Raw genomic sequence first — 144,179 nt, 5'->3', positions numbered from 1 at the left:
CAGGAGACTGTTTGATCCGTTGTGGTGTCTGGATTTCCTCCACAATATTTTGATGCTTTAGATTAATATTGGTGTTCTACACAGTGATGCCTACAACCCATGGCTTAGTTTGACTAGGAACACCACCAACAACGAGGAAAAACTTACAATGAGCTGGATGGTTATTGATGTAGCTTCCTTATGCATAATCTCCACCCACTTCTGCACCCCATCAGCATGAAACAATACCCTATTGTATTATTTCAAAAAAGGCCTCAAAGACAGATATCTATCTCTTGAAGCACAGGGATCTGCCATTCTGCTACAACCACAGGCAATTGGTCAAGTTCTCATTTTATCCCATTCCAGTTTTCCTCAGTGCATTTGGCAACAGATTAGTAAGTGAATCTGAACAGGGGTGTTTAAACCTCTCCCTAGTGTCTTAATCTTCAAGATAATTAAATTTTGTGCACATATTCAGTATTAACATTGGAACAAATATTTCCCCCTTCTAATGCATTTTCTAAACAGGTGTTCCAATATCCTGAAGAAAACTGAACTATAAGCCTCAAGTACGTCTATATTGCGATATACTCAGAGCAGATTAGAAACAAAATATTTTCCATCTAGCAGCTTCTGCTTGTCACAGAGGCAAAGGTAGTTGCATGAAATCCTTTGTACAGTACCCACCATCATTTCCCACCCTAATGACAAGGTACCCCAAAGCATGACGTCCTTTATTGCTTGCAGTGAAGTGCTGGGGCCTCTGTCCTGCACCATAGCTTGTAAACCAGGCAGGGTGGTAGATGAGTCCCATCAGGACCTGCAGCTAAAAGGAAGGTCGCAGCCCAGTGCCACAGGCACCTGAGGGTCTTCTGCACTGCAACACTCAGTGTGATAGGCATGCCGTGGCAGCATCAAAGCTCAGGACGTAGGTTGCTAGCTTTGGTCACCCCCTTTCAGGTGTCAGTAGACTGCTTTGCAGAAGTTTAGTCAGTGTCTCAAATGGCTTTAGACTGGGTTTGGCTCTTAATTAATGTCTGTCATCTAGGAGGTGAATTTGCTGGGTCAGAGTTTGGCAACAGTGTTGTTCCCATCTGCCCCAGTGAAGACAACACTGACATCTCCCAAGCCCTCCAGACACTAGCAACTTTGTTCCCCTTTCTTGCACAAACACAATCCAAGCTAGATGTTACTTGAGAATCCTGTCATGGGTAGAAACTCTGCGAACACCTTACTCTTTGGACTTAAGGAGTAAAACAAGACCAGAGATGACTGCAGAGTATAAAACATCGAGTTTTGCCTTGGAAAACATGGCAGGGTGTTTTGCATTTCCAACAAAATACTTAGAAAATAACCTAATTCTCATATGCAGTAAGTATTGGGGATTTGTTAGAGGTAAGAGCATACAACAAAGAGAAGGAAAATCATTTACATCTTACATCACAGTCAGAAGAATTTGTGCACAGATAAAACCAATATTCTTATACCTTGTTGTGCAGATGACTCAGAGAGATACCTTACAAAATAGAACCTTTTTTCTCTCTTTCAACGGGTCATTATAGAGTCAGGTCATACTTGACTTTTCTAGGTAGATTACCTTGGTTAGGGACTAACTGAGCTGCAGTCTCTTTGAGGGAGTAGCTCAGGTCTGGAGCTAGAGCAGACACCTTCACTCTGGGCTTCCCTGTGTTTGTGTCCAGAAATAGTTATGTCCCTGTCCTCTGCTTCCTTTACAAACACTCAACGCATCTTCAAATTACTTGCATCTGTTCTGCCCAATTTCCGGCCATGTTCTTTTTGCGTTAATTTCCCCTTTTCTCTTCCCATTGAATCATAAAATAATAGAATGTCCTGAGTCAGAAGAGACACATAAGGATCACTGAAGTCTAACTCCTGGCCCTGAACAGGACAACCCCAAGAATCACACCATGTGCCTGAGACCATTGTTCAAACGCTTCTGAACTCTGTCTGGCTTGGTGCTGTGACCACTTCCCTGGTAAGCCTGTTCCAGTGCCCAGCCACCCTCTAAGTGAAGAACTTTTTTCTAATATCCAACCTAAACCTGCCCTGACACAACTTCAGGCCATTTGCATGGGTCCTACTGCTGGTCACCTGAGAGAAGAGATCAGTGCCTGCCCCTCTTCTTCCTCTCACAAGGAAGTTGTAGACTGTAATGAGGTCTCCCCTCAGTCTCCTCTTCTCCAGGCTGAACAGACCAAGTGACTTCAGCTGCTCCTCATACAGCTTCCCCTCAAGGCCCTTCACCATATTTGTAGCCTACAAGTGAGATGTGTGGTAGGTAAAGCAGCGCTCTCAGCAAGGTCTGTTCTGCAGCAGCCCACCAGCTGCCCAGCAAAAGGACAGCAAACTGGTCACAACTAGGTGCTGTCAGGGGAGGTGCTGGGAGCCTGGCAATCAGGCTGATCCATCAGGTCTTTATTTTAGGCAGATGGTGTTCTGGCCAAGCAGAGGAAGATTATATTCAAGCACAAGCCTGTATTACTTTTTCTGTCCGTAAGGCAAGCTGCATACAGTTCAATGTAAAAATTTGCAGGAAAAAATTTCAGTCACAGAATAGGTTCCAAGTTAAAATTTCTCTTGGTATTTTGTAACTTTTCCTCTTACAGACATTTGACTTTTGGCCTCCTCTAGCACTAAGCACTACTAGCTTCATTCTGGATCATGAAGCTGTGAGGGGAAAACACTTAAATACACATGTAATTAGGAAAACAGCCAGCAACATCTCTAGCAGAAAATCTCCAGGTTTACCCAAGAGCTGTATTCTATCCGGGATTTGTGATTTACCTGTACCCATAATTTCACAGGGAAAACTTCCAGAGAGCATGTCAGAAGAAGCTACACTTTGGCTTAAAATAAAGTATCCAAACTTTCTTCATATACTTTTTGGCAACAGCTAGCCCTCTCCTGAAACCCTTTCTATGACATGTCCCAACATACAACCTGGCTTTTCTTTCTTTCTAAGTGCTAATACTCCAGATTAACTCCCAGCACATAAGCCAAGAAGACATTGTCATATTCATGGGAGACAAAAATACCTCACTGGCCTTCCACTTTAGCAACGCTTCCAGAGAAAGGGATGAGACCAAGTTACAGAATGCCAGCTCCTAGTGAGGGGACCACAGCCTGACTACACCCCTGAAAAGCCAAACCAGTGTGTGGTCCCCCTCTGAGGAGAAGTCAGAGCACAAGAACATGAAAGTTCCTGACACTGGTCCTGTCTATCATGCTCCACATACTGAAGAAATGCACCACCAGTGACCCTTTTGGTCATTTGGAGAGATTTAGATTAGATATAAGGAAAAATATTTTCACTGAAAGGGTGGCAAGGCATTGCAGTAGGCTACAGAGAGAAGTGGTGGAATCACCATCCCTGGAAGCGCTCAAAAGATGTGTGGATGTAGCACTTAGTGCTATGGTTCACCGGTGAACACAGCAGTGCTGGGTTAATGGTTGGACTCAACGATCTTAGAGGTCTTTTTCAACTTTAATAATTCTGTGATTTTCAAACCACAGACTTGATCACAACCCTAAATATTGTCCATTTGTCCTATGTTATAGGAGTAGTTAGTCTGCTCCAGTCAGGTCAAGGAAGCAGCAGAGGCATTGGCAGGTAGAGAGAGTGCCCTCTTGCTGAGCTTCAGATTATGCTTCGGGCAAGATCCAAACCAACGTTTTTATGTTTTTCTCTTTTCCTGGTGGAGAACAAGGTAAAAGCAGTATTTTCAGGGTCCAGTTTCAAAGCAGCAATCTAGTATTCCAAATGAGACTTATGCTGATGAACTAAATCCTTCCATACATTTGACCCTCTAATGCCACTCTAATTCCTGACAAAATGTAAAATAGTGTCACCTACCACACTCCTACTCTCATTCGAAGTAGCTTGCTGGACTGTCTTGTCCCATCTGGCCCTGTAAACACAGCACCAGCACTGGCCACCTTCATCTGCATGAAATCAACCACTAGAAGGAAGGACTTGTATTGCGATATAAGGGCAGCAGCTCTACTCTGGCCAAGCAGAAGTATTTGATGATTCCCCAACACTTCCAGGAAAAGGACAAAGGACTGAGCTTGTACAAGTTCAACACTTTCTTGTGTATCATAGTGTGGGAATCCTCTTTACATGGCAGTAGGTGAGTCAACTCTCTTTTGCAAGCTTATCAGTTTAAATCGCTATTTTTCTGCATCTCAGTAAGGTTTGCTCAATATGAAAACAGGCTACACAGAGCATTAGCTTGTCTGTCCTGGAGCTGCTCCAGCAAAATACAGAATTTCCAGCATGTGAGAAAAATTCCAATTGGGAACACTGCTCTTTGAAAAATGGCAATATCAAGTGTTGGTCTGTTGGGCTTTTTGTAATGAATGGGTTTAAGCTCCATATCAAGTTGTCAGCTGTGCATTTTTGCAAAGATCAGACCCTTCAAGTAAACATTTCAGTATACGTTGAATTTCAGGCCTCATTCTGTAACCTTCATGAGGGAATATTCATTGGTCCATCCTTACTAACTCAAAACTCAGAAGCAAGTTTCCCCGTGGGCAGGTTTGTATTGAATTTTCTACATAATATTAGAGAGTAAAAGCTGTGAGCTCAAGCCCAAGTTCAGGTCACCTCCCCAGTGCATTATCAGTTAAACTGGCACCTTTGGCCAATGGCACATGCAAATTCATCTGACTGAATTCTGTTTTATTGTGAGCTAAGGTTAGATAATGAAAATATCTTGCATTTGTCAAAGGCTGAAAGTGCACTCACAGATAGTTACTTTCAATGACTTGCAGTAATTTATTATGGCACTGTTCAGTGCTATTGCATCTGAGCTCCAAATTTTCTTTGTGATTTTCAAATGTTTCAATTGCTTGCAATAAAATAATTCACATATCACAAAAAGAGAAAAAGTAATTAGACATTTAGCCAATGAAGAGGCCCATATGGGCCCATTAACTCCTCAGTGCTTTGGAAGCCATGCTGTTTTACAGAGTAACAAAAGTTAAAGTTTCAGTAGTTTGTATTTGAAGTTTCAATGCACTGTTGTTGATTGCACTAATCAAGGGAAACTCTTTTGGTTAATAATTGGATTTTCTGGTAGTAGTAGATTCACTGCGAGTCCTTCCCATTGCCTGACCAGGAAGTTGTACCAGAACGGCTCCAAACGATGTGCAGCACGCTATGTGGCTGCAGACGAGCAGCCCTGCTGTAACCCCAATCACAGTAGGGTTGTCTCCAGCCTCATACATTGCCCTGCTCCCAACAAGCGAACATGAACCCCAATTCCCATGCCTCACTGCAGCCTTTGCAACACAGTCTTTAGTTAAGATGTGGACATGTTTCCTTCTTCAGTTTGCTTTTGCAGTGATTTGTGGTCACACCCACCTGCTCCTGACATGGCAGTGACCACACTGCAATTTAAGTTTCCTCCTCTCAGGCCAAACGCTGGGCCAGCTGAAGTTGGGATACTGGCAGTCTGAACAGCATAGGGACCATCTGAGGAGGGAAACCTGTAACTGACAGCATTGGCAGCTACTGTGTGGCTAGCCCTGCCCAACTCTAGGCCTCACAGCCAGATAGACGCAACGCACCTTGGCCCCAGGGGTCTCACTGACATCAGGTCCCAGACTCACCTGTGCATCCTTCATCTCTCATGCATTCTTTCTTTCCCCCTCCAAAGTCAAACACACATGAGGACAAAAGTGCCCTGGGCAGCAAACTTCTGGGAGCTTGCTCCCCTACTCAGATGGTAGAAAGCATGCAGATTTTGTCACCTTGCCCCATTTCCCTCAAGACTGCCAGACCACTTCTCTCTTATTGTCTTTTTTTTTTCCCCAAGGCATTACAAAATAAATAAAGACAGGTGTTAGAGTCTATTTCCTCTTGCCTCTTAATCTTTTTGCATTTATCCTTACCCAGACCAGTGCTTTTCTCACATAGCCATCCCATATCTGAACGTCAAACTCTCTGCCTAGAAAAACAAGTCCAGGGCAAAAGCAGAAAACGTTTCCCTTTGCTATTTTAAATCCATGGAACAAACACCAAGAGCTTCACCTATCCCAAAGGGATAAAATTAATTTAATATTTCCTAGGATAAAAGGCCTTTGTTCAAAGGGTTCACCCTCCTGCTAGCCCTGAGCAAGTAAAACCTGATCTGGCCCAAGTACTTTCTAAAGTAGTGCAAGATAAAGGTCTTTAGTCATCTAGGAGCAGAAAGAGCTCAGAAAAGGCTATTGTTTCCCTTTCAAGAGGAAGACCCAGGCTGAAGATCCTCCTTTCAAAAAGACAGGAGTCTCCTATAGATTGAGGTTCACTTCCCAAAAATATACAGCTGGTCTTCAGGCTGGTGTGCAGCAGCTGTGCCTCATGCTGGGCAGTTCTAGCAAGTTTTGCTATTGTACTGGTCAGAGGAGCATCTCCTAGACCCTGTCACTCATTGCATGGCTGCTCAGCAAGGACGCCTGACCTTACTGGTGTCCACTGGCTGTGGCCTTGGTTTGCAGAGACTCCAGCCCTGTGCAACTAGTGCAGGCTTATCCACGGCCAATGCCACTGTCTCAGCAAATCAAAAGTCCCATGAACCTCACAGGGATGTTCTTGCCCTGGAATTCCCCTACCCCTTCTCAGGCTAATTCCACTTCATTATCTGTAAGTAGTCTCTCTGGTTCTTCCTGTGCTGGAGGGAAAAGAGATTTCCTCACATTTCAATCTGCTTGATCCAAGACCACACCAAGGGGCATATCACTAGACTGTGTGATGAAGGCATTTCCAAGAAGGGGAATGAAGGAGGTATCTTCAGGCAGAGATGGTAGCTCTGCTTTGCTGTGACTACCAGCACCAGAATTTCATATGTGATACAGAAAAACTCACACTGTCATGTAAGAGACCAATTCTGCCTCTTCAATGGCCTTCTGTCTTCTTTCATAGAATCATGAAATGGTTTGCAGTTAAAAGGGACCTTAAAATCATCTAATTCCACCCAGCTTGCCATGGGCAGGGACATCTTCCACCTGACCATGATGCTCAAGGCCATCTTTGCACTGAAAGCCTTCAGTATAAAACACTTGTGGACCATCATTTCACTGAACCATTTGCCTGATAAGCTTCAGCCTTTCCACTATTTCAACCCTGAGAACTTGATTCATTTGCCTAAGCACAGGTGAACAGTGCTATTTCCAGCTGCCAACAGCATCTGGGGATTTGGCAAAAGGACAACTGTGCCTTACTGAAGAGGCAACCAGAGGCCATACCAAGTACTCAGGGATGCCTCAGATGGCACTAGATATTTGGGTTTAGGCAACTGTATCAGTTCCACAGCATGAACACAGCACAGTTCTTTCCTCAGGCAAAAATTACAGCCTTGTACTCAACTCACTACAACCTCAGTTTGGAAAAACTAAACCAGAGATGCCCACATGCTTTGGAAGGAGCATGTAGGGAAGTCCTAGCCATGGTCATGCCAGTGAGGCAGAAAGACCTACATCCCCAAGACCTTCCATTTGAGGGAACACAGCCTGAAATCTTGGTACACATATACCACAAAAAAATACAGGGGCAAGGTGCTGGACTTGGAGCTGTAGGCTGATGCAGCAGCCTCCACTTTGGTTTCTCTCACTAATGGGACATTGATGCCATTTTAGAGCGCTGTCTTATATTTATTTCTCTCTTTTATCTCTGCAATGAGTTAAAAAATGCCATATGCCTGTTTTTATATTCCTTAGGTTTCACCCCCACACACCCCATACACACACAGAGTTCCCAGTTGACTAAGGAATGCTAACCACTTATCTGTGGCTCAGCACAGACACCGGTATACCAATGCATACATCCAGTGTGGGTGTACTGAGAGATATAGATGCCATATGGAAATCGCATCTGACACATACAGCTTGGGACAAATAGGAAAGAAATATGTGCTACTCATGCACATCATGAAAAGAACTTTTTCTGAAAATTGTTGTTTGTTTGGCTTTGTACCCCTCTGATACACCAAAGCACAGATGCCAGCTTGTTATCAGAAGGGAGTCGTAGGAAAAGATGGGACTTGACTGTGGCACAGAAGGAGAACTGGTCACCCTCAGCTTCCTCCCCTAACCCAGATTTGCTAACAGGCTGGACCCAGTCTAAGGAGGCAGCTGCGCTACGCCCACTCACCGACTGGCAGCTCTGCATCGGTGTTCCCATGACTGCCAGGAAAGAGCTGGCTGCCATCCTGCCTCCTAGAGCTCCCTCCCTTCGGGGGACAAGATACACTTCACCTTCTAAAAACTGGATTGCCAGATACTTTATACAGCCAAATGATAACTGATAGGCAAAGAAGATAAATCAAGCATGGCAAGGAGTTTAAGGTGGGTTGAGAAAAAGATAAGTAAGAAATAGGATTTAATTATACAGATGTTATGGTGATTAGAGTCATCCAAGTAGGTAGATGAATTTGCAAATCCAGGAAGTTTTGCTCCAGTGACAATAATTTCTTCCCTCTCCATTTTGCGTCCTAGCCAGCACAGCCCTCAGAGCGCCTAGAGGTAAGCGACCTTGGCAGCCCCCCTGCTCCTAATGACAAGAGAAGTTGTACCAGCACTGATGCAACTTGTTTGGATGCTCAGGACAGGCTCAGCCCCCAGCAGCACTCAGGCAGTCTAAAGAGAGGCTGCTTTTCCAGGGTGGGGGAAGAGGAGAGACATGATTTGTGGAGGAGGCTGGCACAGATCCACTGATCCAGAGGTTTGCAAGTGGGAGGTTCTAACACCCACTCTCTATGCAAAGAGACTCAAACTGCCATCAGTGGAAGTCTGGCTGAACAAAGACACAAGGGCTGGGCTGGTGGAGGGAACATGTTGTTCTGTAGTGTGAAATGAATGTGGAGTTGAAAAGTTGGTTTTGGGTGGAGCTGGGGTGGTCATGCTTCCCAACGGCTGTGGGAGATGCAGGCAAAGCCCTTCCCTCAAGCCCCACAAAACCAAAACTGCAAAACCAGGAACTGAACTGGGCAAATGCATTTGTTTAACCCTTAAAATGCAGCTTCTAGCTGGCTGCAATTGCTCCTAAATCATCTCAGTTGAAGTGAATAATGAAAAAATGCCCCAGTTTTTTAGGTCTCCAACATCAGAGCTGTTTCCAGTACTTACAAACTGCTTTGAGTGGTGGTGGTGGTGGTGTCGGTTGTTGACATTCCCATACAAACATTTCCTGCAGCAACCATTGTTCTCAGTCAGTCCAATCTGACCTGAAACCCTAACACCTACAAAGACCTAGAGAGGAGACTAATTCACGTCCATCCAATGGCGGTGGAGGAGGAGGAAAAGGTCAGAAAACAGAGGCAGGCCAGGTTACTAAAACAGAAGGGAACTAAAAAAGTCTCACAAAATAAGAACCAAGGAACATGCCTGCACTCCTTCTCCTTCAAGTAACTGCACAGCAAGATACTGACTGTAAAAACAAATACAATATTACAATTCACAGGCAGGAAAAACCCAAATCCCAAGAAAAAAATTAATTAAGTAATGCCAAACCTAATAATAACATAGTCCTCACCATTAGCCTCCCCAAAAGAGAGGAAAGGAAAACAAAGGCACTGAAACATTAAACATAGGAATTAATGGAAAATATCAAACAAATGTAAGAATAACAAGGAGTGCAAGACTGCACACTGGCCTCCATTTCCCTTTCCCCCCTTATGCATACAGAGACAGAGAGAGAAATCAAGCACCATTGCCAACCGTGGTAATTCTGGATTTGGTAGTAGTTTGAAAATTATTTGTAAGCCAGTTGAATTAAGATAGTTTAATTTTGTTCTTCTTAAAGCTCTTGACTTGGTAGAGTCATTCTATTGAATGAGGCATGAAATCAATGTGAATGTATTTGAATCCTGCTCTGAACCCTTGCAGAGATGGGACCTGCATGCCTGGAGCTCAGGAGCTCTCTGGGAAAAGCCTGAAGTGGAGCATGTTTCTTCCTGCTCTTGAATGGCATTTTCCAGCCAGGCAGGGGGACAAGCACCAGCCAGCTTCTGCAAAGCTGGGCTGTCAGGTCTGCTGTGTTTCATCCCACCTAGCATGGTGCCCAGGCTCAGGGAAACATTTTGCCATGTCTTTGGCACCAACCCTGACTGAGAGATGGGATTCATTTGACCCAGCTGTAAACCTCTACAGAGCAGACATTCCAGCTGAAATAGTCACCCAAGGGCTGACCTTGGCATGCACAAGCCTTTCTAAGGTGAGGTTCACCTCACCTTAAACAAGGTGTCTGAAATAGATCAAGTGAGTCCACCTCAACAACTGCCAATTGCTCTCCATTGCCTATTAAGGGCCCATAGATGTCTTGTTCAGGTGAAGGTATATGGTTGTATGAGATTAGTTCCATCCCAGGTTTATTTCCTGTGCGCATATTCAGGGAATGTATTTATTTATATTTCATTTATTTTCATGGATAAAAGAAAGAGAGAGGGTGAAAGAACCTTCTCTTCAAGCAATTAGAGCCACAGTTCATATTTGCTTTCCCTGCTAGCTCCCAAGGCTCTTTCCAACCTCAGCCACGTCACAACCCCACAATTCTTTTAGTCATGCAGTGATCACTCCTAAAATGCCACTCTCCTCTTCAATACCTTCCCACTGTCTATCCAGCCCACCCAGCCCAGGTTTTCTCAACCAGCCCATTCCCTCAGCTCTCCCAAAGCTTGCCTCTGTTCCCCCATTGCAAGAGGATTGAGACTGCAAGAGAAGTCCAGTCGCTGATCCCAATGCCTGTGTTTGGACATGGACATAGCAGGGGAGGCAGCAATCAGGCTGGGGGAAAATCCCTATTCACTCAGTTGTTCCTCTCAGCATGACTATGCAGAAAGGAGCACAGCCTTTATGGATGTAAGTCACAAAGCCAGTTATTTATAAAGGGATAACAGTTTTGCAATCACCGGCAGATTTCCACACAGATCCAAAGATACATCCTTAATGCAAGACCACCATCCTGCCAAATTTTGAATCCATGTCACAGTGTGGGGGAGGCAAAAATTCTCAGAGAAAAGGCCAACAGAGCTTTTTAATACTGATCAAATAATATTTATTTTCCCAGTGTTCCTGTCTGGCTGGGTTTTTTCCTTTCTCACATCCCTCCACATCAGCGTAAAACACTTGAGGCAGGTGAGGAAATTCTGACATGGTTATGAAGACTGTCTCCAGCAACTTTTGTAATAGTGAGGCTATTCGCACTGACTGTTCCCAACTAATAAAACAGAGCATAACATCATTTACTCACAAACTTCATTCAGCTCTGAAGCTCATATGACTGCTTCTAAAACTTTCCATGCCTGCTTTCCAGTAGACAAATTCTGCTCTCACAATGAGATGGGCTTCACATCCAATCATGCCAAATCTTACATAAACAAGGTCAAAAATTTACCCTCACTGGGTCTTCATCTGATTTATTCCTGGCCCTGATTCAGTAGATGTGAGTAAGCTGAAACAGTGCATCCATACAACCCACATTTTGGGGAAGTTCAACTCAGTACCCACACACAGTGGTTTGTAACATGCCTTTCTTTTTCACAGAAGCCACAGTAATGTTCCTAAAACTTGTTCAGAGTGCAAGGATGACATGAAGAAAAAGGCTTTAAAAATCTAGGGGGATATCCTCATATACTTTTAAGGACCACTTCTTGTATGTGACCATGTGAAAGGGTTCCCTGCATCCTGGTCCTCCACCCTGGTCAAGATTCTGTTCACTTCCTACAGCTATAAAACCCTACATTCAGTGTCATATTGGCCATTTTTCTCACACAGCCTCACTGAGCCAGGCAATGTCACCACTGCCTGAATACTTCCAAGTGTCTAACTTATACTGAAAGTTGGGAATTTCAGTTTCCCCACAAAATTTCCTGCAGCATTTCACTCTCTCCAATGCTAATCTAACCTCAACATTCCTTGTTGCTCTTTAAACCCAAACCTATCTTCCCCACTATGGATATGGAAAACAGATAGCTTCCTTCCACTTTACAACAACCTTACAGATATATCTGTAGGCTGTTTTCATCCCCTCCATTCCCCAATGCTCTTTTCTCTCCATTAAATCAGGCCTGTTATTCAGATTTTCTTCACATCACAGGACTTCTAGATCATTGACTAATTGACCACTGGCATGGCTCTCTTCTGAATTATCTTCTGCAGACTGACTTTTGCCATGAAGCCCAGTCTTCAAAACCACATATATGTCATAGCTGAGGATCCACTAGCAGTGGGCAGGACGGACAACTGATGGAGCATGTCAAGCAAGACTTCTCCATGCACATAGAATCAATTATAGAATCATAGAATGGCTTAGATCAGAAGGGATCTTAAAGATCATATAGCTCCCACCCACCTGCTGTTGGCAAGGACACCTTCCATTAGACCAGGTAGCTCAGAGCTCCATCAACCTGGTCTTGATCACTTCCAGGGATGTGACATCCACAACTCCTGTGGGCAATTTGTTTCAGTGCCTCACCACCCTCACAGTAAAGAATTTCTTCCTAATATCTAAGGTAAACCTACTCTCTTTCAGCTTGAAGCCATTCCCCTTTGTCCTGTCACCACATGCTCTTGCAAAAAGTCTCTCTCCATCCTTCTTTTAGGCTCTTTTCAAGTACTAGAAGGCCTCAGTTAGAGCCTAATTCATAGCATGCAGCTTGTCATGAAGTCTGTGTACTGTTACCATGATCCTTACAGCTCTGTCAAGGCTGTATGGTAGAATTTGAGTTCTAATGTTGACTGAGGCACTTAAGTCAGCCTCTGCAGGTGGAAAAAGAAACAAGACATGCCATTCAGGAGGGGATGAATAAGAACAGGCAGACTGCACCCTGGAACACTGTTGGAAAGAGCTGACAAAGAGGCCCAAAGGTGTGACTTGTGATTAAATTGTTGGAGGACAGTAGTTTTTGGTTCATGGCATGTAGAATGAGTGCCCAGCAGACAGGATACCCGCCAGCCCTCTCCTGGGAGCTGGTAATCCCCTCCCGATGGCACCAGTCAGGCTCCTACATCCTTACCACAAAATGTAGAAGGGCAGCTTGCCAAGTGGTTTTTTCAGGGTGTCCATATACTTGGCATGCCTACACTTACCAGTTTTCAGCAGGCTTCGAGCCTTTCCTCACATCATCCCCTCAAACCACAGATCCTGGAATATCTCTTCTTCTGCTTATATAATGCTCCCAAATTGGCTTTCACAGTCTCTCTGAACCACACACAAAACCTTTGCCTTAAAGCAAAACACTCTTCTCAAGCGATGAGGAACCAGAACAGGCACTGGGGCTACAGGGCCAGATTCCCACTACTCAGCAAAGGGCAGCCCCGTGCTGCAGCATTCCCTGTGTGCAGGGGTTAGTGAGGTGTGTGAGCAGAAGCAGCTTTTCCCAAAACACCTACTGCTCCCCCAAACTCCCCCACCTCAACCTCAGCATGTATATAAATTGTTGCAACTATGTCAGAAGACCAGGAATGCATCATGGAAACCCTTCCCCTGTAACCATAGCTGGGTCTAATGTTTGCAAGTGTAAAGTGCTTATGTTTGTGCAGCAGCATTTCCGTACACTGTGTTCCACCTGGGCCGCGGGAAGAGGAGTTCACTGTGACCCTGTCACAGCATCATATTTAGGCACAGTCACACTCTCCTGCCATGAAGAAGGTGAGGGAGGGAGCGGGGAGCTGAAAACTCTCGTTTAGTGCCAGCTGAAGAAGTAAGTGTAAGTGACAAAATTCAGATTTCCACCCACTTTCTTCTAAATTTGACATTTTGCAGCTATCATTTTCCACAATTTATCTCGGGAAAGCGTACTTTCAGGAATAGTAGCATGACTCCAGTCCATAAAACTCATAGGAATCAGGTCACTTTATTGATGAATGTGCCAAACAGCATTGAAGGCAGTTAAGAGAGGACATCAGTAAGAAAACCTCAGAGGTTAGTGTAATGGGATTGCAGGATGAATTACACAGTGATGGTCAGGTTGTCAACAAAAATACTCAGGTGCACCTCAAAATCCTTTGTTCAACAGGGAATCTGGTATTATTCCAATAAATATGCAATAAACTCTACTTATGTAAGGGATAGGTAAACCTCTATTTAATCTCCCCTTGTTTTTGAAGAGCTAAAATCTGCTGGCAGAGTGGCAGGGAGTTAATTACATTAACGAAAATGCTGCATGGATGGAGTGACCTGCAGTCTGGTGTCGTGTGGGGTTTGAGGCCAAGACATGAACCACACTCCAAGGGTCCTGAGACAACTATGAGGAGGTCTTTCTCAGTCCCTGGTGGAGATACTCCTCACTGTGAAACAGCTCAGTGCTCCATGGAAAGAAACAAAGCCCAGAGACTGACCGTACATCAGATCATTTAAGAAGGATCCAGACAGCATTCATTGTTCAGTTGATCACTCTGTGCAAAGTGGAACAGCCCGATCATAAGAAATAAAAAAAAAATCCCAAGATGCTCAGTGACGTGGTGACTGGAGGAACATTCAGGTCTGATAGGAAAGCAAAGGGAGCAATATCCAAAGCTACCAGATTAAACTGACATATTACTCCTTCATCATTTTGTGTATTTCTCAAGGGAAAGGTATCCATCACATCTGTTCCACTAATTTAAGTTAAATTTACTGATTGTTGGAGTCAGCTCAAATCTGCATTTCTGAGTTATTAAATTATTGTTCACAAAAAACCCAAAACAGGTAGGGGAAGGGAGGGGGGATGTGTAGTCCCAACCTGGAGCTCCTGGAAACAGATGGACCTGAAGATGACTTCAAGGAGCAGAATCAGACTCTTCTGCTCCTGGGGAACTCAGCAAAGTGGAATCAATGTAGCAGTGTCCTATAGTTGCTGCTGCTGCTGCTGCTGCCTCACGTGACAGCAAAGACAAGAGCTTGTGATCCTCCTGCTCTGCTGCAGGTCCAGCTGCAAAGGTGGGTGATACTGGATACCTCTGCCAGGGCTCCATCAGTGCTACCACAACTAATCAAAGAATCATAGAATCAACTGGGTTGGAAAAGACTTCTGAGATCATCAAGTCCAACCCTTGATCCAACACCGCTGTGGTTACTAGACCATGGCACTACCTCCCATCCTTGCCAGAAGCATTTTTGCAAAATAGTTTGGAGTTTTGTCCTCCACTTGACATTTATCCTGTCTCCAATGCAGTAACATTTTTTTAAGGTAAATATGTTTCCTCAGTTGGAAAAAGAATCATAATCAGAGTTTGTTACAAGCTTATAGATGTTGCCAAACAAATCCTAAGCAAGATCACAAGAGTTTTGTAGAGGAAATCAGAATTTGCTGCTTGACTGTGTAATGCCCTATGTTGTGGGGTACCAATGTATTTGAGGCCTCCAGATGCTCTGAAAAGAAAATAGGATACTTAAAATAGCAACATATTTCATTAAAGCTACTAGTGTTATTAGTTATATTGCTCTTATATCAATACTCCAACTGATTATTAGTACCAATACTTACAAGAGTAAAGTAATAATAAGCACAACTGAACTAAAACTGAGTTTTTGAAGTGGAAATTCCTGAAACCTCTTGTATTTTGAGCTGAAATTCAGGAAACAGTCTCATCATCTTTGCCAAGCAAATAGATGTTAGTCTGTGAAGAAGCAGCTCATTTGTTAACAGGTCATCAGAAAGGCTGACAAAAGTCAGTACACCGAGCATTAATGTATTTGTAATAGTGCTACAGGACAGTATCTGGATAAACAGATTTAAACCTATCTTTGTAGTGCCTTTTTTCCTAAAAATAAATTAAAACTGTCTCCTTCAGTAACTAAAAATAGGTGCTTTCTAGGGTTTAAAAATCTAGTATTGACCTAGACAGTCCAAACGCAAGAAAAAGTCAATACTGAGAGGGTCCCATAGCAAAACCTCAAAGGTAAATAACTCCAGTTTTAGGGAAGCTCTAACTCTGGTTCATACAGATGTGTCACATAAGAGGGAGGTGCTCTCTGAGCTTCCTTTGTCCTGAGGACTTTCATAGTCCTGCCAACAGAGACATGCAGGTTGCACTTATATAACAGGGAAATTTCCCAGGCACGAAACCTCCATCACCTACACTGCAAGGATGGTTTCTGGCTTGCTTTTAACTCAGCATCCAGCCCTCAGGCTGGCTCAAGAGCTGTCTGTGTTGTGGAGGTCCCTGAATAGGAAAGAAGAGTACTGCTCCTAGGGGTGACCTTGCATGGCATGCACCTGTGTGTGTCCCCCACCCATCTGTCACTGCAGAAAAGAGCTCCATGATGTGAAGACTTGCTCAGACCTCCCAAACACTTGCAGCCTCAATGCTCATTTCAGCCTCCATCAGTCTCCTGTTGTTGTTGCTGCTGCTTCTTTGGAGGAGTGTGGGAGATGTCAACACTCATGTATGAAAACAAAACTCACTTTATGTTACATAGTAGCCTATTGACATGGAACAGCACAGTAAGCTTTCTTGCTGATAAATAAAAATCGTTGGTTTAACTGATTGTTGTATATTCATCATTCTTGATACCTGGCAAACATTCTGGTTGTCAAGCAGGTAATATCTGATACATCTGCCTTGTTGTTTATCTCTCAGGCTACACTAACTCAAGCACTTCATCCTTGTCTTCATTCTTTGCCCACTCTCTCAAAAGGCCTGATTTAAAGTATGGCTATATTTGCATGGTTTTGAATGTACTCTTTAAAATTCTGACAGTACTAGGCTAATAGTGGAGTTTTGAAAGTTTATAAAAACTGCAGCTTACACTTAGTACCATTGTTAAATCCAACCATTTGCTACCTGCTAATATAACGAACACTTGCTTAGGGCTATTTTCAAACTGCCCAAAATAGCCCCTAACACTCTAACTGTGAAGCCAAAGCTCAGGGGAACAGGAGTAGTTTGGCTTGGCTCCCCACAGAGCCTTTGGAGACAAATAGTCACAGTGTCCACATTAGGCACTTTATAAGTACTGGTTAGAAAACACAGCCCCTACATCTCTGTTGGCTGGACAAAAAGCCGGCCCTGTAGCCCTGGGTAGCAAGCAGCTTGTTCAGCTCCCTGCTATCTTGAACTTACAATTTGTAACTGACACGTAAGCACAATTTGTGTGAGCCTCTCTAAAAGGCGGACAGGATGCTGCTTGAAGGGTACCAATAGAGTAGAATTTTAGGCAATTTTGTATCTAGAATCAGTAAAGTAAATCAGGCACCCATAAAACGTTTTCAGACCAATTTAGAGAACTTACTCAAGGTGCTGAGGGCAATCCTGCTATGTTACTGACATAGATTCAGAAGGTAAACAGTTCTTACATCATCAAGACCACTTCTGATCAACTAAACTATATTCTTTACATCTAAAAGTAAATGAAACCTGCCTCTGATCCCAGCTTTCAGTTTTCACAATCAACAAGGACGAAACTGTGGTTCTTCACCCTTCAACCAATATTTAATAAATTTTCTTTTGGAACTATTAAAAGCAAGAAGAGCAACCGAAATATCAACCCTATAAGAAGATTGGTTTACACCCTAATTACTTTAGCAACAACTGGAAAGAACACATACAAAACCAGAGAAGATCTTTGATGCTGGGGCTCAGACTCCCAAAATTGATGCAATACCACATAATTTTTCCCGGGATCATTAGTTTTCCCTGTTCTTTCCTCCAAATTGGTACAACATATAACATTACCTCAACCTAAACATTGAAAGAAAGAGACAGAGGAGAATCCTGACATTTTTGAGTGATGAGCAGACAACCATTTGCATCAGTCCACAAGCAGTAGGGCTGCAGGATAGGCAGGAATAGAGTAGGCAGGGTTGTAGGACCAAGTGGAGATAGATAGCCCACACTACTCCCTGCAGAGGTAAAGCTTTGGGTAGTGGTGCAGGAGAAACAGCATTGCAAATTTCATTACATAAGTAGCAACTCTTGTGCTATGTGATGCTTCACTGACCGTGTAGCCCCCGCCTCTGACATGGATGATTTCTGCCAGTAGAAAACATGCAGATATGCATCCCTTTGCAGCCAAAGGGATTGTTCATGTCAGGCAGCTGTTCTGCACAAACCTCACACTACACCGGGATCCTGGGTCTTTGCTTACAGCTTGGCCAGATGGGTACAAATCACAAGGAACCCAGAGAATCTGTGTAGCATTGGAACCCATGCTTGGTGGGAAACCCAACCCCTTCAAGCAATGGGGAGAATCGATTGTTTTCTCCACTGTAAAAAGTCCTGCTCTTTCCATTGCAAGGCTATACCAAAGTTCCCATGTCTTGATGACCAGAATGAACAAGATCGAGACACAGTACCTGGAAGTGTGTAGAAAAATAGGAGGGACAAGTGGGAAAAAGTGAATGACAAAAAAGCCTGAGACTAGAGAAAGAGAGAGGGAAACCCCTCCTTTCTCACAGTTGACTATTAAATGGATGGCTGAAGGAAAACCAATGAACAACCTGACAAAGACCCATGTTGCACATGAGAACTGGGCCTAACTGGGCAGATTCATGCTGTGCAAAACTCTGACATCAGACAAGCAGCCCAGAAGGAGATCAGCCCATGGAGCTAATCTGGAGAGATGATCAGGAGCACAAATGAAGATGGAGAATGGCAGAAAGGAAGTACTCATCAGCAAAGAGAAACTGATGACAAAATGAAAGTGCTACAGTGCCAAGTGGGAATCATAGAATCATAGAATTGTTTGAGTTGGAAGGGACCTTAAAAATCATCTTGCTCCAACTGCCATGCCGTGAACAGGAATACCTTCCACTACACCAGGTTGGTTCCAGTCAAAACCAACTGGGGAACTTGCAGTGAGAAGTCATTAGAGGACCTGCTGAATGAGGAAACTGGAATTTGAGATAGGAGAACTGAAGGTTCTGGAATGAAGCTGGATGGTCGTGGAGAAAAAGATTGGAACAAGCAGCCAGATTTGGCACAAGAGGAGGCAGGAGGATGTGTTGATCCTGTACACTGAAGTAAGCAATGCTTCAGAGCCCTCCATCAGGAAATTAAAGACTGTGCCAGGAAACAGACATAGAAATTCATTATTAAGTTAAAAATCCAGAAAGAGCCTTCACTCTTGGTCTAATTTGCAAGAGCTGAATTTTGCAGCCTTGGAGTTCTTGTAACATGCTTTCTGCATGTATGTGTTTGTACTTTGGAGCACACGAGGGGTTCAGTCTATTCCATGCCAGAAGCCAAGAGTGAGAAAGTAAGGCTTTCCTTCTTTGTGATCTACCACTTCTGACTCTTCAGCTGGAAAAGCTCATTGACCTGTCTTGTTTGTGCTTCACAATACAGCACCTAATCTAACATCCGATCAGTTGTCAGACAGGGTTCATCAGAGCTGTCTCATCTGCATTACCTGTCCCTCGTCCCAGTTTTTCAAGCTTACTAATCCACCAGCTTCTCCTTTCTGTGGGAGGAGATCTTACATCACCTCTAGAGGACTGGCTTATTTTTACCTACATTGAATTTCGTTGTGCTATGTTTTCCACATATTTTAAACACTGATATATCTCCTACTTTTTGTTTTTCTTTACTCAGATCATCAGTTTAATTTGCTCTGGAGATGTCACCTTCAGTCATTAGCCACCATCCAGCAGAATTCTTAGCAGGCCACTCCTTGGGGGTGCAGCTCTCGGAGGCCACCGGATAGCCAGGTACTACTGAAGTGCTAGGATAACAGATCTGACAACAGTACTAAGAGGAGGGTAACAGTACATACAGCCCCAGTTTTCCAGTCCTGCTTCACAAGCAAGACCAAGCTTCTTGGTGTGGTGTGCAGTCACATCCCAGATTGAGCAAAGCACTTTTCCTGGGACTCCAAGCAATTCCACACAGATCTAGCTATGGATTAGTGGTAGCTGAGTAGACTTAATATTGCCATCAAAATGCTCATGGGATAACAGCCTTTTCTTCTCTCCTGCCTATTCTAGTGGAAGCCTTCTTCTTACCCTACTTCAAATGCCAGCTCCCCAAGCCAAGATCCCCAGCCCATACCTAACAGGATTTCTGATTCCCTCATTTCCCAAGCCACATACTGCTCCACACACAGCCTCAGTGGCTCAATTTCTGTTTCCCAGCTCTTCCTACAATTACTTCACAGGTGGAGCACCCACTGCTGACTGCTTCCTTAATCCATGCCCACAGCCCCTTTTCCTTATTTTCTGAGCCCATCCCTCTCCCATATCTTCATCTGAAAGCATTGGCTCCAAAATTTTCTAAATTCCCCACTAAAGTTCTCCAAGGATGGTTACACAGATATCAGAGCCAACCCTGCCATGTTATAGAAGATGAAACTGATCCTTGCTCAGCCGTAAGAGCTCCTTTGCTCACCCACATCATTGAGGCACAAGAATTTCTTCTTTATCGCTACCTTAATGTTGCTAAAGTCCATGCAGTCCTAAGAGACTAGGCAGGAGCAGCTGATATCTCCCAGCCACCTCAAAACTAAGACATATGGAGAGAATTGCTGATGAATTTTGAGATTATCATGTGACAGGTGCTTTTGGCTCTGATTGTCTGAAATGAGGGGGAAGAAGTGAAAAGGGTCTCAGATGGATAGTTTTCTAGTGGAGGTTTAAATATGCCTATCCATGAATCATTCTTGTCTATGATGACCACAGAGCATCACATCTGTTGTTTTTATGGTCAAAAAATAAAAAAAGAAAATGACTAATGCATCCTTATATAGACAAGCCACTTGGGTCAAGCCTAAAGCGGAGTCTGCTAATTGGACAAAACTGTGGCTCATAATAGCATTTTAATACTTTTCCTGCTTAATGTTTGTCTTTTGGTTAGTTACTGAAGGGTGTTAACCTAGAAGTGGTCACCATGAGGGTTTGAAGTTACAGCAACCCCCCATTAAGCAGTATATGGCAAATTCACTTCACACCTGGCCTGCCAGTGGTAGCATTTCACACTCTGAAGGCTTCCAGCCAAGCTAAACAGTAGCATAGGCATCCATGCAATGACTGACAGTTTTACAGTCAGGAAAGCAGGCAACAAAGTTCCATCTTTTGAAAAAAGCATGGGGTGTCCAAGGCACAGACTGTAAATTGACCATGTCTATATCTGCAGCTTAGATAGGTCTTCTTTGTCAGCACTCATTGTACAGAAACATGCACACGTGCTCCACGGTGGGCATAGCTGGTGCATGTGACAAGAGCATCTTCATACACTGTATGGAGCTCAGTGCATACAATCATATCCCAGAGGTTCTAAAAACGCAGGATAAAAGCACACAGAACACTGAAGCTGCAGCAATAGATCAAGTGAAAGTGTTGGCTTGTAGGATTCAACCTCCCCTTCCTTTTCTTCCTTTGTCACTGAGTTAGAGTCTACAAGATTTCAGTCATGCTCTGGGTAATGCTTCTGTGCACTCCAGAACAATCTTCATGGCTAGGTCTTTAGCTTTCAGTCCCCTTTGCCCTTATCCCTACTGATACACTTGACAGATTAAACCGGTGTGGCCTCAAATCTCCTCTGCTACCATTCAACCAGTAAACATACAGCAAGGGAGAAAAACATATTTCTGTACTCCTGTAGTTCCCCAGGCTATGCTCCCAAACTTCTTCTGAAATCATGCCAGCTGCTTTACATAGGTGCTATTCATGTTTTTATTTATGTATGAAAATTTATTTAACCTACAGGGTGGGGTTAGCTTCTTGTCCACCAAATAGTGTCATCTTCAAACATGCAAATTTGATCTGTTTGCAGCATCCAAAATAGAAATTGCACTAACAGTAATTAGACCAGAGTTTAAAAGGATCAGATCCTCATTAAGGCTTTTCCTCAAAGACTTTACAAGCTTAGAGCTTGAAGCTAAACTTCAGTGTCAGCTGAAAGGGAAGCTGGGGGGTTGACGGAGGGGAACAACAAACATAACTTGCGTTGATTGCTGCTGCTGAAAAGAAACAAGAGGTTAGTGCTGCAAATAGTTAAATCCATAAGATCCTTGACGGAAAGCCACAGCCTGAAGACTCTCCTAAGAATCCTTGCTTTCAAGAAGACCTTGGTGTTCTGTAAAGAAAAAAGCTGAACTGCTGAGTGCCCTGACTTTCCCACCCTCCCTATCCCTCCAAAGCAGCTGACACTGCTTGAGCATGTGGAATATCTTTGGGGAAAAAATTAATAATGAGGGTGCCAAACCAGCCAGATTTCCTCTGGCTTGCCTTAATTTAATCTACCAGGATTTTCATTCTCTCTCTTTTTTCTCTCTGTTTAATCTTGATTGTTTCTTCCCTTCTTCCTGCCACACTGGTGACCCTTCTTACACATCCTGTTTCTAAATAGCACAACTGAGTCACAAAATACCCTAATGAGTTAGCAATGGTTTTATCATCCATGTTTTCCTGATAGAAAAGTGAGGGACAGAAATATTATGTACCTGACCAAATAATTTCTAAGAACTGTCAGGGCACAAACCCAACCTACAAAACCACCTTTCCTGTCTCTATCCATTCATTCACACACAACCCTTACACAATGTGTTTCTTGTTTACTGTCCTTGCAACCAACTTTCTTTCCTTACCTCCCAACAAAATCTTCAGTTTCATTACATCTCTGCTTCGTAATGTTCTCATTTACTTCTTGACCTTTTGCTACAATCCTCAGTCCCATAGGGCTTTATTGGTACCCCAAAACATCCTCTTAGCAGGGTTCAGTAGATTGTGTCAAAGCTTTGCACATCCCAGAAAAGCCTTACATTTAAGAAGTGTGAAAGGCAGCAGGAAACTTCATAGGCAATGGCAGATTTATTTCAAACTATAGGGATGGATTTAAGATACAACTGATTCTTAGGGCCCAGGTTTTAAAATGAAAGATGAGATGGAAGAATTAATCCAATTGATCTAAGCCTTAAATATGGCCCAGGTCTGCCTGTAAATTAAAAGCAATAATTATGCATAACCTATAAAAGCATTTGATTTCATTTTAATTGCCTTTGCAAATTGCATTACCGGATCATTTGTTTACAAGGGTAACAGATTTAAAAGATCTATCACCTCTTACTCCCATTATAACACTGAGTATGACAAGTTGTGCAGGATATAAATCTGAGTGGAAATATATTCGTATGCTTGACAATGATGAACTTCAAATTTCTGTCACATGCAAAGAATACCTGTTACCTCTTTAATACCCAAGATCCTTATGACCTAAATCTTCCAGTATTAAGAATTGCATTTGTACCAGAGGAATGATGTCAAAATGCTGGTTCACAATGAACTCATTATTAAGATTCGTAAGATAAACTGCAGTCTATAACTAGGGGACACTGGTCTACTATGAAGTCAGGATCAGAGCACTGTGCTAATGAGCCTGGAAGTACGTGTGATCTCACCCCTTGTCTTAGCTCTTGAGACCCCTCAAATAAGAGGGAAGAATCTTAAATGTTTTTTCAGTGTTGCAACAGTACTTCTTCTGCATTACACTTCACTTCCATTTATTAAGATGGGTTATCCACTTGGTGCTAAACCCTGACATCTATTTAGTCACCAATTAGCTAAATTCCCATCGGACCTTCTGCTACACAGTTCTGAGATTTGTGTTATCAGTTAGGCCTGGCCTAATCAGAGTGGTTTCATTGTACAATCAGACCTCAAAGATATAAAAGGACATGAAAGGATAAGAAAGGAAAAATAGAGTGTTGCCTCATATTGATTTCAGTGAGTCAATGGGATGTCTCAATAAAGACTGGGTAAGAGCCAAGGAAAGAACATGATACATCAATACAATATAGAAGAAATTGTCAGTTTGTAGAAATTCTATTTTAATAAATAAAAAGAGTGCCACCAGCACTCTGAAGAAATATTTTAAGGTCTTCCAACTTAAACAGAAGCAACAAATAAAAAGATTATGCATTCTGTACAGAAGGTCAAGGATCTTGGATGTCAAAGCAAAACCACAGTGAAGAATTCTCTAGTTTAGTGGTCCTCATAATGGAGAAGAAGGGGAAAGAAAAATAGATTATCCAGACATCATTCTCCACCCCTCTTTCCCTCTCTCTGATAGCCCTCTGAGGATCATAGAATCATAGAATATCATGAGTTGGAAGAGACACATAAGGATCACTGAAGTTCAATTCCTGACCCTGAAGAGCACAACCTGAAAAATCACATCATGTGCCTGAGAGCATTTTCCTAATATCTAACCTAAACATCCCCTGATGCAGTTTCTTGTTGTTCCCTCAAGTCCTGTTGCTGGCCACTGGAGAGAAGAGATTGGAATCTGTCCATCCACTTCCCCTCTGAAGGAAACTGTAGTCCTGATGAGGTCTCCCCTCAGTCTTCTCTTCTCCAGGCTGAACAGATCAAGTGACCTCAGCTGCTCCTCATATGGCTTTCCCTGAAGGCCCTTCACCATCTTCGTAGCTCTCCTGTGGATGCTCTCTAACAGCTTAATATATTTCCTAAATTGTGGTGCCCCAAACTGCACACAATATTCAAGGTGAGGCCGCACCAGTGCAGAGCAGAGCGGGACAATCCCCTCCCTTGACCAGCTGACGATGCTTTGCCTGATGCCCCCCAGGACACGATTGGCCCTCCTGGCTGCCAGGGCACTGCTGACTCATTTTCAATTTTCCATGGACCAGGATACCCAAGGTCCTTTTCCAAGATGCTACTCTCCAGGTCTTGTTCCACATTCTGTTTGCATATTCATGTTTGGCCTGTCCCAGGTGCAGATTCAGTCACTTGCCCTTGTTAAACTCGATACAGTTAGTGATTGCTCGGCCCTCTAATTTGTCAGGGTCTCTCTACCAGGTGTCTCTTTGAGGGAGACAAGAGCTCCTCCCAGTTTGTTGTCATCAGGATTAGCTGAACCTTGGGGAGCTGGAGGTAAGCAGAATGTGGATGCTGCACTCAGACTATGTACCAATCCAAACTCCCACCTTCCTATGAGGTCTGGAGCCAGACCCACATAGAGATTTGGGCCGAGGCCCTCATAGGGATTTGCCAGTATCTCTGCGGGGGGGAAGGCAGTGCATGTAGACAGTACTGACTGTTGCACTCAGAGAAAGATAGAAAGTTTAGAGGAGGGGTTAGTTAGGCAGAGTAGAGGTTATGTACCTGGGAGGATAGGGACTGTAGGGGGGTAAGAGGAAGGAGGAAAAAAATCACCGAAATGGAAATAATTATCCAATTAAACTATCACTGAATTGAAATAAATTCAGGTGGGTTGGTTTGTTGGGTTTTTTCAATTACTGAAATCTGTGTTGAGAAGCAGAAAAAGGAAAACATGACTGGGAATTGCTGGTCTGCCTTACAGATATGCCATTATATCTGCTGAGTAAAACCAAAGGGAATAGGACCATCACCACATTCAAGACAAAAAGATGCACCTCTTAAGTGAAATGTTCCGCTCACACATCCAAGCTAGGGCTCTGGGCTCAGATCCAACCAGTAACAGAAATAATAACTTCTTTTTTGCTTCTGACTTCTTATTTCACTTTTAAATTATGAACAAAGGTTTATGCCTTTGGTTTGGTCATGAATCTGGCCCCTCCAAAATAAGCCTTTTAGATTTAATAACTTTTGAAATTTACACCCAAAGAAGAGAAAGTAGTGTTGTGAAAAAGGATGAAGAATCTGTGTAGTGAGACACCATCATCTGCACAAGTCCCCTGGTTTTCTGCGCAAGGTGAATTTTACCTCAACTGCCACATAAACAATCTCAGTTCTATATTTTAATATCACACTTTGGTGCCCTTGGGTTGTCAGAGCACCTTGGGATGCATTATAATGCTTTATTTCATTCACATTTTGAATAAAAGGCTCCTATAAAGGAAGCTGTGAAATAAATTTCTGTCTCCATCATGTTCTATGTTAAACCATGGGTCTAAGGCTCTGGAACATTTAGCCCTCTATGTCTGGAAGGTCTGGGTAAGAGGTGAAGGGCAGATATCCTTGTGTAGCCTAAACATACTTCAACAGACCATCTCAAAATACATTCTCCAAGTGCATATTTCTCCCTTAAGCCCTATAAATGAAATCCCTTAACAGTAATTAGGCTTTCTCCAGTTGGTTTTTTTGTTGGTTTTTTTTTTCTGGAATGAGGATTCTCCACATTTGCACCTAACTTCCTAGGTCTGTATCTTTGTAAACATCTCTCAAATGATTCTTTTTTTTTTTTCAAACAAAATGTCACATACAAAGTGTGCTTTTTATTCTATTTTTACTTTTAATTCTTACACAAACAAAATATTTGTTCCAATTCCCTTGTAATTTCTTGTTGATTGGTTCATTGTTCAGCTATAAGCTCACAGATCAAAATATTCAGAGGAGAGGGCTTTCAGGAGGTCATCTAGTGGTGCCCAAAGGCAGAGTTGACTATACATCAGCTGTTCTTGGCAGCTGCTTGTCTAACCGGTTCTTAAAAACCTCTAGTGATGGAGATTTCATCATTTCCCTAGGCAACCTGTGCCAGAGCATAACTATCCTTATCATTAGAAAGCTTTTCTTCCCAGAAAGTAGGATCATCTACTGGAAGACATATCGATCACTGAGAAATGCTTTGAGATAACGCTGCACTGTCATCCAAATCCACCAGGTGCTTACTTAGGCTTAACGTTTGGTAAGGAGTATGCCATCCTTGAAAGATACAGAAATGTTTTTGAGCCACTCCCAAGACAACAACTGATAGCAACTGATTCAGATTCAATTAGCTATTGGATCCTTAGTGGCAATAAATATCTCACTGTCTGCTCCTGGATGACCTCCACACAATGAATGAGTGAACTGGGAACAACACTTCTCCAAAAAACTTAATTCTTAAAAAATAGCCATTAAGGGAAAAAAACATTTCCTGGATCAAATACGGAGAGCATCCAGCCCATGATGAGATCCAGATGGCATTGTAAAACAGATCAGATTAGACTGGATTAAGCCAAATATATATTCCAAGTTGTTTTGCCAACGAGCAAAAAGAAGAAGCTTCCAAGAAGGCCTACTGAGTTTGCAATTTAAACTGGCACTCCATGCAACATAATCAAACCACTTTAGTGAGAGGCAGCCTTGTGAATGTGTGGCTTATTTCATGTGTGGCTGTTCTAAAGAAAAAATAGAGCAGTTGTTTAAGGGCATTTTCAGTGGTGTTCTGACTAGCAGCTTTTATTTGCTCTGCACATTTCAAGAAGGAAAATGGAGGCCAGGAGAAATCAATCCATTTTGGCTAATTCAATTTTCCATGCCTGGGATTTTTGACTTCAAAAAGAAAGAGACAGAGATGCATCTTATTTCTTTATTAACTTCTGTAAGAAAAATATTGAAGCTGTTCTCCAGCTCTATTGAAAAAGCTTTCCATGGAAACCAGATAATGAAGGTTAAAATAGAAAAGAAATAGATAAAAAAACAAGCAGAAACTCCAAATCTCAATCACAAACCCTCCATTAAAATTTTATTCTATTCAGATCCTAACATTCACTTGGTCCCGACCCAAATGATACCTGAGAGATGCTGCTGAGTCACCTACTTTTTTCTTCCATTATCTGTCAAGAAAATCAGCAAGTTCTGTGCTAGTGTGGAAGCTCAAACACATGCAGGGAGGCTATGTATAAGGAAATCCTACAACCCCAAGAATGAACCAGACAGCATATGAAACACTACAGGTGTGAAAGCAGATGAACATTACAGTGGTTTTCAGTGGTCCCATTCTGGATTTCCAGGGCGCTTGTGCTTGAATTCACCCCCTCTAACTCAGGCATGTAATTGAAGTGCCTCTTCACCCTTGGTGACCTCATTAGTCAGTGGAGGGAGGTAGAGATTTCCAGCCCACCCAAGCCTTGTGTTACTCTCAGAGATCTCACTCTTACACTATTGCTGACAGTAGAACTTTGGAGCATCCAGTTCCTAAATTAGATGCTTCCTTTAAGAGGCAAAAATTAGATAAGAATGCAACCAGAGTTTACAGCACAGTGGAATGCAACAGGGCATCTTAGCTAGGCAATTTCATGTCTTTTGCAACGTATGGTGGAATCTGGGGGATGCATGAACCTACGAAAGAGTGGGGATGCCTGTAAGCTGTTCTAAGAAATAACCTCTAAGAAAGTTTAGAGCTTGACTCCAGAATGCAGAAAGGGCTTTTCACTCCTCTGAGATTCTCCAGGACATGGACAACATGGCAATCCTGAGACTCAGTTGGAGAAAGGCAATGCAAGAAACCCCTAACCAGAGTACTCCCTGTTGACACCAGACAAGGAGTCCACGGCAAGCCCTCCTCCTGCCTGAGGGCATTTCAGATCACTTCTCCTACAAAACAGCTGTAATCACAAAGGCATAGAGCACCCAGAGGAGCTCCATTCGATTTTGGCCATATAGCCCGCATCTTGGCAGGCCAGGTGATCATTTCTGTAGCCGTGATTAGAATATGTCAACAAGGTAGGTCCTAGAGCAAAGCTGAAGCAATACCTAGCTGAGGGTCTACTTTCTGACCCTCTGTGGATTTGCACACATAGGCATGTCTACATTTCCCTGTGGATTCCTTACCAAGGACCTGAAAAGCTGAAGTTGAGACTGTCCCAAAATAATGCACCCTAGGTTTTAAATAAAACCTCTCATTTTCTGGCAGTAGGAACTTAGTCAGCATTCTGTTAGTGTTCGCACATTGCAGACATGATCATTAAAAAAGGCTTAGGGTTGTCTGCAGCCAAGACTCCCTGTTAGACCCCTTCATCTTGCAGTACTGAGGCTGTGTCCTGGAGAGACTGGCAGCATCCCCTAATCCTTTAAACTCAACCATTCCAGACCACCAAGGACAAAAAGGATTAGCTATGGTTCAGCCTGTGTTTTTTCAGTTGCATGTTAGATTACCTTGTTTTCACTGTCCTCAGCCCAAGACTGATATTTTAGGCTGCAGCAGCTCTGGTGTTTATCTTGCAGAGGGGGCTGCCAGAAGGGCAGGCACCATCTTGCCCTGGAGCAGTGTGGCCTGGGAGGAAGCAGCAGAGCCACTCTCCCCTGCCTGTCTGGGGAGCAAGCACCTGACTGAGCCAAAGGGCTTTCACCCCTCAGGCACTGTGGTAGACCTGTTCCAGTAGGTCTGGGAGTACTTTACCTGTCATCTCCATCCTTCGTCCCAAACCAGTCAACTCTTTGAAGCACAAAAAAGAATAGCAACTAGACATGAACGCAGGGAAAGCAGGATGTCCTCACCTCTGCACAGATTTATTTTCCCCAAACCATTCAGTCTGTAAGAAGAAAAATCATAACAATTCTTTAATCTTAGTTTGGGCATGACTAGTAATGAAGATAAGTGTTTTATGACCAATCCATACTTTGTCACGAGATTCAATTTCTTGGTGATGAACAGAACTAGAAATTATGCTTTGAAGAGATATTGAATTTTATTGATGAAAAATCTAACTAAATACAATATAACTAATCTATAAGCCTAGAGTTGTCAGTTGGCCTGTTTTCCACGTTTTGAACAACAAAATTGCCCTGGCACTAATGCCTGGGAAAAGAAGAAAAAGGAATTACTCACATTGTCTCTCTTTTTCCTTCCCACCACGAAGTCATCCAGAGCCAGTTCCTTATCCTAACATGGGCTAGTTAATAACTCATTTTGGAAAGAATAAGTATATACACTTTAATCTTGTGCCACGATTACTTGCTAATGATAAAAATAAATCTGATCAGGCAGGAACGTAGGAGAGTTTAGAGTGGCCAAAAAAGTCATAATGTCCTCAACTGAACAACTGACATTGAGTTATTTTCCTAAATCCTATGTGAAAACCAGCCAGCTGCAGGTCTGACACTTTGAGGTGGTCCAAGCTCTGTGGTCCACTATGAGTTAAGATACATCCAAATTATAAAAGGTATATCCAAAGGGAAGCCAGTCAAGTGGGAACTCAAAGATTAATTAATGGATCTGGTAACTCTTAGCCTCTAGATTCCTGTCCCGCAGATACGAAACCTGTACAAAGCAAAAATCCACCTCAGTATTTCCTTCTCCCTTTGCTCCTCAATGAAGACAGTCAGTCCATATGACTGCTTTCTTGTTTGATGTTATTTCAGTGACACTGAATCAGGGATTCATATTCAACATTCATTGCCATGATGATCTTGACTCAAATCTGCAGGGGTAGTTTTTCTTTACAGCTCCAACTAAAAATTGAGGTGCCTTTATGAAAAGGATCTCTCAGCAATGAAATACAAACATCATAAACTTTGATGAGTTGGGAACTTCCACCATTCTCTGCTCTGAAGTTTGAAAGGACAGTGGGTTTCTGACAAAAATATATTCAAGCAGATACAGTATTCAAGCTAAGATTGGCTTTCAGGAACTATAAAAAGTTTTATTCCTTGGCAATCAAACTGTTGTTGTGATTGGCTGGAATTTGTGTGTTTCCAAAATAAATGGCTGGCTACAGGGGATGCTCTAATGGGCAGAGGCTGGTATCCAATCATAACAGAGTATCCATTTTTACATAAAATTATATACTTGTAATTGCACTTTGGCTCTTATTCCCAATGGACCAAACCACAATAATTCTCAATAAGAAATTCAACTGTCAACTACTGAGCCTCCAAAACTTTGGACCTCCAATTAAATTTGCCCTGAAGGATTAAGCTCAGGAGATCACTTCTGCTAAGAGACAATGCTATTAAAATGTTTCAAAATACAAACACTGGGACACATAAATTCAGCTTTGGGGCAATCTGACAAGCAGGCTTTACTTTCAAAGCCTCACTTCCACTTGCCAAGCCAGGGAGTGTCTGATTTGGTGTAGATGTTGCAGTTTATGCAACATCACCCAGCAGAAAACCAAAATGCACGTGTCGCACACTGACTCAGCAGAACATGATTACAGGGATGTGGTCTGATGAGGAGGGATCATGCACAAGCTCAGGTCACTGGTTCCCCCTTCCTGGCCTTCCTCCTCCCAGGCAAATAGTCCATGAGCTGGCAGCTACTCAGGGTGCCATGTAGCCTACAGACAAGGCAGCACAGCAGATTTACAAGCATTCAGTCACTACTGACTCCAAAATACACGTATGGGTATGGGACCAACAGCCTAGACACCAGAGACCCTCTTTGTGAGCTCAGGGATGCTGATGCATGTGAATGATATCATTCTCCTTTCCTCTTTCTGGGTTATTCTTTCCCTCTTCCAAAAACACTGTCCCTCTGCCTTCCCTCTGCACTCTGCTCCCACCAGACCTACAGCAGTAATGGAATTTCTTAATCCTTCCTCATAGCCCCACTTCCTGCACTCTGAGCTATGATCTGTAATGTGTGAGTGCCAACTTTGACATTTCTAGTGTGTTTTGAATTCATGCTCATCTCTGCCTGAACTTGAGCTCAAAACTCAGCTGGTGGGGAAAATTGTCCTCTTTCTTTTTTCTTTTCAGTTACTTGTTGAGACACCATGCTTCAAGTCTGACTGACCACCTCACAGAAAGACCCAGAAGGAGTTAACTTCCTTGTCGCCCTGCTTTGAGGTTTCCTGCTTTGATACTGCAGAGACTCTTCATATCAAATGAATAAGAGAAGGCAGAGGGGGGTCACAATCTGCTTGCATGAATAAAAATTACACTCCTCTCTCTTGAGTTGAAGATAATCAGGACTATTTCCCTGCAACCACAATTAAATAAGCATACAGCCAGGCTGAGAGGGGAATGAGGAACTGCACATCAGTCAGTGTCTGGGGTCCAAGCTGCTATTGGCTTCAGCAGCTCTGCCTGTATGCTGCAGTGGGGGGATGTACAGACCAGCCCACATTCACGATTCTTTGGGACTAACCCTTCGATGGCAGAGAGGCTATATCTGTATTATGTAGACATGGCCCTGGATCTCTGTCACTGTGGTCCCCTATAAGAGTATCAGATTCATAGAATCATAGAATTTCTTGAGCTGGTAAGGAACCATAAGGATCATAGAGTCCAACTCCTTCCTCCTCACAGGACTACCTAAAGCTAAACTACATGACTAAAAGTGTCTTCCAGATGGTCCTTGAACTCTTGACAGGCTTGGTGCCATGATGCTTTCTCTGGGGAGCCTGCTTCAGTGATTATTATTATTTTTTATGCATTTCTTAACTGAAATTTTCTGAAGTAATAAGGACTTTGCTCCAGCCCAAGCATATGGTGTCATGGAACCAAGAGTCCATGTTGCACACTCTTGGGGTGACAAGAAGGTGTGCAGGTATGTCTGAGGACACAAAGCCCTCTGAGGTAGCGCTGGATGACTGCGCAGGGCATGCACACCTGATGCCCTCCTGGTGGACAATATGAGCTGTTCCAGGTAATCTGCTGGGACTGTATCTTGGACTCAGCTCACTAAGAGAGCCAGGGAATGAGTTAAACTGTAGAGTCAGCCATGACTTCAGCGCCCACAATTCTTTCTCTGACTTTTCTGTTTAACACTATGGACATACCTGATGTGGCTGAGGGTGTGGAGTGCCCATGCACAGACACACCTTTCTGGGAATGTCCACAATGGCATGCCTGCAAGGCATTTGTCACTGGGAAACTGGACCTAGCAAGGATATAGGATCCACTTAACTCAAATGAGCCAATCCATGTCAGTTGGGTATAAGTCTGCTGTCTGTAAATGCAAAGAGGGCCTGTTTAAACCACAGTAACAAGGGGTTAAGCTGGGTCAGATTTCGTCCCATGTGCCAAAGAGTAGGAGCATGCACTCAGTTACTGCACCCCAGCTGCTAGTCAATGTATTTATTGTGCTACAATATGCTGATCATAAGTCTGAGCCTCAAGAAATGATTAACATTTCTGGTTTGATTAAGTGAAGGTCCCTTTTGAAGCTGCAAACGATGCTGCTACAATCTATCAAGCAAATATGTATTTATGAATATTTAAAAATGCTAGTTATGCAAATGTGCACTTCGGGAATTTAAAAATACATGTAATTAATCTCTTTGGGGTTGCTGTGATCTGTTGAGTGAATATATATCCAAGGAGAATAATCAAGTCAATAAGTCAACAATGACTATTGCAGAAGGATATTCAGTTGTACCTCCCTTCTCCACAGATGATGGTAACACACAGTGGTTCTGGAGTAGATAGTTATCTTATGTCTTCAATCATTTATCTGCTAGGCTGATGAAACATTCCTTGCCACAGCCATACTTAATCAGGGCATTAAGACTCCCAACAAAATCATTGATGCAAAAAAGAAAAAGGGTATAAAGAATCTTTTCTAGGCTAAACGTTTGTGTTCACATCCTTCATTCCACCATTCATTTCAGACAAAGTCCTTGAAGTGTGCAATGCTTATTTTTGTGATATGTGACCCCGCAACACCTCACTCTCTTGTGGAATCTTCATCCCTAAGTGCACGCAATACCCGAGGAGCGTGGATTGTCTAAAGGAAGAAATCCTGGAAAACCAGCCAGGTTGGGATTCACTTAAGCTAGCAAAGACATAAAGGAAAGAGATGGTGCTTAAAGTATATAAGGGTTGTTTCCCTTACCTAATAGCTTACTTTCCATGCTTACTCCTGCATCTTGGTCCTATCCTCCATCTGTGTTACTTCACACCTAGGATCTCTTTTGTAGAAGTCAACAAGATAAAACACCAACACAGTAGTAGCAGGGCAGACTTAGCCTAAGAGGCTGAATGTATCAGCAACGCCTGTCTCTGATCACTTAGCATTCCCACACACTAGCTGCCCAGCTGCTCTTTTATGACTTGCACCTAAGCCTATGAGTCTGTCCTTGTGGAGCAAACAAACAGCTCTAGGAGCCACACATGGTCTCTGGGCTACACAGTGTAAAGGACCATTGGAGAAATCTGGTATCTTTGAGACTTCTTTCTGTTTGCTTAATTTGACTGAAATTAGATAAAGCATTTAAAATTTATTGGGGGCTGGGGCAGGGGGAAGAGCTAGCAAGAACATATGTGCAGAATGTATTCGCAGAAGACTTACATATCATTTTCTCAGAAGACAGCATTTTAAAAAGTATATTTGCACATTAGTCTCCTTGGTTACTTACCTGGTGAGTAAATAAGAATCTGAGATTCTTCTACCTGAGTTGGACTGGACCAAACACATCTCCTCTTAACCCTTCAGACATCCTGGGGTGAGCTTCCAGCTAGATCTATTTCACTTCTTCCCTTATCCATGTCAATCGATAATTGGCTTCATATTCTGTTCAATAAGGCTTTCATCTGAGGTACAAGAGATTGAGGATCAGATCCTTCTCGTAAGCCATTTGTACAGTGTTCAACAGCCAAGATTAAGAAAGCCTCACACCATAATTCTCCACAGACAACAGTTCACCTTGTTATTTAGATCAAAGAGAAGAATTTGAACCTGATAGAAGAAGCTTTTGACTGTCCATGTTCCATTCTTTCTGCCTGCTGGACAAATAGCCTTCATTAAGACGTGGTCTGAGTGCACACTTTAGGTTTGACTGGAGACCATCTGCCCCAATGACTGGAGCCAGCACAGCACCCATCCTGTGTGCATGCTCGGCATTTGATTTTCCATATTTGGTAGCCATAATTTTCAAGACACCAGGAGAACTTCATTGAAATATCTTCAGATGAGGCAGTGCCTCATGCATAACTGCAGTAATGGCGGAAAAGTACTGTTCTCCTACCTCCATGGTTTTCATGCCACGCTTTGCCTGCTTATTCAGTGACAGAGCTTAAGTCCTTATAGGTCCTGTCCTTGGAATAGTCTCACATGGAAACATATCCTTTCCACAGCTTGCAGAGGATTCAGTGTGCAGCAGGCCAGTATTGAATACTGGGGGTCACTGGCATCTACTGCTGGCCTGTCCTTTAAGCCCATCAGCCCGTACTGCCCACATGCTTGAGCAGTTAGGCTCCAGGACCAGAATCCAAGAAACAGAACAACTATTTAGTCCTCACACTCAGAGGATAACACTAAGCCCCAAATATTACACACTGACAGCTCTGTATAAGCAGCATAGTTAATTTTTTATTTATTTCACATATCAAATAAGACAAGCAGTCAATTTCCACCTCCAGATTTGCCAGAATAAAACAGAAAGCATGAAAGAACCAGCTAAATTTTCAGTGACAAAAATGAGAATGCAGTAAAGGTATTTAAAAATAATTGCTTTGAAAACATGGGAGCTGGATCAATTCTTTCTGGAAGTGAAAGGTATATCAGGATCCTTCAAAAGGCATTGAACAGGCTACAGACCTGGGATACAGAGAGTAAGGGCAAAATTGATTCTCATGAAGATGTCTGCAATAAATTTGGGCTGTACTGAAGCCCACAGTCCACACAGTCCTAAGTACTCTCCATCACACACATCATAACACAAACTCTCTGCACTTACAGTAGCCACCCCACACAGGAGCAGTGCTGGTCCCAGAGCAGGTTTAGGAAATGTAAGGGCAACTGGGTACCAATACAATGCAGCAGATGATACTGTGGATGGTTACACTGACTTAGCAATTCCTTTCCAAAAGCGTGTAAAGGCAGCACAGTCTTTCACAAAACTGGTGGTGAATCTAGACCTAGGGCCAGGCTTGTGCAGAGAGTTCAAGCTTGTGGTTCAGCCTTTAGGGAACAGCATTAGTTTCGTAGATACCTTTATTAGTTTCATCAGAATCCATCACTACCACACTCGTGACCAAAGGAGCAGCAAATGTACCTTTAAACCCTGCGTGGAAATCTGATCAGTGTGAAAGGGACCAATGAACCTCAGCACAGTTCAGCAGACTGACTAAAGTTTAAGAATTGACAGCCTGTTTCTGGTTTCAGATGTCTGTGAGAAAAAGGCAAAATCAGGACCGTCATGTTCAGCAGTGCACAGACTGGCATTTTCATATGCTAAGTTTCAGTAACAAAACCACTTACCTCTAGTGGAAATAGTGACACAAATAGAGTGACACCAAATACTGTGACACCAAATACTTTTAAAAAGGCATTTTATTTCTGAGCTTATGACTTACTGTTTCAAGCGGCCATGACTAGTAGATCTCTTAAGCAAATTAAGTCCAATTAGCTGATGTCTAAATTAGAATCTTCTCCCTCCTCAGCTCCATTTGCAGCAATTTTTAGCACAAGAGCAATAACAGTTACACACACTTACCTAATTATAGATAATGATCTTTATAAAGAGCTGCTAGAATATGCTAAGCATCTTAGCATAAACATACTCATTCATTCCTACAGGAAGATTATGGTAAAGCCTAGTGATTGTGGCACATAGTATCCCCATGGAAGCTCAGTACAAAACACTGTGTTAGTTGAATGACCTATATCCTCCCTTTCTTACATCCCATCAGCTGCAGGTGATCATTCCCAGGTCAGAGAGAAGATCTCAGTCCTTCCCTTACACCAACAGTTTTGTGGAAAGCATCTTTTATTGCCTCTGATTTGTGACACTGTCTCTTACTGATGCCATGAGGCAGGCCAGTTTGAAGATCCTATTTTGTCCCAGACCTCACACTGCTCACACTGTTAGACAAAAATTAATGGCCAAATTCTTCTACTAGGGCAGATTAAAGTCACCACTTGTCACAAAAGGGCCAAATTTCTACAGTATGATTGGAACAGTCAACATAATAGACCTCCATTTCTCTCCACTACTACTCCTTCCCTTCTTTAATCTTTGTATTCTGATTCTGATGTCACATAAAAATAATGTATGAAGAAATCTTTTGGCACCAAATGATTGTGCATGAAACTATAGCTGCACTGTATCCCATACACTGAAATTTAACCTGCACATTATAGATTTTTCCTCACTGAAGGGTTCTTTCTACTAAGTACAGCTCAAAGAAAGAGATCTCCCATCCACTTGTAAAATAGAAGCCTGAGCCCAAATGTGGCACTTGGGGACCTGTGGAAGGCTATGGTTACATGAGGAAAAGCCCTACCTCCAAGCAGCTCTGTGTCCCAACAGTGCTCAAGGCACAGCCCTATATCCCTGTGATGTCCAGGACTCCTCAGCTGCTGCTGTTCTCCAACCCACAGCAACCCTGCAGGTAAAGCAAAAGGCTCCCCAGCAACAGTAAGCTTTCCAGATAACTTCAGGGAGCTGGAAAGGGAGAGGATAAATACATTATAAATACAGATTCCCCAACACCTTGGCAGTGGAGCAACATCAAGATCATGCCTTTGCCTCTCCTGACATTGCATCCTAGGAGCTCGGGAGCAAATGCTGCTGGTTGCTAAGATGGTCAGTGCCACACTTTCCAGCCCTCCCTGCATGACAAGACCAGTTTCATCTCACTGGAAAAACAGTATCTCCTTCTGCCACCACGAACTCCCATTGGCACGTCTCTGAAAAACAGATGTGCTGCTAGCAGAGGGCTAAAAGGAACTGAAACACAGTCCCTGTGTGAGCAGGAGCAGCTGCTGAGGTCCTGGGATAGTCCTTTGTGCGGTTTTGGAGCACCCAGATCCTAACATGCTGTCTGGAGCACACACACATTTTTATGTCTGAGGACACAACTGCAAGATCTAGGGAAGCAGGCAGAGCAGCAAGTGCATTTCCTCCCCTTGCTGCCAGCAGACCTGAAAAACCACAAACCATGGGGCTGGGAGGGACTGTGGGAGCAACCTCTTCACCAGAAAGTGGTCTAGCATCTGCACCTGACACTAGAGCCTCCCAAGAAAGATCGTACTACTCAAAAAGTTTTGCCAGAGTGGTCTGTGCTCTTGTAGCTTTGATAGGCTTACCTCCATAAGAAATTATTCCTGCTTTGTATCCCAATGAAATAACAAAAGAGAAGAAGCCTAGTGCAGATCTTGGTTCACAGTTCTGTGCTCCCATCCAACAAACTGCCAGCAGCTGTCTCAGGGTTTTATGCAATGAGGGTATGACAGCAGCCTGCAGTAGAAAATTTTGTTACCCTCATCATCTAGCAGAAACAGAAATTCCTGCACAGGAATTTGCTTGTGAGAAGCACCACAATTGCTTCTCACAATTGCTTGTGAGAAGCACCACATGGGACACTTAAAAGATGTGTTTCCATGAGTTGTTAAAAATATAAATAACCCACTTGTGTCAGGAGAAATACGCAAGGAAAGCACCTTTGCTGCTGTCAGTAACAAGAAGAGATGCAGCAATAAGAGAAAATTAGTAAATGACCCCATTAAGGCCTCAGCTGTTCAATGCTGCTAAATTATAAGGTCAACTCCGAGAACAGCACGATGCTGAAACAAAACTGCTTTGAGAGGCCAAACCCATGCTTGGGAGAAGCAGTAGAGATGAGAGTGTTACAAAAGAAGTATGTTTGGTGAAGGACCTGCTTCTACATGTGGTACTCTATCTATGTGAATATCAGCTCCTATGCCAACTCATATGACAAGTTACTGTGCAAAACCTTTCGTAACATAGAGGTGAGGTTGCAAGACTGCTAACCTCACCATCACAAACCCCAACACTGTAGGTAAACCCATCTTGTAGCTGTTCCTTGTAGCCTACAGCCAGACCCTCCCCACCATCTCTGTACAGAGCAACCGTGCAATGTGTTTTTAGGAAACTCACACTAATAGTGTGCAGAACGGATGAGCGTGTAGCTGGTGTGCTGGGTTATGAAGATTTCCTGCCTCTTACCCAGGAAGGGCATGGTCTGCAGGTGTCATCTGGGGTGAAAAATAAAGTGCAGTGACTTATTCCTAGTTACTGCTTTGACTTTCAAGGTTTGCATTACTGAGAGAAACCTTGTTGTATTTATATGGAAATATAAATGTCTAGAGTAGATGTGATAGTAGGGAAAAGAAGTACCATACTGTTTTGGGCAGACAGAGTGCAATTGCAGCTACACATACACAAAACTCCACTCCTTGCAGTGATAGAAGAATGTACAGGCCTGTTTCCAGTGCTTGAATATGTGTCTGCAGTGCCTTTGCATGACTGATGAAAAAAATAGAGATCCCACAATTGAGGGAGACTTTCCATCTAAGCCATCTGCACCATAGCAGCTCTGTGAGAATCACCCAAAAACAGCCTCAGCTGGGTGGATTTAACTGTCAAGAAAACAGGCATTTCCTGCTGGTATGAGCAACAGCACTAACTCTTTCCTGTTCAGAAATTTTTTTTGTCCCATTTTACATATTAAGAAATGAAGAAAAAGAAAAGGGCTGTGACTCACCTGGCCTAGAGTCAGGCCTAGGACTCATCTGCATTGGTGAAGAGATTGCAGTATCTATTCCTGGTTCAAGACTTTCTCTTCAAAGCAACACACCAGCAGAATCAATATTAATAGCATCAGCCCGGAGCTATTCTCTGGTGAGTGCACACAGATGCACATTTTTCAGTACCTGAAACTGCAGATTTTCTCCCAAATGAGCTCTGAAAAGTGATCTGAAATACTCAATCAAATACAGTCTTGATTAAATGAAGCTTTCCATAAAATAGTTCCTTTGCATAACTAGGAAATGTGAAGGGCATGTTCTCTTCTGCATACACAGGCCTCCTGCTGCACGGGTCCAATAGGCTTTAACAATCCTACTGTTGAAAACTACTTGCCATAAACCTAATCTTGAACAATAATTCTAGCAACTTCCTTGAATAGTTTCATCTCATTTATTACAAAGTTCATTCTTTACTTTCAATTGCTAATCTCTTTTTCAGCATCTAGTCCTATACTTTGCAGAAAAGATGATATGCCTAATTTATGTTATTACTGCAAGCATTTATTAAAATAGTGCTTTAAGGATATCAAGGCACAGTGGGTCAGGTTTCCACCTCCAAGGCCAGGGCTGCAGAGCACAATAACATCTGTTTTACTAAGCAAAATCTAAGCTAGCAAGATGACCTGGAAACATTGTGAATGGGCATGAGGCATTTTCTTTCTCTTATCCTGCCTTTTTCAAAAGAAAAGCAAACCCAGCATGCTCTTCTAACTAGCTGAAAGAATAAGGAAGTTGTTCTATAGTGGGACACATCAAGGGGCACTGTATTTCACCCAGGGACAGCAGAGAATTTGACTTGGTTACAACATTATCAGCGGACAGGACAAAATCCTTTTATCTGCTTCTAAGCACAGTTTTCATCTCTCTTAGACAATGAATTAAAAGGAAGTAAAGAAGTAGAACCCACAGTGATTTACAGACTGATGATGATATCAAATGCCATTGTTCAGAGCAAGAAGGTCTCCCTGGCTGTGCTGAACTTTCCTGTTATGATGCGCCCAGCACCCTTCAGACCTCATTCCCTGGTGACCACCTATTTATCCAGTCTCTGGAGATTCCTCAGACAGGCAGTGAGGAGCAAAATGAGCATTTCTTTTGCTACACTAAGCGGGAAAGTTCTCAAGCGCTGTTCTCTCCTTTTATGCTCTCACGTCATGTCTGCCCTCACACAGGCATGTCCACCAGAGAGGTAGAGCCAAGAAAGACCACACAAAGCTGTGCAGCATACTGCACAGTGACGCATGAATATCTTGTAGCCCTGGAACTCCATGCCTTCAGGCCTAAGCAAAGTATCTTTAGCACAAGGAAAAGAGGATCATGGCAGACCTACATTTTGAATACTGTGGCATATTTTGGCCCTATCATTTCAAACAGTATATAGCAGAATTGAAAAGAGTAGAGTGAAGGACCGATACGAAGTCAAAAACTTGAAGCTACTTCTGTGTAATCAATAGTCAAGGATACAAAAACACTTCAGTTCAGAAATTATTTGGACTTGTGTGAAACAGGACATACTTGTCTCTAGACTGGAGAGACATGGATTTGACAGATCAACCACTTAGTGGATAAGGAATTGGCTAGATGGTTATGCTCTATAGTTGTGGTCAAAGGTGCAATATTCAGGCAGAGGCCAGTCATGAGTGGCATTCCTCTACGGTCGGTACCAGGACCAGCGCTGTTTAACGTATTTGTTGGCAACGTGGATAGTGGGATGGAGTGCACCCTCAGAAAGTTTGCAGATGAAACTGAGCTGTGTGGTGTGGTGTGGTTGACGTGCTGGAGGGAAGGGATGCTACCCAGAGGGAGCTTGAGAGGTGGACCTGTGTGAACCTCATGAAGTTCAATAAGGCCAAGTGCAAGGTCCTGCACCTGGGATGGGGCAATCCTAAGCACAAATACAGGCTGGGTGAAGAATGGATTGAGATCAGTCCTGAAGAGAAGGACATGGGGTTGTTCGTTGGCGAGAAATTCAACATAAGTATGAACTTGCAGCGCATAAAACCAACCATACTCTGGGTTGCGTCAAAAGCACCATGGCCAAGGGGTCAAGGGAGGTGATTCTGCCCCTCTACACTGTTCTCATGAGACCCCACCTGGAGTACTGCAACCACATCTGGGGCTCCCAACATAAAAACATGGACCTGTTGGAGGAAGTCCAGAAGAAGACCATGAAGATGATCAGAGGGATGGAACACCTCTCTTGTGAAGACAAGCTGAAAGAGTTTGGGCTGTTCAGCCTGGAGAAGAGCAAGTTCCAAGGAGACCTTGGAGTAGCCCTCCAGCACCTGAAGAAGAGCTAGAAGGCTGGAGAGGGACTTTTTACAAGGGCATGCAGCGATAGAACAAGGGGTAATGGAACTGAGTGAGGCTAGGTTTAGATTAGATATTAGGAAGAAATTCTTTACTGTGAGGGTGGTGAGACACTAGCACAGGTTGCCCAGTGAAGGTGTGGATGCCCCATCCCTGGAAGTGTTCAAGGCTACATTAGATGGGACTGTGAGAACCTGGTGAAGTGGAAGGTGTCTCTGCCCATGGCAAGGGGGGGTTAGAACCAGATGACCTTTAAGGTCCCTTCCCAGCCAAGCCATCCTATGATTCTATGAAAAACAGGGACTGAGGGGGAATATGACATTACATATATATCAAATATGCATGTATCAAATACATGTATCAAATGTGTACATGTATCAAATGTGTACATGTGTAACAAATACACGTATACAATACATACATGTATCAAATACACGTGTATCAAACACAGATATTAAATAAACATGTATCATATCTTGAGAGATATGGAAGAAACAGAGAACTTTTCTACATTTGTCTCCTCATATGCAAAGAATTAGGGAGCATTTTATAAAATTAGCAGATGGCAGATTCCAAACAAATGAAGACACACTTCACACAAAGTTCAGCTGTGCTCCTCACAACTGGCTACTGTGGATGTTAAACAGTTTAAAAAGCAATCCTACAAGTTCACAAAATTTGTAAAAACTTTGAGAGCCTAGGAAAAAGAAATAATCTATTGAGAGATATTTAGCACAAGGCAATACCCCTTCCTTCCAACTGAGGAAGTGCCTAGAAGGATAACTCTCGGAAGTCGGGTAAAATTTCCCAGAAAAAGGTGTCCACTTTCCCTTTGTAGCCTCATCCTTAGGTACCCACTGAGGAGGGAAGGGGAGGAAAGGGGAGGGGAGGGGATAGCTCAAGCATGTTGACAGACTGCATCTGTTCCTAAAGTTTTCCATTTAATTCCTAATTGTCTTGATGCGTAAACCTTATGTATTACCTTACATATAAGATTTAGTTTTGCACCTGCTTGCAAAGCTTATTTCCATTAGATGTTGCTTCCCTCTGAGGTTCTGAGCTTCATCCACTTTCATCCACTTAGGAGTTGAGCTGCATTTCACAATGAGAATGAGCTGGAGGTGATGGCAACTGCATAAACATCAGGAAGCATGTATTTTCTCTCCAGCACAAATCACTTCACTTGACTGGGTCTGTGTCAGCCTCATTTATAGAGGTGAATATATTTACCCTCTTTGGAAATCTACAAACACAAAAACATGAGGTAAGTGTTAAGTATTAGCTGCAGGATGGTAACACTACGAAGAGACATTGCCACCAGCTGTAACTTCCTTTAGCAATAAGTAAAAGACATTGCTGTGAGTAGAGAAGGAAAATAAAATTCCTTCTTATTCACTCATCTAAAGTATAATTGTAAATCATCCTTGACCAGATGACATGAGAGGAAGAAATGCTGTTTCTAAACCTGCTTAGAAATCAGTGTCACTAGCACCAAGTGTTCCAAACAGGGACAGTAAAACTACAGTCCTTGCCATGTGCACTAGCAATGACAGATAATGTAACTAAACAGCTTCTATTCTGCAAATTAAATGCAAGTGTTCTCAAAGGGATGTGTTTGTATTCATTTGTATTCATTCAACGAACAGCCACAGGGCAAATGATTACTGAGTGTACTCAGCAGAAAAATTCCCTTTCTTTGCAGGCAGGTGATTTAAACTATAGATCCTGCACTGCTACTAGAAGGTGCACATCCTAAGACCTGTAACATTCTGTCCATTTATGCCAATGGGAAGTCCATCCAATTACAATCAATGTGCATATCATTGTTCAAGTCTCTGTAAAACACACACACATACCACAGGTTGGAGGAAATCACAAGTGAGCCATTATAATGATTAAGTAACCGAGCAACCTCTTGAGAAGTTCCAAGTAATTTAGTTTTCCCTGGGGCCACGCTGCTGAGTCCATAGAGAGAGCAGTACAGCAAGACAGTGAGGGGCTGGCTGGGAGGGCAGCCATCCTGCAGCTCTGCTTGTGCATGCAAACACTGTTTCTGGAACATTCACCTCCTTAAACACTCATCCACCGAGTACACTTTTCAAAACTACAACTATATTACATGCTTCTGCCAAAAACACAGCTGACACATGATGAAATTTTAAAGAATTTTATTTGCTGTCTGACTACAGTGCTTGACCGGCCCCACATCACTTCTCTTGGCAACTTCATGGAAAGACAATTTTTCTTTGGCCAGTTTCTGTAAATAAGGGCTGGGGGAGTGAACACTTGGATGGCAGATCCTAGGTCTGCCAACTTTCTTCCATTAGAACACTGATTTTCAAGAAACAGGGAACATTCTGCTGAAACAAAGAGAGACACTGACTTCATTATATTTAAAGTACTTATTAGTCCAGTCTGGGTGATTAAGAAATGAAATCTTAGAGATTGGTTGCAATTTAGCTAGGAGCAACTCCACAGGAGAGGCACATGGAAATGAGTATCCAGAGAAACCCGGCTTAGCATCTGGAAGTGCCTACACTGCTGTGGTCCTCTGAAACAAACCCATAAAGCACGGGTGTGCAAGTGGCACTACTCCATGTACACAGAAATAACTGCACAGGACCTACACACAGACCTATTAGACAATTTCAAATGTGTCTCACAACACAGAGAAGTATCTAAAAGGCTAGAAGGAAGGAAATGGGTATCCATCACAGAAGGTGTTCCCTGCTCAGTGAAATCAGGTCCCTGGAACCATCATCTCCAACACACAAGTGCATCTTCAGGTGCTAGATACTTCTACAACTCCAATCCAAAACAAACTTCAGTCACTGGGGAATCTCCGCAAGTGCTGTCCTCATCTTCATCTGCAAAATAATCAGGCTCTGGTCACCCTTCTTTTGAGGGTCACATGTTCTCAAAAATATCTCTTAACTTGCCAGAATATAGCAATAGCCTTGTAATTTACCTCACATTACATGGAAAAATATCAATGAAATAGCAAAACCTTATGACTTTAACCACAGACTGCCAATTACTGTTCAGAAGCAAATGAAGTCTTAACCAAAGGTAATGTGTCATTGTGTCATTTTTCTAAATGAGACAGAAGCGAAAACCAAAATTTGAAACTAATACAGTTTTCCATCTTTTTCATGAAAGAAAACAAATATTTGGCTATGAAAGTAGATTTGCTCTTTCAAAAAAAACCTGAATGGCATTTTTTTGTTATACTAATGCTAGTCCATCACCATCATCACTGAAGTCAAAGGCATGGGGACACAGCAGATGATTTTGGTAGAGCTAGGTTCAACTAGTGTTACCTGTTTTTAAAGACCCAGACCCTGCCCAGAAGGTCTTCCACATGCACAAGTTGTGCAAAATCAGGGCCCAAATAACAGAACTTCAAGTGAGAAGGAAGTAGGTAAAGAAGAGACCGTAGTGAGTTTTGATGAAAGGGGAACTATCAGTCGGTAGAGAGGCTCCTAACAGAAATATTCAGAGAGCAGCCTTGGCTCCATTCTCTTTAATGTTTTTGCAAGTGAGCATGATACGCAAAGTGAGTGCGCTGCTGGTATTTTCTCATAGCATAAAGGAGACAGGTCCCATTTTTGTAGGAGGGGTTTGCAAAGCCAAGAACTGGAGGAGCAAGGTGACTGGAGACAGAAAAATGGGAAGAAATTCAAAGCTACTCAACAAAAGATCATGTATTTGTGGAGTAATATTGAGAACTGCTACCATAAGCTCAGAGCTCATTAAATGGAGATGACTGAGGAGGAGAAGAAGCAGGGAGCATTAGGTAATTATAGGATGACTTAAGCTACCAGGTGATGCAACTATGAGAAAAAGCAAATGTGATCCTACGATATGTCAGCCAAGATATTTCCAGAGAAGACATACAGTGGTTGTCATGACATAAAGCAGTGATGCAGCATGGAATGGTAATAACATAGAAATGGCTGTACTAATTCAAATCAAGAGTCCTCCTAGCCCACTATCATTTCTTCAGCTGTGGCTAGAGTAAGAACAGGAAGAATAAGAATAGGACAAGCACATTTAAGACTTCCTTCTGATACTCTCACAGCCTTGAAAAATTTTCAGCTCAGGGGATTTCCTTCGTTAGGAGGGTGGTTTGACTATTAAGCAACCCACAATGGTTTTTAATTCCAAATTATTTTCAATCTACTTGTGAGCCAATCTAAATTACTTGAATATACTGTGTCCTCCTGCAAGGACTTCCTCACATTTACTGCTTATCACATGGAGAATCACTCCCTTTCTTTTCCTTTTGACCTTAGTTCCAAAGTTTCGTAATGTGCCCCCTAATTCTTGTTCAGGATGAAACAGTCAATCCCCATCAACCTTTTCCCAAATTTTTTAATCTTCTCTCATATGTTCCCAAGGGGGCTCTCTTCCAGGCCAAACAGGTCCCATGTCTGCAGTCACTCCATACTCCTGATCATCCCTGCTGCCCTACTCTCAGTTTAAATAGACCCTTTCTGAGCTAAAGAGAGCAGGACAGATTTCGACAGTGTCATAAAGATGTTGTGTTCTCTTTCTGCTCCTAATAGTTCCTATATTTGATATGGATGAGGATTTTTCTTTTGCTTTCTGATGAGTATAAATCTAATGTTTGTATGTCTAGTCCACTCATCCATGCCCAAGAAATGTTAGCTTCACCTTGAAGAGGAGTAGAAGTACAAAATCAAGGTAAGATAATGAGTGACATGAAGATTTCATCATATGTGTTGAGTTTAAAAGAAAAGTTATGACTCCTCTCTGTACATATCGCTGAAAGTACCAGGCAAGGAGCAGAGTTATTGGAAACGAAAGGCAATGTTAGGACAAAGATGTAAACTGGGTTTAGATGTAAATGAAGCTTGGATATAGTCAGATTGGCAATTAGAACAAAGCCTGGAGACTGGGAGACTCTGGAACAGCCTCTCAACAGAAAAGGATGTAAAAAATTAAATTAGTTACAGGATGGGGCAGAGTCAGTTTGTGAAAGGATGGTTACCTACAGTACCAGGAGATTCATAACACAGGAAGGCCCCACCTAGGTATGCATTTAATAACATAGGAGGTACTTCACACCAGCTCTCTCTATGGCTTTGTTTAGGCCTTCCCAAGGACAATGCTGCTTGCTTGCCTTGTAGGACAGAGTACAATTCTTTGCACATTGATATCCAGAGATCTACTGAAAGCATTCACAAAGAAGTAAAGGTAGACAAAGACTGTAGAGCTTGCTGCTGGTTAGGGTTACAAGCCATTACAAGATGAAGAATTAGCATGAGAAGATTCATGAGAGTAAGAAACCTACATTAATCCTACTGCAGAGCAATGTGGTGGGAGGAGCAGGCTACATAATCCCTAACCATTTAAATAATACAGTACTTATTAAACAGTTAAATCATTTAAGCAATTATTTATGGATTGACTAATCCCCTCATTTATTGTTCCTTGTGTAGACAATCTCGGAGTAACCATTACTTCAAATACCCGAGTTTATAATGGGTCAGGTAACAGGAGTGTGTAGCTAGGTATTGGATGGACAAAGAAACTGATTTGGTTTGGGATAAGGGGCTTTTTGGTAGGGTTTGGTTTTTTGGGGGTTTTTTTTAGTTGGTTGGTTGGTTGGTTGGTTGGGGTTTTTTTCACCAACCTCAGCATTTATAAAACCTCAGACTACTACCACATTAAAGAGAAAAAAAAAAAAAGACAGAGCTGCCAGATGTCTTCAGGATCACTGTTTTCCTTATCACTTGATATATGATTAAAACACTAGAGGATACATGCTGGAAAGATAACTAGTTGAAGGTGTTATTGTATACACTGGAATAACACAGGCACATTTCAGAGAACTGTAAAGCAACTTTAAGACATTTATTTCTCTCGCAAAGTCAGAAAACTTAGAGGATCATTTCCGTATGCTCAAAGAGATCCTGTCTCACAGGCACGAAGATTAAAAGTCTTCCTTACTAAATTACCAGTAGAGATGGCAACCCTGATTCAAAAGGGTGAGATTAGTCCTGTAAAACTCTTTTTACCTCAGCTGTCAAACAACTGCTCTTTAATATCAGAAGATTCAGCCTAGTGACATTGGTTGTAATGGTCATAATGCTATGTTTTAGTGCCAAAGTCACCCAGGCAAAACCAGTGACTAGAAGGACAAAGATTTAGAGCTGGTAGATCTGGTTAAATAATCTTAAATAATATGAAATGTGAAAAATAATGTCACTTTTCTATAAGGTACTTGGAAAAGAAGCATGTAAAGGTTGTTGAAAATTATTTATTTCATTACTTGGTGTATATATAGGCAGTGCACAAATTATTCTTTTCTCAACAAAAATACATATTGCCTCTCCCAGAAACACACAAATGTGATTCTAGTGATTGCCCTCTCTATTGTTCTTTAAAGAGTAGAGGAGGGGTGTATCGCAAAGGCAGCTGCAGAATTTTGGAGGTAAGTATTCACTTCACCCAGCTATTGACACCTCACAAAGAAGATCCAGCTTGCACATGCATAGAGATCAGCAGAGCACAATAAAACCTCTCTAAAACACAGTCCTAGTAAATCAAAATTCCTGAAATCTTGTTTGGAAAACAAACAAAACAAAAAAAAAGATGGGGGGGAACTAACCAAACAAAACAAAAACCCTCACAATTTCTGTTCTATTCCCACTGGGATTGTGTCATCTCATCATCAAGAATAACAATAAAATCAATTCATTATGTTCCATTGAAGGCAGCCTCAGGAGAGAGATCAAAGAATGACAGGAAATGAAAGATGACCGACTTTATCACCTTTGGAGCCAGTCCCAAAGATCTCAAATTAATTTAGATTGGTGGGGCAGTGCATAAAAGCTGGCAAGCCCTTTACCAGTGCAGAGTCTCTATACAAACCAGTGAAGTGCTGTTGTCTCTGGGGTCTTTCAGCAAGCAAAACCTTTTTGTGAGTGCTAAGTACTTTTTCCTTTGGTCATTTCAAGTTTATTACTGGATACGGGGGGAATACTTCCACGTTTTCCTCTCGAATTCTGCAGGGAGCCATCTCTCTCTCCTGAAAGACCCAGCTGTAACATTTCTGCGAGAAAACCCTTCCCCTGTGGGAGGCTGCCGGTCGTCGGCCCCTTCTGCTCCCGGTAGCAGCCCTGACTGGCCAGCGACCCTGGGAGAGCATCCCAAGCAGACAACGGCGCCCGCAGGAACTGGGGGCTGCCTGCAACGAGGCTTTCTCTCTGCTCGAGAGAGCAAAGCAACTCCACAAAGCTGCAAGTCACAGGGAGCTTGCCAGGGTTGCTGCGGTGCAAAAACTCTCTGTGGGACACTGTGACCCGAGGGTGCTGCTCACATGGGGAGCGGGGATCCCCCCCTCCACCGACTACAGTAGGCAGCACAAAACCCCAACCTCCCTTCCCTCATTCACAACAAGTCCTGGAGATGCCTCACCCTGCTCTTTATTTTTGCCCCTTTCCTACAAATTTGATTTCAGATGCTTGAGAACAGCCCTCTGAGTACTAGTTTTCCCTCCGGACTTTCCTTCCAATACCTTGTTGTGTTTCATTTTCAAACCAGGTCACTATTTCCTTTTTAGCCTTTGATTTATTACCCAGGCCTTAGACAACTAGGGCAACTACCCTACCTTATCCCAGGCCAAATTTCACAGCATCTGTGGTACCACATGCCAGAGAGAGAGAGAGAGAGAGAAAGATCCTGGCAGATACCTTCCCTTCCCTCTCCTCACTTCCTTGGCAAACAGCTGCTTCTTGGAAACACCCAGTTAGTCAGTGGATCCCATTAACCCCAGTGATTCAAAGCAGTGTCATCTGCAGCTGCAGACAGGCACTGCCTTTTTCCCCTCCACTGCCGGCAACTGCCAGCAACTCTCTGAATGGCATGAAAGTATTAAGCATCTCTGACCTGATTTCTTAGCAGCCCGCTACACAGAGTCTGAGCCTACAACACTGGAGCATCCCCCTCAAAATAAGATGTGTTTGATACCTTAATACCTTCTACATGAGCTATAGGAGGCTTTGAACTGCATGTTTCAGAGAGCCTTCCAGGTAGCTACGCATTCCTCACCATGTGATAGAGCCCCACCACTAAACTCAGGGCCCTATGAAAGGATTCTTTTTCATCTACTCACTGAACATTCAACAAAAGTTGAATTCCTTCATTCAATCCCAGTTCTACTTTCAGAAGAGGTAAAACCTCATGAAAAAATGTATTTTATGGAATAGTTCCTGAATTCCAGCTTAACTTACCACCTGAGGACTCCCACAAGGAGCCCCACAGAGACTGTACAAAGTTTACACATCCTACTGCATCAGCCAATTTTGAAGGCTCAGCCATGAAAGAAAGCTGCTATGAAGAGTTAAGAAAAGATGTATTTATTGCCATCAAAAATCTCTACTCTTCACAACCAGCTTGAAAACCAACACTTTCTTTTGCTAGTCCCCTCACCATGTTGCCTCACTGGAGAGCAGCTAATATTTGTGGAGGGTCTCCCTGCCTGTTATTCCTAAAGCATAGTGGAAATACATCATGAATAATCCTTGTCATGAGTTGTGTGCTCCCATAAGAGAAACTCTGTCTTGAGTCCATCTCTTGATCCACAGGCATTCAAATTTGTGTGCAAATAAAAAAAAAAAATATTTGAGACTTTTTTTTAAGTGTCTGACAGCTGTTCCTTGACTTGAATGCGAGGAGGAGTCACTTGTCTCAGAGTAGCTCCTGATGGATATATGCACATGATCAAAACCAATTCCAAAAGCAAAGGGTACTCAGGCTGCTGGTAAGCTCAGAGGACAGAAGGGAAGAGAGACAGAAGGACTTTTCAGCTGCTTTTCCTTGTGGTCAGCTGAGTGTCAAAGTACAGTGACAGTCTAAAGCAGAGATGCTGTCACTGGCGCTTGCCTGCCTTGCCTGTAAACAAATAAAAGGCATCATTTTCCTCTGCAATGAATCTGGCTCTTTTCACCAACACTAAATTGATTTAAAACCTTCCAAAGGAAAAGCCTCAATGTTTAATTTCTCTGGCTAGCCTTAGATTCTTGGCCCTACTTTTATTTTCCGTAACATCCAGTTTATTTCTTTTGACATTTGTTATCCTTCAAAAATGCTATTGTAATTAGATCATGACACTCTACAACTATCTCCAAACTTAAATATTCCCTTTCAAGACACTTCATGTGTAAATTTCATGAGATTTTGAACAATGTTATCTTGAAAGTACACTGTGTTCAGAGCCAGGGCGAAAGGAAAATAAACTCATAGAAAATAAAAAGCAATTCTTTTGATCCTCCAGAATAATTTACTTGATTTTATTTATTTTCCCATTCTTCTTTGCTTCCTCTGTTCAGACTGGGAGGGAAACACTGAAATATGGCATGAAAAAAATTATTTTTTACTGTATTTTCAGCTCAGCAGGGACTGGAAAATTAAAGAGAAAGCAGTGTGACCTGAAAGTAATCTCCATTCATTCACCTCAGGAAAGTTGTCCGACTAAGGGCTGTTATGTAATAAATTATCTGAAATATGGATCTGTCCATTTCAAACCAGTGTGATTCCACAGACTCACCTAAGGTCAGTGGCTGGTACTGCCAAACTCATTCCTCCCCAAATTACTTTGAGTTCATCCTCACATACTTTAACATCAAATAGTTCTCTTTTTTCCAGAGTGACTGTGGCCTAAAACCAGAAGACTGCTTTCTTTTCCCAATGAAATTAATCTGCTAAGGAAACCTCTTCAAAAGCAAGCAAACTAAATTGGCTTTTTTTGAAAGATGAAAGATTCATGGTCAGCCTCTGTTTGTCTCCAAGTGCACACGACTGCTTGGAAGTTTGGCTGGAACCTCTCTCTAACTGCCAGCTATCAGCCTTGAGGGCCCCTTTCCACACCATCATCCAGGGGTGCATCCATAAATTTCCCCTTGAGTTTATGTGTGGGCCAGAAGCAGGTGCTGGCCTTGACTTGGCAAAGCTGCATGACCAGTCACATAAATACACCCTCAAAACACTGAATACAAATGAATGCAGGGAGAGGAATCTCTGAGCTGCTCTCAGGTCAGGTGAAAGAAGAAAGAGGCAGAAAAGAAAAAAAAAAAGCATGCAAGAAAAAATATTGGAACCAGGTCCAATAATGTTCCCACTGCCTTTGTATATTACTGGCACCAAATTTCTCCAAACTAGTGATCCACCAAAACAAAGAATGATGTTATGGGTAGGGTTATACCAAGATCCCAAAGCCTCAAGACAAGGAACAGAGTCCTAGAGGTGGTTCCTTTTACCACAGACACATTATGGGATCCAACCACAATAACCAGCAGACTATCTGACCTACTTGATCCTGATGCTACACAGCAGCCCAATGTGCTGGACAGGACTCAGATTTTATGTTCATGCTCTGGGTATACAATCTCTACACAATCTGCTCAAACTGCCATTTAAATCACAGGCTTGCCATGTAGGCTTGGTTTCCATGAAGTTTCTGACTACACTCAGGCTCCCAACTCTCCCACCCAACCCTTGGAAACAAATCCACTCCATGACACGGTATCTAGAAATTAGCATTTCTAGAGCCTGAAAGGATACCAAGCTCATTTCTTAACAAGTTAATAAGAGAAGAGACCTCTCTTTACCATTGATGTGCTCAGCCTTTAGGAGCCCAAGCTCCTAAAATTTAAGGCGCTTGGCTTTGGAGCAATTGCCGTAGAAATCTGGTAATTTGGTGATTTGTTTCATGTTGATTTGTAGGTTTCAAAGCAGATGAAGGTACCTTTCTGGCACGTTTTGTATGTGAAAAGCATATTTTTTGGGCCTGCCTGTGAGGTCATCCTTCCCCTTCCAAAGCAGTCTGCCTTTAACAGCTGGGCTTCGTTGCCCAGACCATGAGCTGTTCCTCTGAAATTGTTTCTTCTCCCTGTAAAACTTCTTAGAGTATATTAAAAAAAAAAAAAAATCCTCAAGCATGTTAAGTAATCAGTTCAGAATCATTAGGATAAAGCTGTCACTGAAACCCACAGGCGTTTTGTCTCAAGGGTCAAAAGGAGTGACCATTACTAGGTTCTTCTGAAGGCTTCCCCTTTAAAACCTCTTTGTCATAGTCCAGTCTAGTCCCTAGGAGCAAACACATGGTAATAGCATTAATCCCCTTCTCTGCCAAACAGGTTTGTTTCCTTCCTTCACTGATATGCAGTACAACTCCCAACATCAATTCACCACTAGAAGGAAAGGTTGTGAATGAGCGGTAGCGTCAGAGGCTTTAGCTCCTCTCACCTTTCAGGGCACTGGGGTACTCTTCAAAACATAGTTCCACACCTCCCAGTTTGAATGCCATCAGAGGGTATCCTACCTCCTCTCTTACTTCTCCTCTTCTGAAAAAAAAAAAGCATACAGGGAGGAAATTCATTCAGGCTTAACGTCCCCAGTATAAAACTTGATAACACTTTGGGTGTCCTACGAACAGATCAGAGGGACTAAAAGTGTACCTTGTACAATTCAACTAAGTGCAATTCAAATCTTAAAAATGTGTGAAAACAATAGAATTGCAAGTTCCTGGGATAAAACTGGCCTCCTTCTTCTGCTGTTGAAGGAGTTAAAGGGGCTGCTCTTTCCAATTAACAATGGTAATACACTCGGTGTGTCCTAGGGTCAAAATTCTCCTTCAGTTCCTGCAAGTACAAGATGGAAAGAATTTCACGAGACATTATCAGAAAGAATTCACAGTGAGATAAACACTTACTTCTTCCATTTGTTTTCATTCAGGCTTGACTTGTCACCAGTAATTATGACAGAGGATGTGATAAATGTCCGCTCAACATTCGTAAGAACAATATGCTTTACCCAAACAAGAGAACAGACAGGAAAAAAAGGCTAATCATAAGCTAATTATTTCTTTCACTAATTGTTACTGTTCTGAGTCACTGTTTCTACGAATTGCCTCACTTTTTTTTTCCTTCAGGAATGAAGCAAAGGAATATTTCAATCTTGTTGTGTTTCTTACCTTGCATCTTTTTTTTTTTTAATGATATGTATTTTATTTCTCCTTGTCAAGAGTTTGTTGATGTTCCAAAACCTACATTTGAGTTTTACAGCCTTCAAAAATCTATTTAATGGCCAAGAAAAGCAAAAATACCAAAATGCTGTGTTTTCTTTCATCCAAAATGTCACTCCTGGGAGCTACACTCTTTTCATGGACTTGGATGGAGCTTGAATGACAATTTAGACCTTTAATTCAGATGCTTTACTCCTCTTTCACCTGCCACTTTTCCAGGGGGTGGAAAAGCTCTTTTGACATAGAGATAAGACCTGTTCTTATTTTGGGCCTCTGCTTTGCATTCATACCTTAACAATAGGTGAAACATCTTGAGCAGGCCACTTTCTCACCATTTCTGAATGAAAAATAAATATGATACATTCAAAGTCTTGACACTGCCTGCTTCCAGGAGAATGAAAGTCATACCAACAGCCTTGGAGAGCAGGTGCCATAGGTAGGTGGTGAAGAAAATGACACAGGCTCTGTTGGAAGATTACATTTGTTGAACCAAATGCATTTAGGAAAGTTGACATTTCACTGAGTTGACTATTTCCTTCAGGAACTGTTGTAGTTCTTTCATCAAAGCAACTGTGTAAAATAGCAAAACTGAACAAACATTTTGGGGTCTTGTAATTGCCAAGAGAGTTTTACAGACACTGATACTTGCCCTTCTTCTAGGTTCATTCTGTGGAGCCTATGTGGACTCTCAAACCCACCATCACGCTTTCCAGAAATGGAACCAGGTATGCTGCTGGACATCTCCAGGGTTTTGTGCTGCTAAGCAGGTTTTCTATGTATCTTATTATTTCTTCTTAAATGACAAAGTCTAGATTCTGTAACTAACTGTATAGCTCCTGTGCTACTGAGTGCTCTCACCTTTTCTTGGCTTCCTAAGAAGTGCAGGATTCGCAGTGCTTTACGGTGGATTCTCAGCAACCCGCTGGATTTACTCCTCAATAAAAATTTAGGAAAGTCAGGTTTGTCGTTTACTTAACATTTGAGAGATGTGAGAAGTTCTGGATAGTCCACAATCTCCGGGGAAAAGAAAAAAAACCACCAACCGCCAACAAATGAACTGGGGAAAAATTAACATATTGCTCTTTAGAAGCTGCACAGACTGACAATTACATAGCAATTTGGAGTTATTATCAACAACCCTATCACCTTGGAGACTGGCTGACGCTGCACAGAAATATTAGATGGGAAATTAAGGTTAACAAAGGGTTTCCTACTGTTGTTCCTAGTAATATAAGCACTTTACACAGCAGTTCTAATTCTGTTGAACTGAGAAAAAGGAAATGGGAGAAGACAATTTAAACAGAGACCACCGATTAAAATTAGAGGTACCCTGTCCTCAACAGACTCACTTTCCCAGCAGAAAATCACAGCTGCAGTCTTACTTTACCTTGGTTGACTTCTTCAGAGGCAGTCTTTTGATTGCAATTGCTTTAAAGTTCTGTGATTTTGCCATTAACTCAAGTTCAATAGCTGTTCTTCAGCAAGGTCTTGATTCTGTACAGGTAGAAACATGATATGGCAATGCCCTCAAAGACAGGACAGATTGTTTATCTAAAAGCTATGTCAGGCCTGATGCTGAGAGGCAATGGCAAGCCTGACAAGCGGTGCCATTGATGCAATGCTGTCTCAGCACTGCTCATCACAGTGTACATCAAATGTTCCAACTGAATATGAACTAAAGTCTCTTGATAACAGCTGTGTTGTGTTTTGCTTTCCAGCAAGACTCTGGTGTGAATCAAGTGAAAGACAAAAATTCCCATTTCTCTTACATATATGCATCAGCACTAATAAAAATATTTCAAGAGATCTAGGAATTCATTTCCAGTTAGACAGTCTTTTCTGCTGTTTTCTCAAAGTACTGTAATGTTGCCATCTTGCACTGAAAAACCCTCAGGTGTTCAGAGATCATACTGCCAAATCCACATTAATATGAGTGGTTATGGTTCCCCATGTTCTCACATGCTTGGGAAAAAAAGTTGGTTATTTTGAAGTAGAAGTAGCACAGCATGCCTGCTTAGTGCATCTTTCATCAGGACCCTGAGATGGAGTAAACATTTCCCAGGTCAGAATCCTGTCCAAAGAGAAAAGCCTTTCAGCTTTCTCCTCATTTACGTGGAGAAGAACACATCCAACCTTGGACACTGAATGTTCCTAAGGCACCTGGGCCAAATGGACCTCAAACATCAAGTCTTAAGTTCTGCTCTCACTCAAAGACTCATGGCCATCCTGAGAGTGCTGTTAGTTGCACTCTCAGGAATAAAGATGTTTGCAGAAAATCAGGACAGGAAAAAAACAAAACCATATTTGGCCTGCAAAACCTCTGTCATCCCTGGCTGCAGTCACTGCTGACATGTAGTTTCCTGATCCTTTTTGTTGTATTAGCCTCTCACTTCATTTTACCTTTGGATTGAAAGAAATTTGGAGATGGATCCATCTATTTGTACAGTATAGCATATGGCAGGTAGACAATTACACACAATAAACTTTCAGATAACATCATTATAATTTAGACTTCACGATACTGGAAGTCTGAAATTTTTTAGAACTTTTACTTCTTTTGAACAGTATAAACCTGCTTTAAAAGAACTGTGACAGAATGGAAACCATGAAGACTGGATAGCACAGAAATGATCTGCCAGTAGCAAGAGAGCTAATAAAATTCAGGCATTCTTGATACAGACCTACAGCAGGTTTGTATTCCTTACCCCTTTCTCAAGCTACATCATGTTCAGCTACCTAGTCCATGCCTCTGCAACCTAGTCTATATTCCAGACCTCCTCCCTCCACTTGACTCCAGTTTTCCTTGTTCAGTCAGTCCCAGCCTCCCCTTCTCTTCAGTCACATATCTGATTCTAGCTGCCTTCCCATCTACCTCTCTCTTTGCTAAATCCTTCATCCACTTAAACTGAATTTATCCCCATTTAACCTTTCAACACTGTTTCCCTTCCCTCTTACCACCTTTACCTGCTGAGGTCCTTATAAACCTCCCCATAATTGGATAAGACAGCTTTCTCCTCCATGCTACAGGGGCATCAGGAAAAGATCATGTGCAGAAGAGCTGTTCTCCATTTTGTTCTCACTTCCAGCAGCTGCCCACAGCAGTTCAAAACACAGTCACAGGAGTTCTTTCCAGCCCACCAGAGACTCAGATGGGGGGTGGAGCATGCACAAGAAACAAGAGCATTAAAAAAAAATCACTATAGGTATAATAAATTATTTTTTTTTTCTCTTGAATTCTTCTTTGGGGAAAAAAAATTTAAAAAGCCTTTTTGGCATCATTTGCCTGTTATAGTTACCTTATGGCAATATACTGCTTTGAAAATTTCAACCTACGTGGTTGAGAACGTGAGCAATAATTTAAAACAGAATATTGAGCTGCTAGGCATCACATGATAATGATAAGGATAACCAAAGCAACCAGCCCCACCTGTAATCACATTTTTAAAAGAATAGAAATGAACCAGCCATTTCTAACATCTTTTTGTTCATTATTACTACACCTTCATTTTTTTTCCCATCTGCCACTCATCTCCAGCTCGTCCCTCCCAGCCTGAGTACGTTGTGAAAAGACCAGTCACAACCTGCAGGCTATGATTGTTTTCTAGGACATGTACACAAAAGATTTCACTACATCTGGCCATTTAATGCTACAGCACATTGTACAATAACATCATAATATTTTCAAGCAACTGTGTAATACTCTGTTCTTTCTGAATAAGTCAAGAGTTTCATTATCTAAATCCATGTGAGAACACAGGAAGCTGTGTTTCCCCACCTCCTGAAATATCTGCCGCAGGAAGGAAGGTATATTGTCTTTTTGATGCCCCTGTTTTGCCTGTGAGGTGGTTCTGTGTGCCTGTTTTGCAACAGTACTACAAAAGCAAACCAAATCAAATCTGCTATGGAAATGTCATGTTTGCTAGACACAGTTTGCATCCTTATAACTCAAGGGTGACTGGATCTTGAGCATATCTTTAATGTTATCAAAACCTCTATGATTTGGGGAGCTCCAAAGTGTGATCATTTGAACAGCAGTGGGAAATGAAAAATATGAAAATTATACCCTGCATTTCAATCACTGCTTGTTTTTGTTTTAAGAGAAGGAAACATACTTCCTGAAAGTCCTTTGCTAAGTCTAGGACAAAAAAAAAAATACTTTAATCTTTCCTTTTACTGTGTGAAAAATAATATCTGTGGCAAGGGATGATTTTTATGACCTCTGAAGGCATGAAATCAGAGCTGAAATAATAATGATTATCCAGACTTCAATCTTCCTCATTCTTTGCCTAAACAAATCCTACTTCAGGCACCAGGATTTTGACCTAACTAATAAAAAGTCATTCATGGCTAGGCTTCGCGAACGAAGATTTAGGAAGGCTCTATAGTGTTGTCTACTCTCTTATATGGTTCCGAATCATGAGTCGTCTACCGCCACCACCTGCGTCTCCTAGAACGCTTCCATCAACGCTGCCTCCGAACAATCCTAAACATCCACTGGTCAGACTATGTGACCAACACATCTGTTCTAGAACAGGCAGCAATCACAAGTATTGAGGCCATGTTGCTGAGAACACAGCTGCGCTGGGCAGGACACGTCTCAAGGATGAAGGACCACCGCCTCCCTAAGATCTTGCTTTATGGTGAACTTGTCACTGGCTGCCGCATGAGTGGAGCCCTGAAGAAAAGATACAAGGACTCCCTGAAACAACATCTCAGCCTTGGCCATATTGATCAACATAACTGGTCTACTCTGGCCTCAAATTGGAAGGCCTGGAGACACACCATCTATCTGCTGCTTCCTTTGAGAACGCACACAGGATCACTCTCAAGGAGAAAAGACAACGCAGAAAGAATTGTGTCTTGCTGAATATACCACCTAAGGAGTCTTTCTGTTGTGCCTTTTGCAATCGGATATGTCTATCTCGTATTGGCCTCATTAGCCACCAGCATGCTTGTAACAAACGTGGAATAAAAAGTAAAGATATAGAGATTCAGCACAGCGAGGAAAGTAATACTAAGCAAGTGCAAGTCGCTGACATGATAAATCTCAATTCGCAAGTGCAAATCATCAAAATATCTCCGTGAAGTTTGATTTCTTGGACTTAAAAGAAGACTAGCTTTATAAGGCTTCAAAATAGTTTTTGAAAATTATCCTCTTTTTTCTACTCTCTGGTCTTCCCTCCCTATGAACAAGAGACATGATTCAGAGAAGCACTTACACATGCATGTACAATGAGACACCATCAAGTCCCACTATCAAGTCCCACTACTGGGAAATGAAATAGAATTTGCACAACTCTAAACTATCCCTTTGACTGTTTCTCTTGCAGCATTCTGTCCTTACTGACCATTCATGTCCACTCCTCAGGCCTTGACCTGCAGATGCTTCAGTTTAGGTGCAGGAATAAATGAAGATAGATAGATAGATAGATAGATAGATAGATAGATAGATAGATAGATAGATAGACAGATAGATAGATAGATAGATAGATAGATAGACAGACAGACAGACAGACGGATTTATTTCTGCAGCTAAACTGCGGTAGGGATGGATATAGAAAATATATAAAACAGAAGGCTCACAGGCTGCTATTGGCTGCAGAAGTTGTGGGTTTAGACCTGGGAAGACTACCACAAATGCAGGCAGAGACAAGCAAGCTTTGAGAGAGTGGTCACAAAAGGCTGGCAACTCCCCTTCTGGGCATCGCTTTGGTCACTAGGGAGTAGCAAGAAGAACACAAGTGCCCAAGAAATAAGACAGAGCAGGTAACTGAGTCCACCAAAGAGATATCTCCCATGACAAAGTGGGATGTGGTCAGAAAAAAGTCAATAGTCAGAAAGAATCTTTACACAAGGAAAAGGAGCACTGGAGATCCTGAGCCATACTGCAGCCTGCCATACAGATTGGCACTTATTCTTGTGATGAGAACACAAGACAGCTGTAAGCAACAGCTTAGCCTTGTGCTCACCAGTAATTCAGGAAATTTCATACCACATTTACTGTTCTCATATTTATTGGTCTAGGAGAGCTGGTATGTTCTAGCAAGGCTGGTGGGAAAGCATAATGCCTGAAAAAAGGTGAAGAAGGGGGGGTTCTCCTTGGGCTAATAAAAGAATATTTTTAGAAAGGCAAGTTGTTACTTAAATTTACAGGATAACTTTTCCCTCCACTATTCATTAGTTTGGATAAACATTTCACAGCAAGAAAATAAAGCCTAGAAATTGACCCAGTGGGCTCTGGTAGTCCACATCACTTGTTATTCTCTCTCTCTGTCAGCTTACAGAGACAACTTGATTTTTTTTTCATTTCACATATCCATCTTCATATACAGTCAACATTGGTCTACTGGTATAAAATAGGGCAAAAAAAAATCTGAAAGTTTAAAAACAGTGCTTTTGGGTCACGTATATTATTGACTCAGAAATCTTCCCCACAACAATCTACAGTAAGAAAGGAAGAACAAAAAAGAACACAAAAGGTTGCTGAATAAGATAAAACACTCATTCAGGACTCAATAATATATTCTCCCATGGATATAGTTGTACTTCATAATTCAGTTTCTCCACTGTCCAATTATCTACAGACAATTTAGTCTTGGGTGGATTATAATAGGTTCTGCTTCAGTTCAGCCAAGACAGAATCATAGATGGTTGGTACAAGGCCAGCAGCAAAGTAGTAGAAGATTGCAGAAGTATTTTCAGGGTCACTTCTTATTCTGAGCTTCCTACAGTGTGTTCAAGCATATTGTAATATTAGCTTTTTATGTTCAGCACAGATCCAGCTCTGAGGTAGAAGTTTTTACTTTCCTGCTTAATTCAAATGTCTTTGAGATGTGAATAATTACCAGCTCACCTCTTGTGCAGGGCCCAGGTACAGCATGCCTTCCCACTCTCTGTTCTTCTAACATCATTGTTTCTCTCATTTTTTCAAGATTGAATGCTAAATACAGTGTTTTCTACTGACCAACATATCCGATGTACAATTAAGCATAAGAGCTTGGTTTTGATTATTTTGCTTCAACCTTTTTACTGAGGAGGACTGGAACTTGGGGAAAAATTCTCTTTAAGTGCTTTTTAAAATTACAAGTCTACACTCCACAGTTCAACCAGTGTTATACTCTATGTGCCTCTGAATATATTGAAAGAGAGATAAACTGAATGCTATGAGATCTCAGTTATTACACTGCATTAATACCACAGGCCTTAACTTCTCTGTAATTCTCACATGCAGCTTCCTGTAATGTCATAAAGTCCCTATTGTCTTGTACAGAACAGAGTCTGGTACTTTCCTCCTTCTTACAACATTGACATTTATAATACCATCAAAAGCTTTGAGGTTTTCTGACAAAAGCTCTCAAACCCTTGCTTCCTGTTCTGATCTACAGGCAGATGTAAAATTCACAACAGAGCAGTATGTGCACTAGCAAGCTCTTGGTTTCAAAAGTGTTTGTGTGTTTTAGGTTCGGGGGTTTTTTTTCCATTTTGCCTCTCCCAACATGTATTACTGGCTGATACTCTATCTGAAAATCAGCATCAAGGTGGTCTTAAGCCCCTCTGTGAGTGAAGGTAAGCTTTCAAAGTATTATCTGCCAGACATCAACACACACTTCAAAGCAGATTTTTGGAGGCCCTGTACAACCTTTCCATTGCCCGGTTTGCTTTTTCCATTATCTCTTCATCAGAGCTAGAATCTGCTTTGGGGTGTTGATGTGGCAATCAACACTCTACAATGTGAGCTGGAAGAGACCCAGGTGATAAAAGTTCTTACCCCAAGCCCATAGGCTCTCCCTGCTAGCCCTCGATCTTTCTGCCAAACCATGGGAGCAGTCCACCTGATTCATGTACACAACACAAGTTCGACTTCAGTGGCTTCACTCTAGACTTGGAGTCCCCAGCTGGCAAGAACATCCTGCTGCGTAGGTGTTCGGGGTGACGAGCTTTAGATCCTGCCAGCAGAGACACGCCTGGATCCTCCCACAGAGAGCACCCAAGCTGTTCACAAATAACTATCCTGGAGAGCAAATGTTCCATTCCATCTACAGGTTTCTCAACATTTCTGAATTTCCTATTGTTCCCAGAGAAGCAACTCCTGGATTATAACCCTGTTTGGTGGAGTACCTCTCCCTAGAGGTAGGAATATGTTGATCACATGAATAATAGAAGTACCTTGGCAATAGCTTCCACCATTTCCTCCCACTAAACAACTCATTTCCATCAAAAAATATCTTCAGAAAGATATTTTTCATTTAGATAGTTGTGCTGCCTCCAAGATCAATCAGTCAGACAAGTCTATAGGTTTATTCCTTTTTCTGAAAAATCTTTTTAACCTGATATATCCTTGTAACCCAAAGGCACAACTAAAAAGCCAATATCCACAACATCATTAAATCCTTTGCAAAAGATTTAAGTTCAAGACAATAAACTAATATAGTCAGTGGGCTAGCATAAGCTTGGTTGGTTTCACTATCTAGCTTCTGGCAGCAACTCTGCCAAATTTATTTGAACTGTTTACATTGTAGATGGCCTCTTAATTATGTCTCAAAAAATCTAGCAGCTCATCTTGGTCCACACCTTTTTTTTATAGCAAGCAGCAATGCCTTTCAATGCCCATGAGTGACTGTTCTGTAATAATGAAGCCTGTTTTGCAGGAGAATCTGGGCTGCAAACAGCTAAGGAGCCCTCAGCTCATTCCTCTCAAGAGCTCATCCCCAGGTCGGAGGACAACCCCCAAGCAGCTCTTCCACATACCTAGGTTCCTGGGCATTTTTTCCTGTGGAGTATTTCATAGCCATGAGGAGTGTAGCAGCAGATTCCATCATATCCAGTGGTCTGAGAAGTACGTCAGAGAAAAAATTACTGTGCTGTGATCCTTTGCACAAGGGGAGATTGTGGTCAAAGGGGCTGAAAAAGTAGGGCTACTCCCAGTGTGCGCAGAAGTCAAGACATTCCATTGCAAGTGGCAAATCTGATGTGCTAGTGAAATACAAAGTGTTCTTACCATGGTCTTAGAGATCATTAAGATCCACAAACTGCAGCTTAAAAAACCACTAACTTTAATAATACAGACAGTCCAAATATGGCTTAAATTTTTGTCAAAACTATTCATCTTTACAGGTCTGCAGACAACTTTTCTTGCCATCATTACTCATGTTCTAAAGCCTGGTTTCCAATGTTCCCATCCAACATTTTCAGGTTACCAAAGGAAGAAAACCCTTAATACTACAACTCTTAAGCAACAACATTTGTTGACTAAGAAAATCGAGATACACCAAATGCTTATATTTCTGATTCCTTTGTACCACAACTTCTATGTGACTACACTCAGAATATTAGTGCTTTGCTACACAAAAGCTGAAGACAGTTGAAGACAGACATGCATCAGGACTTCAAAAACCCTCAGCATTCAAGGATGGAAGAAAACTGAAAAAAAGGAAGAGCATGGACAAATTGTAATGTCATATTAGGAGCCCAAGCTAATGGATAAATAAATAGGTCAACTCCATTCTATCACTATGACACTGAACCTCGTAAAATGATTGGCAAAAGGATTGAGAACTATGTAGAATTATATATAGAAAATTATAATCACCATATATTTATGGAAAATAAATCTTATCAAATTAAATTGATGTCCTAACATGACAGTTTTTCATACCAGTAATAGGCATGGTAGAACAGCTTAAATATATAAAAAGAATTTTGGTGGGCACTAACATTTGCACCAGAAAGATAGAAGATGAAGAACTCAATAAAATGTGCAATAAGTTTAATCAAAACTGTATTGACAAAATGTCAATGGTAATAGTCATCAAGCAACAGTCTTAAGGGATGCTCCATAGGCAGAGATTTCCCTCAGGCATCCATGACTCTGACCGATCATGGGTCATGATTTGATAGCAAATTTGCAGTGCTGAACTTTGGCCAAAACACAAAGGCAATCTTTGGATGTTTGAACAGATCTGTACTAAATCCATTGTGGGAATCATAGGAATAATTCTGTGTCAGTGTACCCATCTTTGATATCAAGGGGAACACTGGAAATCAGAGAGGAATTCAAAGAATGGCTGAAGAGTTTTAAAGATGTGCCTTATGAAGATTCCAACCAATCACTCTAATTTGTTCCTCAAAAAGATTAAGGGATAAAATTTTATCAGAGAGTAGAAATTCACCCACGCTATCAGAAAACATGAGGACAAGATTCACAGGCTGAAGGCAGAGGTTAGGCAACCAGCACAGCGTCTTCAGCAGGGTTGGTTACTTTGGACTCCGTTTATAGTCAACAGACAAAAATAGGGTGTTATGGGGTGCAGTTCATCTACACCCATTTTAAATGCCTAACTTCAGATGAGATACATCATACCCCAAAAGTGCCTATATCTCTTTGCTTACCAGAGAGAGAAACTGGAGTGGAGTGAAACAAGTTTGAATACTCCTTCTGCAGAGATCTGAAGCTGGGAGTGAGATAACCCACACAGCCTAACAGATTCACTTTTGACAGCACTGGGACAACGTATCAGTAGTCAGAGTAGATTTTCTTCAGCAATGGCATCTAAGTCAGGGTCAAAAAGTGCATTGCTGTTATGACAAGTCCCCTGGCTCGCATTATGCAGGCGGTCAGGCAGTGCTATTGCAGTGTTTCCTTCTGGCCTTCCATCAATCTACACTTGGCTAATTGCTTGAGAGGTGGCTTGAATTCTTCACATGAGCAATTTCATTTATGTAAACCATCAGTCTTTTTTCACTGCACATTGCCAGGTAACAATGGCTATACTATGCAGGCTTAAATAAACATTATGTGTACGCTTGTGTACACCTACATAAATAGATAACACGTGTGTATGCATACAAACACAGAATTTTTGCTTTTATGTCTGGATCTTGACCCAGCAACGAGCAAGCTAGAGATTCACTACAGTATACTTGGATCTAGGCTGTTGGTGCCTTTCTGACATTTTCTTCGGTGACCAGCAAGTCAAAGGAGGTGATTCTCCCCCACTGTTCTTCTGTAGTGAGATCCCACCTGGAGTACTACAACCAAGTCTGGGGCCCCCAACAAAAGAAGAACATGGACCTGCTGGAGCAAGTCCAGAGAAGGGCCATGAAGATGATCAGAGGGACAGAGCACCTCTCCTATGAAGACAGACTGAGATAGTTTTGATACCAAGACCCTCAAGATTTGAATAGTGGTTTGAGTCAAACTTTGCAATTTTTTTTAGTTGTTAGACAGTTATGATTAAGAAATTGCACTGTGGACATCATATGCTTGGCTAATCTTTTGTTTTAAGGCAAAGGGAAGACAATCCCAAGATGAATAAATAGGCTGTCTGGACAAGAGCCACCAGGAGTGAAGTCAGCAGGACTGAGCAGTGACTGGAGAAACTGGCTCATTCAGGCGATGGGAGATCGTGACCACCAACTCATTGACCAACTACTCAAAACAGACCCCAGACCCAAATGGAGGGAAGAACTGCACATGTGGGCTATTCCAGTGGAGAGCACAAAGCAATTTTACCTGGATTTTCCTTCACACAACAGCTTCTCATTTTCTTAGCTGCCTGCTGCTGAGGTTTGCATGGGAATCAGGCCCACTCCCTAAAAGAAGGAGTTCTGGAAACCTAGACTTCTATGAAAATGCTGATATTTGCTTTATTGGTGTTTCTGAGTAACCAAGTATTAGAAACGCTTGGAAACTGCTGAGCACGTAAAGAGTTTAGAAACTAGAGAAGACCAGAAGAGTCCTAAAGCGAGAGATACAACAACAAATAGGGGATTGAGTAATAATAATTAACAAGTTATGCAATATGTAACCAATGAATGCTGATACATTTGTTAAAATGTATAAATGGTGTAAAGTTTTGATGATCGGGAAGTCAGCCTTTTGTGGGTTATCACCAGCTCCCTACTTTGCAAAAACTAGGATAAAAAATTGAAATACCTTGCCTCGGTGTGTGAGTCAGCACTGTGCACCAGGTAATGAACCCATGTTCAGGAAAACATTTTGGGCTGTTCAGCCTAGAAAAACTCAGGGGAGACCTTACAGCAGACCTTATAGGACCTAAAGGGGGGCTAGAAGAAGGTTGGAGAAGGACTTCTGACAAGGGCATGTAGCGATAGAACAAGGGGGAATGCTTTAAACTGAAAGAGGCTATGTTTGGATTAGATATTAAGAAGAAATTTTTTACTTCTGAAGGTGGTGAGACACTGGCACATGTTGCCCAGAGAAGTTATGGATGCCCCATCACTAGAAGAGTTCAAGGCCAGGCTGAATGGGGCTCTGGGCAACCCGGTCCAGTGGCAACCCTTGTCTCTGCCCATGTCAGGGGGTTTGGAACTTTTATATCTTTAAGGTCCTTTCCAACCTAAACCATTCGATAATTCAATGATTCTGTGATTCACTAAGCAGAATTCTGCTTTAGTACAGTAGAAGTTTCCATCTAGACACAGTGGTGAAGAGTCACCAGTTTGTCAACATACAGTATAAAAAAAAATAGGCAAGGTTAGTTGATACTGTTGATACAGTTGATACTGATCTCCTGTGAAGCAGTGACCATTTTCTTCAGTCCAGAGGGAAATGAGTAACAGCAGAAACATATGAAAGAAGACCATTTAAATTGTTTTGCTCAGTAACTAGACGTAGTGTCTTGCCAGCAGTTCTTCTTGGTTGGTCCATGCTACTGGTAAAAATGGAGATTTTTTTAAGAAGATACCTAAAAATGCCATCCTAGCATCTCCACTAACAGCATTCACACCTCTCACTTGTTTTTCTGCTCTTCAAGTTCTGCCTTGGTGAGAAGCAGAGGCCAAATGAAAGGCAGGAGTTAGGTAGGCCAGTTCACATCTTGTGTTGCAACTTTGTGGGAAGGAACGCTTTCTCTCCCTATTGTAAATTAGGGAGAATAATTCCCTCATCTCTGTCTGGGGTGGAGCTGCCACAGAATTGCATACCTTTGCTTTCCAAAATCCAGCCAAGGGCTCTTATAGTTCCACATGTGACCAGGAAGCAAACAATCAGCTTAACCCGTCCATGCTAGTTTGGGTCTGGGACTCTCCCTGTCCTGACAGCCCTAGGAACAATGATAATAAAGCAAGGGGAGAAGAAATAGAAAGTGACATGGCTATTTTCAAACTATCAAGTGAAATCTGTCCTTTAGTACAGCACATAGCTTAGTTTTGTCGGGTCACTGTTAAACCAAATAAGAACAGCTGCCTAACAAGAATCCAACCCACTGACAAATGGTCGAGCTAACACATGGACAGAGGATAGTGTTACTAAGAAAAGTTGCTCAGAGTAGAGGGCATCTGGTCACTTTCTGTAGTACCAGGTGACCAAAAAAAAAAAAAAAATATTGCAAGATGAGTTTTTCAGGCACTTTTTAAACCATGTTTGTTCTGAGTCCAAAACTCCAAGTTAGCTCAAACACCTGCTGTTTGTGGAACTGTCAGCTCAGTTCCTCAGAAATATTAGGGGATGGCCAAAGGGCTCCTCCCATTTTCCTGTGCAAGTCTCTTGTACACACAGACTTTCTCTTTACAGCGTGCACAAAGGTAAAAGGGAAGCTCTAGCCTAAGTAAACAGCCTCTGTAGGAACAACATTTGGGTGTTCATATGTATTTTCATCTGAAGAGCTCAAAATATTTATAAACTGTCATTAACTACCTTCCTAAAATCTCCTGTGAAATAGGTAGGTAGCCCCATGGGTTTGGGGACATGGTATAGAAGCTCTGGAGTAATTTTTTCTCTTATTTTTATTAAATTTTACCAGACCATTTCAGCTAAGTGAGATATCTAGAAGCTAAACAAATACTGAAGCCGAAACCTTAAAACTGGAAGACATTTTTGGATTCAGCAGGTTAAATTTTCCAACAAATGCAGGGGTTTTTTTCCAACGCTGAACATCTCAGACATAAAGACATCAGGCTTAACCTATGCTTAAAGGTCCCTCAGCACCTGATAGACTTCACAGCTGCTGAGTTTTATTGCTAGAACCAGACAGTTCAAACTGGGGACATCAGCCAGTTTAATAAAAGCACAGCAAAATATCTCAACAATGACCTATTCCACGTATCATGTGTTATGGGCATGCTCATGCCTTATCACAAAGTCATGTTTGAACAGAACGTTGGACTGGAAGCAGCAGATTGCTACACCTGGTTGTGGAGCGCTTGTCAATTACAAGGAGAAGCTGAACTCCCTGGAAGTGAAATCCACTGTACACCAACCACAGGCTCCGAAGGAACTAACATCACCACATAGTCCAAGAAAAAAGGAAAGGAATAGGAGAAGGAAAAATCCTGTCTCCTCCTCCAGACTTTTTTCTTCAAAATAATTATGAGATGAGAGTAAATTTGAGCATTGGAATATGTACATATAGTCTTTTTTTGCACAGATCCATCCATGTCTAAAAGTAAAGGGCCTCCTGGAAATCCTTCTATACTGTAAATTATGCATATGTCAGTTTCTGCTAGTTTCTCTAGGGGCTTAAACCACGAACGAGAGCCACCAGAGGGTGGGAGAGTGGATGGAGAAGACATGCCAATTGTTCTGAATTCTCTCATATAAGTGGGAATATGGTGGCTAGCACCATAAATGGGGCTAGACTTCTCAACCAGAATTGAAAAAAAGCAGCACTGGGGAATTTTCACACCAGAAGTAAGTTTAGACTCCAAGTCAGACAGGCCTTTACTGCATTTGTTGGAAAATTTAAGTTGCTAAATCCACAACTGTATTCCAGCTTTAAGGTTTCTGTTTCAGCATTTGTTTATCTTCCAGCCAGCTCACTTTCAACTGAAATAGGTTTGTAACAGGATAAAAAGAAGAAATTATTCCTAAGTTCTAGGCCAGAAGCACTGTTTAGAGTTCTGTTAATCAAATGAACCTGGCTTTGCAGAGAAAAAAAATGTAGCTGGCATGAACAAAATAACATTTAAAGTATGGTCCTTCAGGGCTTTCTCAAAAGTGAAAGCTTGGCCAGTGCTGTCTGCCACTTGTGTTCACAAGCACAGTCAGTGGTGTAGATCCCACACCTGCCTTTTAGGCTTGATAGTAATGTCTGGGTTTCCCTGGGCCTTGCTTTGGAGGAAATGCTGACCTAGCATAGTTCCATCTCTTAGCCACAGCTGCTAACTCCTTAATTTCCAAGATCTCTTTTCTGGCAAGTTATTTTTTGGCTGAATCAGCTCCCTGAGCCGGTTCCTTGAGCAGCCACCCTGCATGGTCAGCAAAAGGATCAGGACAAGTAGCCAGTCTCTGAGTCTCTGCATGTGGAGTTGCAAATGGTGTTGGGTTTGGCTGGAGCTGAAAGGTGTGTCTCAGCTGTTTGTTTTTGCAGGTGACTGCTGGTTTGCAGAGACAACTAATAGCCCCATCTCAAATCTCAGCACTTGGCTAGATGAATCCCATTTCTGGTTTCCCTAAAGACGGGCAGAAAACCAGCCCTTGCATATAGCCTTGGCAACAGGTGTGCATGCATCCCCCATTTTCTTGAAGCTGCCTGCCTAGACATCACAAATTCATCTGCTTCAGCCCAATCCTGTGACCAAATAGGTGATAGATTTAGAAGCTGATATAGTAACCAAAGATGTATTTAGCAAAAGCTGAGAGCAGATTTGATGTCTTGGAAACGAAGCCCAAGGTATATCCCCACTTGTAGCCCTAGGGGTTCAGGCAACATTTTGTCTTTTGAAGATTCCTTTTGGTTCTGAAAAATCTCCATTTCCATTGTCATCTGCCTCATTTTGATTCCTCTGCTACCAAGCTTGCACTGACAGTGGCTCTATCTGGTGTCAGGCTGTCCCAGTGACTGACAATGTGTTCATTTTATGGGTCACACTTGATCAGCCACACAAATTCCATTAACTACTCCTCCTGGAGCTGAAAGTCCATGGTTCCCAGCAGCCTGGTGGCCTAGTCTAGACCATATGTAGTGTAGACTATTAATTTTATACAGGACTTAAAATACATTCCATAATATTACATAGGTATTCATTCAGCTATCAATATCTCCATTAAGCTCATTGCTTTGACTTGCTTTATCAGCTTTGGCAGAAAGAGCATACACTGTCACACAGCACAAATTGGCAGAGAAGCTGCCTGGACATGTGACCGAGAACATGCTCCCCAGCAATGTTTGCTGGCTCTGCACCACAGTGACTCTTAAATCAGGTACATCCTGCCCAGCCGCTAGTTCAAATGACTGGTAACTCCTCCCCGTCTCTCTGCTCTGCACTGAGCAGCAACTGAGTCTTCTCTTTGCCATTTCTTTCTCCACCTGGCCCTCCCCTCTCCTCCCCAATCCCCTTTCATTTACCTCCCTTCCTTTTTGCAACTCCTGTCCTCTAGGTTTTCCTTCCCCTTACTTCTCTCTTGCTAAACCCATCAAAATCAAAGATTTGGATCATAATACTGGTTGCCAGCACGCTATTCAATCCATTTTTTGTTTTCCCTTTTCCCACCCTGCTTCCCTTTTCACAACAAAGACCATAAAGGCTGCAAATCAGAGATGACTTCCTGGAGAAGGTTTTTCCAACACCCAGCCCAATAGGACCCCATTCTGCCATATACAATGCTGATAAATAGGAGTATAAATCTCTTCGAAGAGCGGAAGACCATATAAATGTAATAAAAAGCAGCCCAGAAGCCTCTCCCCCCTCGATTTCCATCATCTGTCAAGGAGTATGTTTATCTCTATGCTCCACATTACTGGATTTCTTTCGGACTGTGTCTTCTTGAAACCAAATCAGTTATTTCTCCACACAAACCTAGTAACTAAGATATGCCTTGTTCAAATGTATAGATGAAATGTGTTTCAGTATTGTCTATAACCTAAAAGAGCATGAAGGAATAGAGACTATTTTTTTTATTTAAATTCACTGATCAGAGACATGTTTTTGTCTTGCCTTTAAAAAAAAAAAAAATAAGTCATTAAACATGTTCCTATTGGTATATCAGAATCCTTTCTCAACTGAGCAATAAGTAGATAATTTTCCAATATGGTTAATATATCTTAACCTTAAAAAAGTAACACTTAGGAATTTTTAAAACAGTATTGCCCTAAAAAAAATGACAGTCCCCTAGAGAAGTGGGTCACCTTTTCAACGGATAGAAAGCACCCCAAGTAAGCACAGATGCTGTTTTCATATGGTTTGCAGTGTCACTGAAGTTAGAGTCTGCTCTTGCAGCTGCTGAGCGCAATTTATTATGTCTGCACCACTAAAGCCTCTAGGAACCTGAACACACAGAATCAGAGATCACCCTCCTGCCTTTGATGAGTGTTTTCCAACTGGGTAAACCAAATCCTTAGAAAAACCCCAGAAAATCAGTGCCATTGTGAGCACCACAAGGACCGCTCCCTTCATGCAGGGGGGGCTCAGGATTCTCAGTGGGCAGCTTAGAAGCACTTGCGATGCAGCAGTGAGTCACCTAAGCAGAGTAGCCTTCAGAGTTGGGGGCAGCCATGGGCTTGGCAATGGGCTAGGCAAGCCTTTCTTGGCCAGGGTTCATGTTCTCCCCTTGTGCCGAGGGTAGGAATCGCATTCCAGTAATTAGCACAGCAGCCCCAGGAACGCAGAGCGTGCAGGGCTGGCTGACTGAGACCCTGCGCCAGCAGGTCTGCCAGCTGGATTTCATCCCCTTGGCTGCCAGAAACAGCTTTGTATCATCACTCAGTTAACTAATGCGCAAAAGGCAACTGTGATGTTGGTATGTAACTGCCTCTTAAATTACGGAATTATAAGGCCTTCCTCAGTCAGATTATGAGGATGCACAGTAACACAGTGAATAAAGGAGCTGTCAGGGTCACTTATGTTGTGTGTTCTCTTTACCCAGCCAAAGGTGCAACAAGTCATAACTTCTCCACAAAGATGCAGTAACTGTGTAAGTAGCACCACATCATTGCACACGAGGGGGAAAAAAATAAATAAAAAGAAAAAGGGAAAAAAAGAAGTTAAAGAAAAAAACCGAAAAATTAATAAAAAAAAAAGTTGATACAAATCACCTCCAAATTAAGTTTATTCAGAGGGAGTAGGCTTACATGTTTCACTTTGCATTTGTAATAGCTTCAGAGTGTCTGCACAGCTTCTGGAATGGGTGGCAGAGAGCTTCCTGAAGTTCTCATAATGACCTTAACATATCTTAATGTTGCTAATGGCTAATGCAGTCAAAACAGGGTTCAGGACAAACTAGGAAACTTTGAGGAGAGACATGGAAGCCTTCAGAACCGGTCATACAAAACTATTGCTTACTACGAATTGTCAGTTGCAAGTTTTTTCAGAAATAGCATTATTTTCATCATGTTTGGAAAGTGCTACACACCTTGAGAACACTACTAATCAAAGCAGGCAAAAGAAAAGCTGTTAAATAATAGCAGATGCCAATATAAACAGGAAGGAACTCTGGATGCCCAGTTTCGGACATTGCACACATGATTTGAGTGCCACTAAACAGTTGCCAAACCTATCACCAACGAGAAGGTGGGTGAGAAAAGACAGGAAAGAGAGAATGGATCTGCTTGATAATAAAGCCTAACCAATGCTTTATAAAATGCATGGTCCTCTATTATCCAATTTAAAATATATTAAAACACCCAGGTTTCAGTCAGTTGAGGTACCAAACATTAAGTTAATTTAAACACCTTACAGTTTGCATTTATGGAGGTTTAGATATTTCCATTTTCTTTTAATAGTGGAAATTTAGAGAAAATAACCATGTAGTTTTGAAGAGGAACATACAGAGGTGACAGCTTTCTTAAAAATTCTTTTTGAATGTTTTGAGAAGAGTCAGTGTTGATCAGACTTCACAGAGGAAGCAGCTTTGGACACAGATCTAAGGAAAGAAAGTGACGTTTGGAATGCATACAGTAGTCCATTAGCATTATATTTTCAACACGTGAGTGAAGTCTGTGATTTCCTGCATGTTGACTGGTGAGCTACAGCATAAATTCACTCTCACATGGTATTTATAGCTGCTGGCATTCAAGACTCAGTTGCAATGTCTACTCAGTGTCTCTTCACATGAAGTCCTATAATGGGCTGATTTAAGCTCCAGACAGGATGAAATTTACCTTTCCTTCACCTTTAGGTCAGCATCTCTTAATCAGTTACTGTGAGTTAACAAGCCTGGTGTCATTCTGTTAACATCCAAAGGAAAGAGCTCAAACTATCAATCTGGCAAGAAAATGCTGTTTTGTCCTCCACTGGAATTCCATTATACATCATTAAAATATTTAAAAAGCAATAAAACTGTATATTTGACACACATTTCTCTTCTGGCTGACCCTGGCTATCAGCACTGGAGAAGCTCCTACCACTGACACACCATTACTTCTGGACCAGTACTGCTAGGCTCACTGTCCAGTATCACTGTTGAGTATCTTTGAAAGCCTTTCACACGCCCACATGAATAAGTTTAACCCCTTATGTAATGGTCTGGTTTCTAGGCCTTCCTTGGTGACCAGCTCGAAACCAAGGAAGTGCCTCTGTCTTGGTATTCCCTCCTATTTTTTATGTAAGTAAGGGTATAAATAAGAAAGAAAGGGGAGGTTCTCCCCACTTCTTTTCCAGTGGATTCTAGAACGGCAGGTCTCTGTGGCTGGTCTTGCTCATCTGGGAGTTGAGGCCCTGCAGGGCCTGTTGTTTCTGCTGATCCAGGAGGCGGAGGGTGGCAGGGGCATTTGGCACGATTCTGTTTTCTCAAGGGGAGTATTAACATTTTCTTTTGCTAGTTCTTTATTGATTGTGTATTCCTGTTTTGGTTTTTTTTTTTGGTTTTGTCCCTTGTTCCCTGTCCCTTTGAGGGGTGTTTGGGGTTCTCTTTTTATATGTACATAGTATTGTAACTGTATATAACTGTGATATATGTAAATATATATATTTTGCTATAGTTCTGCTATTTCAGGTTTTTCATAGTTTTTTTCCTCTCGCTCTTTGCCGGAGAAGGGGCAGGGGGAAGGAGGCTTTTCACTGGGTCCTGGGGACTTGGCGGGGAGCCAAACCAAAACTAAGACACCTTATCAGCCAACAAAATTAAAAAAAAAGCAGTGCTTTAGTCATGGGTGTGGGAGGAGGCATGGGATTTCTAACACACTGTCTTATCCTTGCCCTGAGCACAGCTTCCATATAGCTGCTACAGAAGAGCTGCTTGGGATGAACAGAGATTTTGTTTCTCCGTGCTCTGTCTTCCTCTGACATATTTCTGTGCATTTTTTTCTGCCCTAAAAGCTTAAAAAAATCTAACTGGCAATTTTGCATTTGTTACATCATAATTTATTATGGTGAGAACATAATTCCAGTTGATGCCTCCCAGTGAAAGTATCCAGTAAGACTCCCAACACAATATCCATGATCACTTACAGAGAATTGGAAAGGGACACGTGGATGTTTGAAACCTCTTCATGGACGGGTGTTAGGCAACTGTTTCTGATTGTACCTATTCCCAGCATAACTAAGACTCTGAAGACAACTCTTGTAAGGTCAGATCAAAAGGTCCGCCTACAACAATGTCCAGTCACTGATAGTGGCCAGCAGCAGATGCATAGGAGAAAAGAGCACAAGGGACCAGCCACAAACTGAGTAATCCCTTCCCTGGTATATGCTCCAAGCTTCCAGACTTCCTGAGCTATGGGCCGCATTTGGACCACTGTATTTAATTGGATGGACATATCTTGTATTAATTTTTATAATCTTTTTTTTTAACCCATTTATACTTTTGGCCTTCACTACATCCCATGGCAACGAGTTCCAAATTTTAATTATGTACTATGTGAAGAAGCACTTCCTTTTGTTTGTTTTAAACCTGCTGTCTGATCATTTCATTGGGTGCCCCCAATTGTGTCACAAGAAATACTGATTAATCACTTCCTATTCACCTTCTCCACAGCATCCACAGTTTTACAAACCCCTATCACTTTACTCATCTATACCTACCCTCCCTCATCCTTTCTCCTATTTAGTCCTGCTATGAACTCTGCTAGTCCTACTATTATTTCTACTGTGGGGTTTTTTGTCCACAGCTAATTGTGAGCTGAGATCTAGAAGAAATACTTTCAACGACTCCAAGATCTTTCTCATGGTGGTAACACCTCATCCAGAGTTCACTCGTCCCTCCTCCCCTGTGCATTTTTCCACATTTTTCAACACTTAATCATATCTGCTGGTTTATCAACGTATCACAAAACATGCTGAAACCCTTCCGCAGCTCTTGGCACATCCTGACATTTCACTGTTCTGCATACCTGTGCCCTCAGTGATTTAGGTTATCAACTGCTTTTGCTGACTATTCAAACTCATTGAACAACACAGGTTCTTGAGGAAAGGCAAGGTTCCCTAATATGGAAAAGCCAAGTATTACTCACATTTGGATGATCAACCCTTTAAATCAGGGTAGGCACTGAGGACTTCCGTTATATCCCAGTTGTCTGAGGAACTTAAATGAGGAAAATTCTGAAGCAACTGAAAATCCAAACAGGTCACATTGATCACTCATGTTCCCATGCTTGCTGACTTAGGCACATTTGTGAAGCACAGCTTCCTCCAGCAGGAACATGGCTGCCATTTTCCTCGAGTCACTCCACACAGCTACTGAGTCTGTGTCACATGTTCTTTGAAGTTACCCCACTTGGAAGTCAAGCACAGCTCCTACGATTGTGCTAGCACCCCTTTCGAAGACCATCATCACCATTTTTTTAACTTAATTTATCTGGTATGAAGTCCTATTTAAGTAACAGATCACCCAGTAGTTATGTTGGAGTCTAGCATATCCAATATCATTATATTATTATTCAATGTTATTTTTGGAGTAAATAGTAGCCCCATCTGGCTGATGTTCCTCTCAGTCACCAGCAGACTCTTGGCATTCTGTACCTAGCACACCAGGACCACTGAGATGAGGACAACCAGCTGCTCAAAGAGTCCGTAGGCAAGAGGACCATACTTCCTATTTTTTGCTGAAAATAAACTTCCAGACAGATGTGCTTATACTAGCAGTGTTTGCCCGTGGCAGAACAGGACGTGGAAACCCTACTCAGAAAGCCCTCTTCAGAAAGCCTTGCTTTGAAGATCAACAAGGGTGTGAGAGTTAAAGGACACTGAGGCTGGGTGAGACAGGGCCAGTAGTGGAACAACTGAATAGCTCCAAGACAAGTCCCTTTCCCAGGGCCTCCCCTGTCATCCCAGGCTATTTTCAATTCAGAAGCCTCCCAGCAGAAGAGTCACAGCAGACAAAACTTCCCACCTCAAAGGGCTCCTGGTGTTATCCACTGAGTGAATCAACTTTGGCTTTGGGGCTCATTTGGGTGTTAAATTGAGAGATCTGTTGTATGGGCTGAGGAAGGAAGAGGCAAAGAACTTCCTAGCACAGCTCAGCCTTTGGCATTGGAGATAAAAGGAGGGCACAGGGCCTTGCCTAGTCCAACTCTTCTGAGCAGAGTGGAAAGATATTTTAAAAAGAAAATACAAAAAACAAACAGGAACACTCCTCTCAAGTGCTGTAAATTGGTGGGGTGCAGGAGGAAGAGAGGGAGGAGCAGGAAGTGGTAACTTATTTGGACTCCTGAAATGAAACTCCAGTTCTCACAGCGTTTCACAGCTCATCACTTGTTTTCACCTGGTCAAAAACACTCAAGCAACAATTCGGGCCAGGATTTTGTGGCATCTGTGGCTGTTACTGGACACTTCAAAATCCAACAGAAAGGAAGCTCTTTTATTTGCTGCTTTAGCCCTTACCCCTGAGAGGTTCTTCAGCCTTTGAAGCAACCGCTTAATGTGCGTCGTCATCCCAGAATCTCTCACACATTCCCCCTTTCCAGTGCACATACGTTTCTATAATGGGCTTTTCCATTAGCTCTTCTCACTTGATTGAAGTTGATTGAATATTTCAGAAACAATTTAGACATTCCTGCCAAACACAATTCTCTGAAAAAATTCTAAAACTCTTGTGCAAGGTCTGGGTAGTTGCCTGCTCAGGTAGTGTCCCTCTAGGGTACTGAGAAGGAAATGTAACCATAGAATCATAGACTAATTTAGGTTGGAAAAGACCTTTAAGACCATCAAGCCCAACCATTAACCCAGCATTGCAAAGTCCACCACTAAACCGTGTCCCTGAGTGACTCATCTACACAACTTTTAAATACTTCCCAGGATGATGACTCAACCACTTCCCTGGACAGCCTGTTCCAATGCTTGTCAACCCGTTTAGTGAAGAAATTTTTCCTAATAACCAATCTAAGCCTTCCCTGGGGCAACTTGAGGCCATTTCCTCTTTCTTCTTGTTACTTAGGAGAAGAGGCCAACATTCACTCATCTTGCATGGAAAGACCTCTTCATTTAAGGGTGGCATGAGCAACTGTAGAGGAGCAGACAGGAAGGATGTAAAATGTTGAGGTTCCAAGTTATGAACAAACTCTTTGTCTGCTTCTTCACTCTACAGCCCTATTATACCCATCAGAAGCTTCCTGTAATGCTCCTCCAGTTGTACTGCCCGAAGCCCTCATCCATTTTCCCACCACCTCAGTGATAAACACCCACACAAGAAGTTTACTTGCAAAAAATACATGCAAAATTTCTGAATGCCCCAGGGTCCAACAGCAAGTAGAAAAATATAAAATAAGATGGGGCGCTGTCCCTGCCTCCTCATTTTAGCTATCATATTGGCACATGCCAGAACATTACCCAAAGCAAAACATCACCAGGTAACAAACAGAGATTTGCATGCAATCCAGCAGTGGGCATGACCCCAGCTCTGATCACTGCAAGTTATTCCTTCCAAGGATCTTCACAAACCACATCTTTGCACACCAGCTGCACAATAAATGGCTGCAAGATTTAATGTCATTTGTAGTTTTAATTGGATTATCAATTGTCATGACATAGTAGTTGATGTTTCTGCACAAAAACATATTTATTACCATGACGTAGAACTCACTCAGAGCACAAGTATGCTTTGAGGTTTCCGTGCTTGATCAGCAAATTCAAATCCCTTGTTGCCAGATTGGCATAAATTGCTAGCCAGTCCCTTCTCAAGAGACAAGCTTTGACTATCTCTCCTGGCAGCAGTAACTAGTCATGTACCAATTAAATGTGCATCCTTTCCAACAACAGCTTCACGAACACCCAAATAGAGTCTCTTTAGATGTTACAACCCTCTCATTCCAGAAGTCAGCCTTTTCAAAATGTCAGGAAAGATATCCTCAGCTTCCCCTAACATGAAAAAACACTTCCAAAATGTGCGCTGAAGAAAGAAGGGTGAAGCTAAAATAAAGATGGAACTGCAAAGTACAAGTAGAAATTATTTTTTTAGCGATCTTTAAAAATTTCTATTTTTATGTGCAATGCGTTCTTTCATGCTCTTTAGGTCTATCTCTGCTCACTTTAAGATCAAACTGGCTTTTTTTGCCAGCAATTCACTTAAAGCCTGCTTTCTGCCACCACTCTCCCTCCCCACCTGCAGGCAAGCAGGAATCTGGGCCTCACAAGACAACTGTGGCGTGGGTGTTATTGGCTGTCTGTTTTGGCAGCCTCTCATCCTTTCTTCCAGCTCTGTTTTGAAATACAATCTAAATTAAAAAAAAAAAAATAGAAAAATTAGACATTCCTGCTCTCTCTACTCACATCAGCAGTGCTCCCACTGCCACAGCATAAAGCATGGCTGCCAAAGGAGCGGCACCGTGCAAGTTGGCCTATGTATCACAAATGTTCGACAAAGAAAACACATACTCTGAGAAAAGGTACATACTTCAGGAGGGGCAGACGAAGGCAAGAGGTGAAAACCAGGGCAAAGAGGGTCAAGAGGGCTTTGTGGACTGCCTTGCTTTAACAGGGGGAGTAGAGGGAAGAGAAAAATCTCGCTCCAGAGCTGACTCTCTCCCGCATTTAATAGCATTAGGTTCTAACATGTAATTTGCACTCAAAGCCTAATTCTTTCCTGTGGTTTGATGGATGTTAGCATCCCTTTTTTTTCTTCTTTAATAATGTATTACATAACATTCTGATACACTAATTACCATCTCATGTCATAGCAATTTTATTAAGAGCTTATACTTACAAATACCCATTCTGAAAGGATTTCAGGACTTTTTTGTAATTTTCTCTGAACTACGTTTGTTGAAGCATTGGCAACATGGTCTGATGCCACCTAATGCAGCTTCCAGTAACAAATGACACATCTCTACACAAAGATCTCAAGAGCCCTAGGAGTTAGGCATGGATTCTTCTTGCGTTTAGTCTCAAAGACTTGTAAACAAGTTACTTTTAGCACACTAGGTTGTGATAGAACACTGGTAACACAGCCCTGTTAGGTTCCTGTACCCGCTACAGTTCCAGTTCCAGAAGCAATGCCAAAAGAGAAAAATTCCTTTATACCAAGTAATGGAAAATTTGCTAACTATTCTGCAGTTAGTGTTTGCTCATTAATATGTTATCATCTCACCAGGCAAAACTTGGTACCATGAGGTATTTTTCTGTATAAAATTGCTAATGCCATCAGGATTGTCCAAATGGGATCATCATCATTAAAAAGATTACATGGTAAGGAAAGTGATTACAACAAAGTCTGAGTAGAAGGATTACTAATCACAAGTAGAATACTGATACAAATCTCATTCTCTGTATACAAGAAAGGACACAAAACCTTTTAAACATAATTTATATACATTTATGGCTTTATACAACAAATTGTCAGGGATTGTTCTCATGTGTCTGTAGAAGTACATCAGGCACTTTTTCTGAAAATATCCACATATGAATTTTAATTTTGCAATGTGACTAAGTAAGAGCAGTGAAGCGTTGAAGAGCTGTCACACCACTCACAAATAGAACTAGCAGTATGTACATGCCAATCTTTCATAATATTGCTGGTTTGTGGAACACCTTCAAAAAAGAGGCCAGTTTTAATGTCGAATAATTTGCTTTTTGCTTGCATAAACCATGCTGCATCTTACATTATGATTACCATAATAATAATAATAATAATGAGAATACCTTATTTAAAATCAGTCATAAATTAAGAATTCAAGCAATTTCATAATGAAAATAGGAATTTCAAATCAGTAAAAAAATAAAAAAGTACTAACATACATCCAGTGGTTTAACAAGTGCAAATTTTATACTGTTTTATAATTGGTCCAATTTTAACTTCTCAGGGATGCTCTGTTGATTTAAGCCAATAATAAGCAATATGATTTTTGCTTATAAGTGTAGGCAAACTGTCAGTTTATCAAAGCAGAGCTTTCCAATTAATGCATCTACTACCTAAACATATATCATATAGCTATATTATGGAAACCATACATCTTTATATTTAAAATATCTGAACAGCTCTATAATACAATAAACTTTTAATAACAGTACAAACCAGAGAAAAGTCAAAAACAAGGCTGCATAGGTAAGATCATCTGCACAATTCACAAATCAATCATTTACAACAATTCTGACAATTACTCCAGAAACTTGGTACTTTTACTGAAAAAGGATTTATTACTAGAGGTCACATAATGTTTGTTTTCAAGGCAGACAACATGCTCCTTCACCAAACTTCACAGTATTCCAGAATTACAATTGCAAAATAATAGAATGGCACCACCAAAAAAAAAAAAAAAAATTGATCACACATCCAAACCTCTGATTACCTACAACTGTTTTCTCACAATAATTAAAAGGGCTTCCTACAGACTGTTGTAATTAAGGAACGGCTACATTTATGTTATTCATAGTTATAAAAGGAAATGAATAAAATATATGTTTACAGGAAGTTATACAGTAGCAGTTAATAATAAAAAGGAGGTATATTGTTAAATGTAGCATGTTCAGCTGCATCCCCATAGAGTACTGCTTTCTTTGCATGCAGATGTGAATTTTACGACTACTTTGGCCTATGTGTATCAGTGCCTATTTGGGAGCAAACATTTTTGCACACGCAGCAGAAAGAAGGATCTTCAGAAACCTATATGTGAGACTTTTACTTGCTCCACTGCCAGTACTTACTATCACATTTCAGAGATAATGAATTTGATAGCGAAGATCCTACTAGAGATATTTGCCTGTAAAAGCAGGTGGCTTCATTGAGGCTTTGGCACTAAGAACATTTGATTTTGCTCAAAGCAAGTTCAAAGACTGATTTCACGCTGGGGGAGATCCTGTATCACAAGACAGCTTAACATCAGCCTCTGGAACTGCTGACAACCATAACAGTATATCTAAAAAAGTAGGACCAGTTGTAATTAGTAGTGATTTAAGCCCAGCAGGGAGCTAAATGCTAGCACATCAATAAATACATTGCAGAGCCCTAGGAAAGTCATAACAGGATCATTAAATATATAGCTTGTTACTAAACTTCATTTACTTGGCACATCCTGTTTCTTTCTGCACCATACACCATCACTACAGGGAAGATAAATTTCAATTAGAACGTTTTCCAGTTATGAGCCATTTAGACAAAAGAAAATTCAGTGTAAAAATATTTGATTCTCCCCTTCATAAAAGCCAGCCCTAGCACAAAAGCTGTTCATCCTGTCAGTGCATAAAAAAGCTCCAAGGATTTCTATAACACAAATGTTGTGTAGCAACCAGTGAAAAGACAGGTGAGGCCTGTTATCCACACATCCATAAAAACTGCATCGTGCAATTACAAAAAATCAGAAGTCATGTATTCCAAGACCCACTCCTGAAAATGCTCTGGTAGCTGTCAGTGTGCCTACGCCAACAAGAGCAAGTTTTTCCACAGAAACAAGATCTCTCTCATTAATGCTTTCCCCTACCCTAAATCTCATGCATTTGTATAAGTTTGCCACTTACTTTATCTTTCTTATTAAAAAAAAAAAAGACAACATAATGTTTTGTCTTGCAATAAGGTGTCACGGAAATTTTAGCCTCCCACTCAAAGGTAGCATTCTTTCCTCTTCAAATGTACTACTTTACAGAAACACTGATGAACCCCGAAACTAGTGCTAATTATGACAAATGACAATTTTTTCATTCATTTTACTACAATTATGAATTTTCCACAAAAAGGTCCTGCTCTTGAGTGCACAAACATTATGAGACCTCCATGAAATAAATATAAATGTGAAGCATTGTACAAGCATCTTAACAATGAATACTTAACACTTTGTGGTAGTCAGAGTGAAAATGATAATAAAAGCAGATGACATTTCTAAAACTGCATATATAAAACTGATTAAATACTTTCTAAACATAAAGTTGTCTATATTTATACATCACACAACAAAAAAAAGGGATGTCAAAACAGAAATGTTTTGTATTCAAGATCCTTATTAAGCTTTTTCTTTATTAGCACTCCCAAGTGCTATGGAAATTTATAAAAACATGTACTTAATCCAGTTAAAATACTGTACAAAATTGAGAGGTTATGAATGCTGCCAGATCTCAGATTTATTTTTTTTTAAGTTGCCTATGTAACAAAAGTAGATTTTAATTATAAGAAAAATAGCTTGGAAAGTATTCCAAAATTATCTTAAGCCCAACAATAAAGTCATTAGTCTGACAATGAAATATATTCTTGCATAAATTTACACGAATACGGATAACTTACCAAATGGCATTTAACCTACTGTTTGCCTTGAAAAGTCAATGAGTTTAGTAGGATCATATTTAACAGGCTATTCTATTCCCATATGAAATGTGTGGCAATTTTGAGTAAAATAATGTAGTTCATACTGCTGCAAGGCAAGTCCACAGTTATCTCAATTCATCAAAACACAGGTAACATCAACAAAGGTTAAACTCACTTAGGGCATGAGATCATCACAGTATTCTTACAAAAGTTTATAAATTTTTCTTGGACCAAAACAGATAGTCTTAGAAAACAATTCTTCTTCTATAGATCACACTGTACAAAACCGAAAGCACGACATGATGTAAGTAAGAGTCTTTGCTGTGATTATATGGTGTAGTGAATTTGGCACTTCAGAGTAATGAAATTTCCAATGGCACAGTTCTTATCTACAGCAGCACATAACCTGCAAACCTTGGGCAAACATCCTGTACAGGAAAACACTCTCTCTGCTGCCAACTCTGACGAAAGGAAGAAAAAAGAAAAAAAAAGACCCCCCAAAAAAGTCAGTGCATGTGCACAGCTTTGTCAAGAAAATTAAAAAGAAAGGTGAAGGACATCTTTGTACTGCTTTTCTCAGTTCCTGCTGTCAGACAAGTCTGGAGAATTTAACCATAGCCTAGGAAGAAAGAAAAAACAACAAAAAGAACAAATTAACATTCACACTAGAAGATTAAATCTATTAAAATATGCTCAAACTATATTTAAGATACCTTAAACAGGGGGAAAAAATTATTCATTACTGGCTAGTTACCAGCAAGTTTTTTGTTTAAAACATCAATGACAAAACGTAAGTGCTCCACAAGAAGTAACAGAAGTTGGTACACAACAATCATAATGCACCAGTGGAAACCTGATTTTCAAACTAACAAAGGACTGGAAAGTGACTGACTGTTATAGAGGCAGTTCAAATGCCAACACAGAAGACCTCCTAGATTTTAAGCATTTTGACATCTTTTTTCCCTTTAGCTCTTTTGCAGATTTATCAGAAAAAGCACAGCTTACCTCCTACTACATCCTAGCCTGACACCCAACTGTGTGTGGTTGTCTTTACGCTGTGCTGAAAACTTTGGTTAGGCAATACACTGTCAAAGTTAAAATCTAATGTTTCTCCATCCATAAGGTCATTACGGATAATCGACTCCATGTCACAATCCAACCGTTCAATTAACATGTCATCTAAGTCACTGGGAAGCTTCTCCTGGTGGAGGGAAACAATTCCCACCCTTCCGTAGCCGTTGCAACTGTTAACGGGGGCATACGGATTCATAGCATTCATCTGCATTGGGTGACTCATAGGCACTTGTAACGAAGTCTTCACTGTTGACAAGCGATTTAGACCTGAAGTGTGTGACATGGTGTTCACTGTGTGTGACAAGGCACGGCCATTAACTGCAGGCGTTGGCTGGTTATGTCCTTGGTGAGGGCGGGCATTAGGGTTCATCATTTTGTTGTGGGGTGGTTGGCTGCCATAAGTTGGCATCACCGAGTTAGTGACCATCAGCACACTTTGGCCCAGCACCCTGCCACCAGCCTGGGAAACACCAGTGTCTACTGATGCCAAGATATCATTGTGCGGTGGAGAATCGGAAGTCAGTAACTCCTTCAAAAGTCCAGGATAGTTATATTGGCTCATCGATCCATAGCTTGATTTACTGTCTTGGAGAGTCTGCATAGGAATCTGGGACATAGAGTTCATGCTAGCTTGAGCATAAGTAAATTTCCTGTAGTCTGGATTTGCTGAGCCTATACTTGTGGTTGAGGACGCAAATGAGTAACCTGGTGTTTGCTGCATCAGGGTAGCAGATGAAGACTGGGTTGACACAGTCATTGATGTATTAGGTGACAAGAGATTAAGATTATCCAAAAGATTTTCCATGTTCTCAGAATTACTCATCTCTGAAAGGCTGGGTAGAGTAGAAGTCATTTTGGTAGCTGATGATGGGTATACCACGGAGTGCACATCCCCATCTCCAAGATCATCTTGCTCCGGCAAAATAGGAGAAAGTCTTCCACTAATTGTACTAGCATTAGAGCTAGTTCTAGGTCGAAATGTACTCCAGTTATCAAAGTCATCGTTACTGTGAGAGCTGGGACTTGCAGGCCACTTTGAGAATTGTGATCCAGGGCTGTCACCATTTCCCTCTTGACCAGACTGAAGGGCTGCTTTTTTCTTGGCAGCTCTGCCTCTGCTCTTGGCAAACTTGCTGTTGTTATCCATGGACGCTGCTCGCCTCCTAGGAGATTTGCCACTCTTTCCTCCTTCAGGATTGAGCATCCACCAGGAACTCTTCCCTGTTCCCTCATTCTGCACTCTGATGAACTTACTGTGCAGAGACAGGTTGTGACGGATTGAATTCTGAAAAACAGGATAACATGTAAGAAATAGAGAAAATATGCATCTTTTATGGCATACTAATATTTGCTTTTGTAAACATACTATCATTTTGTTAGAAACACAGGAGTACTCATAAAATAAGAAAACATGCCAGTATGGAAACATCTTTTATCAGCTCACCACCTTCAACTGGCTGAAACAAGCTTACAAAGTCATCATGTCAATTTGTCTGTCATCTGGCCCGATCACATCTGACATTATAGAAAGTCAAATAAAACACTGAAGGAACTTTTCTGAAATAAAAATTCCTCATAAAGGAGACAAAATAAACCAGAAGACCAAGAAGATGACTGAAGATCTCATTATCAGCTTCACCCTAGTGAATTGAACCTGACTCCATTTATGGATTTTTTAATTATTATTTTACACTAAGTTCAGGAATGCTAAATCCCGTTCTATGGTCCTTATAACGGACTCTCATCCTGCACATCACTAAATCCTGCAAACCTGCAACATGCAAACTGTGACTGTTGCCACTGAGCATTAGTGAGGTTTATATTACCTGTGTTATATGAGAAAATACATATAGAAAACCAGTTGAGGCCTAAGTTCTAATTTTTATAAATAAACATCACAACTTGCCTAAGAAATCATAAGAGAGGAAGGAATGCAAAGAGCACAGACATGTAAACATGAAAACCTCAGTCTTCAGACCATCTTTTTCTTTAAAAATCAACATTTTAAATATGCAAAATTGACTCTTCTAATACCTGAGGGCATCAGATACCTGGTGCCAAGAACGACCAGTGGTACTGGAGCTTTTTGTTACCTCCTCAGCTATAAGTAATGTTCCACGTTTTTTTCTTAAATACAAAAAAAAGAATAAAAAAATAAATAATCCAAAATGGAAACCCACAGGCTGACCTGTTAATAAGAGACTAATCTGTGCTTTACCAGGCTGTAGATGAACATATTTTTCCTCATAATTTTCTGCTGAGCACATGTAAAAAACATTGTATCAACAGAAAAGCTTTCCTATATCTTGACACTGTGGCTAAAAAGGCCACAAGTTCACAGAGTGCTGAAACAAGCAGCCATGGATATTGGTAGAAGGGTGGGACAGCAGCATGGTCTACATGGAGATCCACCTGGATGGTCTGTGCTAGGACAGTGATTTATGCAGAACAAGTACGAGGGAACCACAAAACAACACATGAAATGTATAAACAAGAAATTAGACCTCAATGGCAGAGAAATCAGTGATTCGCTACTCGCCTTCCATCTTTAGTAATTTTTAGCAACTTGTCCAAAGAAACTTTTGGGAGAGCCAAAATGGAAAGACTTTGTCTAGAAAGCACTAGAGTAAGGTTGATCTTCACCAAAAACCCAGTTGACCAATTATGTCAAAACAAGTAAATGGCTGCCAGACCTACAAACACCCTGTTCTGTATTTTCTGTTTTCCTATCTATCTATTAACTCCCATCTATCTTCTCCTAAGTTTTTAACCTGACACCCAACACCCACTACAGCATCAAACCATGAGGATGATACAGCTCATGGACCTTTGTATGCCTTGTGAGGCAAATCAGAGGATGAGGGACACAGCCACTGCTCTGGTCTGTGCTGAATTTGCTGAATTTTCCAGCCCAGAGTGCTGCTTCTGACAGTAGCATCTTCAAAAATGTCTTCCTACCCTTTCACTTCTCTACATCTACTTTCTCAAAGATGCACATCTTTCCCCATACATCTCGCTGACAGAAGAAAGGAGCAAAGACCATAAGTAAGCATGCAAGATGAGAACAGTTATCTCATGGGCCCTGGCTCAAATCAGAGACAACAGGCTCAAATTCCCTGCAAGAGGCATGACATGTTTTGGACCACAGAAAACCAATCAGCCAAACCAGGACTGGCCACCTGCAGAGCTCAACAGCAGAGATTACTCTAGGGTCAAAGATGAAACCTTCAATAGGTGAGGGCAGCAAGGAGCTCTTACAGTCCTGCAACACCTCACAGGCACCAGCGTCTTGAGACTACCCTCCCAAAAAGTGCAGCTTCACCCCAAACAGGGACACGAGACATTCCCTGACAGCAGATGATGGCAGAGCATGGCCTCAAGGCTAGCTGTTCAACCAGCACAGCAACGAGTCAAATCATGTGCCTAGACTCAGAAGCGTTTCCAACCTCTCCTCCAAAGAACCATCTTTAACAATTTATCCCAGTTAAACAAACACCAGAGACAAGTCCCCTTCCCTGGCAGTGTTCAGGGCCAGGCTGGATGGGGCTTGGAGCAACCTGGTCTAGTGGAAAGTGTGCCTGCCTATGGCAGGAGAATTTGGAACTAGATGATCTTTAAGGTCACCCAAACCATTCTACGACTCCATGATGATTCTATGATTTGAGCGCTTCCTCACTCAATTTCAAAAGGAAGCCATTCTCCTACAAATTATCCAGTAGGACTGAATCTCTTCCCTGCAGGTAACTCTGCAATCAAAATATCATCCTCAATCTAGCAACAGGGTGTTAGGGAAGGCCTTGGAATTTTATTTGCACCAGGTGCAGCTAACACATGGAGAGGGTAAGCCTGAAAATCCATCTTTGGACTTGCCCACAGCCCCAGGGGCTGGCTGAGAAGCCTTGTGAGGCTGGCCTGGCTCAGCCTGTTGTTTTCACTCAAAGGGCCACAGCCAAATCCCTGGCTGACACAAGTCCAGCTCTAGAAATGTCGCAAGAAAGTTGTTCTGCACGGCTGTTGATTAAAAAACCTCCTGTGCCAGTTCATTTTTGTACTGTATTTTGTAAACATACCCAGTTGGCTAAGGATCACTGTTTACTATCAAAATAGGCATATCAAACACACGAAACATCAGGCAGGGAAAACACCATGATGAGGTTCAGCTCCCTTTGCTCTGCAACACAAGTGTTAAATATTTAAGATGCTGTTCCTTAGTCATCAAAAATGTTATAATCTGGTATTATTGTAACGAGGACATTTGAGGTCGCTCTTTGAGTAACAGAGCTGTCTCCTACCTCTGCCAGCAATGAAAAAAAAATTTTCCTAACAGGAAAAGGTTTGCGGCCCAGAGCTTGTTACATAAATTCCTGTTTTTCACGCAGCCAGCAGGACATTAGAGAAGCTATGATTTACTAACTTGGAAAAAGTGTTGAAGAGGTAAATCTTGTGAAAATATGCACTGCTGTTAATGATGTTGTGTCTACAAATCTTTGCCAGATGTAAACACAACCTGATAAAAAAGTATAGTTTCAGCAGTGGATCTTGGCTGCCAGAGGAACAGCGTGGCTGTCAGTGGCTGGGGCACACGGTGGCACCATCAGCCCCAGCACACTGCAAGATGCCCTCAACCGTGACTTTCAGTTGGACTTTGAAGCAAAGCCTCCCAAAACCTGGCCTGAATGACTCCAAAAGCAACCATCTGCATTTTGAGGTGGGTCTCTGCGCAGCAGCGATGCATGACAGATCACACTGAGAATAACCATGCTGGAATTTTATCCAAATCTGGGTCAGGATGGCAGCAGGGCTGCTGCCACCTGTGAAGTGCTTCCTGGGATTGAGTTTCTGCCTCTGGGATAAAGTGAACCTACTTCATGCCATACTTCAGTATTCAGACCAGAAACTGTGGATATGCTTATTGTTACTTGCTGATTTAAGATTCCAAATATGCAAAACCAGTATCTGCTATGTGAAATGTGATGAGCCCATACCAGTTAATAAAACTTGTGAAGCCAAGAAAATTATTCCTTGAATCTACACATTTATATCATTCATCTCCATTTCCTACATTTCCAACAGCCCTACTGATATCTAATACTGCATTTAAACCCAATATTAATACTAAAACATACAAATTAAGTTTAACTTAACTAATTGCTGAAAAAATTATATCCCTATCACAATTGAAGTTAAGGTATTTAATTACTTTTTTAGTAAATTGTTTTGGGGTTTTACTAAACATCCAAAAGCTTTTTTACACTTGAAAACATTGTACTTACTGAAGCAAGACCATACAGTCACACTGGCCATCTTTCCTTCACACCAGCCCTTGGAGCACCCAAAGGAGAGGGAAGCAGAGCAATGTTCTGCTGCAGAGCTCCTGTTTAACCCCACTTTAACCCCTGACTCTCAAGCAGGATCTAACTGTGAGGATCTGTGGGTATCTGAGGAGCTGCAAGATCCAACATTTATTTATAAAAGCACCTATAAGTGCTCATGGTCTCTCCCACCCTCTCACCCGTGGGCATAGGCAGCACCCAGTCATTCACAGTGCCATGATAGCCACCAAAAGGGAGAGTGAAGAATGGATGCATCAGTCAATACACTTTAGAAAACAAGTGGATTTGCTATCAAGGTGCATATGCTGACAGCATTGCAATAAAGCATACCATGGCATCTCAGAAAGAGATCCATAGTAATTAGTAACAAAGGCAGGAGTTGGTCTCCGGAGGCAGATGTAGCCATAACAAACTGGGAGGCCATAGGAGCAACACTGCTTCCATAACACATAGGTCAAGGATTTCTATTAAAATTAAGTCTAATGACTGCCCACTAAGTTTTCATTTAGAAGACATCACAGCAGTCCACTGCTTTCTACACCCCATCCAAGGGGGTAGTCTACAGAAGTTGTCAGTCAGTTTATTTTACCATCAGCTGAAATGACTTCAAATACAGATTGCATCACAAGACTTGACTGTAGTTCTCAGATCTCTTCAAACAATATCTGAAATAGATTTGGAGGTTGAAGAGAAACTTTCAGGGAACATGATACTCAAGACTGCTTCTGCAGAAGAGGAGAGGCTGCTTATTTATGTATTTTAACTGATAGCTGGAGGATACTGCAATAGGAACATGCTCAGGAAAGAAAGGGCTGAGGATGGGTAGGAGAGAAGGTCAGAGATCCACCAGCTAACATTATCACTGTTGAGATGTGTCTGCTGTGATCAGTGGTGACTGGCACATGAGCCAGCTGTCCTGATGCTGAGGTCCTGATATTGACAGCTTACAGCAGGATTCTGAACCAGCAGAATCTCCCTGTGGAGATACCACCAAAGCAAAAGCTTTGCAGCAGAGAAGTGAAGACCTCAGGATTTCCATATGCTATTACAGAAGACACCAGATCTGTCTCTAGGTCTTTGTGTGGGGACTCTACAGCAGATCCAAATGCTAAAATCATCCTCCTCTTGGAGCCTCAGTGGCAAGCACCACTCCAAAAAAGACGTCATTAAAACTTCTAGGAAAGTGTGCAAAGGACAAGAAGTTGTCTAGCACACTTTCTCTGGGTTTGTTCAGCATTAAAAGCCAGATAGCAGCAGCAGGGGCTAACCATGGCAAGTAGCACCATGTAGCATCTATCCAAGGCTAAGTTAGACTGTGCCTGGCAAAACAGGTAGGTCTGCCTGCACCCATTCTACTGTGGTTTCCAACTATTCTGGCAAGTTTGCAGGGGCTAGGTGAAGAGGCCAAGGAGGAAAGAGAACATTGGTAACTCCAGACCTACCAGAATTCCCTTTGGTATAAGAGTCTGATGTAAGGCAGTCCTGTTTGTCTTATCTAATGACAATGAAATACAAGAAGTTCAGATGTAGATGCTGCACATGAAGCTTGGATTTCCCTCAGAGCTGGTGTTGGACACTCAAAATTGATTCATCAACAGACAGCACATAACATATTCATAAATCAGCCTTAGTGACATTTTTCTCGAAGAAGGGTTCCTGATACTACAATGTTCACCAACACAACCACACGTTGGCTGCTGTGTCAGAGGCTTCAAACGCTAAGGAAGTAGCTAATTTTGCCACCCAGTTGTGGCATACTTTGATTACCACTCAGAAGCCTTCTCTGTTGTACAATAAGAGCATGGACAGAAAGCATGATGCTTACACTCAGGTCAAAGAGTTGTATTTAGAAAGATGCTGGAAATTTGCCACCTGCAGCTGCATGCAGGTGGAAGAGCAGGATTTCCTCCCAAACAGGTCATGCTTTTTTGGGTCCTTTGTTCTTGTGGAGGTGCTTTTTTTTTTTCATTTTTTTTCTCCTGCACTGTTATATGGTAAAGAAGTATCAGCTGAAAATGTGAAGAAATACTTCTGTCTTACTAGAGGGACCTTGCACTGTTTCTATGTGTTTTCCATTACAGATGGTGGCATAGTGAGAGTCTTTGCCAGACCACCACCTATGAAACATCATCTCCAAATATAGACATACTTCCATAAACTGTTTCACATGATAAGATTTTGGCAATGCATCCCTTATTTCATGCATGAATGTACAAGAACAGGACAGACTGCATCTTATCCCTATATGGTTGCTATACATACATCCAGCACAGAGAGAGGCTTCCTGTGACCAAATGTCAGTGGCATTAATATAAGTCCTGTACATTCTGCAATCAAGTCCACAAATTTATACTATCCCACATTTCCTTCTCATAGCTGCCAAAGACTAAAAAACTTTGAACACCGAAGGTGCTTGGCCATCCTCCAGGTTGCATCCTGCTGCCACATATGGCACAAGGGACGCAATTACTGGAGTTTTCTCCAATGGAGCATGGTATGTAGTAACAGAAAATACATACCCAGCTGCAGACGCTGATGTTTAAGAGACTTGGCTATGCATTCCTACATGTCAGAACTGGCAACTCTACTAACATGCATTTGAGTAATTTCCAATTTCTATCCCCAGATATCCTCCTCATTCTAGGTAGACTCCTTGGAAGCACTTTTCCATAATGGCAGTTTGGACATTTCTACTGAGATGGTAACACCTGCCTACTTGCTCTACACAGGCATTTAGAAAGAATGAATGTAAAAACCATGAACAAGGTTCATAGTATGAGAAGTATGCACACAGGGCAAGCACACTCCTGAATAGTGTTCCACATATGATAACCCCAACCAAAACTTCTTATGACCACTCTTATGTTTTCTGTACCTCCAAAAAAGATAGAGCCACAACCAGGCTAACAATGTCCTATGTCAATGCCAATACTATGTTTTATAACTACATTTATATTTCTATGACCACAATATAGGTGTGGTATATCATCAACACAGTGTACATCAAATATATAAACATTTGCTAGAATTTCAAAGCAAAGGAAACTAAGTGACATTGACTAAGAAAAACAGCAGATAAAAATGCACACAAATATCTGAGGTTTGTTGGATGGACCTTCCTCCCTCTGGTAAAATCATTTGGGAAGCCAAGACAGCCAACAGGTTTGTCTAAAATCTATCCATTTTCAAGTGAAAGAAGGGAACAATAGGAAGGAAATATAGTGTTATTTAAAAAAAGGTAAATAGCAATCAGGATAAATGATAGCTTCATTTATCAACTTCATTTATCACAACTTTAAAAGTTGTGAAGTGTAAAATATTAGGGAAGAAATAAATATCAGATAAGAGAATTTAAATCTAGCAGGAATAACTATATTTGGTGATCCAGAAAAATCCTAATGCTGCCATTACAAAACTGATGCTGCAACCTTTCTATTCCAACAGACGGAAAACAAGTGTTTGATAAATATAGGAGTTTCATATTTATAAATAAACATTTCTGTTTTCCACAAATATAGAACGTATATATATGCATATGTACATATATAGCTTATGACAAAGAAGCACTTCCCAAGTTCATTAGTGACGCAGGGCCTCACTGAAGAGGAACGTTTCAAAGTCAAGATACCCTTTTAACTGGGGCTTCTTCTCCTCTCTCTTTAAGCACTCCCAGACCTCTGGCCTTCACAAGCAGCCGTGCAATTACGTCAGTAATGCAAAAACAGCAAAGCAGGAGGACATATGCATAACCTGCAGTCCCAGGTCCTATCATAGAAAAGCTGGTAAAGGATTCAATTAATAAAACATCAGAGGTCAGGGAAATAATTAGTCTTTCAAAACAGTCCCATGGAATACAGGCCATTGCATGTACAAAAAACTATCTTTTGTTCAAGAAAGGTAAGCGAGGGAACACTTGCAGTTATGCCAATGTCACACTGAATGAATGACAGGGCAGGCAAGATTGGCACCATGCATCACTGCTAAGGTGTGCTCATCAAAGGAATTAAGAGCATTAGAAGTATCTATAGTGCAGTAAGCCATGAGGAAGGCTGATGTGATTCATGACAGCCAGGTAGCCCTCTCACAATTATTCACCACGGGCTCTAACAGGAATGCAACTCTAGAGGGATGCAGGCACCACAGCAGTCATAACAATTTGAGGCAAAACTGTCCTGGAATGCAGAGCACAAGCAGGTTATTGCAAGGAAAACATTATTCACAATTATAAGTAAAGTTTACTAAAATTATTTGAAAAAAAATTTGGAGGAATAAAGTAGCAGTTCATCCATACAATGTCAGAATGACTAATAGCTTAAAATTTTATTATGGGACTAGAGCAAAGAGAGACTAAGGAGTATTTTTTTTTTTCAGCCAGTAGGAATAATTATGATCAGTAGGACAAAAAATGTTAATCACTCATTTCCTGTTTAACAGAAAGCCTGTTTCACCTCTGCCACTCTTCACCGTTACACCCAATCCATCACAAAGACTACAGCACTGTTTATAGATAGCTTCAACCTCCACCCCCCTTTTTGTCTTTCTAAAGCTAAGCTGTCTTTTATTGACTTTCGTTAGCTCTAATGAAGAGGTACAAGTGTGTATACATGCTAAATATATCAATACTAATTAGACCAGCAGATCATCTTAAAACGAGCACTGGAAACACATTTTCACCAGTAAGAAGCAATAACTTGAGAAATAGGCCAAGGTCTCCGTGCAAATCACAGAGGTGAAAAACATCACAGGACTCATTTTTTGCATTGGCCTTTGTGGACACACAGAGACCTTTCAAATGAAAAAAAAAAACAAACAGACAAACAAACAAAAAAACACCAAAAAGAATGGGGAAAAAAACCAAGACACCCAGATATGATTACTCCAAAAGCTTTAACGGGGGAAGTGAAATAACTAGAAAGATCCCTGCCTGAGAAGTCACATAAGCTTTACATGCTAAAAGCCCTGCATAATGACCAAAGCAGTCCTTTGCCACTTGTCTAGGTAAAGGCACAAGCAAACCTAGCCCTAAATGTTTGGTTCCAGTTGGATACTTTACTAAGGAGCCACACATCTCTTCATTTTCATGGATTAAGACTATTTGCTTTCACAACATCCCTGATAACCTAAAGGGTTGGAGTGATTGTCATGAGCTGACGGATTTACAAACAATGTGTTACCCACAACAGCTGAAAATAAGTTTAAACTGAGGCAGGTAAAGCAAAGCAGGGATATGCTGGAGACATGGGCTATGTCCATGACACTTGCCCATTCACTGTACTGCCTTATGGGCTAGCCACTACTGGAGAAGCTTGAGGACTTACTGACCTGCAACAATGCCTACTGCCTGACCATAGACCTCTCCTTAGAGACACGGTGAAGGAGCAGATGCCAGTTTGCAGTCACGGTTCTGCAGACAGAACCAAGGGTGCCTGCACTGCACCCACAGCTCCTACAATGCACACTCATCTGACAAGGGCAGCAGAGATATGTTTAGGAAAGGCATTAAGCCTGTCTGTATTTCTTACCTTGGGAAGTAATATACCAAGGGTGATGTACAGATCCAATAATATAAAAAGTTGTGTTGACTGAGCCTTTGCATAGATTGAAGAAAAAAAAACCAAGGAAATATATCTCCTCATTATCCTTATTACACCTGTATTGCCTTAGAAGAGGAAGTCTTTTCCTTTAGCAAACAAAGCACTAAAGCACTCAAATTCTCTGGACATGGATGCTACTGAATACTAGCTTTTAAAAAACAAAGAGTCAATGAAAGCAGCAAGCTTACTTTGCAGCAGGGTTAGCTGTGCCCCACAGGAAATCCCTGGCTTGAGGAAACTGCAAGTCTTGTAAAAATAAGGGCAAAGCCTTTCATTTAGAGGCTGAATGATATCTTACGTACATCTCACTATGCATTTGATCTTTATTTTGACTGCAGCAAGTGAAAGGATAGACTACCAAAATTTTAGTGTAGTCCCCAAAACTACAAAAAGAATACTAAAACAATTGAGTGGAACTTTTTGTTTGGTTTAGGGCATCTTTAGAAACTGTTTAGTGCATCTAGTGGTTAAGATGCTGAAGGTTTCACATTTGTAAGGGGATGGTGTCAGCTTAAAAATAAGAACCACCCTATGGATTTCACCTAATGTTGTAAATATCTGATATGGATGTAGTAACAAAGAGAAACTTAGGAAAGAAGAGATAGACATTCCTATTTCCTTTAGTTTCTTATGTATGTGAACACGGTCCAGTGTATAAGGCACTGTTTTACTATTTATTTTTTCCTCTAGTCAATTCACCCTTTATCTGTCTCATACATAAAAAGAAAATAAAATATAATTTTCTTGTTAACAAAATATTAGCATGAAAAAATAGATTTCTTAAGTTTTTATTAAAATAGCCTAAACAGGATCATACTTAAGTTCTCTTTAAACTCCTGCATATCTACCAATCTGTAGAGGATGCTGCCTTATGCAGTCAACATTTGTTCATTTTCTCTGTGTTCTATTCTTTTACTTGTTCTTTACTGCAGAGTTACATGAAGTCATTATATATTTTCAATTACTCCTCTTTGTACATCCCAAAGAGGCACCACATAGACTAGGTATTGTGTTTTTTCTCACTTCTTTGAATGCAGTTTGCCTTGGTACTTTTCTCCCCCACCACAGAAGAAGAAAGTCAGACCACCAGCGCACTCTCTTTGGGAGAGCACTTTTCAATTCAAGTCTGCTCCCACCGCCTAACAGATTTTACATAACATGATTTACTACTCCAATGCCAACAAAAACCCTCATCCAAATTTCAATAAAGCCTTGGGCTATACTCTAGTGTGCACTGCCCCTCTCCACTGTCTGGACAGTTGCATCCACCCTCTTTCAAAAGGTGTGGTTTACTTAAAGGGATTTTAGTTGATTTTCTAAGGACTCTGAGGACTCATGACAGGTGGTTGCACTGTTCATGCCAGAGTTTTCCTCTCGAATGCTGCTTTCTGTGACGTTCTTCAGGCTGCAGTTTCAAGAAATGTTGGCGCTCATCACTGGTTTTTAAGACATCTGTTCAGTATTATAAAGCCAGAGTCATCCAATCTTGCAAAACATGTAGCACCAACTCTGAACAATGACCCCTGGACACAGTCACAACTTTCAGCAGCCCGTGGGAGGCAGAGTACTGTTTCTCAAAGCAAGATGGGCAAACAGAGAAGGGAAATCTAAAGAGCAATTTCTCCCCTCACACCCATTTTGGAAGCATTCCTATTCCCTCACTACTGGTAGGCTGTGTTCTGTACTTAACAGACCCTTATTAAATCAAAGGACTATTTACAATCTACATACTGGCAATTCTACATTCCCATAGAATGTCATCTGGCAAGAGTGACTTAAACCATCAGCTCTTTTTATTGTTTTCCTCCTTCCCAAGCAAGAAAAGCAAAACGGACAAGAAAAAGCTATGTTTTTAATGACATGAATGGAATTAAAAGAGTAAAGCCCAAGAGCTCTGGTGCACCAGCACTCATCACAATACCCAAAGTGAGGTTTTTTTAAGCAGTAAAATATTACAGTGAGGACAATGAAAAGGAAGATTAGCAACACCATTGTGGCTTGAGATCTTTTACATTCACACCTGCTGCTAAAGGTGCAGGACCATGCTGGACACAGAATAGGACAGCTTCCAGAGTGGGACACTGTTATGCAAAAATGAGCTTTTTTAGGCATTTGGGTCCTAGTTTTCTTGTGACAACTAGGTCTAATTATTCTCCTCTCTTTACTGTTTCCCTCCATTTGATATATGCAAGGAAACTGGCCTCACCATGGCTGCCCAGAGACCAGACCTCATTCATTCATTCATTCTCCCATTCCCCTGAACAGAGACTGTTCAGACACAAGGAAACTCTGGGTTTAAGGTGCCCATTGCCAGGTACAATAGGAGATGTCCCATGAAGGACATTGCTATAACTCTCATCAGTTCAGAAAAGAAAACATTGCTTTTGAAAAGCCTCCCCTCCTCTTTCCTAATCCCTTGAACTCAAAAAGCTCTTATCAATTTCAGATTAGGCTCCCTCCTCCTGGAAATCACAGCCTTCACTTTGTGCAAACTTTGCCATCATGGTTCCCATCCCCCCATCAATGAAAATCCCACGTGTAACTGGACAGCCCGAGCCTGCTGGCCTACTTATTCAAATTTAAGAACTGCAACAGCCAACTTCACAATCACAAAGCTTGCCATAGGCCTCCCATCCCTCCCATTCTTTTGCCCAAAGATGAGGAAGGTGAAGGAGCTTCCCTCCAGTTTTCTCCAGATATGCATTAGACCGCTATGGCAAAAGCACAGCTGACACAGGGAGCTAAAACGCCCTAATTGATTCAAAGGGCTGCAACAAGGAAGTCTGAAGATACTCTACAGGGACTTGCTTGGTATTTGTCTCCTTCTGACAGCTTTTGCTTCTTTCAAGTACTGCATTTTAGTTTTCCCTCCTGCAGACATTCAGAGAGAGAAGCAACACAGCCCCTCGTGCAGCTCCAAAGACACACAAGCTTTTTTCTTGAGTGGGTCAGAATGGGGCACTGATTTCAAAAAACAAAAAATAAAAATTACGGGACATAAACTTACATCAGATTAAAAATAAGCAGGAATGCCAGCAGTAGGAGCTGTCATTTGTAATAGCTACCAAGACACAGGGAGTTATTTATTCTGTGGATCACATAAAGACCTCTTTAAAAACAAGGATGAAACAGAAAAAAAAAAAGCATGTTTACTGAAGCATGTTTTCCAATACTATTTATCTAGCCAATTTTGTTTATGAAGTTTTATAATAGTTTGTCATTGATACATCTATGAGTTTATGTCCACAGATTTGTTAAACTGCTGGCAAACTCCAGCAGATACTGCAGCCCTTGCTAGTCTTGCTTAAATTTTTAGTTATTTTCAATTTTGAAGATATTGAAGGGAATGTTTACACATTTTTGTTTGTTTTTAAAAAGAAATTAAAGTCTTCCCCCAGAAAGTCAGGTGTTTTCAAGTATTTTGTTTGGTGATTATTCATGTAGTCATAAATTATGCAGAATATTTGGCAGGCCATGTCTTTCTCTGTTAAAATATTTGTTTTTACTTTTTCAGTTATTGTTTAGATCCTGGTCATAACACGCTTCAGGTTGTTTTGAACAGCAAAGAGGAAATAAGCAATATTTTAACTTATATCACACTGTAACAACATTAAGTGCCTACGCAGCAATATGCTGCCTATTCAGTATTTTCAACTTTCTTCCTGTCCACTGCTGACTTACAACAGCAAGATAATTCACAATTTTACAGTTTTGCAACCTGTAAATACAGACTCACAAGCATGCTCAGAACAAAACACAAATAAAAAGAAGCAAGAAACAGGACATCAAAAAAAAGAGGCAGAATATAAAGTAAACATATTTGCTGAAGGTTGGTTTTGAAATCATACGAAAACCAACAAAGCTCTTCTGGAGTCAGCTCACATGCACCCAGGCATTGAAGGTAACAGAGCTGGACAAGGCAGAGCCCCAGCAAGGCACTGTTTGCCTACATTCACCCTGACACTATGGCAGAGAGTTAGAAAAGAGACTTTGAACTACATGCCATCCCCGCTGCTCATTAGGATCACAGTCTGCAGTGTATGTGGTTAATAAACCTGTCACAACTCCTAAGAATACGCCCTATGGATTAGAAAAAAGAGACATCATTCCAAATGCCACACAATTCATACAAAACAGTGACAAAGTAGAAATTACAGAGCTACATTTCAAAAATTTCTCAAGGATTTTTTTTCTTTAGGTTTAAGTTGGACACTATATTTCAAGCATTTAATTCTCATGAAGAAGGATTTCCATCTCTCCTCTGTTAGAGAAGTCTTAGGAATTCCTCATTTACCCAGGAAGGAGAGGGAAGTGAAGAAAAGAACATAATTTCTTCCAAGACTGGCTTTGTAAAAAGTCAGTTTTGGATCAATGAGTGAAGGAATCTGGACTAGTACCTTGAGGATATCTAAGTACCAATTGCAATTTTAATAAAGTTAGACACTCCTTTTAATGAAATTCCCAAGTCATCAGCTAAGTTCAGGACCTACCACCTAAAAACATATTCCTCAAATAATGGAAACTGGCAAAACAGCCATGGGCTCAATCCTCCTTTTTCCTCCTCAGTCAATTATTCAAGTACCCCTCATTCACTGATCCAATGCTGTCTACTTCTTTCAATGCCAGGCATTTCTGGGGCATCTGATAAGGAAGGCAGAGTTATCTTGCCCAAAGTTTGCCTAACAACAGCAGCCATCCCACACACACATATATATTCAATGTGTTTGACTGATTTTTCAAGGAGAGTAGTAGCTGACAAGAAAAAATACAAATCTCTGTGTTCTACAGCTCTTTTTAAAAAAATAAATCATATTTTAAACTGAAAAGATTATTTTTTTTGCAATTCTCACCTATTTCTGTCTGTCTTTGTGTTAAGTTTTTAAATGTGAAAACATTCAAGACTGAGCGTAATCAACCAAAACATTAAGATCCACATTCACCTCAAAGGAGAATTGAAGAGAAGCCTACGATCCGTACAAATCCTCCAGCTGCAGTGATTTCTGTGCAGTATGTTGGCAAACAAACACCCCAGAAACACGTTTAAAGCAGATTTAAAGGCCTATGAAAGAACTTGTCAGAGAGCAGCAGTGACAAGGAGCTCACTTTCTGGCACAGCTAAAGGTACACCATCAGCTTGCACGACTCCTCTACACTGCCACAGAGGCTCCCCACTTCTCAAATACCCTTAACCATATAGATTTCTATTTTTTAATCGGGTCTATTCACAAATTCACATGCTTTCTACTGTAGCTGTTCTCAGCCTGTAGTCCACATACTCTTAGGGGCTCCAAAATATCTGTAAAATCCTTCAGAAGGCAGCCAAGGGAGGTAGTGGCAGTCAAATGTCCCCTCTCTGTTTGCACTGGCTTTCCTGTAATCCTGGCTTAAACACACATGCACCACAGGAGGAAAATAGACAATTTTAAATTGCTGACTCTAGAAAAAGAGCAAGAACCATCTAAGATTAAATCTGGACCCCAGACTTTGTCAAAAGGCTGACTTAAAGGATAAGGCCAAAGAAGATTAACACAAGCACGATGTCAAAGTACACTCAAATAGCAACAGCTTCTTGACAAACACTGACAGGTTGTAAAAACCAGAACATTTAAGAGGAGAATTCAAAATCCTGCAGTCTGTGTCTGAAGGAAAGCTCCCCCAAACCAGGTTCTGGCACCTCGTAAACTCCAGCAAATAGTTTTGGTTGCAGTGATGCAGCACAACTCACCAAACCCATAACCAGAAATGCAGACAACCCAGATGATTTCAGAGTAAAAAAATCCTTCAAGAGACACACTGTCCAATGGAGGAGGTGACATTCTCCTTTCAGCTGCCAGTAGTCGAAGAGAGATGTAGTAGTGAAGAAGCGCACAGTTCAGCAGGGGACATCCGCAAACCCATCAGCAATGTTAGTAAAGTACAGGGAAAGAGGTGGATTCTTTGGCTGCCTCCTCTCATTCCTGCTATGAGGGGCAAGAGGCTTTTGGATAACTTCTACAGAAAGACCTTTCGTCTCCTCACACACAGAGACCAAATAAGAGCAGGTCACAAGTTAAGAAACTGTACCAGTTTGTGGCTGTCCTCTCAAAAGAGTGAAAAGACATGATGGGAATAACCGCCACTAACAGCATTAACAGAGAAGGTTTTAAAGACCATGACCCGTATTGTACAGCAGTTTCATCATAACTGCTCAATAAGCCACAGTAGACACCAGTCACTCAAGTGACAGTGAGAGAAGGAGTACTGACTCCTGAAACAGGGAATACTTCCCTGAACACTTTGGGTTGTTCAACTTCTCTGAGGCAGTCATAGGATTGCAGGGTGGCAGGAGCACCTTCCTCTGGTAGGGGATCTGTCACTCAAGTTGTTTCTACTTCAAATGAAATCAGGAACCTGCAACCTCAGCAGCAGCTTCAAAATAAGAAAGCTACTGCTTCAAATACACAACCAGAGAGCACCTCTACAAGAGCTTCAGCCAAACACAATACTGATTCCCAAGCACCACCCACTAAGAAACAAGTTTCTTGTCAATGCAATGAGTTTCCCCATACAGAGGATACTTCTCCACAGCTCAGCTGCCATCCCCTGAATCTGCATGTTACTGAACCCAAGCCTGTCACTGACCAAACTTTTCTTTCTCGTCCTGCCCACGCCAAATTTAGCTTATTTCTACCGGAATGATGATATCCCAGCATCAGGACTGAACACTGGCACTTTCCCCAGTAAAAGAACCAATACCCCCACACCAATTCCCAGTAGCAAAAGCTGCCAGTAAACAGGTCTCATTGATTCAATATACAGACAAAACTTATCCTATTCCGGTCCACAGAAACTTACCATTTATTTCTCTGTGCCCAACACGTTTTTCTATTGATGACATTAAAATACTAAAATTAACATTGCTAGTTACAGAAGGCTCCAGGGTGGCCACATTGCAATCTTTCAGTACTTAAAGGGAGCTTATAAGAAAAGTGGAGAGTGGCACTTTACAAGGGCTGATAGTGGTAAGACAAGGGGGAACAGTTTTAAACTTAGAGGAGAGATTTAGATTAGATGTTAGGAGGAAATTCTTTACCCAGAGAGTAGTAAGGCTCTTCTGTAAGGTTGCACAGAAAAATTGTGGATGTCCTATCCCTGGAAGTGTTCAAGGCCAGACTGCATGGTGCCCTGGGCAATCAGATCTAGCGGGTGGCATCCCTGCCTATGGTGGGGTGGTTGGACCTATATGATAGTTAAGGATGGTTGGAACTAGATGGTCATTGAGGTCCCTTTCAACTCAAGATATTCCACAATTCTATGATAGTTCTACCAGATGAAGATCTGCTCTGCTTTGGTGCTATTTTTCCTTTGCCTACATTATGTTCATAATGCTTAAATCTTGTTGTTTCCTTTTTGTTTTTAATCCATTTATTATCCATTCCACGACCCCCAAGGTAGGAGAAAAGGCAGTAAAGGCAGTATAAAGAGTACCTGTGAAGATTAAAGACCATAATGACAATGACAAGTCACACACACAGAAGAGGCTGACACCCTCACTGGTATTCTGGTTGTTGACTCTCTTAATTGCTTTCCAAAAGTCTGACAGACCAATAACAGGCAGCCATGAAAAATAACTTCCCCTCCCAGATGCAGCTCTCCCCAGTGGGTTGAGACACAAAAACCTGTGACACACAGTAAGCTGACCTCCCTTATCTACAGCACCACGGCAAAAAGGCGCTCCTGCCAGCCTGGTGCCTGCTTGAGTGTGGAAAGGTGGAAGGAGAGGAGGAGGGAGACAAAATGGTGCCTGGCACCTTTGTCAGACCTTTTGGAAAACACCATTTTCTCTAGGGCAGAGAAGGAAGCAAACAGCAAGCACTGCAAGCACCATCCCTCAGCCATGGCAGCACGCACGCACATGCACACGCACTTCCTCCGGCTTCAGGAAAACAATGAAGTGTGGGGAGGCCGGCTCTTATATAAAGTACATGCTGGCTATATATAAAATAAGGAAAGCAGCTGCTTCAAAAGCTCAGTCACCCTTTTATCATCAACAAGGCTTTAATTAGTACCCATCTGCTTCCTGTTTTATACTACAGAACTGACTTTCACCTGTTTCAGCAAAACACCCCTTCCCCCAAATGGAAGTGTGTGTACACACACGAACATGCACAAGATGTTAACAAACACCTTTACGCTTAAGTAATTAACATCTGAAATCCTTATTCTGAATGTGTGGGCTATATATTTGCTTATTTAAAAAAATTAAGCCTTGCACGATCTATCAAATGTCACAGCTCACACCTTTAAATCAGGCACATTATATGCTTCACTACTAATATTAATTCATTGGCACTCAGGGACCCAAAGGAGACTGGAGCCCTGTTGTACTGGCACTGTACTACAGAGAGGCTGCCCAGAGTACTCACAATGGAAGTGTGGGTTTTTCCTGAGGTCCGTCACACACATGAAAGGATTTAAATAAACAATGGCAAGGCTGATAGTTTGAATCCATTCTTAACTCACCCCATTGTTTGAAGAGAAGAAACAACACGTAGAAGAAAAATATTACTGAGGGAGGAAATAGCTTCACCTTTGAATTTCCTGACATTTTTCCTCCCACGCTTTTCCCCTTCACACGTCAATTATTTATTTATTTTGCAGGGAGAAGACAAGTGAAAGTCAAGTACACCAGCAAAGCTACGTGCTGTCAGACCTGCCCACCTCTCCTGCAAGAAGGAGCTACCAGCACTTGAAAGTTTGCCAGGCACAAGGTAACCAGAGAGCAAAACAAGAGGAAGCAAAGCACTAGGAAAAAGAATTGCTTGGCAATGACTGAGCAAGGAGCACCACTTGCCCGCTCCTAGGCCCAGCTGTAGAAATGGGAAGAGGGGCAAGTGTCAAAAGAAGCAGTACTCATAAGGGCTCTACATAAATTTTGTGACTATGCAAAGCCTTCTCAAACTTAAAGTCACTCATCATGGAAAGGAGCTTTTCTTAGCACACCTTCAGCATCAGCCACCACCTACAATGCCTATTCTGCCAAAGTAAACCTGGCAACCACTCCACTCTAGCTCCAGTTTTGGAGTAGGAGGAGATCTTTCTCTCTTTACATTTAGAAACCTCATCTGCAACAGCTTTCCCAGATGCACAAAGCTGACCTAACTCAAATAAGAGTTTTCTTCCATAGCATCTTGGAACTGCTTCCCAAGATTTTGGATCTGCCTGTCTGCAAGGTTCATTAGATTCACACGCAGAAGGATATTTCAGAAAACTGAGATTTTTTTTTTGTTTTCCATTCATTTGAAATCTTAAATAATTTGCTAGGTTGGGTATTTAACTTTTAAGAGATTGCCAACAAAGCAAGAGAGCCATGAGAACAGGTAAATATATACACTCCAGAATCAACCATGGCAAGTATATTTATTCCTCTTTCTTTCCCCTACAGTAACCAAACCCCAATTCTCCTGACGTCTTCCTTATTAGAGAACTTTTCCATTTCATTTTATGGGGTTGGAAGAAAAAGAGAGGGATAATTCAAACATCCAAAGACTGAAAAAGAAGGAAAAAAATAGTCATTCCAGTAAACAGAAGCACAGCAGTTACCCCTTTGATGTGGCTACTCATGGTGCTAGCATGAGTAACCACCATACAATATCCTCCTGTGCCCCCTACACGATCAGCCGAGGGGAGATCACATTGTTGGCAACACCAGAAGGGTCAACACTAACAACACAACATTGTTGGTTGTAAGACTCATTTTTCAAGGAAGCCTACAGGAAAGATGGAGAGACACTAAGGGCATGTAGTGGCAGGACAAGGGAGAATGGTTTCAAACTGAATGAAAGTAGGTTTTGATTAGATATTAGAAAACGATTCTTTACTGTGAGGGTGGTGATGCACTGGAACAGGTTGCCCAGAGAAGTTGTGGATGCCCCATCCCTGGAAGTGTTTAAGGCCAGGCTGGACGGAGCTCTGAGCAACCTCATCGAGTGAAAGGCATCCTTGCCAGTGGTGGCAGGGGGGTTGGAACTGGATGATCTTTAGAGTCCCTTCCGACCCAAACCATCCTATGAGTCTGTGATTCAGACTAGGAACCCTACAAAATTTATTTGTAGCATACTGCCATTTGTTATTAAAACAGCACGTCAAAGTACCATCTATCTCTGTATACACAGAGAGACTTGTGCAGTATCACACAAATCTCATACAGATTAATAATTGTCATTCCAAAGTAAAGATCGAACCTTGCTTTTAAATCTCCAACTTCTGAAAGTTCTCAGCAACTCTTCTGCTACATCACTGTCTAGTAAAGGCAGGATTTGGTATGCACACTAAGGGAGGTCCTAGTAAAGAGAATGAGCTCTGTTGCTAGAGGAAAAAAAAAATCAAATGAAAAACAAACGGGCTTTCAGGCACAATGAATGCTCTGAGCATGTGAAATAGGTGACAAAGGCTGAAGCAAAATGAGCACCACAAGTGAGAACTCCAAATATTTCTTGGAAAAGAAAAGGTGGCTCACTTCTAACTCAATTGCTTCAGAGACAGAAAAAATAGGTGCACTAGTCTCTTGGTGTTTGTTTTGTTTGGTTTTTTTTAATGTATAGATTTTATTCACTGGTAAAATTGAATAACTAGTTTTTTCCTAAAAAAAAGAAAAATATTTCTAACCTTGTGTTTTCACCTAGAAGATTACACCACTACTTAGATATTTTTCCGTGATATCTCAGGCAACATATTACAAAACTTCATCCAGGACTGAAACAACAGATTGTCTCAAGAGCAAATGACAAAATATTTGTACCAGAAATCCTGGCAATGTTGCATGCAGATGGGTTTCTGAAAAATGGGGTTCCAAGAATAAGTCACCCGTGATTCCAAAAATAAGAGTTAAATTCAAACAAAAACTGGATGTTCACTTTGCACGGTACTGTAGTCCCTCCCCAAGGTCCCACCCTCGCCACACTTGAGACACTTGCTAACCACAAGCCTCTGAAGTCTGAGCTTCAGCTAAACACACAAGACTGGGGAAATGCAACTAAGTCCAACATCCTGGCTGTGTAAACCAGAAAATGGCACACTATGGGGTGGTCAGCCATTTCACTGCCAACAGACTCAAAACTGAGTATCAGGGCAGTCCCAAAATTCATGGCCACCATCTACAGGGGTCTGAGCTACAGCCGGCGTGGGATCGTCCTATCAAGCAGAGCCAGGAACATTTTTGCCTGTAGCTGTGGGCATGCTGGTCAGGTCTCTCAGCCTGCCACAGCACAGCTCAGACAATCTCCACAACACTCACCCTCCCCAAAGCACTGGGGCAGGCACCCTGTGAACTGAGGCACAGAGACATGTCATGCTTTGGTGCGGGGAGCACCAGAGCATGACTGCACCACAGCAGAAACAGATGTCTGACACTACACTTATAAACAGGAGTGGAGAAATTTAAAACGTGTAGGTTACTTCTCCACCTCCCCTTTTAAAAGGGGAATGAGCAGCAAAGTTCATTGGACAGTACTGACCTTTTTTAAATTATTTCTGGGGTTTGGGACGCACTGCATTCAAAGCTCTGTTTGGTTTTGAGAACCTTACTCAGCCAAACAACCATGTTTACTGTATTTTTTTGTTGTTTTTACTGTCAATAGCTACTGACTTGATAGGGAATTCCAGCATATTTTGAAACAAGAGTAAGAAAAAGGATCCTTGATTTAAAAGACATATTTAGTCAATATGTTTCTGATCCCTATAATCTAGAGCCTTCAACAAACTTTTCACCACTAGCTTGTCTGCCTTAGCAATGGTCAACTTCATATATATAAATACTGTTCATAAAGGCTATGCAAAGCTAGTGATGTTTGGCAGGAGACAGGCACACACTATCAGTTCCAGCCTGATACAAAGAAGTTAATACAAATTTTATGAGATTCGGCACTCATTCAAGACCAAACTTTTCCGTTGAGATGACTAAACAACTGGCTTGATGTATTTTGCATAAAAGGCTTAAAAAATGTAATATGGATATGGGGGAAGGAGAAGTGAAACAAGAATGGGATAATGACATTTCAAGATAACAGAGAGCATTACAGTCTGGTGCACATAAACAGTGTCCTCCCTTTCCTTTCTTCCCCTTCACATTTCTCTCTATATACGAAATTAATGGAACTTTTTCAGCATAAAAATCAGAGGTTTAACTAAAAGTTTCGTTGTACTCAAGAGTTGTACTCAAAGGAATGTGATAAGAGGAATACAAAAAAAATTCAGCATCTCATAACATCAGCAGATACAGTACACATCTATATTTTTGGTTATAATAATTACAAAGCCACACGCTGAATTTTATTCCTTCATATGACATAGCACATATTTTCAACTTAAAATCCTGAATTTTCAAAAAAAATCAAAGCTGTTGGTGTTACCACAGCAGCCATGTAGGTTATACACAATTCTCAACATATAATTAGTTCAAATGGCAATTAGACCAAAACTTACTTTCTGAACCCCAAAAAGTCAACAATAATCCATCAAGCTGATGACTTTAGAGATTCAACCACTTTCCAACATTTAACTGGCTCTCCATCATATTTGTCTTACTTTGAACAAATACATTTACTCACATTGGATTGTCACGTGCTGTGATTGTTGCTTCAACACATTTAAGACTTACTTAAATCACATTGCAAATTTATCTTAAAAAAAGACACACATAAAGGCTTGAATTAATGTTCATAAATTATATATAAATTCATTTTGAGCAGGTCAAATCAGAGGGCAGATCCTGCAGATGACCATGGAGACTACTGCTACCAAGAGATATGCCTGAATTAAGGCCTATCAGAGCAAGGCACTCTGTCACAAATACTGTGTTTAAACAAGTGTTCATTGGATCTGTTAAACAACCTGCTTACTTGGGACAAGCAGTATTACATGCCAATTCAAAGTTTTGGCAAACAAAAGTAGTCAAAACTTTCTATCACAGTTAATTTATCGTCTTTAAAGATATTCTCTTTTATTTCTTAAAAACTTAGGTTAATGAGAAAAACAAAACATGCAGCATTGCAGAGTTCAAATAAGGAATAAGAGAACTACCTACATGAGCACAAGAAAACTTGCTGGGACTCAAAGACCAGTGATAAACAAACAACACAACTCCACCTGATATTTTTTTCTTTAGAAGAGAAGCATGGGAAGGGCCATTCAGTGACAAAACACAATCAAATGACAAGTCTGCAGTCCAGCTGAACCCCACAGAAATGCAAACTCTGCTTCAGCAGCTCTGGATTTCAAGGGAAGTGGGAAAAAGGTTCCCTGCTAAAGAGCAGAGATGGCAACATGATCAAGTCAGACCTCATTCCATACTGCTCCTTTCATATCACACCTGGGGCCAAAGTTCAGCAAAACTGGATGAGGTTAAAAACTGGCAAACCTAAGACGATTTCCTTTGGTACAAGGAAAGGCAGAAGACAGACCCCTGAAGCCTGCCTGTGAATGCAAATAGCAGCTGTAGGACACCAAGAGTTTCACACTCCTCCTGAAACCTAATGTCCATACAGTGGCGGAAGACAAGCAAGTGAGGTCCTATATGCTTGGTTTCTAATAGGAAAAAAATCGCTCTCTACCACCTTTTTTAATTTTGCGTCTGGGCATTGCAGTAAGAACAAAAAAATAACAAGAACAAAGAAATTCTTAGAAATTCCTGCCTTCTAAAAATACTAAGTAAATTAAAACTAGCATTTCAGAGCCAGTGTAACATTCAGTAATCTGAATGATAAAGCACTACTAACCCTCGGTCCAGTTATTCCATCATGGAGAGTAACCCTTAAAAAAGACCTCAGGTATTCAGAGCCAACATTTAACTGTCGCTGTGTCCCTGTGACTACTAATGTATCCTGCAGGTTGATTTACTGCTAGTAAAACTCTTAAGCACAGCTGTGATGAGACATCTTTCTGCATCCAACTATAAAAATCACATTATTTTTAAATTGATTCATTTAACTTCAGTGTCAGTTACTTCTGTAGTATCTCAATTATGGCAAGAACATGCTACTGCTTTAAGCCACAGATAGATGACACATTATAAGAAGGAAGAGGGAAAAATTAATTTTCTATATTAATGCAACAAGACCTCTCACTTTTTTAATATAGTGATGTTACCTATATTACACCTCTCAAAAGGGGGAAAAAGCGTCTTCTAGAAACTATTACAGCAGTCACTGTACTCATAGACACCTAATCTTGCCAACTGGTGATTGCTTTACAAACACAACCACAGACAATATGGTGCCCAAATTCAGCTGGTCATGTCACCAAAGCCAACAGGACCACAAAAACCCATCAGCAGCTACATTACTTCTCCCTGCCTCCAACCCAACCACTGACAGCTTCTTGCCACCACAAATGCAAGGATGATTTGGGTAGTGTATTGCCCAAAAGCCAGGGATGGAGTATGCTGAAGTAGAAACACAAGGAGTTATGTCAAAATTCCCAGCAACCAAACCCACGCTATTTTATTTTTTGTGGGCTTCATCTGGCTGATCTTCCTCGATAACCTCAATAACCCTGCCTAAACTGATGTTGAGCAGCTTTGCAAAAAATAAATCACCCCACAGCTGTTCCCCTCCCACCCAAACCAAGGCCAGGTTGTTTAAAGAGTTCAGACCTCTTCATCTAACAGAGGACAACCTACAAGATTACTTAAGATGTTTCTGTTGTCCCTTTTTATATGTTGTCACTTTAGTACTTAAACCTGACTGTACTCTTTGGACCATGAGAGTCCCTGTACAAAGGAGCTGTTCATCCAAGTTCACCTAACAAATCAGATCTCTACATCATAGATCCACCATAATTTTCTTTGTTGTGGATTATTCTATCAACACAGGTATTGCATCACATTCTACCAGTCCTTCTGCAGAGGAGGAAAAACAGTAGCCTCTCAGTTAGGATGGTACAACCTGAGACAGGAGAATACAGCCATAGACAACCAGTGATATGGGAGAAGTGTAACGTTAAACCCATGAGGAAACAACGCATCTGGCAAGGGAACAGCATGAGCACACAAGCAGCCCAGCCTGTCACCAAGGTCTTTAAAACACTACAAATAGTTAAATAGACTTTTGAATAAGAATAATGAAGGAGTTTTGTAGAAAGCTTCTCTCCAACAAGAGACCACCAAAATTTAGGTTTTGTACAGGTGCATCCAGAAGGCAATGGAGACAGATACTGTAGGCAAACTAGAGGCTGGTGTGAACACCACAGGAGTGAGTAAAAGTGGAAGAGAAAACAACAATAAGTTTAATGGGGACCTAAAAGTTAAGAGGAGACACTCAGATCAGATGCGACAGACGCAAGGGAGGAGGAGGTGGTTAGTTTGGCAGGATGCGGCATGGCCTAGTTAGGAATGTGGGGTGTTGACTTTGCAACCACACTGGGAATGGACACAAGTACGGTGCTTTTCTCACAGCTAGAAGCACAGTGCAAACACAGAGCAGCTTCTCACTTCTCAACAGTGATCTCCAATTTGTTTGAAATGTGCTTCAGAGCCTTTAGCAAAATAGAAAGCAGTCATCTGCTTTCATAACAGCACCGCATCTGGCACTATCTCCCCTTTTCCCTAGAGGATCGCCATTTCCCTGTAAAAGGGAAAAAAACCACCTTTACTCTGATGGTAGTCAAACAGTGGTAAAAGTTGCTCAGAGAGGCTGTGGAGTCTCTACCCTTGGAGATACTAAAAATCTAGCTGGATCTGGTCCTGAGCACAGCCCTAGCAGATCCAGCTGTGGGCAAGGGGCTGAACTAGGCAATCTCCCAGAGGTACATTCCTGCCTCAACTGCCCTCTAATTCTGTGGTCTCTCCCTCATTCTGTCTCCACTGATGGTCTTCTTAGAGCCTAGAAACTCTACACTGCCATGGGAGGGATGGCCACATACACTGTCTTAAACAGCACTTTGATCCATGCTGCCTCTCTGCTCTTTTGACAACTTGGCTCAGAGCAATTCCAAGGGAATTGCACTCTCTGCATTTTATGAAAAGCATAAAAGACTTTCAAATACTTAAATGACAGATTACAAGGGGCCTCACGTTCCCAAACTATCTTGGACACTGACTCACCACTGTCCGAGCTTTCCAAAACCATGTCACTGCTGCTCCAATGTGCTCTATCTACCCCTTGAAACAGAGTTGGCCCAGCACAGCTTTGATTTACACTGCTTTGGAGCAGGTTTGGGTGAGACAAAGGAATTTCCCTGCAGAATACAGTCATCAAACAATGACTTCTCCCTAAAACACAGGATGGATTGAAGAGCAGATGGGTTAAGGAGATATTACTGTTTCTGTTCTTTGGAAAACAGTGTTCAGATGCAGTCACTGCTGTATTTCAGCTACTGTACGGATAAAGTTTAAATCACCCTTAATAGGCCCAGACAGCCACAAGTGTGCATCTGAGGAGCTCTGCTCAGAACAGCAGAAAGCCTCTCCTCGCTCCCTCTATGCCCCAAAGGATGTCTCAGCTACAAGGCTGCTCTTAGAGGATCTGGGGTGCATTGTCAATGGGGCTGTCCAGCTCTTTTAGCTTCAACCTGCAAGGAAGGTGTTAGGAGGCATCTGGCAGCTGGGTAACATTGTTTGTGATACTTTGGAGATGCAGGACAGCTTTATGGTCAGAGGCTCTCGTTCTGGCAAAAGAAGGACTTCAGAGAAAATAATACACAAGTCAAAAAGATAAGTCATTAGCAAAGCAACTAGTGCTTTAAGTAAAAGAAGGTAACCTAAAATTGTATCAAAGATTGCAAGTATTAATGTTATTGATGTTTATACTTTTAAACTTTTTTTGCATGTGAATTTCTCCCTCCTGAAGAAATTACAAAGGCAGAAAACGCAGAATGATTACAAAGTAATATCCTTCAAGAAAGACAGCCCAGCAACTTTCTTCAAATTAATTTGCATTAAGCACTCTGAAAGCATTTCTTTTTCTGAAGAAAATGTTCAGTGTAAATTCTAATTCATTTTCAGCTCATTACCTCCCGATACATTCAAGTGTCATCAACAAATAAAGACAAGAGAGAAGAAATATCATCTCCCTCTTCTCTCATTTATCATTATGGAAGCTTGGTACAAAGTCTGTCCTTAAAAAAAAAAAAAAAAAGGAGGGGGGAAGAAGGAAGGGAAATCCAATACCACAAGCTGTAGCAGTCCCCCAGATCATCATACAATTCTTAATGAAAAGAATGCAAATAGCTGTCGCAGCGGACAGCTTTCACAATGGACTAATTACTTTATTTTTAAAACAAGGCCATAGGATAGAAAAAGAAAATTCAACACTGAAATGAATCTATAGATCATTTTGATGAACCATAACTAAGACTGTGTAGTATTACTACAAATTTCTGAAAGAAAATTCCAAACGTTCACAAAAATCAGACTATTTTGATTTTTTGCCAGACAGGCTACCTTCCAAGAATAAAAGTGTGGGAAAAAATGCTAGTACAGTGACAGAACAACATCCTTACTTCTCACTACTAAAAAAGAGACAAACTGAAGATAAAATGAAAAGGTTGACAACTACTGGTGGATCTTAAAGATCACGTCTTCCAAGAACCAAAGTGTGATCATAAGTGATGTCATCTGGAGAAAGGGGATGAAAAGATGAAAAAGAGTGTCTAAAAAAGCACTAGGATTTTCCTGAGTGTTTATCAATGGCAAATACTAAAGGTAATGAAATTTATTGATAAAGGCATTTTTCTATTAATTAATAGGGATTTTTTTATTTTTATTTTTTTGGGGGGGAGGTGGGGGGAGGGTCTGATTAATTAACTTCTCCCATTTCTTTTTCATGGACAATGAAGAGACATCTTTAATATGCAGACTATGTAGGTTCCACCAACCTGCACTAAATGTTTTAAGTGTAATCAAATTAACATGGTCTCAAGCATATTAAGTCCATAAATTTTTAATACGCTATAAAGCAGGAGGCACTTAATGCAACTTTCTGTTTGTAAGGAACCGGGCAGTACTCGATGGTGTAAACACGGCCACCTGTCTCTCTCTAGTCTTCACGTACTGCACAAGAGCCGGCTTGAACATTTGTTTGCCTAAAACGCTCGGCATATGGTTGAACTGACAATTTAATAATATCTCGATAAGGATGCTGCCAGATTTTTGGCGGGAGATAAGCATGTTTTATCATTAAATATTTGTACTGCAGTAGCACCCAGAGACCTTGAGCAGAAAGGGTCTCACTGTGCCAGAAGCAGAGGGTAACCGAGTCAGTGACCCACAGAACTGACAGCCCAGGACAACCAGGCTACAAGACTGAGCAGAGTATGTACTACACGTACGACACTGGGAAAAAGTCTTCCTCCCAAATTCACCTTCACTTACCTGTTAAGGCTTCTCCCACCAGTCATAATTGACCTGGAGACAGAAATTGGAAGGATCTACTCCACACCAACTTCCTACCATGCTGAGGAACCACCACAGTGACATTCATGGGGGAGAGGACTTGTTTATCTTTGAAAACTATACTTCAGAGGCAAAATCAACATGTACATTTGTTTTCTGGACCTAACAGCTAGAGTCTTCATTAACAGCACCACACACTGAAGCTTTGCCTCCTACATAGTTTCCTTTAAAGAGCTGCACGTGAACATTGCTCAGTTATTGAAGATCATTCTATCTGCAAAATTTATAGCATACCCTTATTCATGTTCCAGCAGAAATATCTCTTCCTACCTCGATTTCCATAAATACTTTTTTTTGTTATCAGAATATCTTCTATCCTTAACAACCAAGTGCAAAGTGAATAGAGGAAATGGATTATGCATGAAATCAGGCCTTGGGATACCTTCGCTCCATTCACACTGCTAAAGCTGACTTCGTGACATAGACATTACCAGAAGTTTTCCCAGGCTGGGCATTAAATCTAGTGGCAACCCTGTAAGAACAGAAAACAATCCCCTGTATACCACAGCTGTAGAAGTCTTATCCTTCAAACAATATTTCCTACACAGTTACTTCCTACAAAAATGGGCTTCATTAAACCATGTGCCAAGAGATTCAAAATAACTATGACCCGTGGTACAGAGAAAATGAGAGAAACAGAAGTTTCTATTTAAAAAGAAACGGTGTATGTGGAAACTTAGCAGTAAGAGTATAACAATGAAAGACCTCATTAACAGTAGAAATGTCTCACATCTGATTCACCTTAATCTTTAAACAACGGTACAACACATTTGCTCCACCTTTAAAACCACGACATGAAAATAACTGCTGCAGAAACAGGATTTGAGCACATAAATCATGCATGTCTCCTAAAAGTTCTGTGCAATTAAAGCATCTGCCTTTGCAGCAGCACCAATATTCGTGTATTGGCCATTCTACACAGTTCTGTTTTTTTTAAATATACACACATCATACACAAATTAGCAACAGAAACACTACTTTTTAAATATATAAGTTTTATACATAGGTATGTACTATATATATATATATGTGTGTGTGTATTTCCTTATATGTGCGTGTATATATATCTAATCCTTAGATGTTAAGATGAGACAACTCGCAGTCTTACATTTCACTACAGCTGGTAACACCTCCTTTTCCTGGGCTTCACTCCCAAAGGAATAAGCAGAAACAGACTCAGATAATTTACTTTCATCCAAGGCTCATTCCAACACACGTATTCTTGAATACTTTTGCCTGGCATGTGTTTTTAATTGCTTTTTCTGTATTACATTTGCTCTGACTTCATATTTAACCAAAGGTTTAACTTAAGTGACCCATAGTACTTTAATGTGCCTTTACAAGCCCCGTTCACAGCTGACGAGTGAACTCTGTCCTTATTGCTATTTGCAGACATGTCTGCACGTGCCTCATTCTGCCTTCTTGCTCCTAGGACTTGGGGCAGCATGCAGAAGATATAATTTCTAAGAAAGTAGTAATGGTTTTAGTGGAAGTTATTCTAAAAGATCACAGAACCTCACCGCATTTTTTTAAGGAAGCTGAGGGGATTCACAGTTTTATTTAATATTTTTGTGATTTCTTCCTCTTAACAAGAAATGTGACTGAAAGCTTCAACAGTATCAAGAATCTTCATCAAGAAGATTCTCGGCTTGCAAAATTTAACAAGTATTTTATGCACATAAATAACAGTAATAGTACATCATATTTTAGGAGCCCAATGCAACACCATCAGCATTTCTTATTCACTTAATCTGATAAATTAAAAAAAAAATGAAAATGTGATATTTATGAAGATACATGTGTAACTTGAAAATTCAGTGTGCTCCAGTTATCCATCTACTTTAAGTTATAAGTACATGCTTTCAACAAAATACACTTAAAGCCCTTGTTTGAACATGAAGGTGTTTCACTGGACAGATGTATTCCTTGATCTTGAACTCTAAATACAGTAAGTCCCGGGCAGAGAAAAGACTGGAGCAGAAGGATCTTAGGTCTAATTCCCTAAGGGCCATTTTTATATTCTGAAATTCACTTTTAAAACACCATTTGACTGCAATCAAGTAGTGAACAGAGCCTGCGGGCAGTGATAAGTGCATTCAGACTAACTGGGTTTAATCCTGGCATTAGGCCTGATAGATCAAGTATCTCCTGTTTTCCCCAGCTCCATCTCAGGGACCCCCTGCCATGGGGTACCACCTGCCTCCTCCCTGTACATCACTCCTTCCCCCAGCAGGTTAGAAAGCCAGGCACAGCTTTCCCTGGACAGATAGCAGTAGTAAGGGGGGAGAAATCCTTTTACGACTGGACCTCCTCCCCACTCGTTCCTCCCTGTATTTGCTATCATTGTGCTGTAAAACAAACTGGAAGGGAGATGTCAGGATAACAATCACAGGAAGAGAGTTTGTGACAGCCTGGCCTCAGAATTATGGTGCCCCAAGACAGGAGGGCAAAGGTTCATGCAGGAAACGATGCTGAGATCAGGACCCTGCCCTGGCTGGCAAAAGGCCTCTCAGGGCTACAGGGTTTGGGAGGAGGAAATGTATTTTGCTCTTTACCATTTTAAAGAGCCACTGTACAGTACAGGATGCAGGATGTTTGCATTTACAAAAGATCTCAAGGATTTGCAGTTAGAAAAGCTCACTGTGCATGGCTCTACGTGGCGACACAGCTCACACCATGCTCTGCTCCTCACCATCTGAGCACCACGCAAAAAATCCAAGCATCTCTCTCACTCGAGTTGTGAAAAATTTCAACATCTCCTCCCATAGAGGAAGGACTTCTCTGGCTCCCAAGATGACTTCCAACAGTGGCAACAAGTTAGACCATTAAAGAAAAGCATCTGCCAAACCAAAACACAGACTTGTGGTTTCCACGGGACTAGGGTGCATTTGAAAGCTGCTGCAGTTTCCAACACCATTAAACACTGACTATAACAGAAATCATGCAATAAGGAATGCACAAAAAAGTATCTTTGAAAAATAAATACATTTGTTTTAGATGACTCAGAGTACTGTGTGCTCTAAGTTAAAAAACTCCTTGTGAGAGGATTTCAGATTACATTAAACCAAGGCATACTAGCTTCTTTCTAGTGAGTCTCCCTTCACCTTCTGCTGGAGGAGAAACAACAACATCACATGCTGCGCTGCAGGTCTGGGGTGGGATAGATGTTCATAAACACTCAGTCATGTGTCTCTCCTGTTTTCCACATTTGTAACTTCATGCCATTTATTTATATGTTTTGAAATTCCAATATAAACTTAAGTTTAGGATCCTCCAAAAGCTGCCCTTTCTGGCAATAACAAAGTTTCTAATTTGTTTCCCTATATATATATATATATATATATATATATATATATATATATATATATATGAATAAAAATGCAACTTTCACTCATGTTTCTCTACCCCATTTCAGTCAATACTCCCATGTGGCCATTCACAGCAGAAACACTGGGCTTTGGCTGTGCATACTCTCATACTTCTGGTAACAGCTTCCCTTATATTTCACCGTCCCACTAGTGTGTTACTGCAGCCAGTGACTTCAAGGGTGTTCTTTGAACTCAGCCTGCCCACATAAATGCCTCTTTGAGAAGCTCTACCCTGGCACCACTTTCATGCTGATGCACGTGATAGAGGCTAGAGTCTCAAAGCTATAAAACCCAGCAAGTTCAATCACCCACAGGAGCAGGAGGCACAGCATTCTGCCCACACGTTGCTGTGGAAAAAAAGCATACCCAGACGTCCTGATCCGATTAGCAATTCTGGCATCAAATCCTCACCCAGACAAAATATGTGTGTCTGATACTTGCCTAGGACCAGTTCAAGATTTCTCAACAGTGTAGACAAAATTGAATCTGGTGGCATTACCAGGTTCATAGGTGGGAAGTTGAGAACAGCCTCAAAAAAAGTGTTTTCCACTCCCTGCAGCATGACCTCCTCCATCCACCTACTTCATATGCATTCATAGGCAGCCGGCCTATCCTCTATCTTCTGAAACCCAGATTCAACTAACCACATCTGTCCAAGTCTCATTCCTTCTACAAAAGCTATTAATCCTCCACCTTGTCCAGCTGCAATCCTTATTCATAGCCAGGCAATTTTCAGGCTGCTGCGGCAGGGAAGGAAGCACCAGCCAGGGGGTTTCTGTGCCTTGGGGAAAGGAGGCAGTGGGATTGGGCAAAACCACACGGACTGAGAGTTGGACATTTTTCTTTTACCACAGTCCTACAAGCTGCAGTGATGACTGATGCTGCTGAAGAGGGCTTCTCTCCCACAAATATGTGGGCTGCTCCTCCCAGTGCAGCAGAGGGTGGTGTGAAAGAGAAGTCAAATAAGCCATCTGGGTACCAGTTCCATCCTCGCAGGCTCTGGTTCAAGTAACACTGGCAGTCATCGCCCTGCCAGCTTCACACATGCCATAGTATGTTCCGACACCCTCCCATGGCACGCACAAGGGCTGCTGTTCAAGGATGCAGGGACATGTCTTCACCCTATGTAGAAACCATCATTAGAAGGTCCATTCCTGATCAGTGTAAAGAAAAAGACACTAGATGCAATGCAGAACCTCTTTCTGAGAGCAGCTTTTTCAGGGTGCTTATTTTATAACTGAGGGATGGTAAAAGGAATACTCTAAAAAGGAAGAACAAGCCAGTATAAAATTTAAAAAACAAAGGGTATGGGACCTTGTTGTACAAAGCAGTGGAGATTAAGAAAAGCTCTGTGTGCAGGTAATACACTTAAAAAAAAGGGATTGTTTCCATCTCCCAGAAAGGAAGAAGACTCAAAACCACACCTAAATACTTCCTACAATGCAACAGCTTAAAACCTCTTTGCTGCCTTCTCTGGTTTTCCATGGTTATCACCTTGGGAGGCAGAGGCTTCTTGGCTGCATATTTAGTGGTTGGTTCACAGAGCAAGCAATGGCTTAGAGAAAGGAGTTGACCAAAGACCCGGAGGCAATAAGGATCACACTATGGTTTATGACATGCTATGGTATGGGTTTTCTTTGCAACATGAGCTCACCATAATCTTTTTAATTAAATAGCACGCTTCCTAGAAAGACCCTTCCTATTAAATATTTGGGATAACTACCACAAATAGGGTCTAGCAAAATACTTCTCACAGAATTTGTTCAGTGTTTATGTAGAACAAATTCAGAAGTGGTCCAATAATAAATACTTGTTCTTAGAGGAAAAATTCAAATTTTTACTATGAATGTTCCCAAGTTTTCCTCAGAAATATACAGTAAAATATACACATATATCCAGCTAGAGTTTCTCAACAAAAATTCTTATCGTAAAGCAAATGATGATGGAGGCACACATACTTGAGCTTAATACAAACCCAGCTCGATAAATTGATGGTAATTCATTCTTAGCCTTTAAGTAGTCTTTGATAGTAAGTGTGAAGCTAATAATACTAAATAACTGTAGTAGAAAGATGGTTGGCATATGTAAAGTAGAGTTAATCACCTATACATTCCTGTTTTATGATTACAAAGATGCTAATCATTCAGCACTGTGCATCTAAGGGGAGATGAAACCACTGTATGTTTCTTTACTAACCTGGATTTAAGTACTTAGAATTTAGTCCTGCAACTCTTATTTTTATTTCATCACTTTTTCTCCCAAAACATGTGCTATAACATCTTTGCTATTTCATAAATAATTATTTGCATGAGTTTTTTGAAGTTTAAAGGAAAGTATCAAGCAGCAAACTCTCTCAGCTTGATACGGTTTGCCTAGAAAAAGCGTTGTGGTAACAAACACCTAATGCAGTGCCACATCCAGACCAAGTAACAACAGCAGAGTATGTATTTTGACAACACAGTGATCTTACTTTAAAAAACCACCTTGTAACTCCCAAGGAACAGCTACTTATACTTTCTTTGTTGATACACATACAAAGGTAATTTCTTATTCTAAATTATCAGGCAGCTCTTCCTACTTACATGACCCCAGTGAAAGCACCTACCAACTACAATTCTATCTCCAAATACTCGTTAATCCTGTTCTGGGAGAAGCTCTCTAGTTCTGCAAACAGCATAATCAAACTCTGTTCAAAACCTATGTTTTCCAGCTTTCCCTTCAACACAAGTTCAGGCCAAATTAAAAAAAAAATATATATATAATTGTTAAAGTAAATGACATTACCAACATAGTCCATATGATAAATAAAGGGTTAACAATACAAATTCTCTCTTGAATCTACATCACTTTTGTGTACTTTGTACAACATTTTCCCATACTGTGACTTTTCAGATTATATATGTCAGTATTTTAGCCTAGAATCTAGTATTTCCTCTCCATCTTGGAAAACCTGTGCAGACCCGTGGCATTGGTAGCTGATAAGCCTACAGAAAACAGGTACAGTTTTGGATCCTTGGACAATTTAAGGAGAACTACACCAGTCACATACTTCAGTTTCTCCTACATGCAAATATGGAAAGATTATTCTTACACACACTGGAGCTTCAGCATAGGTAATGAAAATTCCTGGGCTCCTATGATGAACTGTTATACCTCCGATTTTGCCATTGCCAAGGAGCCTGAAGCTATCAGACTCTCTCTGCTAAATTTTAAACCATGTGCTTTCTTGCATCCTGATTTTGGTAACACATTAAGTACCACATACTCCATAAAGATGATTTTAAAACAAAACACACAGCGAAATTTGCTATAAAAACATATCAAGCAGTTTTTGTGATCCCTTGCTCAAATCACTGCACAGCTAAGTGGGTAACCTGCATTGGTTAAGCAATAAATTATTGTTGCTTATTGTTGTTGCAACCAATAAATATCAGATTTTGCATATATCCAATATTGCAAGACAGAAATGCTGCAACACTGGTGTACTTTCTGAGCAACCAGGGAGAAAAGAGACAAAACAGTAAAATATGTATTGAATAGAGGATTTAATGGTTAACTACAGAATTCTGTTAAGAAGCAGTCTTCAAGAAGACAATGATGAGTAGTCCTCTCATGAAGAGAAGGTGGAAATATGCAAATAAAGGGCAGTTTAAGAGTGGGTCATGCAAAGCCTAATTTCCTCAGGAGAATAAATAGCAAAAATTTAGCTTTTATATGCACAGGAAAACTCACTGAATCTTGATTTAGTATTTGTACTCAAACCTGTACTCAGTATCTGGCAACCAAAAGATTATACAATCTCTGTAAGATGAACTCAACAGCAAACCTCAGCATAAGCTGAACTTTGAGGTTAACTTCTCCATCTTCCTGATAAAAAATCAATTCAAACTGTTATGCACATAAGACTCCACATAAAATCAAGGGGCTAGGATCTTCAGCCATTCTACCTGCAGTTTGTCTTTTGCAAGTAACTTTTGCGTGTGCTAAATGTGGAAGGGCACATCTGAATCACACTCCATTTGTTACTCACTGACAAAAACCAAGTCAGTACGAGAGTGTCTCACCTCTGCAGCTCAGGGAATATATAGCCAGATATCAGATTAAACCAAATGACCAGCAAAAACCAACCTATAGAATCACCAGTCACTTCCTCTCTCAGAAGCACCAGACCTCAAGCCTCTGCTGTTAGAGGAAAAAGTAACGGCATATTGGCAGAGCTCCTGTATGTGGAAGGAGTTACAGTACCCACTTGCATTCAGGACTGGTCCCTCTCATTGAGCAAACCTTCCTTCCTACCAATGCCCAGAGCAGGGCATTGGCTACACTCTTATTTTTGAAGACACTCTCAAAGTAGACATGATTTTCTGACCTACATTTCTACTTCTCTCATCTACTCTGTATGTCTGTGATTGAGTAGAGACATCCAGCCACAGGTTGTCCACTGTGACACTTATCAAAGAGCAAGACACAACCTAATGTGCTTAAATAGCTACATGGGAGGAGTCTTAGCTCATCCACTAATGAAGATCTCTATTCCTTTCCCAGTCATCTTTCAACATTTAGCTATCACAGGGACGTGAATTTCACAGATGCCCCAGTTATCAGTAAATGCAATAAATAGGCTGATACTGAAGGAGAAGAGGACAAGATGATGTCACACACATCACAGGAAAAGGAGCATTTTAGGAGTTGGCTTGGCCAGTCAAACACTTGAATTCTGGTTACTTTTATTCCCAGGCCATATAGTTTGAAGTTATTTACACAAGCATCAAACACAATGGGATAGATACTTTTACAAAAGAATGAAAAGCCAGGGCTTAGCATCCACAAATGCACCCAAGCATTTCTCAGGCTACACACAAATGCAAGAATAAAGCCACTCACCCGATGGCAAAATACAGTTACCTCTAAGGTGCGATAAAGGAGCGGCTCCGCTTCAACACTGCAGGATTGTTTACAAGAAGGGAAATGAAGCTCAACTTCTCCAGCTGAAGCTGCAGAGGAATTCAAGGCAGGCAGAAAGTAATTATTCAGCTGGAGTTTGGCCAGGACAGTGGAGTTAGCACTGCTGTTCTCACAAACTGTGTTGGGGGACTATGCAATGACCACCAGCACCGTCTACTGAGTCATCAGTGCCACTTTCCGCAGAACCCAGGTTCTCCTTGGAAATCTCCCACTTCTGGATTGAGCAAGCCTATCCCTGGTCAGTTTGAGAACAACACTGGACAAGGAGAAAGGGCGAGAAGTATAACTATTAGTGTCACTTTCAAGAGCAGTAAATTTTACATGGATTAAAAGGATGAAATCTTTATATATAGTAAAAAAGATAATTATAATGAAGGCATCTGTCTAGCTGGCACCACCTACAGCAAGACCTGCAAGCAGTAATTGTACAATAACAACGTGGTGTTTAGTGTGAGGTTTAGGACATTCTGCCAGAAAACCTAAAGTATCCAGGTTGTAAAACACTGTAATAAGTAGGTAATCCCCAGCCTGGCGTCCAAGTTACTGCCCTAACCTGTTCCTTATGATTATAAAATGTCTCAGTGTCAGCAGGTTCACTGTGAGTCAGAGCTGAAATAATAAATGGCTTATTCTCCATCCTGATGGAGGAAATACATCACGGCTCATTGTGGCTCACTTACTGAGGCTTTTTTTTTAAACAGGAAAATGTAAAAATAACCAAGTCATTCCGCCTTATTGCACTTATTTTTGATTAACAAAGCCCTTATTACAATCAAATTAGAAAAGAAAAAACAGCATGTTTTCAATAAGGTCTGCAAAAACAATATCTTAGGAAAAAATACAGAAGAAAAAATACTGCACAAACAGCCAAAGAATATGAAATTTGTGACAAATAGCCTCTTTGCCAAAGTGATTCCACCACTTCGCTCCTGTAAACAACAGGTTGCCTGATCTGAGGTAAAGGTCTAGACTCTAACCTTGATGGCACTTTTTCTCCCTAAAAGCTGTCTTTAATCACGTCCTAGCGTTCACAACACGCTCACAACTCAACTCATGCGCTTGCATACTCAGGCCCTCAAACTGTAAACTCCAGAGGAAAACTGCTATCTCTTGCTTCCTGCATTGCTAGCAAGCAAACAGTGCCCTACTTCTCTCAGGTCTGCCCCAACACTACACACAAGCCATACAAAATGTACCCTTGAAAGCTATTAAGAGACCCATGAAACACCAGCACCCCAAAAATACTCATGCTTTACCTAACACAGAAATATATAATAGCAGGAGTATTGTAAGCAAGTTCTGCAATCAGTCCTTAAATCTTTTGTAAACTAAAAGAACAGTAACAAGTAGAAGAAAATAAGCATCATTATTTTATGGACTTAGCCAAAAAGTACAGACAGCTTAAGATGACTATTTCAAGCTCAAATTTGGAGTACATGTATTTTTATACACATACAGAGTGGCCTACATACATAGAACACTTAAAACAACAGAACAGTATAGAAAAACCAGATCAATATAGAAAAATGTATGAGCAAGTTATATATTAAAGTCTTAAACAACATCCATTTTCAAAAAAGAAATAAAAATACCTAAAATAGTAGAAAATACAAATAGACAGTATTTGCACAAATTATAAACGAAAAAATCTGGGGTGAATATCATGAAGACAGCCCTAGCTGTTTCCAGGGAAATATCTGTTTGAAAGGATTGCAAGTACTGTGACTGCATGTTCAAAAGACACAATAATTGACATTAGACATACAAAGAATACAAAATTCTTTGAATTACAATAACATGCACTAAGACTACAAATTTTCTCCAATATTTCATGGTAGGAAAAAAAATCCTGACATCTTTTTGCATTATATGTAGAAAAACAAGTTATAAACCAATAATTTAGACTGGAGTATGAAAACCAAATGTTAATTCCCAGACTACTACTGCTAATAAACTGGTAATCAATAACTACTAAGTTATTTATGACCAATACTGTACCAAAAATGCAGATTAAAGTACGACGTCACTTTTAAAGCACTGTGTCTTGACTGCAAGTTTTTTAAATGTACAGTTTAAATGAATAAATTAACAATTTCCTTCTCTTGCATATCCCTTTCTGCAGCTTCTTATACATGCCTTAGTAACTCAAATTTATCATGACCTTTAAAACCTCAAGATCCTGTGGGTAACAGCGGCCAGGACTCAGAGCTACAGGACAGGCATTTTCATCCTATGCATGTTTGGCCATGCCAGAGTCTGCCTGTGAGACACACTGTAGTGTTGGTTTCCACCCCATGCTGTTTTCTAGCTGAAAACCCTGAATAATTTGAGTTCTGTTCTGGTGCTATCCATCAACCCTAATTCTTGGCAGCTACTTAAAAGGACTAATGGTCTTGCAATGGAGTCATGGGACTTTGACTCATGGTCCCAGACTCAGCTCCTGGTTCCACCACCAGCCCCCACGCTGCTCCAGCCCTCTCCTCTGCCCTGTGCTCCTCCTCAGCTGCACCACCACTACCAGTGAGGATGCCAAACCTCCTCTCCTCTTGGGCCTCTTCCTAGGCTTTAGATGATGTTTTGAAGGTTCTTGATACATTCAAGGTTGCCTTTGCTTGCAGTTGCTCCTCTCAGTTGCCTTTGATAGAAATGCATGTCAAAATATGTGAAAATACTGTTGTGTGAAAGGTTGATACACTAAATCTATGCAAGCACAACAAACCATGTCATAGTTTCCTCCAGATATACCCACATCACACCCCACACCACCATGTCCCCCACAGCTTCCCATGGGCATAACCTCAACCCCACAATCTGCACCCCTCTTCCAACTTCGCTACTTTCACTCCTTTATCTTTAGCAACCCCCAAATACTGCAAGCCTCCAGTGAAAGGCCCCCAAACTCCACAGCATCCTTAAGCCCCTCCTAAACAACACCCCTTGGCGGGGTCCACCATGTCCAGAGTTTGGACTAGCCAGCAAGTTGCTATCCACCAGGAGGAAAACAGGAGATCCCAAGCATGGTTACTTAACTCTTGAACTGAACCTTTCTTTTTTTTTAATTATGTTTTATGACATTCATAATAATGAATATTCCAATGATGAGCACAGAAGCTGGATTCATTACTGCCTTGTGACTCATTAAAGGTTTCTTCTAAACTGAGTAAAGTTTCCATATTTTTTGGGCCACATCTCATATTAGAGCTACACTTGAAAAAAGTGTTACAAATCAAACAACTTCAATGACAACACTACAAAGAAGAACAAAACACTCAGCATTTGGAATGGCAAGAAATTAGGATTTATAAATATCCCCCAGATACATTTAGAATTTTTAATGCCTTTCACACTTTAAACTTCAACCCTTAAATATACAGGAAGAATGTTTCATTTTAAGCTTCTGGACTTTTCTTTTTAATTTATTTCCGTTTTGGCTTGTGATGTGAACAGATCTGTTCAGTGACATTACACAACACTGCTTCTGAAAGCAAAAGTCTGCTCTTTTCTATCCTACACCAGTAAGAGAAAAAAACCTCTTCCTTCTGACCCAAAGAGCACAGAAAAGAATACATGTATCTAAAGACAAGACTTGCAGACAGTTGTCATAGCTTGTATTGAACAACAGAGTCGGAAAAAGCACACAAGTCTTGAATTACAGAAGCTTCTCCTTTAACTCTTTTCATTATTTTAATTTATTAATGGGAATATTTATTTTCTTAAATACCATTCACAACGAGTTATCTTCCTTATTAATTGTTTGTAACACTCATTTAATACTGTATCTTTTTCTTTTATTCTTATCTGCATTTACCATGTTAGTGAAGAATTGATGCTTCCAGGTAAAGATTGCGGTTTTGAACTGATAGGAAATCCTATAAGGTCTTACGGTTGTAGTTTTTCTCCATAACAAACTCTCCATTACGTAGTAGATTACCTACCTTTAAGATATTCCTTTTCTTTGTGACACACATTGTCTTCTCTCTAGAAAGTAAAACTTTCCTAACTAAGCCTCAGCAAGAGAAAGCAGGATTTTACAAAGCAAAAAAACCAGAAAAACACAACTCATGGCACTTACGATTTAACTCACATTTCAAAGAGTTCCCATTTCCTCTCTTGCCTTTTCTTATAAACACCACAACCAAAACACATTTGTTTGCTTTGGTTTTCAAAACCCTTCTACTCCAAAATATGAGAAAATTTCTCTGCAACCCACTGAGCTTACTGGCAAGTTATAGCTTTTGTTCCATATCAAGATCTTTCAGCCTTTACAGACTTTCTAGACAGTACAAAACTTGCAGTTCAGATACACCTTACATCTGTCCTGGGAGTTGGTAAGCCCAAGGCTGATGGATGTCATGACAATCTCTGGCTCAAAGAACATATTTCACCACACAGAACTGGGACACATGGCATACTGCTGTGTATCCCTGGTCTTGCTTTCAAAATGGAAAAGGGTGACGACCTTCTTGGGCTCCATAGGCATGGAAGTTATGCTATTTATTCGAAAAAACCCACACCTGTGCTGTGCGTGAATTGTGTGGTTGTGCTCAGCCTTTAAGAGCCCAGACTTCCCAGTGCTGGCAAGCAGGGAGTTAGGTGTGGGTTAAACCCCATGTATGACCGTCACCTTTCTACCTCCTCGGAAGAGTAGACTGTTGCAACCACAAGTGAAACTCATGATTTCTCTAGTGAGTAGAAGATAGTTGCTTTTTAATCCTTCTTACAGAACCTTCTTCCCAGTCCTTTAGTGGCCACTGTGGTATTAACAAGATGTCCAGAGCTTGGTTGCTAAATCAGTTTGTCAAACTATAGCCTGTACAGAGAGAAACCCAGACGTTTCAATGTCTGCACAACAGGGCAAACTAGGCCAGTCCCCTATAGAGTCAAAATGCAAAGTCCTGAGATACCATCTTAGTCCCATGTACTCAGGACTATACTTAAACTCATGGTGTCTCCTAATTTGAGTCTAAAAGGAACTCTAGGGATGTGCAAAAGGGCTCTCTCCTTTCTTGGCAGTTATTCACTGTGCCTGATGAAGTTTCTCCTTGTGAACATTTAGAACAGGAACCTATTCTTGTTCACTGACTACCAATCTCAAATAGACCAGCCTCCTAAGCTAAAAGCAGACTACGTAACCCTCTTCATATCCACCTATCTTCTTCGTCTTTTACAGTTACCCAAGGGCTTTTCTTGCACGACCAACAGGTACACTTTGAATCACAAAAGTCAACAAATGGATAGGAACCACGAGACATAAATAAAGGCAACTATTAATCCTACAGTTAGGAAGGAACCTGCAGGCAACCTCACCTGTTGTTCAGAAGAGGACTCTGGTGTCCACACCAGCTATTCAGTCAGGGGCAAAGGAGAAACCTCTATTTCCTACTTTAAAGCTTCAGTGCTGCAGAGGAACCTCAGAACCTTATTGGACTCTCGCACAACTGGTTTCCATAGCAGTTACACACATGATCTTTAGGTTGCCAGTACAAAATGAAAAGTCAAATCTTAAACAGTAAGCAAGATCTGTTTTTCTTATTGGTGCAAACTATGTGAACATTAACACAAGATTTACATGGAAGGGGAAAACAGGTGTTAATGGGGAGAGAAAATATTCAGTACAGATGTGTTTTGCTACTCTATTTCTATTCCTCATGTAATAAAATCCACTGTAAGTGGCACTTAAGCAGATCAGCAGCACTAGCAATGAACTTGGTCAGAAGTTTCTGACAATAAAAGCATATTCTAGCTTCTGGCGTTTTTTCCTTAAATTTGGAAGGAAGTTTAACATTTCAGTGTAACTCAGTCCATGTTACAGACATTTCTATGAAAAGGCACATGTCCTACAGCAAAGCTCATTTAACAGTCACTTCCCGGCAACAAACTTAAAGCCTTTGTTGGCAGTTTCAATTTCTGCTCTACATGATTCATTTATCCCTGGGATAGGCCTGAGCAAGGGATTCTCCCAGCAAAAGACAGACTAATCAAATTATTTCAACTCAGTAAGGTATTCACTTTATGCCATCCAGCCCTGATGGCAAAATTACTTGTAATAGCAGATCTCCCAACGTTAGAGGAAAAAAAATTATCTTCACAGGCTAAACACTGGCTTAATCAGAGCCAAGAGGCAAAGCTCCTACAGTCAGAAAGATGTAAATGTTACCTCTTTCTCATTCTCATTCCCAATCTTTTACGCTGCTGGAAAGTGGCTTATATGCATATACACAAAGGTCTTTTCCAACCTAAACAATTCCATGTTTCTATGACATGCACCCTCATTTCAGACATGCACTAGACAGAACACAAAATTACCCCACATGCAAGGCAGCATTGCTACATTGCATTCCAGTAGCTGGCATGGAGAGGACAGACTTTTATAAGATGCTGAAAGGTCCCAGCACAGTGGCCAGGACTGAGCAAAAAACCTGAAAAGGCTTGAAGCTTTCCACTCCTCTTTCTGAGCAAATGGGCCATCCACGTGTATCCAAACATACGTACTACAGAAGAGCAAAATTCTCCTTTCCATTTTCCTTGGCCTCCAGGAGGGAAGGGAGGTAGAACTCAAGTTGGTCACCCCAAAATTTTATAGAGGACAGCACAGTAAGGTCTCTCATGCCCATGTCCCCTGCCTTGTGTGCTGCCATTAGGCAGGGACACCAGCCACTGGGCCATCACAGGGATGCTGACTCAAGAGCCAGCTCACGAAAACAAAGCACCGCCCTGGGCCACAGCTGCGAGTTCAGATGGTGTGTTACTAAACCCTGTTGTTCAGGAGAACAACTGGAACAGTTTGGAAACTTCTACCTCAGAAGAAATCTCCACAGCCACAGCACTGCCTTGGCTACCAGGTAGGTTAATGCAAAAGGCCTGAAGACCCTGGTGTAGTTGTATTTCATATTTCCATCATTTGTTGCTACTTTTATACATCATGCCTCGCTAAAGGCACCTAACCTGGTGATTTTTTGTGTCAATTATCTCTTACCTCTGTCTCACCCTAAAAGATAATCTGAAAATTAAGAGGTTTAATGTACTTTCCCTTTAGCCTGGTTACTGAAGGACAAGCTGCAGCATTAGTTCATCTGCTGAGCACCTGCACAGCACGGCATGGCGGCTGGCTAGCAATGAAAAGCAAAGGAAAAACCAGCTCTTGCCCCAGGAGTAGACAGGAAACAGGGGTAAAAGATCAAGCAATGGTGCCAATAACTATGGTGGGTTATTCTCTTCCTCCGCTCCCACCAACCCCTCTAAGCACCAACAGCTTTCATCTGTCTCCCTGAGGAGAGCCATTCAGGCCTCCACCTCCCCTGGTGCCCCTTCTCTACATCTGCCAACAATGTTCTTGCTCTCATCATCTTTGAAAATGGAAGTATTTCTTCTCAGCTATACAGTTTTTGATGTTGACAGCTTTTATTTCACACATGAAGAACCTCCTGCATGCCCGAAATCTTGCCAGCCTCTTCCCATGGTTCCCTTAGCCCTAAGAAAAGGCACTGCCTCCTATAAGAGCATCATGACGCCACCATCACCACTATTTCCTATGTTCTCAAATCCAATGCAGAAGGCAGTCACATGCTCCTGTTTATACATCCCATAATACAAGGCCGCTATTTATCAATAAATGCCTTGAGGTGCAGAGCAAAGCTCAAGCTAATAAAAATCTGCTGGGATAATCTGCTAGTGTTTCACATCAGCAACAGCAGTGGACAGGGAAAACTGAAGGGAAATTGTGGATGTAGCAGAGAGTGTCCAAAAAGTAAAGAGCAAAAGAAAGGGCTGCTGCAGGTATTTGAAGAGTTGGGGAACGCTATAGCAGGGGCACCGATTATTAGTGGGACTAATCAGTTGCCAAATCCTCCGACTATAATTGGTATAACTATAAAAAAGATTATTACAAAAGCATGAGCGGTAATGATCATGTTGTAGATTTGGTCACCTCCTAAGAGAGTTCCTGGTTGTCCGAGTTCTGCTCGAATGAGAAGGCTGAGGGTGGTACCAATCATGCCAGCTGGAGGAAAAGGCAGCAGAAGTAGAGGCCCAACTTTTTTTTCCCTTTTTTTTTTTAAACTCAAATCCAAGGCATTAAAGAATGACTTAAAAAATACACAGGCAAACAGATATACGCTATATTTTGCTCAGTAAATAACTAACCATTGGAACCCATGGCTGCAGGATAACTGCTGGAAAAATGACTTGCAGTGATTAAAAAAGGATTAAATGGGTTTTATAAGCAACAGTATCTGTTGTTAAACATGCTAAAATAAAATTACAAGAGTTAATAATCCGTTTGCTTCAGGGCATAAACTAATCCTCATCTAAGGGTAGCAGAGATCTGCTTGTATGTCAGCTCGATATCTGGTGCAACAACTCCCTTCCACAGGCAAGCAATCCTTGCTTTTAATTCCTGGCATTTAAAAATTGTCTTTCTTGCCTCAAAAAGAGAGCACGCTATTGCTCAGGCCTTCAACTGACCTCACATGATTAAGTGGCGTTTACTAGATACACTATTTCCTTGAGGGGCAGGGGTGAAATGCATGAAAAGGGAGGAAAACAGTTTAATTGCTCCACATTTCAATATTCTGCTCTCAGTTGCTTTAAATACAGTTGTCAGGGCACTAAAACCAAGCACAAGAGCTAAAATTATTGTAAAAAGCTTAAAAACATGAACAAAGCATTAGTACTTTCTATCAGTACTTTTCAGTGCAAACAGTTCATCAGCCAAATCATTTTGTGAGAAAATTAGATGTTTGAGACAGGCAGCAAGGGAAGATTTTTAATGTCTTAGAACAGAAGAATTTACTCTGCCTGGTAATAATTAAAGCATTATCTAACATCATAGCTTGGTTCTCAAAGATGGAATAGGGTTGACGTACAAAGTCCTTGAGATTATGATTCCAGCCCTCTCCAAACCCAAATCTAAATTCATGAACCTTACTAACAGATTGGCTAGTCTCCCAGATAATTGCTTCTGGACAAAACACAAGATGGGACATGACGTGCCCAATGCTCCAGTGTGGTTATGAATTTTTGGTTTCAAACACCAGTTTGCACTTTCCCACAGGTAGGATGGCTGCATGCTGGGGACACTCCTCCCCTAGCTCAGGACAGCTCCTAGTAAAACAAGTCTTGAACATCAGCCCCACCGAACTCATTCCACAACTGACCTTTCCCTCTACACTGTCAGGCTACACCCACCAGTTTTATCTCTCTGCAAATGTTTTATTATCATCTTTGATTGTTAGGGGGGTTGCAAATTATAGCTGGCTCGGTTTGATAACCTAAAAGATCAACATTTGAACTGTGATTTCAAAAAAGGACTTTGCAATTAATCACTTCAAGTCACTAGCAAGTCAGATCAAGCATGTCCAGTGTGCTTCTGAAAAGTTTGGCACTGATCACCCAAGAGAGCCCCATGTTAAACTGATAACTAATGCAAGAAATATAAAATGCCGGGGGGGAACTAAAGACAAACAAACAAACAAAAACCAAACCAAACAAACAAACAAAAAACCAACCAAACAAACAAAAAATCTCTGAAACTTAAATTAGTTTTACTAAGAATGCAAACATACCATTTCATACCACTGTATGTATATATTCCCTCTCCTCCCCTACTGCTGAAGCAGCAAAGCATGCATGGCAGATGGCATGATTCATCTGAAAATTACTCTAGCAGCACTCTATTAGCCTCTAAGGAGTAAACTAGGATAAAAATATTCTGAATGTTAACTGAAAGTAGGCAGTTGTCATGAGGAGTCATCAGGTCAGTCTTCTTGCTTAGTTTGCAGAATTTTCCTTTCAATCAGCAATAAGCACTACACATGAAGATAACATCACTTATTTGTTCTACCTATCAGGAGTTAATACAGAAGCAAGAGAAGCAACTGCAGGACAAAAAGGTTTGTTTTCCCACACATAAGTAAAAATGTACCAGCCACAGTCAGGCCAAGAGCCACAGAACATAATGCTAACCATGGCCCCAGCCATTTCTGGGGTGAGATGGGATAGATTCGGTTTCTAGAGACTGCACATCTTAGCTAGGGGAGCAACTTTCCACATGCCCAGTAGCTGAATGCAAATCTGCTCAGTTGAAAACATGGAAGGGACCTCGGGAAGTCTATCCCTGCCCAAAGACATCAACAATTATGCCCACCACCCCATATGACACACAGAGTAACTTACCACGAAGTGACAAAAGGCCTGCATCACATTCAGTGTCAAGGCAGTCTTACCAAGCAGCCTGCCTTAAAAATTCAGTTAGAGCACTATAGTATCAGTCCCCCTGCTTCACTCAAAAGACAGGAGTCAGCCATACGGCATGTCTTCTCCCAGAGGAATTAAAAACCATAGGAAGTAAGGAATTGGGTTTCCAGATGCAAGGAATACTGAGCATTCACTCACTGACCTGTTGGACTAGCACAGGTTGCCTCCAACTGAAACAATATCACCCATTTGAAAAAGAGAAAGAAAAAACACACTTAGGTGGTTCAGATTATGCTGACAATAAAAAACTCATTACAGTGCAGGATACTGCCCCAGGACTGACCACTGTAATTGCCTGGACTCTGGGCCCCAAGCTAAAAATCTCCTTCCCATATAAACAGGTCAAAAGAACTGATTTATTTTTCTGCTCCATCAACAATAATCCTCAGTCAACAGAAGCTGAGTATTTGGTGGGTTTTAATATGCAGGTTAACCAACCAGGGGGTGAAGCCAGTAACAGTTGCCCTCATCTTTGGAGAGAAGGTGGTGAAACTGTGCTTAACGTCATCTCTTCAAAAAGGTGTTTTCTACATATGTATACGCTACCACGTCAGCCTTGTTGCATAACCAAGTTGTGCAATCATTGCAAATTCATTTACATCTTCATTTTTGTTCCAGAGCTCCAGAAAGGGGAAGGAGGGATCTCTGTCAAGGGATGGTGTGGACTTTGTAGAAGTCCTTGGCCACAGGAGGATAGTCTGAAGAGGGGTCAGAGGCAGTGGGAGGGCACCGGGACACCTTCACTAATGCCTCTACTGCTCACCCAGAGCAGATGTTTGGAACAGAGTTTTAGTTAGAAACCTCAAAGCAAAGAATGACTTCATAGCATCAGGGGATGACTAGCGTTGGCTTGGGCTGCAAGCAGAGAAGATTATGGTTTCTCCTTTTAATGCTTATTACTATGTCATTGCCACAGAATTGTAAAGAAGAAAATGGCAAGAGTGCAGTATCAAGTTTTCATAGACTGAACAAACTGGATTATTCAAGAGTGACTCAAGTTTCCTAACGAGCACAGAAAAGTCGGCATTAAGATAGTATCTCTTGATTTTCCCAAAATCAATTGCAACAGGCTGCACTTTTAAATTCTGCTTTAAACTCCTATCCTTGTTTGTATTTCAAGAAGGTATTTACTGGATTTACTGCATTTGTACATAAGGAGGAGACAACACATCAAAAGTACCAAAGACCAGACCCTAGATCAGCACTAAAACTCCATCAGCTAGAATATATACTCACACAATGTTGAGTTTACCTTGTAGTAAAGGTAAACCCTCAGCCATAAAGATCTGACACAGTTTTACTTGGAGGCTGTGTATATTCATCAAGGAAAAAGGAGAAATAAGGCAAAAAAATTAATCCCCCAACTTGACCCAAAAGTGAAAGCTCCTGGTTCAACCCTATCCATCCAACTCAGAGGTTTACAGACATCGTGCCACCTGCATTTAAAATGCTGAACTGCCTTCCAGCTCTGCCTTAATTTCCAACTGAATGATGGCAGGGACAAGATACTATAACAGTTGTGAGAAAGTAAAGCTGCTCTGAGTTAAGCATGCAGTCACACTCTGAGTTTTCCCATCTAACAAAAAAAAGTATACTTTTTTGGTATTGCTTCCTTCACTACAGATTTCTCAATATTAATCAAGATCTAAATATATCTAGCTAGATAAAAATATATAGTGCGTTTTTATTTATGTCTAAATTATATAACACAATTTGATCAGATCACATATGAGGTTGCATCCTCATCCTGAATTTCAAATACCTTCTGGTTTGAGCTGCAGACCTGTCTGCCGAGCAGAGCTCAGCTCAAAGAGTCCGGGCTGAAGCAGGACAAGCGTAGCAGTGTCAACAGGCAAACAGCAACTGCAAATACCTTAGGAGCCTCACCTGGCTCTGGCAACTGAACCTTCCTAAAGGTCACTACAAAGTTCATTCAAAAAAAAATAACAGTAATAATAATGAATCTAAAAAAACCTAGTAGTAATAATGAATCTAATCAATAAACATTTACCTGGGAACAACATTTCATAGAATCACGGAATCATAGAATGGTTTGGGTTGGAAGAGACCTTAAAGACCATCAAGCTCCAACTCCACTACCACAGGCAGGGACATCTTCCACTACACTGGGCTGCTCAAAGTCCCATCCAACCTGGCCTTGAACACTGCCAGTGATGGGTCATCCACAACTTCTCTGGGCAACCTGTGCCAGTTTCTCATCACCATCTCAGTAAAGAATTTCTTCCTAATATCTAATATAAACCTACTCTCTTCCAGTTTAAATCTTTCACTTTAGCACAGGCATTGGTTTCCTCACCTGAACCTCCAGAGACATTGAAAGACATTACTGAGGAATAAAGCCAGCAGCACAGTATCCTCCAGAGAGGCCAAGGGATATACCTTAACTGATTTAAGTAGTGAGGTATCTATTTAGTGAATCACTACAAACTTCTCCGGTAACTGCAAAGAGGAAATGCGATTCCTTTCCTTGACCTCCTCTTCACACCTGAGCAGCAAGCAGAAAAGTACTCACAAATGCACCTGGAAGACAGAAGCATTTCAGCAGGACTCTGCTGGCAGGCTTGGCTCCTGCACGAGGCAGCTGCCAGGTCACAACTCACTGAAATCTGCACAGCAGCACCCTGCCAGCATCGAGGCAAAACCCAGGCTCTAGGCTTTCCCAAAAAGCCTCCTGCTCACACCTCCCCACACCTCCCAGTGCTCGCACATGAGAGGGCGGCTGCTGGGGCAGTTGGAAGCAGCCCTCAGCCCCACAGTCCTTAGATGCTGGAGCTTCATAGGGCAGTCCTGCAGGGGAAGGGTGTGAAGCGACAAGGAAAGAAGAGAGGGACTAACCAAACAGTTACAAGTTACACCTGCTTAATTACGCTTTTCCAGGCATAGACAACAACAGCAGGTATAATTCCTCTTCCCTCAGAGCACCACCAGGATGCCTTCAGAGAGCCAGGTTTTCTGGAAGAAGGGACTTGGGGGGTGGCAAATAATTATATTTAATTTGAAGGTTCACATTTGAAGAGAATATTTTTGGAAAGAGAAATCAACACATTAACAGTGAGCAGGAGCACAGAGCACATAATCCTTTCACATCATGACAGGAGAGAACTGCGGAGGCCTGCTATGAAGCATGTCTGACTAACAGTATCTTCATTTTTTGAATATCAAATTAGGAGTTTCTATATATTGCAAAGCATTGCTATAAGATATAATTTAGTTGGCAAACATTAAAGATCTCTTAGTCTGTAAGTATGCTTTTGGCAATCAAAATTCAAATCTGAATATATATCCAAGATATGTATGGCACTGGTACCTTTTTTATTTTTTAATTCTAACAATTACAATCAAATTAGCAGATTAGTTCAAATCAGTTTTAAGCATATACAAGCTACAAGCAAATGAGCCTACACCACCGTCACAACAGTATATTTTTGGATTATTAGTATCCTTACTCCTGTTAGCAGCTCCAAATACATTTAACACATATTAAAGGGCAGTAAAAATCTAAGAAGGCTACAGATGCCAGAACTTAGCACCAACTTGAAACTCACATATGCCAAAAAAACATTTCCAATTGCACTAATTCCCACTGTGGGAACCGAAAGGCAGATTCATATAACACAATGGGCAACAAATCCATTCCTTTAATTTCAGTCGCCAAATTTTAATTAATTTCCATCCAGGCAAACATTTCTGCTGATCTTGCAGGATGTAAGCTCATTTGCACAATAAATGCGGTCTAACAAGTCACCACATTTATAGCAAGTTGCTTCAGTCTTATCTAACTGCATAGTTTGAAAAGTCAGTGATGGGTAAGTGAAACCCCACCCACGTCACAGTTTCTGGAGTTAAGCACAAGAAAACTGAAGAAGTTGCTACCTTCCCATTGCTAGTGAGACCGCCAACAGTATATTGAAAATTAGAGTCCATATTCTGAATTATGTGTATACTCCTTATTCAGGAAGGGAAAAAAACATGCACTTTGATTTTCTCCTACAAAATTAATGTCCATATTCCAATGCCCCAGAGCTCCCTTTTCAATAAATCAATCAAAATCAAAAACCCTCTGCTGTATAAACTTAAATAGGTCAGCATATAAGCAAAATGGCCACAAGTTCTGCCTGTGTCAGGAGGCACATATCACTACAGCGCTAAAGCAGACACCACCAGAGGTGGATCTGCCAGCAGAATGGGTAAGTGGGGCAGCTCAGGACACAGCCTGTACATAGCAGCTGCTGCCCATCCACACGTGGCCAGCTCCAACACGGAAACTTACGGCCAGGTCCAGGCAACCAGGAGTGGTGTAGGGCCCTCCCTGACACAGTACTTTTGCTCACTTGCTACCCTCCTCCTCTGCAGCATCAACAGTGGAACAAGAGAGCAGTGCCAATAGTGCACGGCTACCAAGCTGCAGGTCAGCCTCACCAGCAAGCGGCTGCTCTCTGCATCTCCTGTCCTTATGAACCTTCAACTTTGCCCAAAACTACAGTTTCCATGGAGAGCACAAAGCCTGCTCACACATATCACTCCATATATACACACCATTCATTTCATTACAAAAGGTTTTAATTTCCTGATTTCCATGCATGATGAACATTTCATTCTGGTAGTAGCTAAATTACAGGAGGGGTGTCTCTAACATTTTCAGAGGGAGACACCAACATGCAAGAAACGCAGAGCAGCCCACTTCAACATTTCACATCCTGGCACAGAAGCATGGAGGCCTGGCACTAAGCAGCCTCTAAACAATAATTATTTAAAAAAAAATTGAGATGCTAATTAAATAAGAAAACATATATTACAAAGCACAGCTAGAAGATGTAATTTAGTCAGCAAATACTACGGGTTAAAGGCATCTCTGCTTGCAAGCACTTTTTTGGTAATCAGTCCAAATTTAAATCTGAATATGTACTATTTCAGAGACCATATCCCCAGTACGTTCTCTCAAGTACGCATGTGCCAGGCCTCAGAACCTACACCTCTTAGACCTCTGTAACAACAGCCTTGACAAAATTAAAAAGGAGCCCCTCATGCTCACACCAACACAAGCCTAGATTGCACACACCAGTAAAGTACTTGGAGAAACATAGGCTATTTAGAAATGCAATCACAGCCATCCCTGGCATGCTGTCTTGAAGCAGCAACAGGACTGAATGCAATTCCAGCTGCATGGATTCCTAGCATTCCCAAAAACTAGATTTCTAAGATTAGAACAAGAGAAGACTTGTACCTTTAAGTTTAATTAACTCTAGAATAAGATGTCTTTTGAAACAGAACTATAACATCATTGATACTATGCAGTGATGCAAGATGCCTGTAACAAAAGTAAGTTGTCTAAGCAAACCTAGTGTTGCCCTCCGCTAGTCCAGCGATTCCTAATCTCTGTCTGACACGGCAGCTGTCAGAGTCCCAGGAGGTTTTAAGTGACTACATTTTTAAAGCTAGAGCCACTTCTGGTCCCAGGTACCACAAACCAAAGCATTGCTAAACCTTTACCATTCGTTACAGAAGCGCTTCAAAACTTAACACATTTGCCTCCTTAGATATCACTTTAAGCAATCTAGTAAAGACCAGTATCCACTACTGAAATCTAGAACAAGCATGAGGCCTAATGAACTTCTTAGAAGATAATCATCAACCCAGTAAAAGCAGCTGACTTAGTTCTTTTTATTCCTCCACCTTCTACGTTAAGAATGAAGACCTACCAAGAAACCTCATGATACAGCTGCTGCACTGCTCACTTAAGACATCTGCATATTACAAACTACACAACAGGAATAAAGCATCTTTGTTGGATGAACACAAGTGATTAATGTTTACTAAGTATATTTAGAAATAATAGTTAAATGTGAATAGCACGTGTCCTCATAGATCAATTCAATTCATGCTGAAGCTCTCTACAGAACAGCAGAGATGCTGTTCTTCTAAATGTGAGTCTTCCCAGTGCACTTTATTTCTGAAGTACAACCTGTCATCATGAAGAGCAGTGTTTCCCCAATATTTAAAACCCATTTTGGCAACCAGACTTACAAATAAAATGCTAAAAAATTCATTAAAATATTAGTATGCACTACCATATGCTTAACTATGACTAGCTGCAGCCAGCATTCATGAATTTGAAGTTCCTTCCTCACAGGAGTTGACAATAAAGTAAATATATCCATCTTCTACATATTTCTGAAAGAGGAAAACAGTAAACTATTTATCAGGTTATCTTCACTATGTCTTACTTTATTATTCATTACTCAAGGTTATAAAATCATTTCCATTAGGAATCCTTGTTTCATATATGAACCTTCTCCCAAAACAGAAGGGGCTGAGGGTTGAATCTCTGTAGCCACAGCCTTACATATTTCACAAACCTGTGGGTGCAAAACGTATCTGCATTTTTACTCCTAAAGCCAAGCATTCATTTTACAATATATTCACCAGTTGAGTAAACAGAGATGAACATATTTAGATAGCATTATGCTCTGAAACTGAAAAAAGCCTGAGTAGACATCTCAAGACTACATAATTTCAGCAGCCTTATTAAAAAACCCAAAATATTGCCTATTTTATTGTTGATCATTGTATTAAAAAAAAAATAAACAAAAAACAAACCACCTCACATACCTCACCTAAACGTTTTGTATCTTGTACCACACCGCTTCCCCTTTCCATCCCAGGCAACAAAAGCCCCAGTTCCTGAAACTACCAACTTCACCAATAACTTGTAAAACCATGTAAGTGAAGCAAAAATAATGTTAATAAGGAAACAGCTGACTGTGCCACAAAGAATACATGGCAAAGAGAGCAGTTACCCCATTTTTGTATTGAAGTTCTTTAAAGTCAGGCACTTCAAGAAAATTTAGTTAATTATGTCAGTATACGAAGCCACTCGCATGTTTTGTTTTGTTTTGGTGTTTAGTCTTACTTATAATCTTACAAGTAAATGAACAGATATCACAGCAAATAGAAAATGGGCAAAGAAAATTAAAAGACAATTAACACATAATTCAAGGCCCTGATGGGAAGCTCAAAACCACTGATGAATGCTGGGGCACATTGGACTAGATGGCAAAGCCACTGGCAGTGGGCATATCTTGAGCATCCCACCTGCTGAGAGGTGGCTCAGTCTGTCCTGGCCTCGGCCTGCCTGCAGGACAGGGCCAGGGAAGCCCACCCCCTGCCCCAAAAACAGGGCAGCATCATACAGGTTTGAGGCCAGAACAGACTTTTTCCTTCAAACAAGAGCTGAGGTCAAAAGGACAAACGTAACAGAAGAAACAAAATTTAAGTTTAAAAGGAACAAACAGTTTGTTTCGATAAACGTTGTGATATAGCTTCGCCATGAGTTACTCGGGCACAAGCAAGGAGATCACCTTGCACCTGCAAAGACTAAGTTGAACTTTCATATCTGAAACTAAGCAAAGTGCAAGCTGGTGACTCACAGACAACGTAGGCTGCTACAAGAGACATTTCGTTGGCAGTAAGCAGGTATGCAGGACACGAAATAGTTTTCTCCCAACAGGGTCGGCAGAGGTTGGAACTGGCGTGGCCATTTCTCTGAGCATGCCCCAGCTGAGGCCAGGTGTCATGGCAGAGCAAACTCAACTACAGCTTCCAGCTGTCGAGGCTATTACTAGTGCCACATGTAAAAAGGTATGACTGTAATAGCATTTACCTTGACAGAATCCATAAACAGAAAACCAAACATACACACTTGTATCTGCATATGCATGTGTGTGTGCTGCATGTATGTATAATACGATGCATGGTGCTGGGGGGGGGCACAAATCACCTAGGGAAACATCTAAAGGGACAGAGGTAAATGACTACAGGTATGCAACCAGTACTGAGGGAATACACAGCAATTAAATGCAAACTTCAATTCAGTTGAGCACAATTCAATTGTGTTATTTCCACCTAAAAAAAAAAAAGCATAATAAAAACCTCACAAAGATGATAGTTAAGGTCCCTTCTAATCCAAACTACTCTATGACTCTGTGATTCTATATAGTCACTTTAAATAAATCATACAAATTTTCACAATTTAAATTGTTCATTATCTAAATTCAAAACCTTCAAACAGCTTCATCGAAGATTATTCTTGATTTCTCAGCCTTTCTAACATTTTTTACTACACGTGGCTTTCAAATCAAATACACCGCAACCCAAAATTCATTTTGCATAGAGACCAATCCACTACAGAATAGAGTGCTGACCACCAAGTACTCCTATGGTAAGGCCATGTCCCATGCCTGTTTTGTCCTCAGGCTTTGAAGCTTACATACACTCATCCTTCTGCAGCTAGATATCTATTCTCATTCCTTCAGTAATGGCAACAAATGCATTTAGGTGATCAAGTTTCCTTGGGACTAGAAGTCAAGGAGGTATACATGCTCATGTGACCTTAGCACCTGCCACTGTGAAAAATCAACAACACATTCACCAACAGATGAGTGACATCAAAACTCCATGTTTTCTGTTTAAGAAAGTTACAGGTTTTTATTTGAACCCATTTTCAAAAGCAGGTTAAAAGGATGAGACCATTCAAGGAAGCTTAACTGTGACAACACCTTTACAATAAATCTCCACACCTGCCATAAAGCAAAGACATCATGAAATATGCACATCACAGAGATGTCTTATATATGATGATTAGCCAAAAAGTTATCAGATTTAGAAGAGTTATCTACAGCTGCATTGAAGTTCTTCTCTCTTGTGTCTTAAGCCCTGTGTCTCCCACTATCACAGGAAAGGAAAAATGTTGCTTTCACTTGACTACTACTAGGAGAAAAGTTTCATTCTTCTGTGCAACTTTCACAACAATTTCTTTGTTATCTCTGAAACACATCTTGTTCTTGGCTTCTGCTTTCTCTGAGCAACACCAGTCACTATCGGCACTCATTCACAACCAACAACGAAGCAGGTCTGGCAGAGCACATCTCAAGTGCTTCATTCAAGGCAGCTACACCATGGAAGTTCATGGGGACTTTGCTCCCTTAGAGTTCATAAAGCAGAGTTTGTGACAAGAACGTCTGGAATAAACTACTTTGTATGTATAAATGAGAACAATTTTACCTACTTAAATAAGCTACTAATAATTTTATGTTAATACCTTTAGCTTATACTCTTATTTTAAAAGTCATTTTTTAATGTTTTTATTTGGAATAAATTGGATGCTATTTCAAGCTCCTAACAGATAATGTTGACACTTTTGAACTTCTTTATTCAGTAAAAAATGAAAAAGTAGCTCAACATCAGGTATTAAATCAGGACAGTACATACTCACAAGCATTTAGCCCTCATCTTCTAGATGAAAGAAACACAGCCTTGCCACTATGCAGAAAGTGTACATTCTTTTTTAAGTTCTTGTGTGTTCCATATATTTTTTGTATAATTAGAAAGGTGCCTTATTGCACTAATAAATATGCAAACCCCAACAAGACCAAGTATCTCGAAGTTTTACTTCAGGGGAAAAAACATACCGCCTCTTTCTCAGACTGCGTCACACCAGTGCACAGTGTACTCCCAGCCCTAAGTCAGTGCCAGGCTCTAACGCGAACCCGCGCTCCCTCTGTCAGCAGAAAAGTCGGTTGCTAATCTGTGCTCATCTGCCGAGCGATGTTCCTCCTCTGCGGGGCCCTCCGCTGACTCAGGCTTTGCTCCCAGCCCTACGCCTGCACCTACACCAGGTCCCCAGACCACGAGCAAACCAACAGCTCCCAAACTGCAAAAAATAAAAATAGTCGTTTCTCAAGATGAGCCGTGGAGAAGCGGTGATAAACAAGGCAAACGGGCTGCACGCCTCAACCAGATCGGTTATGGCATTGACACCCAGTGGCAGCTGGTAACTAAACCTGAAAGTGTGTTTCAGAAATGCCACGCTTACTTAGCTTAAGTGGTAAAATCTGCAAGTATGTAACTTTCAGGGCAGCCTGGCAGTGATGCAGCCAAAGGAAGGGATGAGAGCAACATGAATCCGATGCATAAAACAGTGACTGTTTAATTATAGAAGGAGAGTACATTTGTATTTACCTGCCAGCAGTGGCAGGGTACGTACTGCACTGTACCAGAGGGTACTACAGCCAAAAAACATACCAGTAACAGCTCTCCCTGTCATAGCAGAGGTATGTGAGCATAGGAAGAGCTCTATCAGAGGGAGGTGTGCAAGACTTCTTCCTTTCTGAAGCACCACAGGACGAGCAGCAATAAAAATAGGAAGAGCCTAACAAATTATACAGCTATCAGTGTTTCTTGTTTGCTCACTTGAATTTGGGAGTTCTTTTATTTTGGTTTGTTTGGCTTTTAGTTCTCTTCTACTCCTTCTGAAAAAGCACTTAAGGAGACTAAAACACCACTGGAAAAAAACCCCAGCATTTTCAAGTGACAAGTTACCTTATTTAAAAGTTGTCAGCTATCAATCACTTCACTCCTATTAAAGTTTTTCATGACAGATGTCTTCAGACAATTATCCTTAAAATTTTTTTAGTCAAACACATCGATAGAAACTAACAAACGACTTTTACGAGCCTTAAAAGCCTTCAGCTAAAATGAGTTACAGATCAATCTGCATTGCCTTAGCACGATGTTGCTTACCTCTAAAAAAAACCCCAGGAATTTACAAAAATCGGATGTAAGAGACATTCCTAGCGATACAACTAAAAACACATAAATACAGGATTTGAGTTGACGCTTTCTTTTTTTTAAAAAAGGCAAATAATACAAATACTTCAAAGCGAAGCAAAGAGTTCGGCTGGCCCTAACTGGAACTAAGGAACACAGCGGAACGCGCCGATGCCGTGCTGGGTGCGTGCACCTCACGCATTTACTGCCATCATTTAATCCCTCGCAGGGCGGAGGAGGCTCTGCCTGTACGCAGACGGCAAAAACTCGCTCTGACACTCTCATGCAACAGTGTCACGAAACCCGGCATGCTTCTGCCGCACATAGGGGCATGGGTGGGTGACACGTTCTCGACAGAGGCCTCGGAGGAAGAGGATTCGTTCACAGCAGCGTTAAGACTTTATCACCCATTGGGAATACAAAGCTGGAGGGTACCACGGGCCTGGCACTGCCACACAGCCTCACTGGAAGCTTCGCCTGGCTCGCCCTCCAACCGTATGGGGGGCAGCCGGTGCCCACGGGGCCACTAGGGATCTGGCAAACGGGTCCCCCGGGAGCCGGGGGTGGCAGCGCCGCAGCCGGCCCCACCGCCTGGCTCTGGGCAGCACCGCCCGCTCGGCTCCGGCCGGCGCGGGACTGAGCACAAATCCCGGCCGCCAACAGGTTGCTCCCACTGGTCTGCTGCGACGGCAGGAACTGCGCTGCGGGAGGGAGGGAGAAGCTCCGTCTCACCACGTAACACGAGAAAGACGCACCCCCACAATCCAAGTTTAACAAAGCCATCACGACAAATATTGCGGCTTACTCATTAAACACACGGTATTTCTGCAACCCTTGTCCTGCCTCCGCTCTTTCCCCATCCCTGTTTGCCTCTGTCCCGCTCCGCCGCCCGACGGCAAACCCCTGCCGCGCCGGCACGGACTGGGGCCGGGCAGCCCCAGGGGCCGCGGCGGTGCTCCCACGGCCACCCCCAGCACACGGGTGTTGAACCCCGGCCCTGCCGGCCGCCCCAGGGGAGCAGGAGGCGGCGGCGCTCCCGCCGGGTTTGCCCGGGGACTGCGCCGTGACACCGCGTGAACTTTTGCTTTCGGCGGGGCAGGGCTGGCGGGGGGAGGAGGGCGGAGAGCGGGGGGGCGGCTCCGGCCCCTCCAGCGCCCCACCGGCGGGAGGGCTAGGACGCTTTTTTTCCTCTAGGAGTTTTCCCTCTGAAAAGGTGGAAAAAGAAGTAAAAATTTAAGGTTAAAAGCAAAGCGTGGAGCCGGACCACTGCAGGCTGCGCGGCGGGCAGCTTGCAGCCGGGCAGAGCGGCTCGCCCGGCCGCCTGCAGCGCTGCGGCTCCTGCCTGCGCGGCAGCGGAGCCTCCCGGGACCCCCCTCCGACGGGGCGTCCTCCACCACCCGCCTCTCACCTTCCAGCCGGCCGAGCTGTTGCTGTCGCCTTTATCCTTGAAGTAGGGGACGCTCTTGACCATCCACTCGTAGATCTGGGAGAGGGTGAGCCGCTTCTCGGGGGAGCTCTCGATGGCCTTGGTGATGAGGTCCGCGTAGGACAGGTTGCCCCAGGCGTTGCGACGCGACGAGCTGCTCTTGCGGGGCTGCCCGGCCACGGGGCCCGGTGACAGACCGGCCACGGGCGGCGGCACCGGCGGCACCGGCGGCGGTCCCGGCGGGTGGAGGCGGCAGCCGGCCTCGGGCGCCGGGAAGTCCCCGCAGCGGCAGGCGGCCGCCTCCGGGGGGGCAGTGGCGGGGGGCAGCGACGCGAAGTCCTCGCTCTCCTCTAGCAGGCTGAGGTTGCTGATGAAGTCGGCGCTCAGCGCTCCAGAGGCGGCAGCCCCGGCCGCGGCCCCGGCCGCCCCCTCGGGCTGCCCGCCGCACGACGGCGCCGGGCTGGAAGTGGCCGAGCTGGGCGGGTTGAACTCCGGCCGCGGCAGAGGCCAGGTGCAGGAGCGGGGCCGCGGCAGCGGCTCGAAGTCGGGGTCGATGTCCACCAGCTGCGGTGCTTCGGCCATGGCGGGGCCGGGGCGGGAGCGCGGCAGCGGGGTGGCTGGGGCTCAGCGTCGCCGCCCCATGCAGGCTCCGGGCGTGGATCGGCGCGGCCCCGACGGCGCGGCCGCCAACTCTCCTGGCCCCGCCGCCCTAAACCTCCGGCCTGACCTCCTGGCCCTGCCGCTCTAAGCGCTGCCCCTGCCCGGTTCCCGGATCCCTGCCCTCCGCGGCAACTGCAAACAGAAGCGACCCGGCCGCCCGGCGCACACCGACTGGAGCGACCGCCCCGCGCGGGCCCGCCTCCAGCCTTCCTCCTCCTCCTCCTCCTCCTCCTCCTTCTCCCGGCGGGGAGGGACGGCCCGCGCCGCGCCAATGGCAGCGCCGCACCGCCCGCCCGCCTCCCGCCGCGGGGCCGGTTTGGCAGGAGGGTGTCGGTGCCCCCGTGCTGTGTCTGGGTGGTTTTTGTTTTCCGGCGGCGGGGGGGGGTGAGAAGCGGCGGGCGGCGGTGCCCCCCGCGGCCGGGGCTGCCCGAAGGCAGTAACTGCCTGCACGGCGAACCGCGGGGGATTGCCACGGAAAATGCACCCGCGA

At 41.8% G+C, this 144,179-nt stretch overlaps 1 protein-coding gene across 1 annotated transcript; it reads right to left on the bottom strand.

The window, feature by feature from the left end:
• Positions 1–78,392: 78,392 nt before the first annotated feature.
• Positions 78,393–143,886, bottom strand: FOXO1 (forkhead box O1). Its single transcript, XM_064645732.1, has 3 exons — positions 143,012–143,886; positions 82,968–84,321; positions 78,393–82,581 (listed from the first exon to the last, which is right to left on the bottom strand). The coding sequence occupies exons 1-2, from the start codon at positions 143,609–143,611 to the stop codon at positions 82,981–82,983; spliced, it is 1,941 nt and encodes a 646-aa protein (XP_064501802.1). The 5' UTR covers positions 143,612–143,886; the 3' UTR covers positions 78,393–82,581; positions 82,968–82,980.
• Between the last annotated feature and the right edge of the window lie 293 nt (positions 143,887–144,179).

Source organism: Pseudopipra pipra, chromosome 2 (assembly GCF_036250125.1).
Source record: "Pseudopipra pipra isolate bDixPip1 chromosome 2, bDixPip1.hap1, whole genome shotgun sequence".
Lineage (NCBI taxonomy): Eukaryota > Metazoa > Chordata > Aves > Passeriformes > Pipridae > Pseudopipra > Pseudopipra pipra.
This window is presented reverse-complemented; position numbering and strand designations above follow the sequence as displayed.

Coding starts and splice junctions, on each gene's coding strand:
- FOXO1 (XM_064645732.1), bottom strand. CDS start 143,611: ATGGCCGAAGCACCGCAGCTGGTGGACATCGACCCCGACTTCGAGCCG. Junction 84,322..143,011: donor ACAGCTCGGCCGGCTGGAAG/GTGAGAGGCGGG, acceptor CCTGTTTTTCAG/AATTCAATCCGTCACAACCT.